This window comes from Hordeum vulgare, chromosome 4H (assembly GCF_904849725.1).
Source record: "Hordeum vulgare subsp. vulgare chromosome 4H, MorexV3_pseudomolecules_assembly, whole genome shotgun sequence".
Taxonomy (NCBI): domain Eukaryota; kingdom Viridiplantae; phylum Streptophyta; class Magnoliopsida; order Poales; family Poaceae; genus Hordeum; species Hordeum vulgare.
The window spans coordinates 460,945,532-461,089,710 of NC_058521.1; positions in this window are offsets into that span (position 1 = coordinate 460,945,532).

Consider the following 144,179-nt stretch of genomic DNA (forward strand, 5'->3'; position numbering starts at 1 on the left):
CTTCGCCGGCATGTACAAGCGCCCCGGCTGGCCCTGCCAGCTCGTCCTATGCGTATAGGGCTCGACCGACCTCCTCCACAACTACGTCACATGGTGGACCGAGCTTTGCAACTCCTGCGAGGGCGTCCATGAAGTGCACGCGATCCAGTACTTCATCGGCGGCTGCCGAGACGGCAAACTCCTCAAGCACAAGCTCATGCACCGGGAGCCGATGACCCTGGTGTAGCTGATGGCCGCCGTCGACGAGTACGCCATAGCCGAGTATTCCTTGAAGCTCCCGGTGCTCGTCGACGTGGTCGGCAAGCCAACCGTGGCCAAGCCGGCTGCCGCTCTGGCAGCCGGTGATACGTCTCCAACGTATCTATAATTTTTTTATGGTTCCATGCTATTATCTTGTCAACTTTGGATGTTTTATATGCATGAATATGCTATTTTACATCTTTTTGGGACTAACCTATTAACTCAGTGCCAAGTGCCAGTTTCTATTTTTTTCCGTGTTTTTGGCCCATTTTCAGACGAAGTCCAAATGGAATGAAACTTTACGATGATTTTTTTGGAACAAAAGAGACCCCCGAAGCTTTGAAAGAAGGCCAGAAGAGCCACGAGGGAGTCACAAGCCCTGACGCCGCCACCACCCCCGTAGGTGGTGGCGACCAGGCTTGTGACCTCCTCGTGGGCCCAACTGACGCAATTCCACCGCCATAAATTCCTATAAATTCAGAAACCCCCAAAAAGAAACATAGATCAGGAGTTCCGCCGCCGCAAGCCTCTGTAGCCACCAAAAACCAATCTGGAGCCCGTTCCAGCACCCTGCTGGAGGGGGAATCCATCTCCGGTGGCCATCTTCATCATCCCGGCGATCTCCATGACGAGGAGGGAGTAGTTCTCCCTCGGGGCTGAGGGTATGTACCAGTAGCTATGTGTTTGATCTCTCTCTCTATCGTGCTCTTGAGATGTCTTGATCTCGATGTACCATGGGCTTTTCTACTATAGTTGTATCTTATGATGTTCTTCCCCCTCTCCCTCTTGTAATGAATTGAGTTTCCCCTTTGGAGTTATCTTATCGGATTGAGTCTTTGAGAACACTTGATGTATGTCTTGCACGTGTCTATCTGGTGTGATCAACTTGCGGGTTTGTGACATTGGGAACCTATGCATATGGGTTGGCACACGTTTGATTCATGTGAGTACTCGATGTATGTTTTGGTGATCAACTTGCGGGTTCGTGACATTGGGAACCTATGGATAGGGGTTGGCACACGTTTTGACTCTCTGGTAGAAACTTTGGGGCACTCTTTGAAGTTCTATGTGTTGGTTGAATAGATGATTCTGAGATTATGTGATGCATATCGTATAATCATGCCCACAGATACTTGAGGTGACATTGGAGTATCTAGGTGACATTAGGATCTTGGTTTATATGATCTTAAGGTGTTATTCTAGTACAAACTCTATGATGGATCGAACGCAAAGAATAGCTTTGTGTTATTTTACTACAGACTCTTGAATAGATCGATTAGAAAGAATAACCTTGTGCTGGTTTCGTACCCGACAATAATCTCTTCGTTTGTTCCCCGCTATTAGTGACTTTGGAGTGACTCTTTCTTACATGTGGAGGGCTAGCTATATGATCCAATTATGTTATCATTGTTGAGAGAACTTCACTAGTGAAAGTATGAACCCTAGGCCTTGTTTCCACGCTTTGCAATACCGTTCGTGCTCACTTTTACCATTTGTTACCTTGCTGTTTTTGTAATTTCAGATTACAAAAACCTATATCTACCATCCATATTGCACTTGTTTCACCTTCTCTTCGCCGAACTAGTGCACCTATACAATTTACCATTGTATTGGGTGTGTTGGGGACACAAGAGACTCTTTTCTATTTGGTTGCAGGGTTGCTTGAGAGAGACCATCTTCATCCTACGCCTCCCATGGATTGATAAACCTTAGGTCACCCACTTGAGGGAAAATTGTTACTGTCCTACAAACCTTTGCACTTGGAAGCCCAACAACGTCTACAAGAAGAAGGTTGCGTAGTAGACATCAAGCTCTTTTCTCGCGCCGTTGCCGGGGATGTTAGCGCTTGAAGGTATATCTTTAGACCTTGCAATCGAAGCTTTTTGTTTCTTGTTCTTTCGCTAGAAAACTACAAATTTTTTTGGAATTGAGGATGCGTCATATGCTCCATCTTTTCAATGTCTTTCGTGAGCATGACAGGAAGGAAAATTGTGCTCAAGTGCTGAAAGAAGAATTACATAGAATGCTTGTCATAGAATATATGAATGATGATCATGATTGCAATGTTCTTAGCATGAATTCTTTGAATACCCATGATGCTAATTATATGCAAAGGCACAAGCTTGGGGATGCTATATTTGATGAAGATGATCTTTTTAGTTCTTCCACTTTGAATGATCAAAATTATTTTGATGAAAGCATGCCCCCTATCTATGATGATTATTGTGAGGGTACTTATGCTTTAAAGAAGAGGGATGATAAAACTTGTCATACTCTCGAGAACCCTTTTGCTAAACCTTGCTTTTTCATTGTCGACACAATTTGTAGTGCTCAAGTCTTTTACAATACTCCCACTACTATTCTTGAGAATAGATTTCCTTATGTGGAGAGTAGTAAAATTTCTATGCTTGTAGATCATGAACAGAAAGCCTTAGGTGGTGGTTATATTTTTGAATTCATTCATGATGCTACTGAAAATTACTATGAGAGAGGATCATATGCTTCTACTTATTGCAATAGTATCAAGCTTCCTCTCCATATGTTGAAAATTTTGAAGCTATGCTTGTTTTGCCTTCCTATGCTAGTTGATTCTTGCTCCAATAAATTGTTTGATCTCAAAATACCTATGCATAGGAAGTGGGTTAGACTTAAATGTGCTAGCCATTTGCTCCATGATGCTCTCGTTGTGTTTCAATCCTTACCTTCTATCTGAGCATCATTGAAATCAATGCCTAGCTAAGGGCGTTAAAACGATAACGCTTGTTGGGAGGCAACCCAATGAATAAATTCTTCTTTGCTTTTTTGCTTCCTGTTTTGTTTTTTCCACACCATCATAATTCTGTTAGGATTGTGTCTTTTGTTTTTCTTTTTGCGTTTGTGCCAAGCAAAACCGTTATGATTAGTCTTGGTGATGATTGTTTGATCATGCTGGAAAAAGACAAAAACTTTCTGCTCACGAAAAGAATTTTCATTTTTTCTGTAAGAGCTTTTGAGTTGATTCTTTTTGCTGCTGCTTGCTACGCGAATTATTCAGACTGTCGTAATTTTTCAGAATTTTGGAAGTACCAGAGGTATACGAAATATACAGATTGCTACAGACTGGTCTCCTGTTAACAAATTCTGTTTTTGTTGAGTTGATTGCTTATTTTGATGAAACTATGGATAGTATCGGAGGGTGCTAGCCATGGAAAAGTGAAAAAACAGAAACCCAACACCAACATAGGTAGAATTTAAGTTTGCTACAGTACCTAAGGAAGTGGTGATTTGCTTTCTCATACTAATGATATCACGAGTTTCTGTTTAAGTTTTGTGTTGTGAAGTTTTCAAGTTTTGGGTGAAGTTCTTATGGACAAAGAGATAGAGAGTGGCAATAGATCAAGCTTGGGGATGCCCAAGGCACCCCAAGTTGATTCAAGGATGCTGAAAAAGCCTGTAGCGACCCGACTCAATACAAGTCAAGCCTCTGGTGTTTCTGTACCATCCCAAGATCATGCTGGTACACACTCAGTACATCAATGTATATATCAAGAGTTCAATCACACAACTTTATTAATCAAAATCTCATATCGAGTACTTTATTATAATAATGAATTACTATAAAGTGGCTGAAGGCCATCTCATGAGATATCTAACGAAGACTAGCGGAAGCATCAGGTAGACGAGTCCATCCGACTCCAGGGCATGTCGTTGAGCGTAGATCGTAGCCTCACTCCTGGTCGGAAAAGTACTCTGCAACATGATACGTTGCAGCCGTGTAGGTCAGCATATGGAATACGCCGGCAAGTCATCAAAGAGAGGGGAAAAAATAATAACCAACTATCTCTACATGCATATTTGGCAGGTGGGGCTATAAGTTTTAGCATAAAGCCAATTTTCTCCTACAACAAGAGAGGGCTGAAAGCAAAATATTACTACATTGTTTGTTGTTAACGAGATGGTTCCTCCAACCAATTCTCGTACCCGAGTTGTTGAAAATTCCCACATTATTATTAAGTTGTGTCGAGAGTTCAGGGAAATTTCAATGCCTTCGGCTCAAGTTGTCCATGACCGTGGACACGACTAATCGATTAGGTTTGGGCACTCTGCAGAGTTTTGCACACGTTCCCCACAAGATTTGATCGCCTCTGAGTATGTCCTCGCACTTCGGGGTGTTTGAAGACCGGATGATCAAAACATGGTCTTTCAACGGGTGCCTCTGAATCCCTGTCGGTGCCCATCCATTCCTACCGTTCTTCTACATATGCTAGCACCGCCTGTCCAGAGTCGCCGCGTTGTCCAACCAAGCCAGAGCCCATAATGACTTGTGGCTGTGCAGGTAAGCCTTGGGTCTTGAAGCCTCCGTCCGTCTCTTCGAACCTGGGTGAAGCTTTCCACAAGATGTCATGGCACGTCTCCAGCATCCCGGGGTCGTCCACTAGTTTCTCCAGGGAGCCCTTCAAACCGTCCTTCACCCAGAGTTGCATTGCTTCACGAGGTCTTGAAAATCTTGACTTAACCGGTCTTGGTTATTTAATTATCCTCGCATCACTCGTGTTATGCACTCAACCGGAATCCCGTCTACTCAAGCATAACAATATGAAATTTGTCGTCCCGGGCCATGTATCGGGGTTGTTGTGTACCTACCACATGATACTACAAGCTACAACTATGATTTCCAAGTACCTACTCAGCATGCAATTGGGCAAAGAAAGGTGAAACTACCATGCATAGAAAAAACATAGGAGATAGTATGATCAAAATGACTTGCCTTGATGATAGTTGTCTTGATCGAGCGCTTCTAAGTAACAAGCTTCGCACTCCTGGTGATCTACCGATACAAACAAATACACACCATAAGCACTACAATCATCAACAAGTAAAATAACATCACAAGCGTAAAGTAGCTATGGCATAAAGTGAAAGAATTCACTTCTCCTAACTAAGGCAGAAATTGTTTCTGTTAAAACCCCAAGTAAAAATATTTTTTTTGAAACTTATACTATAGAAAGATATAATCACTAGGAAGCAGTAGCAAAAAGAATCAAATACAAATCTATTTTTAAACTCCTGGAATAAGGAAAAACAAGGTTTAAACTAAATCTGATCTAATTCAAATTTGAAAATTTCAAACATAGACAAATTATATGTTTTTGAAAATTATAGAATTTTTTTGATCTACTGGAACAAGTTTCAACTCCATTGGAATTGTGGATCAAAAGTTATGATCAAAACAATTTTGAAACTTTCTCTGTTTTGGAATTAAACAGAAAAAACGAAACTGATTCTAACGGGCAGGGGGTACACGTGGCGCACCCTGAGTGGCTGGGAGTGTGTTTGCTGCGAGACTACTAGGCAAATGGCCGCAATCTAATGGAAACGTTTCGGCTCAATTTAAGTGGATAGAAAAACCGGGCGGTCTTTTAACTAAAACCAAAGGGGCATCTGGGTTCTAATCTACACCGTCTACGCAAGATCTAATGGTTGAGAAAGGAAATAGGGGCTCACAGGGGGCTGTGTCTTCTCCGGCGAGATTTCCGGCGATGGCCGAGGCGGTGAGGCGAGGAGGGGCAGCTCCGGTGGGTCTCCGGCGGTGGCGACGGGTCGGGGAGACGGCGGGGCTTCTCTCCCGTCGTTCTGTGGCGGTAGAGGGGCATGCTCGGGGGCGGGGAAGGAGCAGCAGGGGCTGGGGCCTCGGGGTGGTCGGGTGGAGCTCGGCTCCGGAGGTGGCGGCGTGGAGCTTGGGCAGGGGCGGCGAGGCGGTGGAACGGGGCGAGGGGGGGGAGAGGGGGGGCATAAAGGGGAAGGGAATTGGGGCCGGCCATGTAGGGCTCGGCCATGGAAGGGCCGGTTGCTGGGGAAGGAAGGTCTCGTGGGGAAGAAAGAAGGAAGGAAGAAGAAAGGGAGGAAAGAAAGAAAAAGAAAAAGAAAAAAAAGAAAAGGGGGGGGGGTGGGCTCGTGGCGGTTGGCCAGGGAGGGATCCCGGTGATGGGGGGATTCTGGCCCAAGTAAATCGCGCCCATGGCGCCTAAAAAAAGAATTTTTTTCTTTTAAAACAGCAAGAGAAAAAGAATAAAATGAAACAAAATAAAATAATTAATATAAGGTATTATATACCAAATTGATCAGAAAAAGATTTCCTAATTGTTTATCATTTTCCAAAACCAAAATAAAAACTTTTAAAAAATGTTTTTTTTGAGAAAAACTCCTTATGCTATATTTTCTTTTGGCAAAATATTTTCCCCATAAACTTGTTTTTTTTTCTTGGCTCAAATATTTTCAGAAGTGCCTCACATTTTGGAGGGTCATTTTCCTCCGCTCTTTCTTGCTTGCAAGAAATTATTTCCCGGCACTTCTTGCACGAAGAAAACAAATAGAAATGCAAAAGAAAATTTTGAAAGAATTCAAATGCAAATCTTTATTGCCATTCAATATGCATAGATGCTTAGCTACAATTGTAAAACATTCCCAATTGGGAAAATTGGGATGTTACAAAGCCTAAGCTTGGGGATGCCCCGGGAAGGCATCCCCTCTTTCGTCTTCAATACATCGATAATGTTACTTGGAGCTATATTTTTATTCACCACATGATATGTGTTTTGCTTGGAGCGTCTTGTATCGTAGGAGTCTTTTTGTTTTTGTTATGTCACAATCATCCTTCCTGCACACCTAGAGAGAGAGACATGCACTCACCGTGATTTTGTGGAGCTTCACTTATATCCTTTGGTTAGACAATTCAGCTCACATATGCTTCACTTATATCTTTTGAGCTAGTTGATTTTGCACTATGTGCTTCACTTATATCTTTTAGAGCACAGCGGTGCGTGACTTGGTAGTTGATCTATGCTTTGAAAGGAGTCTCAAAAGGGGTAGTTATCCAAAGGGATACGGAAACTTTCACCTTCATGTGCATTGAATAGTTAGAGAAGTTTGATTCATCTCAATTAGTTTTGAGTTGTGGTCTTGGTAATATTGAAGTTATGCTAGTTAGGTGTTGTGGATCTAGAAATACTTGTGTTGAAGATAGTGATTCCCGTATCATGCACGTATGGTGAATCGCTATGTGATGAAATCTGAGCATGATTAGTCTTTTGATTGTCATCCTTTGCGTGGCGGTCGGGATCGCGCGATGGTTTATACCTACCAACCCTTCCCCTAGGAGTATGCGTTGAATGCTTTCTTTCGATTACTAATAGAACTTTTGCAACAAGTATATGAGTTCTTCATGACTAATGTTGAGTCCATGGTTTAGAAGCACTTTCACCTTCCACCATCACTATCTTCTTAGTGTCATGCAACTTTCGCTGGTGCACAAAACCCACCATTAGCCTCCCTCAAAACAGCCACCATACCTACCTACTATGGTTTTTTCAAAGTCATTCCGAGATGTATTGCCATGCAACTACCACCATGACATGTGCCACCACATCTACATTGCCATTGCATGATCGTAAGATAGCTAGCATGATGTTTCCATTAATGTCTATGCCATGCTAGATCATTGTCACGATACACTACCGAAGGCATTCCATATAGACTCATCATTGCTCTAAGTTTTGAGTTGTAAGTGTGATGATCATCATTGATGGAGCATTGTCCCATGTGAGGAAATAAAAGAGGCCAGCGAAGCCCATTTACAAAAAGAGGCCAAAGATGCCCACCAAAAAAAAAGAAAAAAAGAGAGGCCAAAGAGCCCAAAAAAGAGAGAGAAAAAGAGAGAAGGGACAATGCTACTATCCTTCCACACTTGTGCTTATTAAGCACCATGATCTTCATGATTGAGAGTCTCTCGTTTTGTCACCGCCATATAGCTAGTGGGAATTTTTCATTGTATAACTTGGCTTGTATATTCCTATGATGGTCTTCCTCAAAATTGCCTTAGGTCTTCGTGAGCAAGCAAGTTGGATGCACACCCACTAGTTTTCTTTAAGATCTTTCACATACTCCTAGCTCCAGTGCATCATTTCTATGGCAATCCCTAGTCATTCACATTGATATCTATTGATGAGCATCTCCATAGCTCATTGATATGCCTAGTTAATGTGACCATCTTCTTCTTATTTTGTCTTGCAACCTCCACCACACTCCACACCACTTATAGTGCTAAAACCATGTCTCACGCTCATGTATTGCGTGAGAGTTGAAAAGGTTTGACAAAGTAAAGGTGGGAAACAATTACTTGGCCAATACCGGGGTTGTGCATGATTTAAATTCATTGTACAATGATGATAGAGCATAGCCAGTGTCGTGGGTATAAGCCTGACAGTAGATGTGTAGGGTACGAATGAGATGGGCAGAGTCTTAGCTACGGCGAGGTTGTATGAGTTTAGGCCCCTCTGCGGTGGAGCTAACAGCCCTACGTCTCAGTGCTCTCGGAGCTTGTTGTCGAGTGTAATATGGAATACAATGATTTGCTAACCTCTCTACCAGTGGGGGAGGGCGGCTTATATAGAGTGCGCTGCCCTCCACAACGGTTCCGGTACAGGGGTGGAGTAGTGGGGATTGAATGCGTACGTTACAGGTAACGTATGCTCTAAATGCTAATAAATGCACCCGGAAACGTACGGCCATTTCCCTCCACAGAGGTTACGATGTACCGAGTGTAGTCCGTCGGTTAGCTTGGTATCCTCCGAATGGTAGTCTCTGACTGGATGATTGAGGACCTGTTACCGACTGGATGACGGGGACTCCTTAATTCAGTCGGGGCAGACTTAGGGCCCTGTCCTTTTTGGGGTAGTCCTTGGGTAGGACCTGTATGGCAGGCCTATGACCCTACCCTAGGACTATGACCACATCATTAGTCCCCGAATGGATTGGGGTTGAAACGACGAAGCGGTGCTTGAAGTTCGGATCGGACTGGATTAGATTCGGCTTGGGCGTTGCTTGCCTCTATCCATTTTATCTTTTCTGACCAACGATCCGAGTGGAAGTTCTTGCGAAACAGACTGTCGGGAGCCGAGTGTTTCTGCGGCATCTTTTGACGCGACCGGTCAACTGACAGCGGCGGATTTTCCGGGATCTCAAATTTCGGGTTCCGCGCGCTCAGCGGGGATGACACCAGCGCACTCGAGTAGCGCCTGACGCCTCGATTCTCGCGCCTTCAACTCCTCCACTGATATCGCCGCGGCCGGTCGGGCGGATAAGGTTTCGGGGCCACCCGCCAGTGACCCAGTCGGAACCCTATTTAAATCTGGGCGGCGAGGCTTCTTCGTTACGCTCGCCGAATCTTTCGTTCTCGCCTGCTCCGTCTTCCTCGCCACCTCCAGCGCTCCTACACTCCTTCCTTCTCCTTCCTCTCGAGGGTTCGCCGTCGCCTCCATGACCAAGGGTCAGACCAGCAAGATGGAGGCGAGGAAGAAGAAGGGCAAGGCGGCGGCGCCTACTCAGCGGCGGCAGCGGCTGCTGCCGGCGGGGTGGATCCTAGGAGACTTCCTCCCCTCCACGGTGACGGAGGGAGATCTGCTGCAGCTGGTGGAGCAAGGAATGATAGTGCATAAGTCCTGGAGGCTGCCGGCGGAGAATGAGGTCGAGCCGGCGCCCCGGGAGGGGGAGCGCGTCTTGCTTCTCAGCCACGTCCATCGAGGTTTTTCTTTACCCCCGCATCCTTTCTTCAAGGGTATCATGAATCACTTCGGTGCCCAACTTCACCATTTCCCTCCGAATGCCATCGCCCACCTTTCTGCCTTTATAGTCTTGTGCGAGTGTTTCATTGGCTGTCCCCCCCATTGGGGGCTGTTCAAGCACATATTTTCTGCTAGATCCCAGACCATCAAACGACTTAGCCAGTCGGATGATAAAACACATCTTCTCCAGCTCTGCGGGGGTCTAGGTTTCCAGAAAAAGAGTCGGAGCAGTTATCCTGCTCTCCAGTTATGTGAGTCGGTCAGGAACTGGCAATCGACGTGGTTCTACTGCCAGGATATCGCCTGTCCGAATGCTTCGACAGGGCTGCCTCCCTTCAGTCTGGATCGGCCTGCCCCACCTAAGCAACTCGCGCTCACGAGGGCGGAGAAGAACGACGTCCAGCCCTTGGTTGAGGCACTCGTGGACGTCATCAGGAGGGGGGTCACCGGCATAGACTTGCTGGAGGTCTTTCTTGGTCGACGGATCCAGCCTCTGCAGGCTCGCGACCATGCCATGTGGCATTACACAGGCCCCGAGGACTCCACTCGGACCAACGTGGTGGCCGTGACTGAGGAGAGGGTGACATCGTGGGTGCTCCAAATCACGGGCCCGTGCGAGAATCCCAAAGGATCTCGGCGAGTGAGGCCTTACAACGCGGATCATCCTCCACCGAATCAGATGAGTGACATTGTCGAGTGCACTGAACTGTCCCAATTCTTGTCGTTTGTCTATATCTCTGTGTGATGTCTGATATTGCCGACTGAAACTTATGCAGGAGTGGACCAACTGGTTCTCCCCCGTCTCGAACGGGAATCCGGCGGAGGAGGAGGAGGAAGGCAGCCAAGAGGGCAGCGTGGAGAGCGCCGAATACGTCTCCGACAGCGGGGAATCGGAGGAGGAGACCAGCGAGGAGGAGGAAGAAGACGAAGAGCAAGACTCGCCACCTCTGAACCCAGAGCATCGGACCAAGCGCCGACACGAGCCCGCCGTCCCCTCGGCTCCTCCCGCGTCTTCGAGTGCTCCGCCTGCTGCTCCGGCGGTCCCGAGTGTTCGAAGCACTAAGAGGACCAGGGATGCCGCCGCTGAGCCTGCGGGTCAGTCTTCTAAGGTGGCCAAGCCGAGTGGGCCTAAGCCTCGGAAGGCTCTGCCGCGAATGAGGGTTGCTGTCCCCGTCACCTCTACGTAAGTGTACACAGTTTTCAATTCTTTCTGATATCCGAGTGGACTTCTGTTTACTGGAATGGGTCTCACTCAACAGGGTCGCTACTTCTGCCACCTCTTCGGCGCGTCAGGAAGACGACCCCATGGACACGGACAACGTCTTCTCATCCCAGCCAGGTGCGTTGTAGGGACGTCGAATGTTTTATACTATCGTGTCCCAGTCAGGTGCTTCTTTCTTTTTCTGAGACCTCGTGTCATTCGGTCTGTCAGGGGCGATTTGTGTGGGTGAGGGCGACCAGGGGAGAGCCGACCCAGCTGTGGAGCCTGTTCTCGAGGCTGCTCCTCCTGCTGCCGCTCTCGCCGCCGACGTGATGCCGACTGAGGCGCTGCCACAGACTGAACCAGTGCTGGTAGGTGAGGAGCCGACTGGGGCGGACCTTGGGATGCCTCGGGAACCTCCGACGATTCCAAGTTCGTCGAATGCTGAATTCAGCATCCAGCGTCTTCCGGAGGAGCAGGTGGGAGCGGCCAAGGGGGCTATGGTGCAGGCGGAGTTGATGGCTGGAGAAGCCAAGAGGGTCTACGACTCCGTTGCGGCCTTGTACCAGCGGAGCTTGGAGCTGCGCGATGATATCCGAGTAAGTGGTCTAGTAAGTATTTACTTTTCTCCTGTAACCCACTGGGTGTTCTTGAATAGCAGTTGTTGTTTGCAATGGGTTCACTCTTAGTGAACCCAGTGGGTGTAGTCCCCGAGACTTCTGTCGAGTGCTTGCACCGACAGTTGTCTTTATACATATTGTCTTTGCTTTGGTCCTGTCTGTAAATAATATGACCGACTGCTAGCAGTTGTGGCACTCGGAGTGCACTTACTTTAGAGTCTCCGAGAGTAAGTTGTACTCAGGTCGGGTAACATTTGCCTCGTAGGCGTAGGTGATAACATGCATCTCAATAGGGCAGGCCTGCTTGAGCTGCATGCCAGTGGGGTCACTCTCAGTGAACCCACTGGGTGTAGTCCCTGAGACCGCTGTCGACTGCTTGCGTCGGCAGGGGTCTGAAGAACTTAGACTTTTAACTGTTGAACTTTCTGATTGTCTCTTGATGTTTGGTGGCAGAAAACCTGTGAAATGGGATCAGCCTATGAGACTCTCAAGGCGGAGAGGAATCAGTTCACTGGTGAACTTGATGCGGCCATGCTTGCAATGGCCGGCATGAAGGATGCTCTGGCGGAACGGGAGAAGTCATTGGAGCAGGCGTGTGAAGTGAACAAGGTGTTGACTGAGGAAGTGGAAAAGATGGGGAAACAGAGGACTGCGCTGATGAGTCAGATGGATGTGCTGAACAATCGATGCAGGGCACAAGAGAAATATGTCAGCGACTGGGCTCGGAAGATGATGACGCGTCTGGCTGGTAAGTCCTGCTTTTTCCGAGTGGTTGTGCTATGCGCGTAACACTCGACGCTTATTGTCTATTTGTCCTATTGTCGCAGATTTTTTGCTTTGACGCCGAAGCTGAAGCGGCTGACGTGGAGCGTTCGATTCTTGAGAACGTTCCACTCGGCGACGACGCCAATCGGGATCTGCTCCGTGTGCACATCCGCGTGGGCAAAGTTGGTCCTTTCATCGGTCGACTGAGAGAAGTCGTCGGCCGAATCGACAAGGAGCTTTGGCCAGAAGATGAGTCACGGCAGGAGATGGAGAACCTGATGACCCGACTGGAGGAGATTCCCAACAGAGTGCAGTCGTGGAAGAAATCTGCAGCTCGTTGCGGTGCAGATGTTGCTCTGTCCTTGGTCCGAGTCCATTGCAAGGAGGTGCGTGAGGAAAAGCTGAAGACACTGAAGGTCACCAACACGAAGAAGCTTCGATTCAAAGACTTCATGGAGACGTTCCTTGAGAGTGCTACCCGCATCGCCGATGGAATCGACTTGGACACCTTCGTTGAACCCTCTAGTCCTGGCGCTGACACTGCTGACGCGTAAGAAAACTTTATCCTCGGTATGCCGAGTGTTTTATCTGTAAGGTACTTTGGCCACTTCTGTTGGCTGTCACACTTTTAAATCGGTGCGGGTAAGCTTGATCCGCACCGAGTTAGCTATCTTTGCGAGAATTTTGCAATCCGTTTTTTTGCTCTTCTGTTGCAATGTTGATTCGAGTTTTTGTTTGGCGTTTCTTGGTGAAGCCAAAGGCAAACAGTCGATGCTCGATCGCGGCTAAGCCCCCGAGTGTGACGTGAAGTGCACACTCGGAGAAGGTTAACACTTAGGCGATGCTGGATCGCAGCTAAGCCCCCGAGTGTGACGTGTAGTGCACACTCGGAGAAGGTTAGTACGTGGGCGATTCTGGATCGCAGCTAAGCCTCCGAGTGTGACGTTACGTGCACACTCGGAGAAGTTTAATACTTAGGCGATGCTGGATCGCAGCTAAGCCCCCCGAGTGTGACGTGAAGTGCACACTCGAAGAAAGTTAACACTTAGGCGATGCTGGATCGCAGCTAAGCCCCCGAGTGTGACGTTAAGTGCACGCTCGAAGAAAGTTAATACTTAGGCGATGCTGGATCGCAGCTAAGCCCCCGAGTGTGAAGTTAAGTGCACACTCGGAGAAAGTTAATACTTAGGCGATGCTGGATCGCAGCTAAGCCCCCGAGTGTGACGTTAAGTCCACACTCGGAGAAAGTTAATACTTAGGCGATGCTGGATCGCAGCTAAGCCCCCGAGTGTGACGTTAAGTGCACACTCGAAGAAAGTTAATACTTAGGCGATGCTGGATCGCAGCTAAGCCCCCGAGTGTGATGTTAAGTGCACACTCGGAGAAAGTTAATACTTATGCGATGCTGGATCGCAGCTAAGCCCCCGAGTGTGACGTTAAGTGCACACTCGGAGAAAGTTAATACTTTGGCGATGCTGGATCGCAGCTAAGCCCCCGAGTGTGACGTTAAGTGCACACTCGGAGAAAGTTAATACTTAGGCGATGCTGGATCGCAGCTAAGCCTCCGAGTGTGACGTTAAGTGCACACTCGGAGAAGTTTAATACTTAGGCGATGCTGGATCGCAGCTAAGCCCCCGAGTGTGACGTGAAGTGCACACTCGAAGAAAGTTAACACTTAGGCGATGCTGGATCGCAGTTAAGCCCCCGAGTGTGACGTTAAGTGCACACTCGAAGAAAGTTAATACTTAGGCGATGCTGGATCGCAGCTAAGCCCCCGAGTGTGACGTTAAGTGCACATTCGGAGAAAGTTAATACTTAGGCGATGCTGGATCGCAGCTAAGCCCCCGAGTGTGACGTTAAGTGCGCACTCAGAGAAAGTTAATACTTAGGCGATTCTGGATCGCAGCTAAGTTCTCGAGTGTGACGTTAAGTGCGCACTCGGAGAAAGTTAATACTTAGGCGATTCTGGATCACAGCTAAGTTTTTTTTTTGGGACCGGAGTCTGCGACCGCAGAAGAACTTTGAACCTGCAAAAAACTCAATCTGCTTTATATTATTTCTCCAATACTTGTTCTTTGCATCGCTTCAGTCGACGGTCACGTGTAGAAGCGCTTCAGGAGATCTCCGTTCCATGCGCGCGGCTCGTCTGTCTCCCTCTCGATGTTGTAGAGTCTGTATGCCCCGTTGTTTAGCACCTTGGAGATGATGAAGGGTCCTTCCTAGGCCGGAGCCAACTTGTGAGGTCTTTGTTGATCCACTCGGAGCACCAGGTCGCCTGCTTGGAACGTCCGACTTCTGACGTGGCGTGCATGAAAACGCCGCAGATTTTGTTGATAAATGGTCGAGCGAGTTAATGCCATCTCGCGCTCCTCTTCCAGAAGATCCACTCCGTCTTGCCTTGCTTGTTCTGCTTCAGCTTCGAAGAAGAGTTCGACTCGTGGCGCATTGTGAAGCAAGTCACTTGGAAGGACCGCTTCTGCTCCATAAACGAGGAAGAACGATGATCGCCCTGTAGATCTGTTCGGGGTTGTGCGAAGTCCCCAAAGCACTGAAGGTAGCTCGGTAACCCAAGCGCCAGCGGCATGTCCTATCTCTCGCAGGAGTCGGGGCTTCAATCCTTGCAAAATAAGCCCGTTTGCCCGCTCTGCTTGTCCATTGGACTGAGGATGTGCTACGGAAGCAAAATCCACTCGGATGCCTTGGCTTGTACAGAAACCTTTGAATCTGTCCGAGTCAAAGTTTGTCCCGTTGTTCGTAATTATGCTGTGAGGTACACCGATTCTGAAGATGATGTCCCTGACAAACTTGACGGCTGTCGAAGTGTCGAGCTTCTTGATGGGCTTCGCTTCGATCCATTTCGTGAACTTGTCGACTGCCACCAACAGATGTGTGTATCCACCTTGGCCTGTCTTGAATGGGACGACTGTATCTAATCCCCACACTGCAAACGACCACACCAGAGGGATCGTCTTTAACGCAGACGTTGGCTTGTGGGACTTGTTGGAGTAGAACTGGCAGCCCTCACATCGATCAACCATATCCTTAGCCATCTCGTTAGCCTGCAGCCAAAAGAAGCCAACCCTGAATGCCTTGGCGACGATTGCTCTCGAAGAAGCGTGATGACCGCAGGTCCCCGGGTGAATATCCTCCAGAATCAGCTGCCCCTCCTCTGGGGAGATGCATCGTTGAAGAACGCCCGAGATACTTTCCTTGTACAATTGGCCATCAATGACAGTGAATGACTTCGACCTGCGGACTATCTGCCTGGATTGTACTTCATCTTCTGGAAGTTCTTGCCTCAAGATATATGCCATGATCGGCACAGTCCAATCGGGAATGACAGCCAGAATCTCCATGACCAGATCAACCACAACAGGTACATCGACTTCAGTCGGATCTGTTGTGCTCTTGGGTTGTACTGGTTCCTGTGTGAAAGGATCTTCTTTGACTGAGGGGAGGTGGAGGTGCTCGAGGCAGACGTCACTCGGGACCGGTCTCCGAGTAGATCCGAGTTTCGCTAACTCGTCAGCCGCTTGGTTCTTCAGTCTTGGAACATGGTGAAGTTCTAGACATTCAAACTTCTTCTCAAGCTTCCCCACTGCATTGCAGTATGTAGTCATGGTGGGGTTTCTGACGTCCCACTCTTTCATCACTTGATTGACCACCAGATCTGAATCGCCGTAGACCATCAGGCGACGGATGCCGAGTGAGATGGCCATACGCAACCCGTAGAGGAGAGCTTCATACTCCGCCTCGTTGTTGGAGGAATCGAAGTGTATCTGTAGCGTGTACTTGAGCTTGTCGCCCTTTGGTGATATGATCACAACGCCAGCGCCGGAGCCATTCAACATCTTGGACCCATCGAAGAACATTGTCCAATGGGTCGAGCAGATGTGGGTCGGTTGCTGTTGTTCTACCCATTCTGCTATGAAGTCAGCCAGAGCTTGAGACTAAATAGCTTTCTTGGCCTCGAACTTGATGTCACAGTACATCATCTCCATCGCCCACTTCGCCACTCGGCCTGACGCATCTCGATTGTGGAGAATTTCCGACAATGGAGCATCAGAAACGACACACACGGAGTGGTCTTGGAAATAGTGAGCCAACTTCTTCGCAGTCATGTAAATCCCGTAGATAAGTTTTTGATAGTGGGGATACCTCTGCTTGGAAGGAGTCAGGACTTCAGAGACGTAGTACACTGGCCGCTGAACTTTGTATGCTTTGCCTTCTTCTTCTCGTTCGACTGTAAGAACAGTACTGACGACTTGATTTGTAGCCGCGATATACAGAAGAAGGGGCTCTTTACTGAGCGGAGCAGTAAGAACCGGCTGGGTGGAAAGTAGGACTTTGAGGTCGTCGAATGCGACTTGGGCTTCATCTGTCCACTCGAAAGTATCTGATTTCTTCATGAGTCGGTACAGAGGAAGTGCTTTTTCGTCGAGTCGACTGATGAACCTGCTCAGAGCCGCTAGGCAACCTGTGAGCCGTTGAACATCGTGTATTCTGACCGGCCTCTCCATTCGGACGATGGTCTCGATCTTTTCGGGGTTGACATCGATCCCTCGTTCGGAAACGAAGAAACCGAGTAACTTTCCGCTGGGAACGCCGAACGAACATTTGGCGGGGTTGAGCTTGATGTCGTACTTACGAAGGTTGGCGAATGTTTCTGCCAAGTCAGTCAGCAGGTCGGAACCTTTGCGTGACTTGACTACGATATCATCCATATATGCCTCCACATTCCGACCGATCTGATCGAGGAGACATTTTTGGATCATGCGCATAAAGGTAGCTCCTGCATTCTTCAGACCGAATGGCATAGTGATGTAGCAGAAGCACCCGAATGGGGTGATGAAGGCTGTTTTTAATTCATCGGGACCATACCGACGGATCTGATGATATCCCGAGTAGGCATCGAGAAATGATAGACGCTCGCAGCCCGCAGTCGAATCGACAATTTGATCTATGCGGGGGAGCGGAAAATGGTCTTTCGGGCAGACCTTATTGAGATGCTTGAAGTCGATGCACATTCGGAGCGAGTTGTCCTTCTTGGGCACCATGACAACATTGGCGAGCCACTCGGAGTGGTGAACCTCGCGAATGAAGTTGGCTGCCAGCAGCTTGGCCACCTCTTCCCCGATTGCCTTCCTCTTGTGCGCGGCAGACCGGCGCAGGCGCTCTCGGACAGGCCGAGCCGTGGAATCCACGTGTAGTCGGTGCTCAGCCAACTCCCTGGGTACACCTGGCATGTCAGAGGGTTTCCATGCGAAGATGTCCCAGTTCTCACGGAGGAATTGGGTGATCTCGGCTTCCTATTTAGGATCGAGAGTGGTGGAGATGTTCGTCGGGGCAGCAGTGGCGTCCGTCGGATGGATGCTGACCTTCTTCGTCTCTCCCGCCGACTGAAATGCAGACTCTGAAGCTGGCTTCTTCGAGCGCATCAGGTCGGCGGGGTCGACTGTTTTCTTGTACTCGTCCAGCTCGAGGACGGCCATTTGCTGGTCGGCGATCCTTGATCCCTGCTGCAGACACTCTTCATCCCGCTGCCGATTGCCTGTGATGGTGATCACACCTTTCGGGCCCGGCATCTTCAACTTCAGGTACACGTAACATGGACGGGCCATGAAGTGCGCATACGCTGGGCGACCCAGAATTGCGTGATAAGCGCTCTGGAAGTCAACCACTTCGAACGTCAGCTTTTCCTTCCGGAAGTTCTTGTCGGAGCCGAAAACGACGTCCAACGCGATCTGTCCGAGTGACTTGGCCTTCCGTCCAGGGACGACTCCATGGAACTGCATGCTGCTCTCGCTGAGTTTGGACATCGGGATGCCCATCCCCTTGAGGGTGTCGGCGTACATGATGTTCAAGCCGTTGCCGCCATCCATGAGGACTTTGCGCAGTCGGACTCCTTCTACCACCGGGTCGACGACCAGGGCCTGTCTCCCCGGGGTGGGTACATGTGCCGGATGATCCGACTGGTCGAAGGTGATCGCAGTTTGAGACCATTTGAGGAACTTGGGGTTGGAAGGGGTGGCCATGTTCACCTCTCTGTTAACCAGCTTCAGTCGGCTCTTGCTCTCGACGTCAGCAAAGATCATCAGGGTTGCATGGACTTGGGGGAACGGATCCTCCTTATCCTCCTCATCCTGTTCATGGTCCTTCTCACTCGGTTGCCCTTCGCTGAACCCCTGGATCAGGAGGCGACACTGTCGAGTGGTATGCTTTGCATATATGGGGTTGCCTTCTTCGTCCATCTTCGTATGAACCGGACATGGCTGGTCCAGGATGGGGTTATTGAACTGCTTCTTCTTGGGGGTGAACTGAGCCTTCCCTTTACCCTTGAACTTGGCATTGGTTACGGCTGCAGCCTCCGCTTGCAGAGCGGTCGGAACTTTCTGCTTCTGCTTCCGAGTGTTGCCCCCATCGCCATCAGCGACTGTTTTGTGCTTGCCGCTCCGGATGCGGTCCTCTTCTTCGCCATTTGTGTAGCGTGTTGCTATCTCCATCATCTTGCTCATGGAAATGTCGCCTGTTCGGACGAACTTCAGGTACAGATCCCTGTACCGCACGCCTGCCTTAAAAGCGCAGACTGCTTGATGCTCGGTGACGTTCTCCACCGTGTGATAGAGAGTTGTCCAGCGCTGGATGAAGTCACGCAGGGGCTCATTCTGCTTCTGGACGCAGTGCTGGAGCTCCACAAGGCCAGCAGGGCGCTTGCACGTCCCTTTGAAGGTCCTGATGAACACTCGGGCCAGATCTGCCCAACTGTAGATGCTTGAGGGGGCCAACTGGTTTAGCCACGCTCGCGCCGAGCCGTCGAGCATCAGAGGGAGGTGCTTCATGGCGACATGGTCGTCCCCTCCTCCGATCTGGACCGCCACTCGGTAGTCATCTAGCCACGTTTCTAGCTTGGTTCTCCTGTGAACTTGCTAATTCCCGTCGCCAATCGGAAGTTGGGAGGGATGTCAGCCGAACGGATGGCTCGACTGAAACACTCGGGCCCAGACACGGTGGCCTTGCTTCCACTCGGACGGTCGGTATCGCGACCATCGCGGTGGGCTCGACCTTTGTCGACTCTTCGCTGGGCGATATGTCCTCTTGCATCGGGTCTTGGGTCATAAGTTTCGTCGACTGAACGCCGATCATCATGATGTCGGGACACATATGGCCCACCCCGCGGAGGGGTGCGTGAGCGGCGGCGATCTTCATGAATCATGGAACGACTGCCTCCCCTGTGGCGCTGATGGGAACTAGGGCTGTGAACCGACCGATGCGTATTCGCGTGGAAGGAAGTGTTATAGATCTGGTTGTGGACTGGGAGACTGTCGAATTCTGCTGCTGCGCCGTGTGCAATAGGGCTCGGATCTGCTCGATCCGTCTACCAGCCTCTGAATTAGTCGGCTGGAGGGAATCGGCTATCTTGGCAGCTGCAGCCAAGTTGAGGAGGGGTGTGCGGAACAGCTCCACGTTGCTCCGCCGAGTGTGCCGACTAGCAGAACGGCGAGGTGCACGACGTGCGCTGGACGCTTCGCCGATCTCGTGCTCGTTCCGGCCAGCCTGACGGGGATCTTCATGGGAGTTGGCCATGTGTACTTCTGCTGCGGGCCCGTGACCCGCATACTCGGAAGGAAACTCAGTCGGAACCGAGTCCGAGTGCTGGGCCGACGGGGCAACCACAACGGACTCAAGAACCGCCACTTGCGAAGATGCGTTCTGGCGCGCGTGGGCGTGTTGCACCCAACGCTGGAGCCGCGGACGGCGGGACCGCTTGACGCGGCGCGTGACGGCGGTGTAGGTCGACACGGGAGCCGACCGCTGGAGAAGAAGAATGCCGCGGGCGCCGGCACGGAAGTGCGTAGCCCCGCGACGGGGAAGCTCTTCGATGTCGAGGGGCGCATCCCGAAGCCACGCTGAGTCGTCGACGATGAAGGAGAGAGCACCGAAGAAGATCTGGTGACCCATGCTCGAATCTCCACCGGACGACCTGACGAAAAGAAGTAGTCGCAAACTCGCCGGAAGTCGCTTAGACGCCTGCCCCATGGTGGGCACCAACTGTTGTGGGTATAAGCCTGACAGTAGATGTGTAGGGTACGAATGAGATGGGCAGAGTCTTAGCTACGGCGAGGTTGTATGAGTTCAGGCCCCTCTGTGGTGGAGGTAACAACCCTACGTCTCAGTGTTCTCGGAGCTTGTTGTCGAGTGTAATATGGAATACAATGATTTGCTAACCTCTCCACCAGTGGGGGAGGGCGGCTTATATAGAGTGCGCTGCCCTCCACAACGGTTCCGGTACAGGGGTGGAGTAGTGGGGATTGAATGCGTACGTTACAGGTAACGTATATTCTAAATGCTAATAAATGCACCCGGAAACGTACGGCTGTTTCCCTCCAGAGAGGTTACGATGTACCGAGTGTAGTCAGTCGGTTAGCTTGGTATCCTCCGAATGCTAGTCTCCGACTGGATGATTGAGGACCTGTTACCGACTGGATGATGGGGACTCCTTAATTCAGTCGGGGCAGACTTAGGGCCCTGTCCTTTGTGGGGTAGTCCTTGGGTAGGACCTGTATGGCAGGCCTATGACCCTACCCTAGGACTATGACCCCATCAGCCAGACCATATGCTTTTGTAGGGATAACTTTCTTTTGGCCTTGTTATTTTGAAAGTTCATGATTACCTTGCTAGTTTAGTTGAAGTATTATTGTCTCCACGTCAATAGAAAACTGTTGTTTTGAATCTAACGGATCTGAACATTCATGTCACGTGAGAGAATTTACAAAGGACAACTATGTGAGGTAGCATGCAACATCAAAAATTCATTCTTTATCACTTCCCTACTCGAGGACGAGCAGGAGTTAAGCTTGGGGATGCTTGATACGTCTCCAACGCATCTATAATTTTTGATGGTTCCATGCTATTATCTTGTCAACTTTGGATGTTTTATATGCATGAATATGCTATTTTTTATCTTTTTTGGGACTAACCTATTAACTTAGTGCCAAGTGCCAGTTTCTGTTTTTTCCGTGTTTTAGGCCCATTTTCAGACGGAGTCCTAATGGAATGAAACTTTACGATGATTTTTCGGACCAAAAGAGACCCCCGAAGCTTTGGAAGAAGGCCAGAAGAGCCACGAGGGAGTCACAAGCCCTGACGCCGCTACCACCCCCCTAGGTGGTAGCGACCAGGCTTGTGACCTCCTCGTGGGACCAACTGACGCAATTCCACCGCCATAAATTCCTATAAATCTAGAAACCCCCCAAAAGAAACCTAGATCGGGAGTTTCGCCGCCGCAAGCCTCTGTAGCCACCAAAAACCAATCTGGAGCCCGTTCCAGCACCCTGCTGGAGGGGGAATCCATCTCTGGTGGCCATCTTCATCATCCCGTCGATCTCCATGACGAGGAGGGAGTAATTCTCCCTCGGGGCTGAGGGTATGTACCAGTAGCTCTGTGTTTGATCTCTCTCTCTCTCTCGTGTTCTTGAGATGTTTTGATCTCGATATACCATGGGCTTTGCTACTATAGTTGTATCTTATGATGTTCTTCCCCCTCTCCCTCATGTAATGAATTGAGTTTCCCCTTTGGAGTTATCTTATCGGATTGAGTCTTTGAGAACACTTGATGTATGTCTTGCACGTGTCTATCTGTTGTGATCAACTTGCGGGTTTGTGACATTGGGAACCTATGCATAGGGGTTGGCACACGTTTGATTCATGTGAGTACTCGATGTATGTTTTCGTGATCAACTTGTGGGTTCGTGACATTGGGAACCTATGCATAGGGGTTGGCACATGTTTTGACTCTCCGGTAGAAACTTTGGGGCACTCTTTGAAGTTCTATGTGTTGGTTGAATAGATGATTCTGAGATTATGTGATGCATATTGTATAATCATGCCCACGGATACATGAGGTGACATTGGAGTATCTAGGTGACATTAGGGTCTTGGTTGATATGTATCTTAAGGTGTTATTATAGTACGAACTCTATGATGGATCGAACGGAAAGAATAGCTTCGTGTTATTTTACTACGGACTCTTGAATAGATCGATCAGAAAGAATAACTTTGTGGTGGTTTCGTACCCGACAATAATCTCTTCGTTTGTTGCCCGCTATTAGTGACTTTGGAGTGACTCTTTGTTACATGTTGAGGGCTGGCTATATGATCCAATTATGTTATCATTGTTGAGAGAACTTCACTAGTGAAAGTATGAACCCTAGGCCTTGTTTCCACGCTTTGCAATACCGCTCGTGCTCACTTTTACCATTTGTTACCTTGCTGTTTTTGTAATTTCAGATTACGAAAACCTATAGCTACCATCCATATTGCACTTGTTTCACCTTCTCTTCGCCGAACTAGTGCACCTATACAATTTACCATTGTATTGGGTGTGTTGGGGACACAAGAGACTCTTTGCTATTTGGTTGCAGGGTTGCTTGAGAGAGACCATCTTCATCCTACGCCTCCTACGGATTGATAAACCTTAGGTCACCCACTTGAGGGAAAATTGCTACTGTCCTACAAACCTCTGCACTTGGAGGCCCAACAACGTCTACAAGAAGAAGGTTGCATAGTAGACATCAAGCTCTTTTCTGGCGCCGTTGCCGGGGAGGTTAGCGCTGGAAGGTATATCTTTAGATCTTGCAATCGAATCTTTTTGTTTCTTGTTCTTTCGCTAGAAAACTACCAAAAAAAATGGAATTGAGGATGCCTCATATGCTCCATCTTTTCAATGTCTTTCGTGAGCATGATGGGAAGGAAAATTGTGCTCAAGTGCTGAAAGAAGAATTACATAGAATGCTTGGGACAGACTATGTGAATGATGAGCATGATTTCAATGTTCTTAGCATGAAATCTTTGAATACCCATGATGCTAATGATATGCAAAGCCACAAGCTTGGGGATGCTATATTTGATGAAGATGATCTTTTTAGTTCTTCCACTTTGAATGATCAAAATTATTTTGATGAAAGCATGCCCCCTATCTATGATGATTATTGTGAGGATACTTATGCTTTAAAAAAGAGGGATGATAAAACTTGTCATACTCTCGAGAACCCTTTTGCTAAACCTTGCTTTTTCATTGTGGACACAATTTGTAGTGCTAAAGTCTTTTACAATACTCCCACTACTATTCTTGAGAATAGATTTCCTTATGTGGAGAGTAGTAAAATTTCTATGCTTGTAGATCATGAAAAGAAAACCTTAGGTGATGGTTATATTGTTGAATTCATTCATGATGCTACTGAAAATTACTAGGAGAGAGGATCATATGCTTCTACTTATTGCAATAGTATCAAGCTTCCTCTCCATATGTTGAAAATTTTGAAGCTATGCTTGTTTTGCCTTCCTATGCTAGTTGATTCCTGCTCCAATAAATTGTTTGATCGCAAAATCCCTATGCATAGGAAGTGGGTTAGACTTAAATGTGCTAGCCATTTGCTCCATGATGCTCTCGTTGTGTTTCAATCCATACCTTTTATGTGAGCATCATTGAAATAAATGCCTAGCTAAGGGCGTTAAACGATAGCGCTTGTTGGGAGGCAACCCAATGAATAAATTCTTCTTTGATTTTTGCTTCCTGTTTTGTTTTCTCCACACCATCATAATTCTGTTATGATTGTGTCTTTTGAGTTTCTTTTTGCGTTTGTGCCAAGCAAAACCGTTATGATTAGTCTTGGTGATGATTGTTTGATCATGCTGGAAAAAGACATAAACTTTCTGCTCACGAAAGGAATTTCATTTTTATTCTGTAAGAGCTTTTGAGTTGATTATTTTTGCTGCTGATTTCTACGCAAATTATTCAGACTGTCGTAATTTTTCAGAATTTTGGAAGTACCATAGGTATACAAAATCAACAGATTGCTACAGACTGGTCTGCTGTTAACAGATTCTGTTTTTGTTGAGTTGGTTGCTTATTTTGATGAAACTATGGATAGTATCAGAGGGTCCTAGCCATGGAAAAGTGAAAATACAGAAACCCAACACCAACATAAGTAGAATTTAAGTTTGCTACAGTACCTAAGGAAGTGGTGTTTTGATATCACGAGTTTCTGTTTAAGTTTCATGTTGTGAAGTTTTCAAGTTTTGGGTGAAGTTCTTATGGACAAAGAGATAGAGAGTGGCAAGAGCTCAAGCTTGGGGATGCCCAAGGCACCCCAAGAGATTCAAGGATGCCGTAAAAGCCTAAGCTTGGGGATGCCCCGGGAAGGCATCCCCTCTTTCGTCTTCAATCCATCGGTAATGTTACTTGGAGCTATATTTTTATTCACCACATGATATGTGTTTTGCTTGGAGCGTCTTGTATCGTAGGAGTCTTTTATTTTTTGTTGTGTCACAATCATCCTTGCTGCACACCTAGAGAGAGAGACATGCACTCACCGTGATTTTGTCGAGCTTCACTTATATCCTTTGGTTAGACAATTCAGCTCACATGTGCTTCACTTATATCTTTTGAGCTACTTGATTTTGCTTTATGTGCTTCACTTATATCTTTTAGAGCACAGCGGTGTGTGGCTTGGTAGTTGATCTATGCTTTGAAAGCAGCCTCAAAAGGGGTAGTTATCCAAAGGGATACGAAAACTTTCACCTTCATGTGCATTGAATAGTTAGAGAAGTTTGATTCATCTCAATTAGTTTTGAGTTGTGGTCTTGGTAATATTGAAGTTATGCTAGTAAGGTGTTGTGGATCTAGAAATACTTGTGTTGAAGTTAGTGATTCCCGTAGGATGCACGTATGGTGAACCGCTATGTGATGAAATCTGAGCATGATTAGTCTTTTGATTGTCATCCTTTGCGTGGCGGTCGGGATCGCGCGATGGTTTATACCTACCAACCCTTCCCCTAGGAGTATGCGTTGAATGCTTTGTTTCAATTACTAATAAAACTTTTGCAACAAGTATATGAGTTCTTCATGACTAATGTTGAGTCCATGGTTTAGATGCACTTTCACCTTCCACCATCACTATCTTCTTAGTGCCGTGCAACTTTCGCCGGTGCACGAAACCTACCTACTATGGATTTTTCAAAGTCATTCCGAGATATATTGCCATGCAACTACCACCATGACATGTGCCACCACGTCTACATTACCATTGCATGACCGTAAGATAGCTAGCATGATGTTTCCATTAATGTCTATGCCATGCTAGATCATTGTCACGGTACACTACCGAAGGCATTCCATATAGAGTCATCATTGCTCTAATTTTTGAGTTGTAAGTGTGATGATTATCATTGATGGAGCATTGTTTCATGTGAGGAAATAAAAGAGGCCAGCGAAGCCCATTTAGAAAAACAGGCCAAAGATGCCCACCAAAAAAAGAGAGGCCAAAGAGCCCAAAAATATGAGAGAAAAAGAGAGAAGGGACAATGCTACTATCCTTCGACACTTGTGCTTATTAGGCACCATGATCTTCATGATTGAGAGTCTCTCGTTTTGTCACCACCATATAGCTAGTGAGATATTTTCATTGTATAACTTGGCTTGTATATTTCTATGGTGGGCTTCCTCAAAATTGCCTTAGGTCTTTGTGAGCAAGCAAGTTGGATGCACGCCCACTAGTTTTCTTTAAGAGCTTTCACATACTCCTAGCTCTAGTGCATCATTTGTATGGCAATCCCTACTCATTTACATTGACATATGCCGGCCGCTCCCAGCCGAATCAGGGAAAACGCAAGACCGACGAGTCGGATGCCAGCCAGGGCGCCCAACAGGTCACGACTGTCAAGGACGGCCTGATAGCCGACAACCAAGGCTCCAGTCGGCGCCACCGCACCAATGACGGTAAGTAGCCCTGGCAGGCCAAGTACACATTCGAGGCTATGCTCGATGGGCCGTGCAAGTTCCACAGCGGGGCCAAACCGGCAACGGACACGACTCGCCAATGCAGCAGGTTTACCAAGATCATGTGGGGCGACGCTCTGCCGCCCGCGCCACAACTGCCTCCCGCTCTGGGATCCGGCGGTGCCTGTGACGACTACTCCTAGTAGGATGCGACAAACGTTGTCTTCACCACTGAGGATGACGACAAGCATAGCCAGCGCAAGCATGCGCTGGAGGTCAACACCGTCATCCCACCTGTCCCCTAGTACATGCACTGGTCGGACAAGCCGATCACCTCGGGGCACGAAGATCACCCGGCCTAATGCCGACGCCATACGGCTATGCGTTGGTCCTCGACCACACTGTCGTGGGTATAAGCCTGATAGTAGATGTGTAGGGTATGAAAGTAGAGGGCAGAGTCCTAGCTACGGCAAGGTTGTATGAGTCCAGGCCCCTCTGCGGTGGAGGTAACAACCCTACGTCTCAATGCTCTGGAGCTTTTGTGTCGAGTGGAATACAGGAGATACAGAATGCGAACCCTGTTGGGAACGTCGCATGGAAAACAAAAATTTTCCTACCCACACGAAGACCTATCATGGTGATGTCCATCTACGAGAGGGGATGAGTGATCTACGTACCCTTGTAGACCGTACAACAGAAGCGTTAGTGAACGCGGTTGATGTAGTGGAACGTCCTCACGTCCCTCGATCCGCCCCGCGAACAATCCCGCGATCAGTCCCACGATCTAGCCCCGAACGGACGACACCTCCGCGTTCAGCACACGTACAGCTCAACGATGATCTCGGCCTTCTTGATCCAGCAAGAGATACGGAGAGGTAGAAGAGTTCTCCGGCAGCGTGACGGCGCTCCGGAGGTTAGTGATGATCTTGTCTCAGCAGTGCTCCGCCCGAGCTCTGCAGAAACGCGATCTAGAGGAAAAACCGTGGAGGTATGTGGTCGGGCTGCCGTGGAAAAGTCGTCTCAAATCAGCCCTAAAACCTCCGTATATATAGGTGGGAGAGAGGGGACCTTGCCTTGGGGCTCAAGGAGCCCCAAGGGGGTCGGCCGAGCCAAAGGGGGGAAGGACTCCCCCCCAAACGGAGTCCTACTTGGTTTGGTGGGTGGAGTCCTTCTTTCCTTTCCCACCTTCTCCTTTTTTTTTCTTTTCTCTTTGATTTTTCTTCCAATGCGCATAGGGCCCTTTTGGGCTGTCCCACCAGCCCACTAAGGGCTGGTGCGCCACCGTCAAGGCCTATGGGCTTCCCCGGGGTGGGTTGCCCCCCCGGTGAACTCCCGGAACCCATTCGTCATTCCCGGTACATTCCCGGTAACTCCGAAAACCTTCCGGTAATCAAATGAGGTCATCCTATATATCAATCTTCGTTTCCGGACCATTCCGGAAACCCTCGTGACGTCCGTGATCTCATCCGGGACTCTGAACAACATTCGGTTACCAACCATATAACTTAAATACGCATAAAACAACGTCGAACCTTAAGTGTGCAGACCCTGCGGGTTCGAGAACTATGTAGACATGACCCGAGAGACTCCTCGGTCAATATCCAATAGCGGGACCTGGATGCCCATATTGGATCCTACATATTCTATGAAGATCTTATCGTTTGAACCTCAGTGCCAAGGATTCATATAATCCCGTATGTCATTCCCTTTGTCCTTCGGTATGTTAGTTGCCCGAGATTCGATCGTCAGTATCCGCATACCTATTTCAATCTCGTTTATCGGCAAGTCTCTTTACTCGTTCCGTAATACAAGATCGTGCAACTTACACTAAGTTACATTGCTTGCAAGGCTTGTGTGTGATGTTGTATTAGCGAGTGGGCCCCGAGATACCTCTCCGTCACACGGAGTGACAAATCCCAGTCTTGATCCGTACTAACTCAACGAACACCTTCGGAGATACCTGTAGAGCATCTTTATAGTCACCCAGTTACGTTGCGACATTTGATACACACAAAGTATTCCTCTGGTGTTAGTGAGTTATATGATCTCATGGTCATAGGAACAAATACATGACACGCAGAAAACAGTAGCAACAAAATGACACGATCAACATGCTACGTCTATTAGTTTGGGTCTAGTCCATCACGTGATTCTCCTAATGACGTGATCCAGTTATCAAGCAACAACACCTTGTTCATAATCAGAAGACACTGACTATCTTTGATCAACTGGCTAGCCAACTACAGGCTTGCTAGGGACAGTGTTTTTGTCTATGTATCCACACATGTAAATGAGTCTTCATTCAATACAATTATAGCATGGATAATAAACGATTAGCTTGATACAGGAATTATAATAATAACTATATTTATTATTGCCTCTAGGGCATAATTCCAACAGTCTCCCACTTGCACTAGAGTCAATAATCTAGCCCTCACATCATCATGCGAATTACATTGTAATAAATCTAACACCCATACAGTTCTGGTGTTGATCATGCTTTGGCCGTGGAAGAGGTTTAGTCAGCGGGTCTGCTACATTCAGATCCGTGTGCACTTTGCATATATTTACGTCCTCTCCTTCGACGTAGTCGCGGATGAGGTTGAAGCGTCGTTTGATGTGTCTGGACTTCTTGTGAAACCGTGGTTCCTTTGCTAAGGCAATGGCACCCGTGTTATTGGATTCAGTGCGCTTGGCACCACTTCAAGATCCGTCATGAACTGCTTCATCCAGACACCCTCCTTAGCCGCCTCCGAGGCAGCCATGTACTCCGCTTCACATGTAGAATCTGCTACGACGCTTTGCTTGGAACTGCACCAGCTTACCGCACCCCCATTAAGAATAAATACGTATCCGGTTTGCGACTTAGAGTCGTCCGGATCTGTGTCAAAGCTTGCATTGACGTAACCTTTTACAGCGAGCTCTTCGTCACCTCCATACACGAGAAACATCTCCTTAGTCCTTTTCAAGTACTTCAGGATATTCTTGACCGCCGTCCAGTGATCCACTCCTGGATTACTCTAGAACCTACCTGCCATACTTATGGCCAGGCTAACGTCCGGTCTAATGCACAGCATTGCATACATGATAGAACCTATGGCTAAAGCATAGGGGACGGAGCGCATATGCTCTCTTTCCTCATCAGTTGCTGGGTACTAAGTCTTACTCAATCTCGTACCTTGTAAAACTGGCAAGAACCCCTTCTTGGACTGTTCCATTTTGAACCTCTTCAAAACTTTATCAAGGTATGTGCTTTGTGAAAGTCCTATCAGGCGTTTTGATCTATCCCTATAGATCTTAATGCCTAGAATGTAAGCAGCTTCTCCTAGGTCCTTCATAGAGAAACTTTTATTCAAGTAATCCTTTATGCTCTCCAAAAACTCTACGTTGTTTCCAATCAACAATATGTCATCCACATATAATATTAAAAACGCCACATAGCTCCCACTCACTTTCTTGTAAATACAAGATTCTCCAACCACTTGTATAAACCCAAATGCTTTGATCACCTCATCAAAGCGTTTGTTCCAACTCCGAGATGCTTGCACCAGTCCATAAATGGATCGCTGGAGGTTGCACACCTTGTTAGCATTCTTAGGATCGACAAAACCTTCGGGTTGCATCATATACAATTCTTCCTTAAGGAAACCGTTAAGGAACGCCGTTTTGACATCCATCTGCCAGATTTCATAATCGAAAAATGCAGCTATTGCTAACATGATTCTGACGGACTTAAGCATCGCTACGGGTGAGAATGTCTCATCGTAGTCAACTCCTTGAACTTGTGAAAAACCCTTTGCCACAAGTCGAGCTTTATAAACGGTCACATTGCCGTCAGCGTCCGTTTTCCTCTTAAAGATCCATTTGTTCTGAATAGCCTTGCGGCCCTCAGGCAGTACCTCCAAAGTCCACACTTTGTTCTCATACATGGATCCTATCTCGGACTTCATGGCTTCTAGCCATTTGTTGGAATCTGGGCCCACCATTGCTTCTTCATAATTTGCAGGTTCATTGTTGTCCAACAACATGATTGATAAGACGGGATTACCGTACCACTCTGGAGCAGCACGTGGTCTCGTCGACCTGCGTGGTTCGACAGAAACTTGAACCGGAGTTTCATGATCATCATCATTAAGTTCCTCCTCAACCGGCGTCGCAACGACAGAGGTTTCCCGTTGCCCTGCGCCACCATCCGGAGGGATGAGAGGTTCGACAACCTCGTCAAGTTCTATCTTCCTCCCACTCAATTCTCTCGAGAGAAACTCCTTCTTCAGAAAAGCTCCGTTTTTAGCAACAAACACTTTGCCCTCGGATTTGAGATAGAAGGTGTACCCAACTGTCTCTTTTGGGTAACCTATGAAGATGCACTTTTCCGCTTTAGGTTCCAGCTTTTCAGGCTGAAGCTTTTTGACATAAGCATCACATCCCCAAACTTTAAGAAACGACAACTTTGGCCTTTTGCCATTCCACAGTTCGTATGGTGTCGTCTCAACGGATTTTGATGGTGCCCTATTTAAAGTGAATGCAACTGTTTCTAATGCATAACCCCAAAACGATAACGGCAAATCGGTAAGAGACATCATAGATCGCACCATCTCTAATAAAGTACGATTACGACGTTCAGACACACCATTACGCTGTGGTGTTCCAGGCGGTGTCAACTGTGAAACAATTCCACATTGTCTTAAGTGAGCACCAAACTCGAAACTCAGATATTCACCCCCACGATCAGACCGTAGGAACTTGATCTTCTTGTTGTGATGATTTTCAACTTCACTCTGAAATTGCTTGAACTTTTCAAATGTTTCAGACTTGTGCTTCATTAAGTAGACATAACCATATCTACTCAAATCGTCAGTGAAGGTGAGAAAATAACGATATCCGCCGCGTGCCTCTACGCTCATCGGACCACACACATCGGTATGTATGATTTCCAACAAGTCACTTGCACGCTCCATTGTTCCGGAGAATGGTGTTTTAGTCATCTTGCCCATGAGGCATGGTTCACACGTGTCAAGTGAATCAAAGTCAAGTGACTCCAAAAGTCCATCGGCATGGAGTTTCTTCATGCGCTTAACACCAATATGACCTAAGCGGCAGTGCCACAAAAATATGGCGCTATCATTGTTAACTCTAACTCTTTTGGTCTCAATGTTATGTATGTGTGTATCGCTATCAAGATTCAATATGGACAATCCTCTCACATTGGGTGCATGACCATAAAATATGTTACTCATAGAAATAGAACAACCATTATTCTCTGACTTAAAAGAGCAACCGTCTCGCAATAAACAAGATCCAGATATAATGTTCATGCTCAACGCAGGCACTAAATAACAATGATTCAAGTTCATAACTAATCCTGATGGTAACTGAAGTGAAATTGTGCCGACGGCGATTGCATCAACCTTGGAACCATTTCCTACGCGCATCGTCACTTCATCTTTCGCCAGCCTTCGTCTATTCCGCAGTTCCTGTTTCGAGTTGCAAATATGAGCAAGAGAACCGGTATCGAATACCTAGGCACTACTACGAGAGCCGGTTAAGTACACATCAATAACATGTATATCAAATATACCTGATTTTTCTTTGGCCGCCTTCTTATCTGCCAGATACTTGGGGCAATTGCGCTTCCAGTGACCCATACCCTTGCAATAGTAACACTCTGTTTCAGGCTTAGGTCCAGCTTTGGGTTTTTTCGTCGGATTGGCAACAGGCTTGCCGCTCTTCTTTGAATTACCCTTCTTGCCTTTGCCGTTTCTCTTGAAACTAGTGGTCTTATTCACCATCAACACTTGATGCGCTTTACGGAGTTCAGACTCTGCGACTTTCAGCATCGCAAACAACTCGCCGGTAGACTTGTTCATCCCTTGCATGTTGTAGTTCAACACAAAGCCTTTATAGCTTGGCGGCAGTGATTGAAGGATTCTGTCAGTGATAGCCTCTTGCGGGAGTTCAATCCCCAGCTCAGCTAGACGGTTTGAGTACCCAGACATTTTGAGCACATGTTCACTGACAGACGAGTTCTGCTCCATCTTGCAAGCATAGAATTTATCGGAGGTCTCATACCTCTCGATCCGGGCGTTCTTCTGAAAGATAAACTTCAACTCCTGGAACATCTCAAATGCTCCATGACGCTCAAAGCGATGTTGAAGTCCCGGTTCTAAGCCATACAAGACTGCACATTGAACTACTGAGTAGTCCTCCTTACGTGCTAACCAAGCGTTCTTAACATCCTGATCAGCCGTAGCGGGTGGTTCATCTCCTAGCGCAGCATTAAGGACATAATCCTTCTTCTCAGCTTGTAAGATTAGCTTAAGATTACGAGCCCAGTCTACAAAGTTGCCTCCATCATCTTTCAACTTAGCTTTCTCTAGGAACGTATTAAAATTCAAGGTGACTGTCGCGTGAGCCATGATCTACAACACAAATATATTCAAAGTGGACTTAGACTATGTTCAACATAATTAGAGTTTAACTTAATCAAACTATTCGCTAAACTCCCACTCAAAAAGTACATCTCTCTAGTCATTTGAGTGGTTCATGATCCACTTACACTAGCTCAAGTCCGATCATCACGTGAGTTGAGTATAGTTTCAGTGGTAAGCATCCCTATGCTAATCATATCATCTATATGATTCATGATCGACCTTTCGGTCTCATGTGTTCCGAGGCCATGTCTGCACATGCTAGGCTCGTCAAGCTTAACCCGAGTGTTCCGCGTGCGCAACTGTTTTGCACCCGTTGTATGTGAACGTTGAGTCTATCATACCCGATCATCACGTGGCGTCTCGAAACGACGAACTGTAGAACCGGTGCACAGTCGGGGAGAACACGATTTCGTATTGAAATTTTTAGTGAGAGATCACCTCATAATGCTACCATCGTTCTAAGCAAAATAAGGTGCATAAAAGGATTAACATCACATGCAATTCATAAGTGACATGATATGGCCATCATCACGTGCTCCTTGATCTCCACCAGCAAAGCACCGGCACGATCTTCTTGTCACCGGTGCCACACCATGATCTCCATCAACGTTTCGCCATCGGGGTTGTCGTGCTACTCATGCTATTATTACTAAAGCTACATCCTAGCAAAATGGTAAACGCATCTGCAAGCACAAACATTAGTATAAAGACAACCCTATGGCTCCTGCCGGTTGCCGTATCATCGACGTGCAAGTCGATATTATCTAGTACAACATGATCATCTCATACATCCAATATATCACATCACATCGTTGGCCATATCACATCACAAGCATACCCTGCAAAAACAAGTTAGACGTCCTCTAATTTTGTTGTTGCATGTTTTACGTGGTGACCATGGGTATCTAGTAGGATCGCATCTTACTTACGCAAACACCACAACGGAGATATATGCGTTGCTATTTAACCTCATCCAAGGACCACCTCGGTCAAATCCGATTCAACTAAAGTTGGAGAAACCGACACTTGCCAGTCATCTTTGAGCAACGAGGTTACTCGTAGTGATGAAACCAGTCTCTCGTAAGCGTACGAGTAATGTCGGTCCAAGCCGCTTCAATCCAACAATACCGCGGAATCAAGAAAAAACTAAGGAGGGCAGCAAAACGCACATCACCGCCCACAAAAGCTTTTGTGTTCTACTGGAGAAGACATCTACGCATGAACCTAGCTCATGATGCCACTGTTGGGGAACGTCGCATGGGAAACAAAAATTTTCCTACGCGCACGAAGACCTATCATGGTGATGTCCATCTACGAGAGGGGATGAGTGATCTACGTACCCTTGTAGACCGTACAGCAGAAGCGTTAGTGCACGCGGTTGATGTAGTGGAACGTCCTCACATCCCTCGATCCGCCCCGCGAACAATCCCGCGATCAGTCCCACGATCTAGTGCCGAACGGACGGCACCTCCGCGTTCAGCACACGTACAGCTCAACGATGATCTCGGCCTTCTTAATCCAGCAAGAGAGACGGAGAGGTAGAAGAGTTCTCCGGCAGCGTGACGGCGCTCCGGAGGTTGGTGATGATCTTGTCTCAGCAGGGCTCCGCCCGAGCTCTGCAGAAACGCGATCTAGAGGAAAAACCGTGGAGGTATGTGGTCGGGCTGCCGTGGAAAAGTCGTCCCAAATCAGCCCTAAAACCTCCGTATATATAGGTGGGAGAGAGGGGACCTTGCCTTGGGGTCAAGGAGCCCCAACGGGGTCGGCCGAGCCAAAGGGGGGAAGGACTCCCCCCAAACCGAGTCCTACTTGGTTTGGTGGGTGGAGTCCTTCTTTCCTTTCCCACCTTCTCCTTTTTTTTTCTTTTCTCTTTGATTTTTCTTCCAATGCGCATAGGGCCCTTTTGGGCTGTCCCACTAGCCCACTAAGGGCTAGTGCGCCACCCTCAGGGCCTATGGGCTTCCCCGGGGTGGGTTGCCCCCCCGGTGAACTCCCGGAACCCATTCGTCATTCCCGGTACATTTCCGGTAACTCCAAAAACCTTCCGGTAATCAAATGAGGTCATCCTGTATATCAATCTTCGTTTCCGGACCATTCCGGAAACCCTCGTGACGTCCGTGATCTCATCCGGGACTCTGAACAACATTTGGTAACCAACCATGTAACTCAAATACGCATAAAACAACGTCGAACCTTAAGTGTGCAGACCCTGTGGGTTCGAGAACTATGTAGACATGACCCGAGAAACTCCTCGGTCAATATCCAATAGCGGGACCTGGATGCCCATATTGGATCCTACATATTCTACGAAGATCTTATCGTTTGAACCTCAGTGCCAAGGATTCATATAATCCCGTATGTCATTCCCTTTGTCCTTCGGTATGTTACTTGCCCGAGATTCGATCGTCAGTATCCGCATACCTATTTCAATCTCGTTTACCGACAAGTCTCTTTACTCGTTCCGTAATACAAGATCCCGCAACTTACACTAAGTTACATTGCTTGCAAGGCTTGTGTGTGATGTTGTATTACTGAGTGGGCCCCGAGATACCTCTCCGTCACACGGAGTGACAAATCCCAGTCTTGCTCCATACTAACTCAACGAACACCTTCAGAGATACCTGTAGAGCATCTTTATAGTCACCCAGTTACGTTGCGACGTTTGATACACACAAAGTATTGCTCCGGTGTTAGTGAGTTATATGATCTCATGGTCATAGGAACAAATACTTGACACGCAGAAAACAGTAGCAACAAAATGACACGATCAACATGCTACGTCTATTAGTTTGGGTCTAGTCCATCACGTGATTCTCCTAATGACGTGATCTAGTTATCAAGAAACAACACCTTGTTCATAATCAGAAGACATTGACTATCTTTGATCAACTGGCTAGCCAACTAGAGGCTTGCTAGGGACAGTGTTTTTGTCTATGTATCCACACATGTAAATGAGTCTTCATTCAATACAATTATAGCATGGATAATAAACGATTATCTTGATACAGGAATTATAATAATAACTATATTTATTATTGCCTCTAGGGCATAATTCCAACAAACCCTTGTGCCAGAGGGGAGGGGTGGCTTATATAGAGTGCGCTGCCCCTCATAAATTTCTAGCCTTCAAGTGTGCAATAAGTGAGATTGAATGCATACGTTATAGGTAATGTAGGCCATAAATGACATTAACTACAGTAGTCTAACGTCTGACCGTTAGCCTCGCTGGAGTGGCTTCTAGCCTTCTATGTCGACTGGCTTCTAGTCTTCACAGAGTGGAATCCAGTCGTCGAGTATAAGATAAACCTCCGAGCGGTTCTCTACCGAGTGGACCAGAGGTTGTCTTAATCTAGTCAGTAAGTATCTTGTGATCCTCAAGCTAATAATGAGATGCCCTTGGGTAGGACTTACAAGTCAGGCATATGACCCTACCCTAGGGCTATAACCCCATCATTAGCCCCCGAATGGATCGAGGTTTGAGTGGTGAAGGTGTAACTGTAAATCTTGATATAACAGACTGAATTTGAATTCTCTTCAAAGTTTCGCCGAATTGGATGTCGATTGCAATCTTCTTCATCCGCCTTGATCAATTTTGCTTGGTACAAAATATCTGAGTGGATTTGAAGATCCGAGTGAGAAAACGAAATGGCGCGTCTGATAGGATCTTTTGATGTGACCAGTCACCCTGTCAGTTCCAGATTTTCTGGGATTTGAAAATTTCGGTTGCCGCACGTTACGCGGTGATGACGTCATCGCCATCAAGTGGATCCCGTCGCCTCGATTCCCGCGCCTTTATCTCCGCCACTTATCTCGCGCTGGCCTGCGAAGGGATAAGTCGAGGGCCCACTTGCTAGTGACCTAGTCGGCTGGTTATAAAATCCTTCAACGTTAGGGTTTGGAACGACATCGTCTTCTTCCTCTCTTCAGTTCTTCCTTCTCCTTAGCCACCAACGCAAACCGAAGCAACCAATCTCACCGCTGCCACTATGACGAAAGGGCAGACCGACAAGTTGGAGAAGGCGAAGAAGAAGGGCGTCGCCAAGTCGAAGAAGCAAGCTCTGCCACCGGGCTGGATCCAGGGAGATTTCCTCCGATCCACTGTGTGGAAGGAGGATCTCCTCGACCTCGTTGAGCATGGCATGTTGGCGGACAAGTCATGGAGGCTTCCTGGAGATGAGGTCGAGCCCGAGCCGCGATAGGGAGAGCGGGTTCTCCTCCTGACCCACGTCAAAATAGGTTTCTCTGTGCCGCCTCATCCTTTCATTCGGGGGTTCTTGAACTTCTTTGGGCGCAGTTGCATCATTTTCCTCCGAATGCCATTGCGCATATTTCTTGCTTTATCACCTTGTGTGAGTGTTTCTTGGGGTGTCCTCCTCACCGGGGACTCTTTAAATCTATCTTCACCGTGCGATCTCAGTCGGTGAAGAAAGTTAATCTGACTGATGACAAGACTCATGTCATCCAGTTGTGTGGGGGTTTAGGGCTTCAGAAGAGAGCCAAAAGTAGCTATCCTGCCATGACCTTTCCTTAGTCGGTTCGCAACTGGCAAGCCACTTGGTTCTACTGTAATGATGTTGCTTGCCCGAACATGTCGAGTGGACTCCCTCCCTTTATTCTAGAGCGTCCGAGTGCTCCGAGGACGTTAGTGTTGACGAAGGAGGAGAAAATTCACGTGGATCCCTTGGTGATTTGTCTGGTCCGCACCAGAGTGACAGGAATGGATGTGTTAGAGACCTTCCTTGGCAGACGCATCGAGCCTCTCCAGGCTCGGGACCACACTATGTGGCATCACAATGGTCTTGAGGACTCCACTCGGTATCATCCCGAGGAAATGAATGAGGACACGGTAGTGAAGTGGATCCGCAGAATAGCGGCAATGGCTGTAGTGAGTGCTTCGCCTGTTAGTTCAGTCGTTGTCACCACGACTCCCACTGGATTTCAGTCGAGCGCTCCAGTTGTTTCTGCTGCAGCCTCATGATTGATGTCACCCACGACCATGTACATCACACGTCGTGTCCCTGAAGACCAGACTAGTGCCGCCAAGGAGGCTATGATCCAGGCTGAGCTGATGACGCAACAAGCAAAAGGAGCCTATGCCGCCATCGTCTCGGTGTACAACAATAGCGTGGTGCTCCAAGAAAACGTCCGAGTAAGTTCGACCGTAAGTTTGAATTCCGACTCACACCCATTGGGTGTTTTTGCAGAAATGTCTGTGTTTTATTTGCATTCTAGTGGGTTCACTCCGAGTGAACCCACTAGGTCTAGTCCCCGAGACCGCTGTCGAGTGCTTGCACTGGTAGTGGTCTTAATCAGTAGAGACTTTTCTTTTTTGTTCATCAAAATCAACCAAAGCTGATCTAGTTGAGTTCTGAATCCAGTGGGGGCATGCTAAGTGCACCTAGTGGGTGTAGTCCCCGAGACTATTATTAGTCGGAAGTGAGTGATAATAGTCTGAAGTACTTGAGTTTATAATATTTTTGGCTCGCCAGGATGGACCTTGTCGAGTGATAAACCAGTGGGGTCACGCCGAGTGAACCCACTAGGTGTAGTCCTCGAGACTGCCGTTGAATGCTTGCATCATCAGGAGTCTGAAGTTTAAGACGTATAATATCGAATGACTTTTATTTTTCCGCTCGAGGGTAGAAAAACAATTGTGTCGAATGACTTGTATTTCTCCACTCGGAAGTAGAAAATAATTTTGTCGAATGACTTGTATTTCTCCACTCAGAAGTAGAAAAATACTTGTGTCGAATAAAGTTGACTTTTCCACTTAGATGTTTTTTTGTAGAAGGCTTGCGAGATTGGGTCGCAGTACACCCAGGTGGAATCTAAGAAGAACAAACTGAAGCTAGAGTGTGATGCGATGAAAAAGTTGTTGGAAGACAAGGATCTAGTCCTTGCCAAGCTGAAGAAGAAGTCTGAAGCTGATGAACTGAAGCTTGCGGACTTTAATAAGTTGATGGCAGAAAATGAACAGATGAAGAACGAAAGAGACGAGTGGGCGAAGAAACTTCACTCCATTTCAAAAAGGGGAATGCCTTAGAAAGTTTTGTAGAAGTTTTCCTAGCAAAGATGCTTGATTCTCTCATTGGTATGTTCCCTTTACCAAGTGAGTCTTAGCATTTTTCGTCGACTGACATACAACTAATATTTCGTTGTTCTTCTTCTATAGAGTTCCGTCCTGATTTCGAGAAAGAGACCTTCGAGGTGGACCCATACTTGGATCCCGTCAAGTTTCCTGTTCCTAATGATTTGGCCGTGAACATGTATCGCCTCAACTGCCGCCTCGTTAAAGTCCAAGGATACTTCACTCAACTACGAGCTGCTGTGGGAAGAATCGACAAAGAGCTATGGCCTGAAGACACGTTCCTCGTCGGTCTGGATGCTGTGATGGAGCGCCTGGGTCGTGTTCCTGAGAGAGTCCAAGCATGCAAGAAATCAGCCACTCGGTGTGGGGCTGATGTGACTCTTTCTCTCGTCAGGGTCCACTGTAAGGAGACTCGGGAGGAGAAGTTGAAGGCACTGCAGGTTGCAAACACGAAGAAGCTTCGGTTTGAAGACTTCATGGAGACCTTCATTTATACTGCAACACGCATCGCCGACGTTATCGACCTCGACACCTTCATGGAACCGGCCAGTCCAGGTGAGCCGTGAGGAAGACGATCAGTCGTGAGAAAAAACTTTGATTTGCCTCGGTATGCCGAGTGGTTTATGTAAACACTTTAAACTTCGTTCGAGTAATAACCCGAGTGCTTTTGGCCTGCGTGGATAACCTTGATCTGCGCCGGGTATCATTGATGTGCTCGTTTCGACTGAATTTGAGTTTATCTTTGCCGAATGAACTTTTTCTTTTTTGGGATGCTCTCGGCATACGCAAAGTCTTCCCACCTAAGCGAAGCTTGTTTCGCAGTTGGGCAGGTCTGGTCGCATTTGGGTGGGATTTCGTCACTTAGGCGAATCTTGTTCGCGTCTAAGTCCCCGAGTGAGAGGGTAGCTCTTTACTCGGAGAAGTTTAATAACTTAGGCGAATCTGGTTCGCGGCTAAGCCTCCGAGTGAGAGGGTAGATCTTCCCTCAGAGAAGTTTTTTAACTTAGGCGAATCTGGTTCGTGGCTAAGCCCCCGAGTGAGAGGGTAGCTCTGCACTCGGAGAAGTTTTTTTACTTAGGCGAATCTGGTTCGCGACTAAGCCCCCGAGTGAGAGGATAGCTCTTCACCCGGAGAAGTTTTTTTTAACTTAGGCGAATCTGGTTCGTGGCTAAGCCCCCGAGTGAGAGGGTAGCTCTTCACTCGAATAATTTTTTTAACTCAGGTGAATCTGGTTCATGGCTAAGCCCTCGAGTGAGAGGGTGGATTTTCACTCGGAGACGTTTTTTAACTTAGGCGAATCTGGTTCGCGGCTAAGCCCCCGAGTGAGAGGGTAGCTCTTCACTCGGAGAAGTTTTTAACTTAGGCGAATCTGGTTCGCAGCTAAGCCCCCCGAGTGAGAGGGTAGCTCTTCACTCGGAGAAGTTTTTTAACTTAGGCGAATCTGGTTCGCGGCTAAGCCCCCGAGTGAGAGGGTAGCTCTTCACTCGTAGAAGTTTTTTAACTTAGGCGAATCTGGTTCATGGCTAAGCCCCCGAGTGAGATGGTAGGTCTTCACTCGGAGAAGTTTTTTAACTTAGGCGAATCTGGTTCGCGGCTAAGCCCCCGAGTGAGAGGGTAGCTCTTCACTCAGAGAAGTTTCTTTAACTTAGGCGAATCTGGTTCGTGGCTAAGCTGCTGAGTGAGAGGGCAGCTCTTCACTCGGAGAAGCTTTTTAACTTAGCCGAATCTGGTTCGCGTCTAAGCCCCCCGAGTGAGAGGGTAGTTCTTCACTCAGAGAAGTTTTCTAGACCGGAGTCAACAAGTATATTGCAGTAATCAAAGCTTCTGGAAAGTAAATTGCTTTAGGGAATCTTGTTCGTTACATCAAAATAGTCGTTAATCAGGCATAAAACGCTTAAGTAAGTCTCCGTTCCATGCTCGCGGCTCGTCGAACCTGTTCCCCAAATTGTAGAGTCTGTATGCTCCGTTGTTCAGCACCTTGGAGACGATGAAGGGTCCTTCCCAGGCAGGGGCCAACTTGTGCGGTCTCTGCTGATGCACTCGGAGCACCAAATCACCTGCTTGAAACGTCCTACTCGTGACGTGTCTTGAATGGAACCGTCGCAGGTCTTGTTGGTAGATCATCGATCGAATCAGGGCCATCTCATGCTCCTCCTCCAAGAGATTGACTCTGTCCTGTCGGGATTGTTTAGCTTCGTCTTTTGAGAAGAGCTCAACTCAGGGGGAATTGTGAAGTAAATCACTCGGAAGGACAGCTTATGCACCGTACACGAGAAAGAACGAAGACCGCCCAGTCGACCTGTTCGGGGTCGTTCTGAGTCCCCAGATCACAGAAGGTAACTCGGAGACCCAAGCGCGTGCAGCGTGTCCAATCTCCCGCATGAGACGAGGTTTTAACCCTTGAAGTATGATTCCATTCGCTCGTTCAGCCTGGCCATTTGTTTGGGGATGAGCAACGGATGCGTAATACACTCGGGTTCCTTGGTTGGAGCAAAAACTCTTGAATTCATCCGAGTTAAAGTTTGATCCATTGTCAGTGATGATGCTGTGTGGAACCCCAAATCTGAAAGTGATTTCTCTCATGAACTTGATTGAAGTGCGTGCGTCTAGCTTTTTGATTGGCTTTGCTTCTATCCACTTGGTGAATTTGTCGACTGCAACTAGCAAATGAGTGAATCCGCCCTGCCCTGTACGGAAGGGTCCGACCATGTCCAAGCCCCACACGACAAAAGGCCATATGAGGGGGATTGTCTTTAGAGCAGACGACGGCTTGTGTGATTTGTTGGAGTAGAATTGACATCCTTCACAGCGGTCTACAAGCTCCTTGGCCATTTCACCTGCACGTGGCCAGAAGAATCCATCTTGGAATGCCCTAGCAACGATGGCTATGGAGGATGCATGATGACCACAAATTCTCGAGTGAATTTCCTCCAAAAATCAGTCGGCTTTCCTCTGGGGAAATGCACCGCTGAGCTACGCCAGACACACTTTTCTTATAGAGCCGATCTCCCATGACCGTGAAAGCTTTTGATCTGTGGACGATCTGTCTAGCTTCATCTTCATCTTCGGGTACTTCTTGCCTCTGGATATATGCAATATATGACACTGTCCAATCGGGCGTGACCACTCGAATCTCCATGATCAGATTGACAACTGCTGGGATTTCAACTTTAGTCGGATCAAATGCACTTATAGGCTGAGGAGGTTCTTCAGTGAATGGATCTTCCTGGACCGAAGGGGTGTGTATGTGCTCCAAACAAACATCACTAGGCACAATTTTCCGAGTGGATCCGATTTTTGCCAATTGATCAGCAACTTGATTCTTCAATCGAGGAACGTGATGAAGTTCCAAACCTTCAAACCTTTTCTCAAGTTTTCTTACTGCATTGTAGTATCCATTCATGGCAGGGTTTCTCACACCCCACTCTTTCATTACTTGATTAACCACTAGATCCGAGTCGCCGTATACCATCAAGCGTCGGACACCGAGTGAGATGGCCATACGCAACCCGTAAAGGAGGGCTTCATACTCTACCTCATTGTTAGAGGAATCAAAATGAATCTGCAATACATAACTGAGCTTATCGCCCTTGGGGGATATAAGAACTACGTGTGCACAAGAACCACTCAGCATCTTCGAGCCGTCAAAAACATAGTCCAGTGTGCCGAGTGAGTAGGGGTTGGTTGTTGTTGTTTGATACGTCTTCGTCGTATCTACTTTTCCAAACTCTTTTGCCCTTGTTTTGGACTCTAATTTGCATTATTTGAATGGAACTAACCTGGACTAACGCTGTTTTCAGCAGAATTGCCATGGCGTTGTTTATTCGCAGAAATAAAAGTTCTCAGAATGACGTGGAAATTTACGGGGATTTTTTGTGGAATATATAAAAATACCGGCGCAAGAATCAACCGGTGGGGTGGAGCTGAGAGCCCACAAGCCCACCAGGCGCGGGCCCCCAGGCCGCGCCTGGCAGGCTTGTGGGGCCCACAAAGCTCCACCACCTCCAATATCAGCTCTATTTAGTCCCTTTCGTCCGGAAAAAATAAAGGAGAAGAGTTCATCGTGTTTTACGATACGGAGGCGCCGCCACCTCCTGTTCTTCCTCTGGAGGGCAAATCTGGAGTCCGTTCTGGGCTCCGGAGAGGGGAGATCGTTGCCATCGTCATCACCAACCTTCCTTCATCGCCAATTCCATGATGCTCTTCACTGTCCGTGAGTAATCTCATCGTAGGCTTGCTAGACGGTGATGGGTTGGATGAGATCTATCATGTAGTCGAGTTAGTTTTGGCGGGGATTGATCCCTAGTATCCACTATGTTCTGAGATTGATGTTGCTACTACTTTGCCATGCTTAATGCTTGTCACTAGGGCCCGAGTGCCATGATTTCAGATCTAAACCTATTATGTTCTCGCCAATATATGTGTGTTCTTGATCCTATCTTGCAAGTTGTAGTCACCTACTATGTGTTATGACCCGGCAACCCCGGAGTGACAATAGCCGGAACCACTCCCGGAGATGACCATAGTATGAGGAGTTCATGTATTCACCAAGTGTTAATGCGTTGGTCCGGTTCTTTATTAAAAGGAGAACCTGTATATCCCGTAGTTTCCATTAGCACCCTGCTGCCACGGGAGGGATGGACAATAGATGTCATGCAAGTTCTTTTCCCTAAGCACGTATGATTACATACGGAATACATGCCTACATTACATTGATGAACTGGAGCTAGTTACATATCTCTCCGTGTTATAACTGTTGCATGATGAATAGCATCCGGCATAATCATCCATCACTGATCCAATGCCTACGAGTTTTTCCTACTGGTCCTTGCTATGTTACTTTGCTGCTACTACTGGTCCTTGCTACGTTACTTTGCTGCTGTCACTGCTGCTACTGTTACCGTTGCTACTGTTGCTATCACACTACCTTGCTACTGATACTTTGCTGCAGATACTAAATCTTCCAGGTGTGGTTGAATTGACAACTCAACTGCTAATACTTGAGAATATTCTTTTGCTCCCCCTTGTGTCGAATCAATAAATTTGGGTTGAATACTCTAACCTCGAAAACTGTTGTGATCCCCTATACTTGTGGGTTATCATTGTTCCACCCATTCAACCATGAAATCTGCCAGAGCTTGAGACTTGATGGCTTTCTTGGCTTCGAACTTTATGTCACAATACAATAGCTCCATTGCCCATTTCGCCACTCGGCCCGATGCATCCCGATTGTGAAGGATTTCTGACAATGGGGCATCACTGACCACAGACACCGAGTGATCTTGAAAATAATGAGCTACCTTCTTCACAATCATGTAAATCCCATAAAGAAGCTTCAGATAGTGGGTATATGTGTACTTGGAAGGAGTCAATACCTCAGAAACATAATATACTGGGCGCTGAATCTTGTAAGCCTTGCCTTCCTCCTCTCGCTCGACTGTCAGGACTATGCTGACAACTTGATTTGTAGCCGCTATGTATAAGAGGAGTGGCTCTTTGTTGTACAGAGTAGCAAGAACCGACTGGGTGGATAGCAGAGTCTTTAACTCGATGAATGCAGCTTCTCCTTCGGGAGTCCACTCGAAGGTATCTGACTTCTTCATGAGTCGGTATAATGGTAAGACTTTCTCTCCGAGTCAAGATATGAATCTGCTTAATGCTGCCAAACATCCTGTACGCTTTTGGACGTCGTGCACTCGCACAGGGCTTTTCATTCGGACGATTGCTCCGATCTTTTCGGGGTTAATATCGATTCCTCGTTCGGAAACGAGAAAACCGAGTAACTTGCCGCTGGGGACTCCGAATGTGCACTTGGTTGGGTTGAGCTTGATGTCGTACCTTCGAAGGTTGGCGAATGTTTCAGCCAAGTCAGTCAGCAGGTCGGAACCTTGGCGTGACTTGACTACTATATCGTCCATGTATGCCTCCACGTTCCGACTGATCTGGTCGAGGAGGCATTTCTGAATCATGCGCATAAAAGTGGCTCCTGCATTTTTGAGACCGAATGGCATAGTGATGTAGCAGAAGCACCCAAACGGGGTGATGAAGGCTGTTTTTATTTCATGTGGGCCATACAGACGGATCTGGTGGTACCCAGAGTAAGCATCTAAAAAAGACAATCGCTCACATCCCGCAGTCGAGTCGACAATCTGATCTATGCGGGGGAGTGGGAAGTGGTCTTTCGGGCAGACCCGATTGATATGCTTGAAGTCGATGCACATTCGGAGTGACTTGTCCTTCTTAGGCACCATGAAAATATTCGAGAGCCACTCGGAGTGGTAAACCTCGCGGATGAAATTGGCATCTAGGAGCTTAGCCACTTCCTCGCCGATTGCTTTCCTTTTCTGCGCGGCGGACCAACGCAGATGTTCCTTGACAGGTCGAGCTTTGGGGTCGACCCTCAGTCGGTGTTCAGCCAGTTCCCTGGGTACACCAGGCATGTCAGCGGGCTTCCATGCAAAGATGTCCCAATTCTCACGGAGGAACTGGATGAGCTCGGCTTCCTATTTAGGGTCAAGAGTTGTGGAGATGTTGGTTGGGGCAGTGGTGGGATCCGTCGGGTGGATGATGACCTTCTTTATTTCGCCTGCTGACTAGAATGCAGACTCAGAAGCTGGCTTCTTCGAGCGCATCAGTTCGGCGGGATCTGCTGTCTGCCGGTACTCATCGAGCTCTTCCATTGCCATCTGCTGGTCGGCGATCTTGGAGCCCTGCTGCAAACATTCTTCTGCTCTCTGCCGATTGCTAGTAATGGTGATGACTCCCTTTGGCCCTGGCATCTTTATCTTCAAATAAACGTAACATGGTCGGGCCTTGAAACGTACATATGCTGGACGACCAAGTATGGCGTGGTAGGCACTCTGGAAGTCCACCACCTCAAACGTGAGTTTCTCCTTGCGGAAGTTCTTGTTAGAGCCGAAAACGACATCTAATGTGATCTGGCCGAGTGACTTGGCCTTCTTACTTGGGATCACTCCTTGAAACTGCATATTGCTGTCGCTGAGTTTGGACATCGGAATGCCCATCCCCTTCATAGTGTCGGCGTACATGATGTTCAAACCACTCCCTCCATCCATCAACACTTTGCGGAGTCGAACTCCTTCTACCACTGGGTCGACAACAAGAGCCTGACGTCCTGGAGTGGGGACATGGGTCGAGTGATCTGACTGGTCGAAGGTGATGGTAGTCTGCGACCACTTGAGATACTTTAGGGCGGAAGGAGCTGCCATGTTGACCTCTCGGTTGACCACTTTCACCTGACTCTTGATTTCGACATCAGCAAAGATCATCAGAGTGGCGCGGACCTTTGGAAAGGGGTCTTCTTGTTCTTCGTCCTCTTTCTCTTGGTCTTTCTCACTCGACTGATCCTCTCCGAATTTCTGGATCAACAGCCTCCACTGTCGAGTGGTATGTTTAGGCACTATGGTGTTGCCTTCTTCATCTATTTTCGTGTGGATTGCACACGGTTGATCAAGGATATCTGGTCCTGACTGCTTGTTGAATCTCTTGGGGGGGCGAATTGGCTCTTGGCCTTTCCCTTGAACTTTCCCACTCCGAGAGCGACTGCTTCTGCCGGCGGTGTGCGCTCCACCTTCTGCTTCTGCTTCCGGTTGGAATTGGCATCTTCGTCGACTGCTTTGCCTTTGCCGCTGCGGAGGCGGTCTTCTTCTTCTCCATTGGCATAGCGGGTTGCTATCTCCATAATCTTGCTCATAGACATATCTCCTGTCCGACCGAACTTTAAGTACAACTATCATTACCTGACGCGTGCTTTGAAAGCGCAGACTGCCTGATGCTCGGTGACGTTCTCCACCGTGTGGTGGAGAGTGGTCCAGCGCTGTGTGAAATTGCGCAAAGACTCACTCGGCTTCTGGGTAAAATGCTGTAGATTGGAGAGACCAGCTGGACGCTTGCAGGTGCCCCCGAAGGTCTTGATGAACACTCGGGCCAAGTCTGCCCAGCAGTATATGCTTGATGGAGCTAGTTGATTCAGCCAAGCACAGGCCTAACCATCCAACATCAGGGGCAAGTGCTTCATTGCGACATTGTCGTTGCCGCCGCCGATCTGAACTGCCACTCGGTAATCATCTAGCCATGTCTCTGGCTTGTATTCTCCAGTGAACTTACTTATTCCAGGGCCAACCTGAAGTTGGGGGGAATATCAGCGGAGCGGATTGCTCGGCTGAAACACTCGGGGCCGGAGAGAGAGCCACTTCCACTCGGACGATCGCTGTCGTATCCGTCACGATGGGCTCGGCCTCTATCAACTCTCTTCTGAGTGAGATAGTCCCTTACATAACGCCTTTGGCCTAGGTCGTAGCCCACCGATGGCCTTTCGTCATTGCACCGGGGCGCGTACGAACCACTCGCAGAGGAGAGCGTGAGCGATGGCGATCTTCGCGATTGAACCGGGGGGAAGCGAATTCCGCCACTGGTCTCTGTGTCGATCTTCTCGATGATCTCCTCCTCTGCGACGCTGGGTAGAACCTGGGCTATAAACTGACCGAACTATGTCTGCCCGGACGGAATTGTTGTGCAGTCTGTTGTGAGACTGAGAAACAGCGAAATTCTGCTGTCGTGTCGCCTGCAACAGGGCACGGATTTGTTGCACCCTGCTATCCCTGGAAACGGCGCCAGAAATCCTTCGGCTACCATATCGGAAACCTTCTGTCGTCTCTTGAGCTTGCGTTGGTTTTTCCCTTGAAGCGGAAAGGGCGATGCAGCACAGGAGGAGTAAGTATTTCCCTCAGTTTGAGAACCAAGGTATCAATCCAGTAGGAGAATCTCGTCAAGTCCAGAGTACCTGCGCAAACACAAAAGATCTTGCACCCAACGCAATAAAGGGGTTGTCAATCCCTTCAAGATTGAATGCAAAATGAGATCTGAAGGCGGAAAGTGCAACGAAGTAAAAGTGTAAGGCTGAAAATATGGTGTGGAGTAGACCCGGGGGCCATAGTGTTCACTAGAGGCTTCTCTAAAAATAGCAAGTATTACGGTGGGTGAACAAATTACTGTCGAGCAATTGATAGAACCGCGCAAAGTCATGACGATATCTAAGGCAATGATCATACATATAGGCATCACGTCCGAGACAAGTAGACCGATACTTTCTACATCTACTACTATTTCTCCACACATCGACCGCTATCCAGCATGCATCTAGTGTATTGATTTCATGACGAATAGAGTAATGCCTTAAGCAAGATGACATGATGTAGAGGGATAATGTCAAACCAATGATGAAAACCCCATCTTTTTACCCTTGATGGCAACAACATGATGCGTGCCTCGCTACCCCTACTGTCACTGGGTGAGGTCACCGCATGGTATGAACCCAAAACCAAGCACTTCTCCCATTGCAAGAATCATAGATCTAGTTGGCCAAACAAAACCCACAACTCGAAGCGAATTACAAGGATATGAAATCATGCATAAGAGAGATCAGAAGAAACTCAAATAAGATTTTTAGATAATTTGATCATAAATCCACAATTCATCGGATCTCGACAAACACACCACAAAAGAAGATTACATCGGATAGATCTCCATGAAGATCATGGAGAACTTTGTATTGAAGATCCAAGAGAGAGAAGAAGCCATCTAGCTACAAGCTATGGACACGTAGGTCTATGGTGAACTACGCACGCAGCATCGAAGAGGTCATGGTGTTGATGAAGAAGCCCTCCGTATCCGAATCCCCCTCCGGCAGGGCACCAGAACGTGCCCGAGATGGGATCCTGCGAAGACAGAAGCTTGCGGCGGCGGAAAAGTATTTTCGATGATCTCCTGTTTTTTTCTTGGATTTTAGGGAATATATAGGCGAAAAACCTAGGGCAGGGGAGCCACGGGGAGCTCACAAGCCTGCTAGGCCCGACGCCCCCATAGGCTGGGCCTGGTGGGCTTGTGACCTCCTCCGAGGTCTCCTGCCTTGGTTCTAAAGTCTCCCGCGTGTCTTCTGTTATGGAAAAAATCATTCCACAGATTTTATTCCGTTTGGACTCCGTTTAAAATTCTCCGGTGAAAAGGGTCAAAAACACGGAAAAAACAGGAACTGGCACTTGGCACTGAGTTAATAAGTTAGTCCCAAAAAAGATATAAAAGGTACATAAAACAACCAAAGAAGACAAGATAACAGCGTGAAACCATAAAAAATTATAGATACCTTTGAGACGTATCAAAGCTCACCTCTACTCCAGTCTTGGTTCCTCCAGATGATTCCAAGCCTTACCAGGTGTTCTGCGACGCTTCTCTCCAGGGTCTTGGTGCAGTTATGATGCAAGAGAAGAAAGTGGTTGCTTATACCTCAAGGCAGTTGAAGCCCGTGGAGAAGAATTATCCCGTGCATGAAAAGGGTCAAAAACACGGAAAAACATGAACTGGCAGTTGGCACTGAGTTAATAAGTTAGTCCCAAAAAAGATATAAAAGGCATACAAAACGTCCAAAGTTTGACAAGATAATAGCATGAAACCATCAAAAATTATAGATATGTTGGAGATGTATCAAGCATCCCAAGCTTAACTCCTGCTCGTCCTCGAGTAGGGAAGTGATAAAGACTGAATTTTTGATGTGGAATGCTACCTAGCATAGTTGTCCTTTGTAACTTCTTTCATGTGACATGAATGTTCAGATCCGTAAGATTCAAAACAATAGTTTGCTATTGACATGAAAACAATAATACTTCAAGCAAACTAGCAAGGTAATCATGAACTTTGAAAATAACAAGGCCAAAGAAAGTTATCCCTACAAAATCATATAGTGTGGCTATGCTCCATCATCCTCACACAACTAATGTAAATCATGCACAACCCCTGTATTGGCCAAGTAATTGTTTTCGCACTCTTACTTTCTCAAACTTTTTGTAACTATCACGCAATACATGAGCGTGAGCCATGGATATAGCAGTATAGGTGGAATAGAGTGTGGTGGTGGTTGTGAGACAAAAAGGAGGAGATGGTCACACTGACTCGACGTATCAAAGGGCTATGGAGATGCCCATTAATAGATATCAATGTGAATGAGTAGGGATTGCCATACAAGTGATGCACTAGAGCTATAAGTATGTGAAAGCTCAAAAGGATAACTAGTGGGTATGCATCCAACTTGCTTGCTCACGAAGACCTAGGGCAATTTTAAGGAAGCCCATCATTGGAATATACAAGCCAAGTTATATAATAAAGATTCCCACTAGCTTATGGTGGTGACGAAACGAGAGGCTCTCAATCATGAAGAACATGGTGCTATTATGAAGCACAGGTGTGGAAAAAGATAGTAGCATTGTCCCTTCTCTCTTTTTCTCTCTTTTTTTTTTAAAATTTGGGCTCTTTGGCCTCTTTTTTTCTTATTTCCTCACATGGGACAATGCTCCAATAATGATGATCATCACACTTTTATTTACTCACAGATCAAAGCTTAGAACGATGATGACTCTATAGGAAATGCCTCCGGCAGTGTACCGGGATGTGCAATGATCTAGCTTGGCGTATGACGTTGAAACATCTCGCTAGCTATCTTACGATCATGCAATGGCAATATGAGAGTTACGATAAAAGTTATGAGACGGAACAGTGGGAGTTGCGTGGCAATATATCTCGGAATGGCTATGAAAATGCCATAGTAGGTAGGTATGGTGGCTGTTTTTGAGGAAGGCATATGGTGGGTTTGTGCACCGGTGAGAATTGCGCGGTACTAGAGAGGATAGCAATGGTGGAAGGTGAAAGTGCATCTATACCATGGACTCACATTAGTCATGAAGAACTCACATACTTGTTGCGAAAGTTTTTATTAGTAATCAAAACAAAGTGCTAAACGCATACTCCTAGGGGAAGGGTTGGTAGGTGTTAACCATCGCGCGATCCCGACCTCAACACAAAGGATGACAATCAATAGATCAATTATGCTCCGACTTTCTAACATAGTGGTTCACCATACGTGCATGCTACGGGAATCACTAACTTGAACACAAGTATTTCTAGATTCACAACACCCTACTAGCATAACTCTTAATATTACCAAATCCACGTCTCAAAACTAATTGAGAGGAATCAAGACTTCTCTTTCTACTCAATGCACATGAAGATGGAGGTTTTTGTATATCCTCTTTGGGTACCTATCACCTTTGGGACTACTTTCATAGCATAAGCCAACTACCAAGTCATGCACCGCCGTGCTCTAAAAGATCTAAGTGAAGCACATAGAGCAAAATTATCTAGCTCAAAAGATATAAGTGAAGCACGATGAGCATTCTAGCAAAATCACGATGAGTGTATGTCTCTCTCAAAAGGTGTGTAGTAAGGATGATTGTGACACAAAAAAAAGAAAAGACTCCTAAGATACAAGACACTCCAAGCAAAACACATATTATGTGGTGAATAAAAATATAGCTCCAAGTAATGTTACCGATGGATTGAAGACGAAAGAGGGGATGCCTTCCCGGGGCATCCCCAAGCTTAGTCTTTTTGGTGTCCTTGAATTTGGCTTGGGATGCCTTGGGCATCCCCAACCTTGAGATATTTCCACTCCTTATCTCTTTGTCCATGAGAACATCACCCAAAACTTGAAAACTTCACAACACAAAACTTAAACAGAAACTCGTGATAACATTAGCACAAGAAAACAAACTACCACCACTTTAGGTACTGTAGCAATCTTGATTCCTATTTATATTGGTGTTAGGCTACTGTATTCTTACTTTCCCATGGCTAGTACGCCCCGATACTATCCATAGTTTCATCAAAACAAGCAACCAACTCAACAAAAACAGAATCTCTCAAAAACAGACCAGTCTATAGCAATCTGTATACTTCGTATACTTCTGGTACCTCAAAAATTCTGAAACATTACGACTGCCTGGGCAAAAGGCATATAAACCAGCAGAAAAAAGAATCAACTCAAAAGCTCTTTCTGAATAAAAATAAAAAATCATCTCGTGAGCGAAAAGTTTCTGTCTTTTTCCAGCAGGATTAAACAACCATCACCAAGACTAGTCATAAAGGTTTTGCTTGGCTCAAACACAAAAATAAACACAAAAAACACAACCATAACATAATTATGATGGTGTGGACGCAAGAAAACAGAAATAAAAAGAAATATTCATTGGGTTGCCTCCCAACAAGCGCTATTGTTTAACGCCCTTAGCTAGGCAATGATAATTCAATGATGCTCACACAAAAGACAAGAATTGAAGCACAACGAGAGCATCATAAAGCATGTGAAAATCACATCTAAGTCTAACATACTTCCTATGCATAGGAATTTTATAGGAAAACAAATTGGCAAGACAACCAATAGTTACCAAATGCAAGGAAGAAGAAAGGGACAATAGCAATCTCAACATAACAAGATGTAATTTGGTAACATGAAAGTTTCGACCACAATATTTTCCTCTCTCAGCAATTACACGTGGGATCATAATCAAATTCAACAATATAGCTGTCACAAAGGATATTCTTTTCATGATCCAGATGCATGCAAAGTTGACACTCTTAAAAAATAGTGGGATTATCATCAACTAAAGTCATGACTTCTCCAAATCCACTTTCAATATTATTGCAAATATCATATTCGTCATGAGGCTTAAACAAATTTTCAAGATCATAAGAAAAATCATTACCCTAATCATGATCATTGCAACAAGTAGTGGACATAGAAAAACTAGCATTCCCAAGCTTAGGGTTGTGCATATTTTTAGCATGATTGTCACTAATAGAATTTATAATGAAATCATTGTAATCATGCTTTTCATTCAAGGAGCCCTCGTGAATCATTTCATAAATTTCTTCATCACGATTTTCATATTCACACATCTCAAGCAAAACTCCATAGAGAAAGTCAAGTGCACTCAATTCACTAGCAATTGGTTCCTCATAAGTGGATCTCTTAAAGAGATTAGCAAGTGGGTGAGGATCCATATCACTAGATTTTCAGCAAGCGAAGATGCAAGCATATTGAAGGCACATAGCACACAAGCAAAGGAAAGGCAAACGAAAAAGTAAAACGAAGAAAAGGGAAAATATTTTTGTAAATTTTTGTTTTTCAGAAGTGGGAGAGAGGAAAACGAGAGGCAAAAAATTAAATGCAAGAGATGAGTTTGCGACACTAATGACCCACAAGTATAGGGGATCAATCGTAGTCCTTTCGATAAGTAAGAGTGTCGAACCCAACGAGGAGCAGAAGGATCTGAGAAGTGGTTTTCAGCAAGGTTAAATCTGCAGGCACTGAAATTGTCGGTAACAAGTGATTGTGTGGTGAGATGATTTGTAGCGAGGAACAAGTAACAAAAGTAGAAACGGTGCAGCAAAGTGGCCCAATCCCTTTTGTAGCAAGGGACAAGCCTGGACAAAGTCTTATAGGAGGAAAATCGCTCCCGAGGACACACGGGAATTTCTGTCATGCTAGTTTCATCATGTTCATATGATTCACGTTCGTTACTTTGATAGTTTGATATGTGGGTGGACCGACGCTTGGGTACTGCCCTTACTTGGACAAGCATCCCACTTATGATTAACCCCTCTCACAAGCATCCGCAACTACGAAAGAATAATTAAGACAAAGTCTAACCATAGCATTAAACTAGTGGATCCAAATCAGCCCCTTACGAAGCAACGCATAAACTAGGGTTTAAGCTTCTGTCACTCTAGCAACCCATCATCTACTTACTACTTCCCAATGCCTTCCTCTAAGCCCAAATAATGGTGAAGTGTTATGTAGTCGACGTTCACATAACACCACTAGAGGAAAAACAACATACAACATATCAAATTACCGAACGAATACCAAATTCACATGACCACTATTAGCATGACTGATCCCATGTCCTCAGGAACAAAAGTAACTACTCACAAAGCATAATCATATTCATGACCACAGAGGTAATGAGTAGCATCAAGGATCTGAACATAAACTCTTCCACCAAATAATCCAACTAGCATCAACTACAAAGGGTAATCAACAGTACTAGCAACCTTACAAGTACCAATCGGAGTCGCGAGACGGAGATTGGTTACAAGTGATGAACTCGGGTTTGGAGATGATGGTGCTGATGAAGATGTTGATGGTGACGAGTCCCCTCCGATGAGAGGAGTGTTGGTGATGACGATGGCGACGATTTCCCCCTCCGGGAGGGAAGTTTCCCTGGCAGGATCGTCCTGCCGGAGCACTAGATTGGTTCTGCTCAAGTTCCGCCTCGTGGCGGCGGCAAAACCACGAAAAAGCTCCTCTCTGATTTTTTCTTGGATGAAACCCTTCATATAGCAAAAGAGGGGGGCAAGTGGGCCAGCAGGGTGCCCACAAGCCCCCATGGCGCGACCTGGGGGGTGGCCGCGCCGTGTAGGCTTGTGGCCACCCCCTGGCGCCCCTGTGGCACTTCTTCGGCCCAGTATTGTTGATAAATCGGAAAAAAACCCTCGTTGATTTTTACGGCGTTTGGAGTTGCGCAGAATAGGTATCTCAACTTTGCTCCACTTCCAGGCCAGAATTCCAGTTGCTGGCATTCTCCCTCTTCATGTAAACCTTGCAAAATAAGAGAGAAAAGGCATAAGAATTGTATTGTGAAGTGAAATAACAGTCCAAGAAGCGATAAATATCAACATGAAAACATGATGCAAAATGGACGTATCAACTCCCCCAAGCTTAGACCTCGCTTGTCCTCAAGCGAAAGCCGAGCTCAATAAATATTCCCACATGTTTATGGAGAGAGGTGTCGACAAAACAAGATACGAACATGCATGCATCATGATCAAGATCAGAAAACAATACCAACATATAATCTCTCATGCTAAAGTGATGATTCCTTCACAAGGTAAAGCATGGATCAAGAACCTTACCGAGAAGTAACAACCGATAGCCTTTAGTCATTGAAGCAATTGAAATTTATCACAACATCAGAAAGAGTCAAATAAGAGCTTGTAAAGCAAATCCACATACTCAATCATTCTTTCGTTCTCTACAATTGCTACAACTCATGTGGTACTCATGAGATCAAAGTTTCAGCTGGACACAGAGAAAGATAGGGGCTTACAGTTTTGCCTCCCAACTTCTTACCTCAAGGGTAATGTCAACAATAATAATTCATGAATGCCTACCTCCAAGTTGACATATGAATATAGATCTTTCCCTAGCATATGACGTTAGACGAGACAAAGGCGAAATAAGGAATTGGTGAAGATCACCATGCCTCTTTCAAGGGCAAAAGGTAAAGGTACAAGATAGGCCCTTCGCAGAGGGAAGCAGAGGTTGTCATGCGTTTTTGAGGTTTGGATGCATGTCCTCTTAGTGCGGAGGAACGTCACTTTATATTGCCTCCTCTGATAAAGAACTTTATTATGCAGTCTGTCGCTTTTATGTCTTCCTCATCAGAGGTTCGTATAAAGCTTATTTTCGACACACTAATAGAACATACATATTAGAGAGCAATTTTTATTGCTTGCACCGATGACAACTTACTTGAGGGATCTTATTCAATCCATAGGTAGGTATGGTGGACACTCATGGCAAAACTGGTTTGAAGGTTTATGGATGCACAAGTAGTATCTCTACTTCGTGCGGGAGTTTTGGCTAATATGAGGTGGAACAAATCGTCACATGCTAAGGGATCTCTAATCATATAACATTGTTCAGAGCCAAGCAAACGCAATTCATTATGTTGTCTTCCTTGTCCAACATCTACTTCTAGGCATGCAATAGTTTAGTGAGTGTTCACAATCATAGATGGTGTCAGAGATGATATATTTATATGTGAACCTCTCCTTATTTATCACTTCCTATTAATTGCAACCATGACCAAGGTCATTACGTTTGCCTAACCTCAACAAGTTTCAATCATCATTCTTTTTATATGTGAAGCCATCACTTCCCATAAGATCATTACATGATCTTTCATGCTTTTGTGCTATTTTCACTCTTTTGATCATGGCAAGAGGCAAAGCCCTTCAACTAAGGCACTCTTTATTATACGGCTCACGAGAAAGAATACATCGGTGGTGACACAAAGCAAAATCAAGACTAAAACACTAAGACTTTTAAACTACTAGAGAAAAAGAAAGAAAACTGAAAAGGAAAACTTAAAACAAAGGTAAAGGCAAAAGATGTGATGGTGATACGATACCGGGGCAACTCCCCCAAGCTTGGCACAAGCCAAGGGGATTGCCCATACCAATGCTCAGTTGTCTTCCTTTGGTGGTGATGGTGGTGCAGTTGTTGCAACATGAGTTTGATCCTCCGTCTTCCAAGGCATAGGTGCTCCATCATGGAAAGATGAACGAGTCTCTGGAATCCTCAAATCTGCAGCCAACCGTATTGATTTAAATCTATACTCATACTCACAGTTTTGGTTCTGCAGGTCATAGATCTGGGCCTGGAGTTGATCAATCCTGTCATAGAGCCTGGAGAGATGCTTCCCAATGTCATTGGCATCAATCCTGTGATTGTTGGTGAACTCTGTGATCATCATGTGGTTGGCGTTGAGTCCACGCTCCACCATCCCTTGGCACTTGAAGACTTGTTGCTCCATTGCTTCGAGCCTCGTCTCCATGCTTCTGGTCTTCTTAGGCCCATCAACATCACGGATGTGCAACATCCCCTCACGCATCTCGATAGATTGAGGGTGTTGCAGCACTCCCGTGAGGTAGGAATTGATGACCTTCTCGAAGATCTTGTCCTTCAGAGCTTTTGGGGAAGTCATAGCAATCTAGATCTGCAACAGAAACATGCTCGAAACGAAAAACAGAGGAAATCTGCGTGATGCAGGGGTGAGACCAAATGGGAGTATATATAATGATTTTTTTAGACCAGAAGGAGTACCCTGCATGAAAACGTAGTCCGGGAGGCGCACGAGGTGGCCACAAGCCCTCACGGCGCGGCCAGGGGCGGGCTTGCGTCGTGCCGGCTTGTCGCCTCCTCGCGCACTTTCCAGATTACTTCCAATTTTTGTATTTTTTCAAATATTCCAAAACGGAAAAAAATTCCTAATGGAAAAGTTTTCGACTCTGTTTTCTTACCAAATCACATACCTCTTTGTTTTCGGAGTCTGAAACAGGCTGATAAATATCCCTTAGGTATTCCTCCGGGGATATGGTATTGATGATATTGCTTTCAACATTTATGGGAGTACCTGAGATATAATGCTTGATTCTCTGCCCATTTACCACTCTCGGACAATTACCTTCCGTGTTGTTGATCTTGAAAGCACCGGAACGATATACTTCCTCAACAACATAGGGACCTTCCCATTTAGAGAGAAGCTTGCCTGCAAAGAATCTTAAACGAGAGTTATATAGCAAGACATAATCACCTACATTGAACTCACGCTTTTGTATCCTCTTATCATGCCACCTCTTAACCTTCTCTTTGAACAGCTTGGCATTCTCATATGCCCGAGTTCCCCATTCATCAAGCGAGCTAATATCAAACAACCTCTTCTCACCGACAAGTTTGAAATCAAAGTTGGGCTCTTTGATTGCCCAATAAACTTTATGCGCTAGCTCAAGAGGTAAGTGACATGCTTTCCCATACACCATTTTGTATGGAGAAATGCCCATGGGATTCTTATAGGAAGTTCTATAAGCCCAAGTGCATCATCGAGCTTCTTAGACCAATTCTTTCTAGACCTGTTTACAGTCTTTTGCAGAATCAGTTTAATCTCTCTATTACTTAGCTCTACTTGACCACTGGACTGAGGGTGATCGGGAGACACAATTCTATGGTTGACATAGTACTTAGCAAGCGTTTTACGGAAAGCACCATGAATGAATTGTGAACCGCCGTCGGTCATTAGATATCTAGGGACTCCAAATCTAGGGAAGATAACTTCTTTCAGCATCTTGATAGAGGTGTTGTGATCAGCACTACTAGTGGGGATAGCTTCTACCCACTTAGTGACGTAATCAACAACAACTAAGATATGTGTATACCCGTTGGATTTTGGAAAAAGGTCCCATATAATCAAAGCCCCAAACATCAAATGGTTCAATGACAAGTGAATAGTTTATAGGCATTTCCTGACGTTTGCTAATATTACCTATTCTTTGACATTCATCACACGACAAGACAAACTTACGGGCATCCTTGAAGAGAGTGGGCCAATAGAAACCAGATTGCTATACCTTGTGTGCAGTTCTATCTCCCGCATGGTGTCCTCCGTAGGCCTCGGAGTGACACTTCTGTAGGATCTGTCCCTGTTCATGTTCAGGTACACAATGTCTAATAACACCATCTACTCCTTCCTTATAAAGGTGAGGATCATCCCAAAAGTAATGTCTCAAGTCAAAGAAGAATTTCTTATTTTGCTGGTACGTGAAACTAGGTGGTATGTATTTGGCAACGATATAGTTTGCATAATCAGCATACCACGGTGCGCTACATGAAGCATTGCTGACATTCAATTGCTCATCGGGAAAGCTATCATCAATAGGTTGTGGGTCATCAAGAATGTTCTCCAACCTAGACAAGTTATTTGCTACTGGGTTATCAACACCCTTTTTGTCGACAACGTGCAAATCAACTTCTTGTTGCAAGAGAACCCATCTTATAAGTCTAGGTTTAGCGTCCTTCTTCTCCATGAGGTACTTAATAGCAGCGTGATCAGTGTGAATAATGACTTTGGAATTAACTATGTAAGACCTGAACTTTTTGTTGGGTAACATAGCATAAATTCAAAATTTTCCTACGCTTATTCAGATCTTCCTATGGAGAGACCAGCAACGAGAGAGGGGTAAGAGCATCTTCGTACCTTTGAAGATCGCTAAGCGGAAGCGTTTGCTAGAACGCGGTTGATCGAGTCGTACTCGCGGCGATTCCGATCTAGTGCCGAACAACGGCACCTCCGCGTTCAACACACGTGCAGCCCGGTGACGTCTCCCGCACCTTGATCCAGCAAGGAGGAGGGAGAGGTTGGGGAAGAAGACCAGCAACACGACGACGTGGTGTTGGTGGAGAGACGAGGTCTCCCGGCAGGGCTTCGCCAAGCGCCGGCAGAGAGGAGGAGGGAGAAGTGCGGGGCTGCGCCGAGGGAGAGGGAAAACTGTGTCCTCCAAAGACCAAAAGTGCCCACTATATATAGGGGAAGGGGAGAGGGGGTGCCACCCCTAGGGTTCCCACCCTAGGGGGTGCGGCAGCCCTCCCAGATGGGGTTTGTGGCGGCCAGATGAGGGAGGAGGGGTGGCGCACCCCTCTGGTGGGCCTAAGGCCCACCTGAGTAGGGTTCCCCCCTCTTTTCCTTTCCCCTGCGCCATGGGCTGAGTGGGGAGGCGCACCAGCCCAACTAGGGGCTGGTTCCCACCCCCACTTAGCCCATCTTACCTCTTGGGGTCGCAGCCCCCCTTCGGTGGTCCCCCGGGACCACCTCCGGTGGTCCCGGTGGTCCCGGTACGTTACCGGTGATGCTCGAAACACTTCCGGTCTCCGAAACCATCCGTCCTATATATCAATCTTTACCTCCGGACCATTCCGGAGCTCCTCATGACGTCCTGGATCTCATCCGGGACTCCGAACAACTTTCGGTAATCTCGTATAACAATTCCCTATAACCCTAGCGTCATCGAACCTTAAGTGTGTAGACCCTACGGGTTCGGGAGACAGGCAGACATGACCGAGACACCTCTCTGGCCAATAACCATCAGCGGGGTCTGGATACCCATGGTGGCTCCCACTAGCTCCACGATGATCTCATCGGATGAACCACGATGTCAAGGATTCAATCAATCCCGTATACGATTCCCTTTGTCTGTCGGTATAGAACTTGCCCGAGATTCGATCGTCGGTATACCTATACCTTGTTCAATCTCGTTACTGGTAAGTCTCTTTACTCGTTCCGTAGCACGTCATCGTGTGACTAACTCCTTAGTCACATTGCGCTCATGATGATGTTCTACCGAGTGGGCCCAGAGATACCTCTCCGTCACACGGAGTGACAAATCCCGATCTCGATTCGTGCCAACCCAACAGACACTTTCGGAGGTACCCGTAGTGCCCCTTTATAGTCACCCAGTTACGTTGTGACGTTTGATACACCCAAAGCACTCCTACGGTATCTGGGAGTTGCACGATCTCACGGTCGAAGGAAAAGATACTTGACATTAGAAAAGCATTAGCATACGAACAATACGATCTAGTGCTAGGCTTAGGATTGGGTCTTGTCCACCACATCATTCTCCCAATGATGTGATCCCGTTATCAATGACATCCAATGTCCATGATCAGGAAATCATGATCATCTATTGACTAACGAGCTAGCTAACTAGAGGCTTGCTAGGGACACATTGTGATCTATTCATTCACACATGTATTACTGTTTCCTGTTAATACAATTATAGCATGAACGATAGACGATTATCATGAACAAGGAAATATGATAATAACCATTTTATTATTGCCTCTAGGGCATATTTCCAACAGTCTCCCACTTGCACTAGAGACAATAATCTAGTTACATTGTGATGTACCGAACACCCATAGCATTATGGTGCTGATCATGTTTTGCTCGTGGAAGAGGTTTAGTCAACGGGTCTGCAATATTCAGATCCGTGTGTACTTTACAAATATCTATCACTCCAGTTTGGACATGGTCCTGGATGGAGTTGTAGCGGCGCTTGATGTGCTTCGTCTTCCAGTGAAACCTGGACTCTTTGGCTATGGCAATGGCTCCAGTGTTATCACAGAAGAGTGTCATAGGACCCGACGCTCTTGGAACCACTCCAAGGTCGGTGATGAGCTCCTTCATCCAAATTCCTTCATGAGCCGCTTCTGAAGCAGCTATGTACTCCGCTTCACATGTAGATGCTGCCACGACTTCTTGCTTGCTGCTGCACCAGCTCACTGCCCCACCATTCAACACATATACGTATCCGGTTTGTGACTTAGAGTCATCCGGATCTGTGTCGAAGCTAGCGTCGACGTAACCCTTTACGACGAGCTCTTCGTCACCTCCATAAACGAGAAACATTTCCTTAGTCCTTTTCAGGTACTTAAGGATATTCTTGACCGCTGTCCAGTGTTCCGCACCGGGATTACTTTGGTACCTCCCTACCAAGCTTATCGCAAGGTTTATATCAGGTCTGGTACACAGCATGGCATACATTAGAGAGCCCACGGCTGAAGCATAGGGGACAGAACTCATCTTCTCTCTATCTGCTGCCGTGGTCGGCGACTGAGTCTTACTCAATCTCATACCTTGCAAAACTGGCAAGAACCCTTTCTTTGAGTTTTCCATATTGAATTTCTTCAATATCTTGTCAAGGTATGTACTTTGCGAAATACCTATGAGGCGTCTCGATCTATCTCTATAGATCTTGATGCCTAATATGTATGCAGCTTCTCCAAGGTCCTTCATTGAAAAACTCTTGTTCAAGTAGGCCTTTATGCTCTCCAACATCTCTATATCATTCCCCATCAATAATATGTCATCCACATATAGTACGAGGAAAGCTACAGAGCTCCCACTCACTTTCTTGTACAGACAGGCTTCTCCGTAAACCTGTATGAACCCAAACGCTTTAATCACCTCATTAAAGCGAATGTTCCAACTCCGAGATGCTTGCACTAGCCCATAGATGGAGCGCTGGAGCTTGCATACTTTGTTAGCACCTTTAGGATCGACAAAACCTTCTGGCTGCATCATATACAACTCTTCCTTAAGATTCCCGTTAAGGAATGCTGTTTTGACGTCCATTTGCCAAATTTCATAATCATAAAAGGCGGCAATTGCTAACATGATTCGGACTGATTTCACCTTCGCTACGGGAGAGAAAGTCTCTTCGTAGTCAACTCCTTGAATTTGTCGAAAACCCTTTGCGACAAGTCGAGCTTTGTAAACGGTTACATTACCGTTTGCATCAGTCTTCTTCTTGAAGATCCATTTATTTTCTATGGCTCGCCGGTCATCGGGCAAGTCCATCAAAGTCCATACTTTGTTCTCATACATGGATCCTATCTCGGATTTCATGGCCTCAAGCTATTTGTTGGAATCCGGGCCCGCCATCGCTTCTTCATAGTTCGAAGGTTCACCGTTGTCTAACAACATGATTTCCATCACAGGGTTGCCGTACCATTCTGGTGCGGAGCGTACCCTTGTGGACCTTCGTGGTTCAGTAGTAACTTGATCCGAAGCTTCATGATCATCATCATTAACTTCCTCTTCAGTTGGTGTAGGCATCACAGGAACAACTTCTTGCGTTGCGCTACTTTCCTGTTCGAGAGGGGGTGTAATTACCTCATCAAGTTCTACCTTCCTCCCACTTACTTCTTTCGAGAGAAACTCTTTCTCTAGAAAGGATCCGTTCTTGGCAACAAAGGTTTTACCTTCGGATCTAAGATAGAAGGTATACCCAATAGTTTCCTTAGGGTATCCTATGAATACGCATTTCTCCGCTTTGGGTTCGAGCTTTTCTGGTTGAAGTTTCTTCACGTAAGCATCGCAGCCCCAAACTTTAAGAAACGACAACTTAGGTTTCTTGCCAAACCACACTTCATACGGTGTCGTCTCAACGGATTTAGACGGTGCCCTATTTAAAGTGAATGCTGCAGTTTCTAATGCATATCCCCAAAATGATAGCGGTAAGTCGGTGAGAGACATCATAGATCGTACCATATCTAATAAAGTGCGATTACGACGTTCAGACACTCCATTGTGCTGCGGTGTGCCAGGCGGCGTTAGTTGTGAAACGATTCCATACTTTCTTAGGTGTGTGCCAAACTCGTGACTCAAATATTCTCCTCCACGATCAGATCGTAGACATTTTATTTTTCTGTCACGTTGATTCTCAACCTCATTCTGAAATTCCTTGAACTTTTCAAACGTCTCAGATTTGTGCTTCATCAAGTAGATATACCCATACCTACTCAAATCATCGATGAGAGTGAGAGCATAACGATAACCACCGCGAGCTTCAACGTTCATTGGACCACACACATCAGTATGTATTATTTCCAATAAGTCGGTGGCTCTCTCCATTATTCCTGAGAATGGAGTCTTAGTCATCTTGCCCATGAAGCACGGTTCGCATGTGTCAAATGATTCAAAGTCAAGAGACTCTAGCAGTCCATCAGTATGGAGCTTCTTCATGCGCTTAACGCCGATATGACCAAGGCGGCAGTGCCACAAGTATGTGGGACTATCGTTATCAACTTTGCATCTTTTGGTACTCACACTATGAATATGTGTAACATCACGATCGAGATTCATAAGGAATAAACCATTCACCAGCGGAGCATGACGATAAAACATATCACTCATATAAATAGAACAACCATTATTCTCTGACTTAAATGAGTAGTCGTCTCGCATTAAGCAAGACCCTGATACAATGTTCATGCTTAAAGCTGGTACTAAATAACAATTATTAAGGTTTAAAACTAATCCCGACGGTAGATGTAGAGGTAGCGTGCCGACGGCGATCACATCGACCTTTCAACCATTCCCGACGCGCATCGTCACCTCGTCCTTGGCCAGTCTCCGCTTATTCCGCAGTTCCTGCTTTGAGTTGCAAACGTGAGCAACAGCACCGGTATCAAATACCCAGGAGCTACTACGAGCGCTGGTAAGGTACACATCAATAACATGTATATCACATATACCTTTAACGTTGCCAGCCTTCTTGTCCGCTAAGTATTTGGGGCAGTTGCGCTTCCAGTGACCTTTTCCCTTGCAGTAGAAGCACTCAGTCTCAGGCTTGGGTCCGTTCTTTTTCTTCTTCCCGGCATCTGGTTTACCGGGCGCGGCAACAGCTTTGCCGTCTTTCTTGAAGTTCTTCTTACCCCTGCCTTTCTTGAAACTAGTGGTCTTGTTGACCATCAACACTTGATGCTTCTTCTTGATTTCTACTTCTGCAGACTTGAGCATCGAGTACAACTCGGGAATGGTTTTCTCCATCCCTTGCATGTTGTAGTTAAGCACAAAGCCTTTGTAGCTTGGTGGGAGAGACTGGAGGATTCTGTCAATGATAGCATCATCCGGAAGTTCGACTCCAAGTGAAGTCAGACGACCGTGTAACCCAGACATTTTGAGTATGTGCTCACTGACAGAACTGTTCTCCTCCATCTTACAGCTGAAGAACTTGTCGGAGACTTCATATCTCTCGACACGGGCATGAGCTTGAAAAACTAGCTTCAGCTCTTGGAACATCTCATATGCCCCGTGTTGCTCAAAACGTCTTTGGAGCCCCGTTTCTAGACTGTATAACATGCCACACCTAACCAGAGAGTAGTCATCACTTCGCGCTTGCCAGACGTTTAGAACGTCCTTCGCTGCTGCGGGAGCGGGAGGGTCACCTAGCGGCGCATTAAGGACATAAGGCTTTTTAGCTGCTTCAAGGATGAGCTTCAGGTTGCGAACCCAGTCCGCATAGTTGCTACCATCATCTTTCAGCTTGTTTTTCTCTAGGAATGCGTTGAAGTTGAGGTTGACGTTGGACATCTACAATATTTATAAAGACAACTTTTAGACTAAGTTCATGACAATTAAGTTCATTTAATCAAATTAAGTATGAACTCCCACTTAAATCGACATCCCTCTAGTCATCTAAGTGTTACATGATCCATGTTGACTAACCCGTGTCCGATCATCACGTGAGACGGACTAGTCACCATGGTGAGCAACTCATGCTGATCGTATTCAACCATACGACTCATGTTCGACCTTTCGGTCTCTTGTATTCGAGGTCATGTCTGTACATGCTAAGCTCGTCGAGTCAACCTAGGTGTTTTGCGTGTGTAAATCTAGCTTACACCCGTTGTATGCGAACGTTAGAATCTATCACACCCGATCATCACGTGGTGCTTCGAGACAACGAACCTTCGCAACGGTGCACACTTAGGGGAATACGTTCTCGAAATTTTAGGAGGGATCATCTTATTATGCTACCGTCGTTTTAAGCAATAAGATGTAAAACATGATAAACATCACAATGCAATCATATAGTGACATGATATGGCCATTATCATCTTTGCTCATTCGATCTCCATCTTCGGGCATCGCATGATCATCATCGTCACCGGCGTGACACCATGATCTCCATCATCATGCTCTCCATCATCGTGTCTCCGTGAAGTCGTCACGCCAACTACTACTATCACTACTACTATGGCTAACCGTTAGCAATGAAGTAAAAGTAGCAAGCACATGGCGTTGCATCTCATACAATAAATTAAGACAACTCCTATGGCTCCTGCCGGTTGTCATACTCATCGACATGCAAGTCGTGAAACCTATTACAATAACATGATCATCTCATACATCATACATGCAACATCACAACTTTGGCCATATCACATCACATGTCAAACCCTGCAAAAACAAGTTAGACGTCCTCTAATTGTTGTTGCAAGTATTACGTGGCTGATTTGGGTTTCTAGCAAGAACGCCTTCTTACCTACGTGACAGCCACAACGATGATATGCCAAAGCTATTTACCCTTCATAAGGACCCTTTTCATCAAATCCAATCCGACTAGAGTAGGAGAGACAGACACCCGCTAGCCACCTTTATGCACGATGTGCATGTCTGTCGGTGGAACCAGTCTCACGTAAGCGTACGTGTAAGGTCGGTCCGGGCCGCTTCATCCCACAATACCGCCGAAAAAGAATAAGACTAGTAACGGCAAGCAAATTGACAAACCATCGCCCACAACTTTTGTGTTCTACTCGTGCATGGAATCTACGCATAGAAAACCTGGCTCGGATGCCACTGTTGGGTAACGTAGCGTAAATTCAAAATTTTCCTACGCTTATTCAGATCTTCCTATGGAGAGACCAGCAACGAGAGAGGGGTAAGAGCATATTCGTACCTTTGAAGATCGCTAAGCGGAAGCGTTTGCTAGAACGCGGTTGATGGAGTCGTACTCGCGGCGATTCCGATCTAGTGCCGAACAACGACACCTCCGCGTTCAACACACGTGCAGCCCGGTGACGTCTCCCGCACCTTGATCCAGCAAGGAGGAGGGAGAGGTTGGGGAAGAAGACCAGCAACACGACGGCGTGGTGTTGGTGGAGAGACGAGGTCTCCCGGCAGGGCTTCGCCAAGCGCCGGCAGAGAGGAGGAGGGAGAAGTGCGGGGCTGCGCCGAGGGAGAGGGAAAACTGTGTCCTCCAAAGGCCAAAAGTGCCCACTATATATAGGGGAAGGGGAGAGGGGTGCCACCCCTAGGGTTCCCACCCTAGGGGGTGCGGCAGCTCTCCCAGATGGGGTTTGTGCCGGCCAGATGAGGGAGGAGGGGTGGCGCACCCCTCTGGTGGGCCTAAGGCCCACCTGAGTTAGGGTTCCCCCCCCTCTTTTCCTTTCCCCTGCGCCATGGGCTGAGTGGGGAGGCGCACCAGCCCAACTAGGGGCTGGTTCCCACCCCCACTTAGCCCATCTTACCTCTTGGGGTCGCAGCCCCCCTTCGGTGGTCCCCCGGGACCACCTCCGGTGGTCCCGGTGGTCCCGGGACGTTACCCGTGATGCCCGAAACACTTCCGGTCTCCGAAACCATCCGTCCTATATATCAATCTTTACCTCCGGACCATTCCAGAGCTCCTCGTGACGTCCTGGATCTCATCCGGGACTCCGAACAATTTTCGGTAATCTCGTATAACAATTCCCTATAACCCTAGCGTCATCGAACCTTAAGTGTGTAGACCCTACGGGTTCGGGAGACAGGCAGACATGACCGAGACACCTCTCTGGCCAATAACCATCAGCGGGGTCTGGATACCCATGGTGGCTCCCACTAGCTCCACGATGATCTCATCGGATGAACCACGATGTCAAGGATTCAATCAATCCCGTATACGATTCCCTTTGTCTGTCGGTATAGAACTTGCCCGAGATTCGATCGTCGGTATACCTATACCTTGTTCAATCTCGTTACTGGTAAGTCTGTTTACTCGTTCCGTAGCACGTCATCGTGTGACTAACTCCTTAGTCACATTGAGCTCATGATGATGTTCTACCGAGTGGGCCCAGAGATACCTCTCCGTCACATGGAGTGACAAATCCCGATCTCGATTCGTGCCAACCCAACAGACACTTTCGGAGGTACCCGTAGTGCACCTTTATAGTCACCCAGTTACGTTGTGACGTTTGATACACCCAAAGCACTCCTACGGTATCCGGGAGTTGCACGATCTCACGGTCGAAGGAAAAGATACTTGACATTAGAAAAGCATTAGCATACGAACAATACGATTTAGTGCTAGGCTTAGGATTGGGTCTTGTCCACCACATCATTCTCCCAATGATGTGATCCCGTTATCAATGACATCCAATGTCCATGATCAGGAAATCATGATCATCTATTGACTAACGAGCTAGCTAACTAGAGGCTTGCTAGGGACACATTGTGATCTATTCATTCACACATGTATTACTGTTTCCTGTTAATACAATTATAGCATGAACGATAGACGATTATCATGAACAAGGAAATATGATAATAACCATTTTATTATTGCCCTAGGGCATATTTCCAACACTTTTCACATGCAAACATGACTGCTAAAAATTCCTTCTCCGTAGTGGCATAGTTTCTTTGGGCACTGTCTAGAGTTTTACTAGCGTAGTGAATAACGTTCAACTTCTTATCAACTCTTTGCCCTAGAACAGCACCAACAACATAATCACTAGCATCACACATGATCTCAAAAGGTAAGTTCCAATCAGGTGGTTGAACAATAGGTGCAATTATCAAAGCCCTCTTAAGTATTTTGAAGGCTTCCTCACAATCATCGTCAAAAACAAAAGGAATATCCTTTTGTACGAGATTGGTAAGAGGCCTAGAAATCTTAGAGAAGTCTTTAAAGAACCGTCTATAGAAACCATCATGACCAAGGAAACTTCTTATACCTTTGATATCTGTGGGGTATGGCATTTTCTCGATTGCATCAACCTTAGCCTTACCGACTTCAATACCTCTTTCAGAAATTTTATGTCCTAAGACGATGCCTTCATTAACCATAAAGTGGCACTTCTCCCAATTCAAGACAAGATTGGTGTCTTTACATCTCCGCAAGACTCGATCAAGGTTGCTGAGGCAATCATCAAAGGAAGACCCGTAAACAGGGAAGTCATCCATGAAAACCTCGACAATCTTTTCACAAAAGTCAGAGAATATAGCCATCATACATCTTTGAAAGGTGGCAGGTGCATTACATAGGACAAAAGGCATACGTCTATAAGCAAAAGTACCGAAAGGGCAGGTGAAAGTGGTCTTCTCCTGATCAGATTGTGCAACTGGTATTTGGGAGAAACCAGAATAACCGTCTAGAAAGCACAAGTGTGTGTGTTTAGACAGCCTTTCTAGCATTTGGTCGATAAAAGGCAAAGGGTAATGATCTTTCCTAGTGGCTTTATTCAATTTCCTAAAATCGATCACCATCCTATAGCCAGTAATAATCCTCTGAGGGATCAATTCATCCTTATCATTAGGGACAACGGTGATTCCTCCCTTCTTAGGGACGCAATGCACCAGACTCACCCAATCGTTGTGAGCAACAGGATAAATGATACCTGCTTCCAGGAGCTTTAGTATTTGTTTTCTTACTACCTCTTTCATCTTAGGATTCAATCTCCTTTGATGATTAGCAACTGGTTTGAAGTCAGGATTAGTTTTAGTCTTGTGCTGGCATAGGGTAGGACTAATGCCCTTAATATCATCAAGAGTATATCCAATAGCAGTACGGTGCTTCCTCAGAGTTTTTAGTAACTTCTTTTCTTCATGCTCCGAGAGGCTAGCACTAATAATAACATGTTATATCTCTTTTTCATCAAGATAGGCATACTTAAGAGTAACAGGAAACTGTTTAAGCTCGAACACAGGATCACCCTTTGGTGGGGGTGGATCCCCAAGCAGTTCAACACGCAAGTTATTCTTAAGGATAGGATATTGTTCTAGGACAACTCTATCTATCTCATCCCTTTCATCCATATGCATATCATTCTCGTGCTCAAGCAAGTATTGCTCTAAGGGATCAGTAGGAGGCACATCAATAGAGGCTAAGGCAATTTGTTTCATCCCTACTAGGCAACTCCTTTTCATGAGGTTGTCTACCAAACTTAGAGAAATTGAACTCATGTGACACACCTTCAAAGCCAACAGTGACAGTTTGCTTCTCACAATCAATATGAGCATTGACAGTATTGAGAAAAGGTCTACCAAATATGATGGGACAAAAGCTATCTTGTGCGGTAGCAAGAACGAGGAAATCAATAGGATACTTCGTTTTACCACACAAGACTTCAACATCCCTAACAATTCCCACAGGGCAGATAGTATCTCTATTGGCAAGCTGAATAGTGACATCAATAGGTTCTATCTCAACAGGTGCAATCTCATATTTTATTTCATCGTATAAGGATTGAGGTATTGCACTAACACTAGCACCCACGTCACATAAACCATGATAACAATGATCTCCTATCTTAACAGAAACAACATGCATGCCAACAACAGGTCTATGTTTGTCTCTAACGTGAGGTTTAGCAATTCTAGCAGCATCTTCACAGAACTGAATATTATGTCCCTCAACTTCTTCAGACAGAAGATCTTTGATAATAGCAATGCTAGGTTCAACTCTAATTTTCTCAGGGGGTGTAGGTGTTCTAATGTAGCCTCTACGTATCACAGTTGAAGCTTTAGAATGATCCTTTATCCTAACAGGGAAAGGTGGTTTCTCAATGTAAGCACTCGGAACAACAGGATCATTATAGGCAATGATTTTCTCTTCAACTGGAGTGGGTTTAACTACATTGACTTCTGAAGGAGGATGATATTTAAACCACTTCTCTTTGGGGAGATGAATATGAGTAGCAAAAGATTCACACAATGAAGCTACTATCTCAGAGTCAAGTCCATACTTAGCGCTAAAATCACTAAAGGTATTTGTCTAACAAAGGATTTAACGCAATCAAACGTGAAATTCATACCTGACTCCTTACCTTCTTCAAGCTCCCATAATTCTCTCCAATAAATTCCATTTGAAGTCAATATCTCTCTTCATAAAAGAACCGGTACAAGAAGTTTCAAGCATGGTGCGATCATCATGAGAAAGCCGAGCATAGAAGTTCTGAATGATAATTTCTCTCGAGAGCTCATGATTGGGGCGTGAATATAGCATTGATTTAAGCCTCCCAAAGCTTGAGCGATGCTTTCTCTGTCACGAGGCCAAAAATTGTAAATATAATTTCGATCACGATGTACTAAATGCATAGGATAAAACTTTTGATGAAATTCCAATTTCAACCAATTGTAGTCCCATGATCCAGTACCATCACATAGCCTATAACATGTCAACGCCTTATCCTTCAAAGATAAAGGAAAGGCCTTCTTATTGACCTCATCCTCAGGGACACCTGCAAGCTGAAATAAACCATAAACTTCATCTACATAGATCAGATGCAAGTCTGGATGTGATGTTCCATCTCCTGTAAAAGGATTAGCCAGCAGTTTCTCAAGCATACCCGAAGGAAATACAAAGAAAATATTTTCAGTAGGTGCAGCAGGTTGAGAAGAAACTCTTTGTGCTTCCGTTCGAGGTGAAGATACCCCAAACAAGCCCCTCAAAGGATTAGTATCCATAGTGACAAGTGACAATAAATTTCAGCACACTATATGAATGTTTCTTATCAAGTTCCACTTACTAAAGGCGCTTCACTCCCCGGCAACGGCGCCAGAAAAGAGTCTTGATGACCCACAAGTATAGGGGATCAATCGTAGTCCTTTCGATAAGTAAGAGTGTCGAACCCAACGAGGAGGAGAAGGATCTGACAAGTGGTTTTCAGCAAGGTAAAATATGCAGGCACTGAAATTGTCGGTAACACGTGATTGTGTGGTGAGATGATTCGTAGCGAGCAACAAGTAACAAAAGTAGCAACGGTGCAGCAAAGTGGCCCAATCCCTTTTGTAGCAAGGGACAAGCGTGGACAAAGTCTTATAAGAGGAAAAACGCTCCCGAGGACACACGGGAATTTCTGTCATGCTAGTTTCATCATGTTCATATGATTCACGTTCGTTACTTTGATAGTTTGATATGTGGGTGGACCAGCGCTTGGGTACTGCCCTTACTTGGACATGCATCCCACTTATGATTAACCCCTCTCGCAAGCATCCACAACTACGAAAGAAGAATTAAAACAAAGTCTAACCATAGCATTAAACTAGGGTTTAAGCTTCTGTCACTCTAGCAACCCACCATCTACTTACTACTTCCCAATGCCTTCCTCTAGGCCCAAATAATGGTGAAGTGTTATGTAGTCGACGTTCACATAACACCACTAGAGGAAAAACAACATACAACATATCAAATTACCGAACGAATACCAAATTCACATGACTACAATTAGCATGACTTACCCATGTCCTCAGGAACAAAAGTAACTACTCACAAAACATAATCATATTCATGAGCAGAGAGGTAATGAGTAGGATCAAGGATCTGAACATAAACTCTTCCACCAAATAATCCAACTAGCATCAACTACAAAGAGTAATCAACACTACTAGCAACCTTACAAGTACCAATCGGAGTCGCGAGACGGAGATTGGTTACAAGTGATGAACTAGGGTTTGGAGATGAGATGGTGTTGATGAAGATGTTGTTGGTGAAGAGTCCCCTCCGATGAGAGGAGTGTTGGTGATGACGATGGTGATGATTTCCCCCTCCGGGAGGGAAGTTTCCCCGACAGGATCGTCCTGCCGGAGCTCTAGATTGGTTCTGCTCAAGTTCCGCCTCATGGCGGCGGCAAAACCACGAAAAAGCTCCTCTCTCATTTTTTCCTGGACGAAACCCTTCATATAGCAAAAGAGGGGGGCAAGTGGGCCAGCAAGGTGCCCACAAGCCCCCATGGCGTGGCCTGGGGGGGCGGGGGGTGGCCGCGCCGTGCAGGCTTGTGGCCACCCCCTGGCACCCCTCTGGCACTTCTTCGGCCCTGTATTTTTGTTAAATCGGGAAAAAAATCCTTGTTGATTTTTACGGCGTTTGGAGTTGTGCAGAATAGGTATCTCAACTTTGCTCCACTTTCAGGCCAGAATTCCAGTTACCGGCATTCTCCCTCTTCATGTAAACCTTGCAAAATAAGAGAGAAAAGGCATAACAATTGTACCGTGAAGTGAAATAACAGCCCAAGAAGCGATGAATATGAACATGAAAACATGATGCAAATGGACGTATCACACACTTACTTGGATGAGTTCTTGACTTGATCCTCCCACGCAACGATGCCAGAAATTCTTCTGCTATCCCTGGCAACGGCGCCAGAAATCCTTATGCTACGGCGACAGAAACCTTTTGTCGTCTCTTGAGATTGCGTTGGTTTTTCCCTTGAAGAGGAAAGGGCGATGCATCACAGGAGCAGTAAGTATTTCCCTCGGTTTGAGAACCAAGGTATCAATCCAGTAGGAGAATCTCGTCAAGTCCAGAGTACCTGCGCAAACACAAAAGAGCTTGCACCCAACGCTATAAAGGGGTTGTTAATCCCTTCAAGATTGATTGCAAAGTGAGATCTGAAGGCGAAAACTGCAACGAAGTAAAAGTGTAAGGCTGAAAATATGGTGTGGAGTAGACACGGGGGGCCATACTATTCACTAGAGGCTTCTCCCAAAATAGCAAATATTACGGTGGATGAACAAATTACTATCGAGCAATTGATAGAACCGTGCAAAGTCATGACGATAGCTAAGGCAATGATCATACATATAGGCATCACGTCCGAGATAAGTAGACCGATAGTTTCTGCATCTACTACTATTACTCCACACATGGACCGCTATCTAGCATGCATCTAGTGTATTGAGTTCATGACTAACAGAGTCGCCTTAAACAAGATGACATGATATAGAGGGATAATCTCAAACCAATGATGAAAACCCCATCTTTTTACCCTTGATGGAAACAACATGATGCGTGCCTCGCTACCCCTTCTGTCACTGGGTGAGGTCACCGCACGGTATGAACCCAAAACCAAGCACTTCTCCCATTGCAAGAATCATAGATCTAGTTGTCCAAACAAAACCCACAACTCGAAGAGAATTACAAGGATATGAAATCACGCATAAGAGAGATCAGAAGAAACTCAAATAAGATTTATAGATAATCTGATCATAAATCCACAATTCATCGGATCTCGACAAACACACCGCAAAAGAAGATTACATCGGATAGATCTGCATGAACATCATGGAAAACTTTGTATTGAAGATCCAAGAGAGAGAAGAATCCATCTAGCTACTAGCTATGGACCCGTAGGTCTATGGTGAACTACTCACGCATCATCGGAGATGTCATGTTGTTGATGAAGAAGCCCTCCGTATCCGAATCCCCCCTCCGGCAAGGCACCAGAACGTGCCCCAGATAGGATCTTGCGGAGACAGAAGCTTGCGGCGGCGGAAAAGTATTTTCGATGATCTCCTGATTTTAGGGAATATATAGGCGAAAAACCTAGGGCAGGGGAGCCACGGGGAGCTCACAAGCTTGCTAGGCCCGACCCCCCCATAGGTCGGCCCTGGTGGGATTGTGACCTCCTCCGAGGTCCCCTGCCTTGGTTCTAAAATCTCCCGCGTGTCTTCTGTTATGGAAAAAATCATTCCACAGATTTTATTCCGTTTGGACTCCGTTTAAAATTCTCCTTTGGAAAGGGTCAAAAACACGGAAAAAACAGGAATTGGAACTTGGCACTGAGTTAATAAGTTAGTTCCCAAAAAGATATAAAAGGCATACAAAACGTCCAAAGTTTGACAAGATAATAGCATGAAACCATAAAAAATTATAGATACTTTGGAGACGTATCACACCCCTCTGCCCGCTTCTGAATTTGACGGTTGAATGGAGTCTGCAATCCTTGGGGCCGCAACCAAGTTGAGGATAGTTGTGCGGAATACCTCGATGTTGTCATGATGAGAACGCCATCCGGATGCTAGAGGGCGCAAATGATGACGCGCACCCAAAGTCTCTTTGGTTTCCCGCTTGTCCCGATTGGTTCTTAGCGGGCTCTTGTGTGAGCCAGCCATGAAGATCTCCGCCATAGAGTTGCAGCTCTCGCACTCGGAAGAAGAGCCAAACGGATCTGACACTGAGTGAGAAGCAGCACATGGAGATGTAGCAGGTTCGATGGCCGCCGCCTGCGGCGAAGACGCTTGACGCGCGAGTGCATGAGGCACCCAGCGCTGGAGCCACGAGTGACCGGATCGCTTGTTGCAACATGCGATGGGGAGCACAGTCGACGGCGGAGTCGACGGTTGGCGAAGAAGAACTCCGCATGAAATAGCGCGAAAGAACGTTGCTCCACGGACTGGAAGCGCCTCGACATCGAGAGGCGCCTCCCGAAGCCATGAATCATCGGCAACGAAGACGAGTGTGCCAAAAACGATCTCGTGACCCACTCACAAATCACCGCCGAAAGAAATGATGAAGGAGAAAAAAACGCAAACTTGCCGGAAGTCGCCTAGACGCCATCCCCACAGTGGGCGCCAACTGTCGTGGGTATAATCCTGACAGTAGATGTGTAGGGTACGAAAGTATAGGGTAGAGTCCTAGCTACGACAAGGTTGTATGAGGTCAGGCGCCTCTGTGGTGGAGGTAACAGCCCTATGTCTCAGTGCTCTGGAGCTTTTGTGTCGAGTGGAATACAGGTGTTATAGAATGCGAACCCTTGTGCCAGAGGGGAGGGGTGGCTTATATAGAGTGTGCTCCCCTCATAAGTGTCCAGCCTTCAAAGGTGCAATAAGTGAGATTGAATGCATACGTTATAGGTAACGTATGCCATAAATGACATTAACTACAATAGTCTAACGTCTGACCGTTAGCCTTGCTGGAGTGGCTTCTGGCCTTCTATGTCGACTGGCTTCTAGTCTTCACCGAGTGGAATCCAGTCATCGAGTATAAGATAATCCTCCAAGTGGTTCTCTATCGAGTGGACCAGAGGTTGTCTTAACCCAGTCGGTAAGTATCTTGTGATCCTCAAGCTAATAATGAGGTGCCCTTGGGTAGGACTTATAGGTCAGGCCTATGACCCTACCCTAGGGCTATAACCCCATCACCCACCTTCGTCTCCCGACGGAGCACATGCCGCTTCACGCTGGAGCTTGTCGATGGTGGTAGCAGCATCACCATCCTCTACCGCGACACCATGGACAAAGTCGGCATCTTGGAGTCCGAGCTCCAGCCGACTCGAACGGTGTTCCATGGCATCATCCTCGGCTTGACGTGTTTTTCGGCTCGCCGAAAACTTTCGCCAGGGCCGATCTAGTTCGAGGTTGTCAACCTCTCCAGCTCCTACGAGGCCATCCTGGGCTGGCCCGCCCTGGCCAAGTTCATGGGGGTCCCCCATTACGCCTACCTGAAGATGAAGCTGTCGGGTCTGCATGAAATCATCATTCTCACGGGCAACTACAAGAATTCGACCGGGTGCGCTCTGGACGGCTCCAAGCTGGCAAAACCCCTCGTCATTGCCGAGGAGCAGCGACAGATCGATCGGCTCGTGGCCCTCGCCCACGAGCGGGTGGCCGTGTCCGAGCCAAAACTGAAGCAGCCAGTTGCGGAGGCCCAGTTCCAGCCGGCTGCCGGCAAGGACACCAAGAGTGTCCCCCTGGACCTGGCTGACCCCACTAGGAAGTACATCGTGGTGGGGGCCGGACTCAGCGATAAATAGGAAAGCAAGCTCGTCGACTTCCTCCGTGAGAATCGGTATATCTTCGCATGGATCCCAACAGACATGCCGGGAGTCCCGAGGAAGTTCGCCGAGCACTTCTTGCACGTCCGACCGGATGCAAAGTCGTTCAAGCAACTGTTGCGCCGCTTCTCCAAGGAGAAAGGGAAGACAGCCAGTGAAGAAATCGCCCGACTGCTAGCAGCAGGCTTCATCATGGAAGTCTTCCACCCAGACTGGTTGGCGAACCTGGTCCTGGTGCTGAAGAAGAATAAGACTTGGCGCATGTGTATCGAATAAACGAGCCTAAACAAGGCATGCCCCAAGGATCCGTTTGCTCTGCCCCGTATGGATCAAGTGATCGACTTGACGACCGGATGCGAGCTATTGTCCTTCTTGGACGCCTTTTCAGGATACCACCAGATCAAGCTTAATCCGACCGATCGGATCAAAACAGCTTTCATAACACACTTTGGGGCGTTTTGCTATATCACGATGGCGCTCGAGTTGAAAAACATCGGTGCCATGTTCGAGCGCTGCATGCAGTGATGCCTCTACACGCAACTTGGCGGCAACATACACGTCTACATGGACGACATTGTGGTCAAGACCAAAGAAAGCCGACCCTCCTGGACGACCTCAAAGAGACGTTTGCAAGCCTGCGCGAGTTTGAGATCCGACTGAACCCGGAGAAGTGCGTGTTCAGCGTCCCAGCCGACCAGCTCCCCCGTTTCCCCATTTCTGAATGAGGAATCGAGGCCAATCTGGAGAAGACCTGGGCCATCGAACCGATGGTTCAGCCGAACAACCTAGCCGACGTCTAGAAGATCACTGGCTGCCTCGCCTCCCTCAGCCGTTTCATCAGCTGGCTCGGGGAAAAGGCCCTCCCCCTCTATCGCCTGCTCAAAAAGGCGGACAACTTCTTATAAAGTGACCACGCAGACGAGGCCATGCGCGACCTCAAAGGCGCACTAACCACCGCGCCCGTGCTGGCCACGCCGGTGGACAAGAAGTTGATGTTGCTCTACATCGCTGCGACCAGTCGCGTGGTCAGCATCGTCATGGCCGTCGAGCGCTCAGAGTCGGGCCGAGCCCAGTTGGTCCAACAACCAGTCTACTATCTGAGCGAGGTGCTATTCGCGTCCAAGCAAAACTACCCGCACTACTAGAAGATGTGCTACAACGTGCTCCTGGCAGCTTGGAAGCTCAAGCCCTACTTCGAGGAGTACCCGATCATGGTGATGAGCACTGCTCCCCTTAGAGAGATCATGGGAAAGAGGGACACGGCCGGCCGAATCGCCAAGTGGGCCATCCAGCTGGCCAACCACCACATCGCCTACGAGTCGCACACAGCCGTCAAGTCCTAGGCCTTGGCGGATTTCCTGGTCGACTAGGTGAAAATGGAGTACCTGCCACCACCTCCCGACTCCACCCATTGGCGCATGCACTTCGACGGTCGAAGATGTGCACTAGCCTTGGAGCCGACATCGTCCTCTCCTCCCCAAAGGGGGACCGACTGACGTGGCGGAGTACGAAGCGCTCATCCATAGCCTCTGGCTGGCCACGGAGATCAGCGCCCGACGCATCCTTTGCTTCGGCGACTCCGACCTGGTGGTGCAGCAAGTCACTGGCGAGTGGGACGCGAGGGATGAAAACATGGCCAGCTACCGCTTCCCGGTCCAACAGCTGACCAGAGGTCGCCGACACACTGGCAAAGATCGGCTCCACCCGACAGCCGATCCCAGCCGACGTATCCCTGGAGCATCTGCGTAAGCCCTCCATCACGCCATCTTGAGAGTCCGAGTCTATCTTCATCCCGGCACACCCAAGGGCTGCTCCGCCGGCCCCGGGGGATGCTGTCGCCGACTCGAGGGCTGCCCCACCAGCCCTGGGGTTGTCGTCGTTCACTCGGGGACTTCCCCGTCCGAATCGAGGGCTGGCCCAGCCGGACCCCCGGATGCTACCCCCGCCAAGTTGTCGACCTCTCCAGCCGTCCCAGGGACTGTTTCTCCCAGCGCAAGGGCTGTCGGCCCTCCATCAGGGCCACTCCCGCCTCACCCCAGGGCTGCGGCAGCCGGCCTCGTCCCAGCAAGCCTAGTCATGGTGGTCGTGCTAATAGTGCTCACGATCCCGTCCTGGGCGCATCACTTCCTCGACTACATCAAAAACGGCAATCTGCCTGCCGACGAGGTCGAGGCCCGAGAAATCCAACGACATTGTGCGGACTACACCATCACCAACAACGAGCTCGTCAAGCGCAACGTGGCTAGAGTGTCCGAGTGCTACGTCGAGGCGGACAAGGGCCTCGAGATCCTCCTCGGCATCCACCAGGGCGAGTGTGGCCACCATGCCGCCTCACGCTCCCTGGTCGCCAAGGCGTTCCGCCACGGGTTCTACTGGTCGTCTGCCCTAAAAGACACAAAGGAGCTGGTCGACAAGTGCAACGGCTGCGAGCGCTTCAAAGCTCGCAACCACCAGCTGGCTGCAGCCCTACAAACCATTCTGCTCAGATGGCCTTTCGCCGTCTGGGGACCGTTCAAAACCGACCGAGGTTGCATAACACACCTCCTGGTGGCCGTCAACAAATTCACAAAGTGGATCGAGGCCAGGCCGATCAAGAAAATCGACGGCCCGACGACTGTTACGTTCATCAAGGACATCACCGTCCGCTACGGCCTCCTGAACAGCATCATCACCGACAACATCACCAACTTCACTAAAGGCATGCTCGCTTGTTACTGCAACGAACAAGGAATCTGGCTGGACCTCACGTCCGTGGCCCACCCGCAGTCAAATGGCTAGGCGGAGCGGGCCAATGGCCTCATCCTGGCCGGCCTCAAGCCCAGGCTGGTCGAGCTGCTCAAGCGCTCGGCCGACTCCTGGGTCGAAGAACTGTTGGTTGTGCTATGGAGCCCATGAGCCACGCCCAATCGGTCGACTGGGATCACCCCCTTCTTCCTCGTATACGGCGCCGAAGAAATCATCCACATCGACGTCGAGTTCTACACACAACAAGTCACCCTCTACACAGAGGTTGACGGCTTGACGCCAAAGAAGCTTGAGAAGACGGCGTCGACCTCCTCGAGGAGGCACGCGAGCTGGTGCTGTCGAGAATAGCCATCTACCAGCGGGGCCTGCACCACTATCACAACCTCCGCAAGCCACTCTCGTTCCAAGAGGGTGACCTTATGCTCCGACTGATCCAACGGATAGCCGGCCAACACAAGTTGTCCGCCCCATGGGAGGACCCCTTCATCATCAACAAAACATTAAGCAACAACGCCTACTACCTGATCGATGCCCAACAGCCAAGAAAGAACAAGAAGCACGCCTCCGGCTTTGAGACGGAGAACCCGTGGAACGTAGAGCTCCTCCGCCCATTTTGTAGTTGAAGTGTATGTATGTATATCTCCCCTTCATATCAATGAACAACCGACACCCTCGAGCAGGACACGAGGACTGGTTTCCCATTATTATCCATGGCCCAGTTACTTTTGTTTCGTCGGCTGCCCCCGAACAGGCTCTGCCGGCCCGGGGACTGTCGGCCCACCCAATCCCCAGCTCAACAGTGTACTATACCTCCTCCCGGACGGATTAACCCTTGTCGGTAATAGACCACAACTTGGCTATCTGGTCAGTGGGCGCACAAGCACATGGGTAGAGTGGATAGGAAAAGCGACAAAGGGCAGACCAGGTCCGGCTACACTACTTGGATTCATTCAAAATCCAAATTGCAAAAGTCAAAGTATCAACACCCAGCCTCCTCAAGCCCACTCCTCGCCCGGTCACAGTCCGCAAGTCGGCTGGCTGGCAGGAAAAAAGGCAAAGTAGCGGGGCACATGGAAAAAATGACTAAGGCAAGAAAAAGTGCCGAACGAAACAGCAGAAGGTAATCAAGTTGAAATAAACTACAAGTGCATAAATAAATATAGCGGCACGAGGCGAGAGTGCATAACATCAAAGCTACACCCCCGGTGGGTGGACTTGTCCATAACAAAATGTGTGATTAAAGAAAGGAGGAAGATAAAAAACTAGGCGGCAGACGCCTCTGGTGCCATCTCCACGTCCCTAGTCGGCGGGGTATTTTGTCCCTCCTCAGCATCGTCGGACAGTTTGACTTGCCTATTGGCCTCCGCGTCGCCAGCCGACGAAGTCTCGCGCTCGGGCATCTCCACGTCTCTAGCTGACGGGGTCTTCCGGCCCGCCTTAGCATCGCTGGCAGGCAGCTCCATCCCTTCAGCATCAAGCTCGCTGGCCTCATCTTCAACGGCAGACTCCTTCGAGCTGGACCCGACCTCCTCCTTGTTGGTGGTGATCAGGATGCCGAACTCATCCTCCGGGATGGGCACGCCATCCTCCCCCAGCTCGGGGTAGTACGTGTCTAGCGAGGCATAGCTGGCGAGCTCGTTGGCCCGAAGGCTCATGGCCTCATCACGCTGCGTCAGGTCCACGTGCGACTCCGCCCGCATGGTGGACAGTTGGCCCCGGTTGATACTCTAGTACCAGGAGAGGGGGAAGGTCAGAGCCAACCCTTGCCGCTGATGCCCTCCACGCGTCGAAGCGGTCCATGGCATGCTCGAGCCACCCTGCTACCCAGCTGACAGGAATGCCTGTCACCTGGTCGGGCCAAATGGTCGCGACGATGTTCCCGCCAGCCGTCTGGATCTGGTAATAGAGAACCCGCAAGAAGGCCACCTGGGTCTCGTAGGCATGGACCACCTCCTCCATCCCCCAGCTGACATGAGCATTCGGCCCGCTCCCCTCCTGGCGTAGATCCTCTCGGCGGGCATCCACGGCCCTCTCCGCATGTGCCCGGGTCTCCGGAAAGAGAGCTAGCCCGAAGAAAAGTGATAAGAGAAAGAGCCGAGGAAACACAACAAAAGAATACAAGGCACTCGCCAGCAAAGAGCTCGTCCAACTCGTGGAAAAGCTAGAGTATGGTGGATGCCTCCCGCTCCGCCCTCATCTTGATCGCCGTCGTGCAGCGAGCTTATTCCTCGAGCCGAGAAACCTCGACGCAGAGAGTCACCACCTCCTCTCTGCTGGCAATCGCCGCCTGCAACACCGCCTCCTTGGTCGTCGTCTGCTGCTGGAGCGCCTTGGTGAGCCGCACCACCTCCGCTCTCAACTGCCCCGTAGCCGCCCGCTCGGCCTCCAGATCCCTCCCCAACCGGTCGTGGTTTCCAGTGACATCGTCTCGCTTGCCGTGGATGCCGGCAAGGGAGCGGCGCAGTTCTGCCACCTCGGCCTCAGAAACGGCCCCCTCTACAAGAAAAGTTCGTCGTCAGCAGTTGACTCCAGAAGAAACACCAAAAGACAAAGATTTGACCCGGCTACCGCGTAGCCACGCAGCCAGCTCAAATATCGGGGGACTACATCGAGTGGGTGCGCTCGCACGCACCCACCAATTCAAGGACGTACCTCGAGCCTTCTGCAGCTCGAGCTCCTTCTCTGCCTTGAATTATGAACTCTTGATGAAGAAGTACTGTGTGGTCGCCTCCTTGAAGAGAGCATCGCGCTTCGCCGCGTCAGCCTAAGGACAAACACAAGAAAAGGATCAGAAGACAAAGAGTTGGCCTGGCTGCCGCGGAGCCAGCCTGAATCTCGGAGACTACACCCAATGCGTGGCTCACGCCCCCACTAGAAAACAAGAAAAAAGGAAAGATCTCACGCGGCTTACCTGAACCACCTTCTCTACCAGTGCGAGTTTGTGCACCGCCGATTGGGCAAAGTTGGTTATGCCTAAGGATGGCAATGGGTAGGCTATGGGCAGGGTAGAGCAATACCATACCATACCCGTATAGTTAATGGGTATAAAATTCTACCCATACCTATACCCACGGGTATAAAACTTTACCCATACCCATACCCGACGATTACCTGTACCCATTGGGTACCCAGCGGGTAGAACAAATAGTACACAAGTTGTTCATAATTTTACACTCACTGATAGCACATTTGACACAAAACTGTATTATCTTGGCTCGATAAGAAGTAGATGAGTACATGACCATGAGTAAAATTTATAAATCACAACATACTCATAAGTTAATAGGAGTAGATGAGCCACATGACAAATTAATGATTAATTGGCAATAACATAACATTAGTTCACAAATGGGTAGGGTATGGGTATACCCACGGGTACAAGGCTATACCCGTACCCTACCCATGATTTAACACGTAGGGTATGGGTACTACCCATGGGTATAAAAGTGTGCCCATACCCTGCCCATGCGGGTACGGTACCCGCGGGTACCCGTAACCGTGGGTAAAATTGCCATCCTTAGTTATGCCCTCGCGGTACCGTGCGATCACGTCACCCCCGCCGACCGACACCAGAGCCTGCCTGCCGACAGAAGAACTCGTCGAGGCCGACCCTGGGGCACGACCCAGTTTGGCCCACTCCATCATGATGGCGAACATTGACCTCGTCCGGCTGGCCCCGCAGGTCGCGGCCGCCGCCGGTGCCGCCAAATTTGGCTGCACCGATGAAATGACCAGGGGCGTGCTGTCGCCACCCCTGGTCTGAGACTCGGCCCGGCGCCCTGGTCGGACTCCGAGCTCAACACCTCCTCGCGTGCCGGCTCCACAGCCGGCGGCGCCACCACCTCCGGGGTTGGCTCCTGGTGCGTACCGCCGTGCGCCGGTGAGGCCTCTAGGGCATGAGCGATGGTTGTCGGTGTCGTCGTGCCGCTCGTTGCCCTGGCTGAAGGGCCACCAAGCCGAGCGTCGCGGCCACCGCGGTCGTCGCCTTTGCCGTGCGAAGCTGCTGGGCGTGCTCCCGCTCGAGCCGCGTTATCATCGCGTGCTCCAGAGCCAGCGGTGCAACACCGTCGCCCCCAAGGACCCATGAGGCTGGCTGTGGAAGCTCAATTGCCTCGCTTCCAAAAAGAAAAGGCCACGAGCTCAGCGCCGCATAGCAAAGGCGAAAGAAACAAAGGGGCACGAGCTCCAAAAAGAAAACTTACCTCGAAGCAAGGGGAATTTGGCGGCCATCCCGTCTTGATCGCCTTCGCGACGGCAGACTGACACCCGACGGCAGCACAACCGAACAAGCTCTCTTCGTGGCGGGGGCGATGAATGGTCCCTTGACCAACCGCTTCTCCCTACACCGCTCCTCCGCTGTCTGATGGTGGGCCAACTGGCTCCCAACCACGGAGGTTGGCTCCTAACTAGGAGCTCCACGCTCCCCCTCGTCGGCGTCACCGGGGCGTCCACGTTGCTGCAGGCGGCACATCCACTATGCGAACAATATCATCATCATCGTCGTTGTCGGTCCAGTTGGCGCCTCCCCCTCATCATCATCGTCCTCCACCTCTGATGCATCGGGGTCCTCGTGGCCGGTTGGACCGCCCCCGTCCGACTCGTAGTCGTCGGCGCGGAGTCCTCGCGGTCCGGCGCAAAGGTTTGTGGGTTTGGACCGTCCTGCATCATCTGCTCGTCGAAAAGCTGAAGAAAAAAGCAGGACCATGCGTCAGTCGACACAAGAAACAGAAGCAAGAATGGTTCCAGTCGGACGGAGTTTACGTGCGGCGCGCGGTTATCGTGGTAGAATGGCTCCAAGACAAACCAGCATGCCCGCTCGTCCAGCTGGAAACGAGTGATGGCGTTCACCCTCGTGGCAATCTTGTCCGGCGACAACTCCTCGATCGACAGCTGGCAGGGGTCCTTGCACAGGCTCATGTCGTAGATCCGGTGCGGCCGCTCCTGCAGTGGTAGCACCCAGCACCATATGAAGGCCGCCACCAGGTCCGAGGACACGAGCTTGTGGGAAGCCTTGAGCTCGATCAGCCGACCCGTGGTCGCTGTCGTCTCATCGCCATACACCTCGAGGTTCCAGTTCGCGCTAGTCGGCAGCGTGTCGAAGAGCTGCGGGAGGTTCACCCAGTACCGCCCCTCCTCGATGTTGCAAACATAGAAGAAGGAGCGCTGCCAAATTTTGAAGGAATCAATCCATCTCATCTTCGGGAAGAGCCCTTTGCGCTGCGCGTACACCACCGTGCCACCATAGTAGTACAACACCTTGTCGTTCTTCTCGGCACGAAAGTGGAAGAAGAGGTGAAGCAGGGCGGGAAATGCCCATAATCCCATGTACCCCTCGCACAGGGTGGCGAGGCTCGTGATGTACAACATGGAGTTCGGCCCAGATGGTGCATCTAGAGCCTGAAGTAGTCCAGGAACGCCGCATGAAGCGGCTCGCTGATAGCCCGAAGACGACAATGAAATGTGTGCTGAAGACGAGCACTCACTGTCGCGAGGCTCCGCCACACGCACACCTCCCGGCGTGCATGCCTTGACTTGCATGGATGAGATATTCCTTGTCCTCCAGAGATACTTGATGTGTGCGTCCATCACGATGGATCCCTCCCACGAGCCAAAGGTCGGTGCCACCATCTCGGTGCTCGTCAATGGTGGGGCAGAAGAGAAGAGGCGCGAGAAGCGGCTCCCCGGCGGATTGGTCGTAGGTAGGCGCTGCAGGCGCGAGGAGGGTGGAGAGACAGCGTGGAGCGCTATGGGCGCGAGGAGGGAGGAATGGTAGCGATGGGCGCTGCGGGCGCGAGAAGGAAGGGCTATGACGGCGGGCTCCAAAGCTCAGGAAAGGAAGGAGATGGGTGATACGTCTCCAACGTATCTATAATTTTTGATGGTTACATGCTATTATCTTGTCAAACTTTGGATGTTTTGCATGCCTTTTATATATTTTTTGGGACTAACTTATTAACTCAGTGCCAAGTGCCAGTTCATGTTTTTTCCGTGTTTTTGAACCCCTTTCAGAGGAGATTTTGAAACGGAGTCCAAACGGAAGAAAATTCCCGAAAAGCTTTTTCTGGAACGGAAGAAGACCGGGAAGCTTGGGAGCCAAGTCAGGGGAGCCTCAGGGGGCCCACAAGCCCCCACCCCGTGGCCAGGGGGAGGCCACGCCATCCAGGCTTGTGGGCCCCCTAAGCGTCCCCTGACCTAGGGGTTGCGCCTATAAATTCCCTAAAAAACCCAAAAAAATCAGGAGATCATCGAAAGTACTTTTCCACCGCCGCAAGCTTCTGTCTCCGCAAGATCCCATCTGGGGCACGTTCTGGTGCCCTGCTGGAGGAGTGATTCGGACACGGAGGGCTTGTTCATGAACACCAAGACCTCTCCGATGATGTGTGAGTAGTTCACCATAGACCTCTGGTCCATAGCTAGTAACTAGATGGCTTCTTCTCTCTCTTGGATCTTCAATACAAAGTTCTCCATGATCTTCATGGAGATCTATCCGATGTAATCTTCTTTTGCGGTGTGTTTCTCGAGATGCGATGAATTTTGTATTTATGATAAGATTATCTATGAATCTTATTTGAGTTTCTTCTGATCTCTCTTATGCATGATTTCATATCCTTGTAATTCTCTTCGAGTTGTGGTTTTTGTCTTGCCAACTAGATCTATGATTCATGCAATGGGAGAAGTGCTTGGTTTTGGGTTCATACCATGCGGTAACCTCACCCAGTGACCGAAGGGGTAGCGAGGCACGCATCGTGTTGTTGCCATCAAGGATAAAAAGATGGGGTTTTCATCATTGGTTTGAGATTATCCCTCCACATTATGTCATCTTGCTTAAAGCGTTACTCTGTTCGTCATGAACTCAATACACTAGATGCATGCTGGATAGCGGTCGATGTGTGGAGTAATAGTAATAGATGCAGAAAGTATCAGTCTACTTGTCTCGGACGTGATGCCTATATGTATGTTCATTGCCTTAGATATCGTCATGACTTTGCGCGGTTCTATCAATTGCTCGACAGTAATTTGTTCACCCATCGTAATATTTGCTATTATGAGAGAAGCCTCTAGTGAACACTATGGCCCCCAGGGTCTACTCCACACCATATTTTCAGCCTTACACTTTTTACTTTGTTGCACTTTCCGCCTTCAGATCTCACTTTGCAAAAAATCTTGAAGGGATTGACAACCCCTTTGAAGCGTTGGGTGCAAGCTTGTTTGTGTTTGCACAGGTACTCTGGACTTGACGATGCCCTCCTTCTGGATCGATACCTTGGTCCTGAAACTGAGGGAAATATTTACTGCTCCTGTGCTGCATCACCCTTTCCTCTTCAAGGGAAAAGCCAACGCAAACCAGAGAAGTAACAAGAAGAATTCCTAGCGCCAAGGAAGGACTTTTGTTGCCGCAGCAGAAGAATTTCTGGCACCGTTGCCGGGGAGGAAGATCAAGTCAAGGACTCATCCAAGTAAGTGTCTCAAACTCATCTCTTGCATTTACTTTGTTTGCCAGTTGCCTCTCGTTTTCCTCTCCCCCACTTCACCAATTTGCCTTTTTCGTTCGCCTTTTCGTTCGCCCTTTTCTCTCGCTTGCGTTTTGTTCGCTTGTGTGCTATGTGCCTTCAATATGCTTGCATCTTTGCTTGCTGAAAATATATTGATATGGATCCTCATCCCCTTGCTAATCTCTTTAAGAGATCCAATTATGTTGATCCAATTGCTAGTGAGTTCAGTGCACTTGACTATCTTTATGGAGTTTTGCTTGAGATGCGTGAATCTGAAAATCGTGATGAAGAAATTTATGAAGTGATTCACGAGAGCTCCTTGAATGAAAAGCATGATTGCAATGGTTTCACTATAAATCCTAGTAGTGACAATCATGCTAAAAATATGCAAAACCCTAAGCTTGGGGATGCTAGTTTTGCTATGTCCACTACTTGTTGCAATAAGATTGAAAGTGGGTTTGGAGAAGTCATGACTTTAGTTGATTCTAATCCCACTCTTTTTGAAGAGTGTCAACTTTTCATGCATGTGGATCATCAAAAGAATATCCTTTGTGATAGTTATATTGTTGAATTTGATTATGATCCCACATGTAATTGCTATGAGAGAGGAAAATATTGTGGTAGAAACTTTCATGTTACCAATTTACCTCTCGTTATGTTGAGATTGATATTGTCTCTTTCTTCTTCCTTGCATTTGGTAACTATTGGTTGTCTTGACAATCTGTTTTCCTATAAAATGCCTATGCATAGGAAGTATGTTAGACTTAGATGTGATTTTCACATGCTTTATGATGCTCTCGTTGTGCTTCCATTCTTGTCTTTTGTGTGAGCATCATTGAATTATCAATGCTTGTTGGGAGGCAACCCAATGAATTTATCTCTTTCTTTCTGTTTTTTTGCGTCCAAACTTTCATATTTCTTTTTTTTGTGTTTTTTGTGTTTCTTTTTGTGTTTGAGCCAAACAAAGCCTTTATGACTAGTCTTGGGAATGGTTGTTTGATCCTGCTGGAACAAGACAGAAACTTTTCGCTCACGAGATGATTTTTAATTTTTATTCAGAAAGAGCTTTGAGTTGATTCTTTCTTATGCTTATTGATATGCTTTTTTCCCAGGACTTCGTAATTTTTCAGATTTTTTGAGGTAACATAAGTATACGAAGTATAAAGGTTGCTACAGATTGGTCTATTTTTGACAGATTCTGTTTTTGTTGAGTTGGTTGCTTGTTTTGATGAAACTATGGTTAGTATCGGGGGGTACTAGCCATGGAAAAGTGAGAATACAGTAGCCCACCATAAATATAGATAGAATTCAAGTTTGCTACAGTACCAAAAGAAGTGGTAGTTTGTTTTCTTGTGCTAATGTTATCACGAGTTTCTGTTTAAGTTTTGTGTTGTGAAGTTTTCAAGTTTTGGGTGATGTTCTCATGGACGATGAGATAAGGAGTGGAAAGAGCTCAAGCTTGGGTATGCCCAAGGCATCCCAAGCCAAATTCAAGGACGACAAAAATCCTAATCTTGGGGATGCCCCGGGAAGGCATCACCTCTTTCGTCTTCAATCCATCGGTAACATTACCTGGAGCTATATTTTTATTCACCACATGATATGTGTTTTGCTTGGAGCGTCTTGTATCGTAGGAGTCTTTTCTTTTTGTTGTGTCACAATCATCCTTGCTGCACACCATTTTGAGAGAGAGAGAGAGAGACATGCACTCATTGCGATTTTGCTAGAACGCTCATAGTGCTTCACTTATATCTTTTGAGCTAGATACTTTTGCTCATAGTGCTTCACTTATATCTTTTGAGCTAGATACTTTTGCTCATAGTGCTTCACTTATATCTTTTGAGCTAGATACTTTTTCTCTGTGTGCTTCACTTATATCTTTTATAGCACGGCGGTGCGTGATTTGGTAGTTGGCTTATGCTATGAAAGTACTCCCAAAAGTGATAGATACCCAAAGAGGATGCAAAAACCTCCATCTTCATGTGCATTGAGTAGAAAGAGAAGTTTTGATTCCTGTCAAATAGTTTTGAGACATGGATTTGGTAATATTAAAAGCTATGTTAGTAGGGTGTTGTGAATCTAGAAATACTTGTGTGGAAGTTAGTGATTCCCGTAGCATGCACGTATGGTGAACCACTATGTTAGGAAATCGGAGCATAATTGATCTATTGATTGTCATCCTTTGCGTTGAGGTCGGGATTGCACGATGGTTTACACCTACCAACCCTTCCCCTCGGAGTATGCGTTTAGCACTTTGTTTCGATTTCTAATAAAAACTTCCGCAACAAGTATGTGACTTCTTCATGACTAATATGAGCCCATGGTATAGATGCACTTTCACCTTCCACCATTGTTAGCCTCTCTAGTGCCGCGCAATTCTCGCCGGTACACAAACCCACCAAATTCCTTCCTCAAAACAGCCACCATATCGACCTACTATGGCATTTTCATAGCCATTCCGAGATATATTGCCATGCAACTCCCACCGTTCCGTCTCATGACTTGTGCCGTCACTCTCATATTGCCATTGCATGATGGTAAGATAGCTAGCGAGATGTTTCAACGTCATACGCCATGCTAGATCGTTGCACATCCCGGTACACTGCCGGAGGCATTTCCTATGGAGTCATCATCATTGTGGTCTTTGAGCTGTGAGTAAATAAAAGTGTGATGATCATCATTAGAGCATTGTCCCGTGTGAGGAAAAAAAGAGGCCAAAGAGCCCAAAAACAAAAAAAGAGGAAAAAAAGAAAAAAAAGAGGCCTAAGAGCCCAAATGAAAAAAGGAGAGAAAAAGAGAGAAGGGACAATGCTACTATCTTTTTCCTCACTTGTGCTTCATGATAACACCATGTTCTTCATGATTGAGAGCTTATTGCTTTGTCACTACCATATGCTAGTGGGAATCTTCATTATATAACTTGGCTTGTATATTCCAGTGATGGGCTTCCTCAAAAATTGCCCTAGGTCTTCGTGAGCAAGCAAGTTGGATGCACACCCACTAGTTTTCATTTTGAGCTTTTACATACTTATAGCTCTAGTGCATCTCATGTATGGCAATCCCTACTCATTCACATTGATATCTATTAATGGGCATCTCCATGGCCTTTTGATACGCCGAGTCAATGTGACCATCTCGTCCTTTTTGTCTCACAACCACCACCAGACTCTATTCCACCTTTAGTGCTATATACATGGCTCACGCTCATGTATTGCATGATTGTTATAAAAAGTTTGAGAAAGTAAGAGTCCGAAAGCAATTAATTGGCCAATACTGGGGTTGTGCATGATTTACATTAGTTGTGTGAGGATGATGGAGCATAGCCAGACTATATGATTTTGTAGGGGTAACTTTCATTGGCCTTGTTATTTTGAAAGTTCAGGATTACTTTGCTAGTTTACTTGAAGTATTACTGTTTTCATGTCAATAACAAACTATTGTTTTGAATCTTACAGATCTGAACATTCATGTCACGTGAAAGAAGTTGCAAAGGACAGCTATGCTAGGTAGCATTCCACATCAAAAATTCATTCTTTATCACTTCCCTACTCGAGGATGAGCAGGAGTTAAGCTTGGGGATACTTGATACATCTCCAACGTATCTATAATTTTTGATGGTTTCATGCTATTATCTTGTCAAACTTTGGATGTTTTGCATGCCTTTTATATAATTTTTGGGACTAACTTATTAACTCAGTGCCAAGTGCCAGTTCCTGTTTTTCCATGTTTTTGACCCCTTTCAGAGGAGATTTTGAAATAGAGTCCAAACGGAAGAAAATCCCCAAAAAGATTTTTTCTGGAACAGAAGAAGATCGGGAAGCTTGGGAGCCAAGGCAGTGGAGCCTCAGGGGCCCCACAAGCCCCCACCCCGCGGCCAGGTGGGAAGCCGCGCCATCCAGGCTTGTGGGCCCCCTGAGCGTCCCCTGACCTAGGGGTTGCGTCTATAAATTCCCTAAAAATCCCAAAAAAATCAGGAGATCATCGAAAGTACTTTTACGCCGCCGCAAGCTTCTGTCTCCGCAAGATCCCATCTAGGGCACGTTCTGGTGCCCTGTCGGAGGGGAGATTCGGACACGGAGGGCTTCTTCATGAACACCATGACCTCTCCGATGATGCGTGAAAGTAGTTCACCATAGACCTACGGGTCCATATCTAGTAACTAGATGGCTTCTTCTCTCTCTTGGATCTTCAATACAAAGTTCGCCATTATCTTCATGGAGATCTATCCGATGTAATCTTCTTTTGCGGTGTGTTTGTCGAGATCCGATGAATTGTGGATTTATGATAAGATTATCTATGAATCTTATTTGAGTTTCTTCTGATCTCTCTTATGCATGATTTCATATCCTTGTAATTCTCTTCGAGTTGTGGGTTTTGTCTGGCCAACTAGATCTATGATTCTTGCAACGGGAGAAGTGCTTGGTTTTGGGTTCATACCGTGCGGTGACCTCACCCAGTGACAGAAGGGGTAGCGAGGCACACATCATGTTGTTGACATCAAGGGTAAAAAGATGGGGTTTTCATCATTGGTTTGAAATTATCCCTCTACATCATGTCATCTTGCTTAAAGCGTTACTCTGTTCGTCATGAACTCAATACACTAGATGCATGCTGGATAGCGGTCGATGTGTGGAGTAATAGTAGTAGATGCAGAAAGTATCGGTCTACTTGTCTTGGACGTGATGCCTATATGTATGATCATTTCTTAGATATCGTCATGACTTTGCGCGATTCTATCAATTGCTCGACAGTAATTTGTTCACCCACCGTGATATTTGCTATTATGAGAGAAGCCTCTAGTGAACACTATGGCCCTCAGGGTCTACTCCACACCATATTTTCAACCTTACACTTTTTACTTGTGTGTCGTCATACGTGCTTAGGGAAAAGAACATGCATGACATCTAATGTCCATCCCTCCCATGGCAGCGGGGTCCAAAAGGAAACTACGGGATATTAAGGTTCTCCTTTTAATAAAGAACCGGACCAACGCATTAGTACTTGGTGAACACATGAACTCCTCAAACTATGGTCATCACCGGGAGTGGTTCCGGTTATTGTCACTCCGGGGTTGCCGGATCATAAAACATAGTAGATAACTACAACTTGCAAGATCGGATCTAAAACACACATATATTTGTGACAACATAATAATTTCAGATCTGAAAGCATGGCACTCAGGCCCTAGTGATAAGCATTAAGTATGGCAAAGTAGTAGCAACATCAATCTCAGAACATAGTGGATACTAGGGATCAATTCCCATCAAAACTAACTCGATTACGTGATAGATCTCATCCTACTCATCACCGTCCAGCGAGCCTACGAATAGATTACTCACGAACGACGAAGAGCTTCCTGGAATTGGAGAGGGAAGAAGGTTGATGATGACGATGGCGATGATTTCCCCTCTCCGGAGCCCAAGACGGACTCCAGATCTGCCCTGCAGATGAAGAACAGGTGGTGGCGGCGCCTCCGTATCGTAAAAGCGGCGAAACTTTCTCTTTTTATTTTTTTGAGACGATAGGGGACTTATAGACCTGAGATTGGGGGCGGCAGAGCAGTGTGGGCCCCACAAGCCTGCCCACCGCCACGAGGGGGTGGTGGCGGAGCGAGGGCTTGTGGCCCACTGGCCCACCCCCTCACGTGGAACTTGGCGTAGATATTTTTTATATTTTCCAAAACTGCTCCCCGTAAATTTTCAGGACGTTTGGAGAACTTTGATTTCTGCACAAAAATAACACCAAGGCAATTATGCTGAAAACAGCGTCAGTCCAGGTTAGTTCCATTCAAATCATGCAAATTATAGTCCAAAACAAGGGCAAAAGAGTTTGGAAAAGTAGATACGATGGAGACGTATCAACTCCCCCAAGCTTAAAACCTTGCTTGTCCTCAAGGAACTCAGTTGACAAACTGAGAGAGAAAGAAAAACTTTGACAAACTCTGTTTGATCTTGTTGTTGCAACTATGTTTAACTCATAACCAAAATTTCAGCAAGATCACAAGTTAACCACATAAGCAAATGACACAAAGGTCTCACGGTAAACTAATATCAATGGCATAATCAGCTAACGAGCAAATAATAATGAGTTTCAAATACCAACACTTCAATCAAAACAAGTATGAAGCAATATGAATAGATGGTATCTCGCTAGCTCTTTCTGAGACCGCAAAACATAAATGCAGAGCACTTTCAAAGATCAAGGGCTGACTAAACATTGTAATTCGTAGCAACGAAGATCCAGTCATAGTCATACTCAATATCAATCAAAAGCAAAGCGTAAAAATGACAGAGGTGCTCTCTAATTGGTGCTTGTATAAGAGGAGGATGACTCAACAGGAAAATAAATAGACAGGCCCTTCAAAGAGGGAAGCATTGATTTGCAGAGGTGCCAGAGCTCAAGCTTTGAAAACAGAGATAATAATTTTGGGTGGCATGCTTTCATTGTCAACACAATGACCAAGAGTTCTCAATATCTTCCATGCTACTCACGCTATAGGCGGTTCCCAAACAGAAAAGTAAAGTTTTAACTCCCACACCACCAATCAATCACACTCCACGGCTAGCCGAATCCTCGGGTACCGTCCATACTAACATCAATCCGGGGGGAGTCTTGTTTTACAGTTATGTTTTCGATTTAAGCGTGGAATTGGGCATTCCAATTACCGGCCCCTTTCTCGTGAGTGACTGTGAATAAACACATGTCGAGGATAACAATCCTAGCATGGAAGATACAAATAGCCCCCTGTCACCACATGAGCGGTTCGGGCATGCAAAGCAGATTATTTCTTGAAGGTTTAGAGAGTGGCACATGCAAATTTACTTGGAACGGCACGTAGATACCGCAAATAGGTAGGTATGATGGACTCTCATGGAAAAACTTTTGGGTTTATGGAAGTGGATGCACAAGTAGTATTCCGCTTAGTACAAGTGAAGGCTAGCAAAAGACTGGGAAGCGACCAACTAGAGAGCGACAACAGTCATCAAGGTGCAATGAGTTTGACTAACATTGAATGCAAGCATGAACAGGATATAAATCACCATGAACACGAACATCATAGAGGCTATGTTGATTTTGTTTCAACTACATGCATGAACATGTGCCAAGTCAAGCCACTTGAAACATTCAGAGGAGAATACCATCCTATCATACTACATCATAGTCATCTCAAAATCTATGTTGGCATTCAAGACAAACCATTATAAGCTCTCAGCTAAATAAGCATGGCATCAGAAACTATGATCTCTAAGTTGTCATTGCAAACATGGTTCTCTCACAACAAAGCTAAATCTGGGTCGAGAAGCTAGTCATATTTACAAAAACAAAATAGATAGAGTTCATACCAGCTTTTCAGTCTTAGTCACTTCATCATATATTATCATTGTTGCCTTTCATTTGCACGATCGAATGATGTGAACAATAATAAGCACATTGGACTAAGCTGAATCTGCAGGCAAACACAAAGGAGAAGACAAAGTAATATGGCTCTTTGAAAGCTAAATAGGTAAGCATGCAAGAACCACTAAGCATTGTAACCAATATCTTCTACCTTGACACAAAGAAAAAGAAAACTATTTACACGGGAAAGCTCCCAACAAGCAAAAGAAGAAAGAAAAATCTTTTTGGGTTTCCTCAAAAGGACACAAAACAAAAAAAACAAGAAAATGAAAATAAACTAGCATGGATAATACAGTGGCAAAGTGTAAACACCGGCTAACAGAGTGAATGCATAAGCATGAATGTAAAGTCGGTGAGAACACGTACTCCCCCAAGCTTAGGCTTTTGGCCTAGCTTGGTCTACTCCCAAGGTGGGAAATAACCAGCTCCAGGATACTCAGGAGCAGACTGTGGATGCCACTGCTATGTGAGCTCCTCTGGCTCCCACTGATAAACTGGCGTGTGATACTCGACTGGCGGCTCGGGCACGGGCGCCTGTGGTTGGGCCAAGCCCCAATATGCATAGATGTCCATGGGCATAATAGTGTACCTGCCTGCATGAAGGTCGAACAAAGAAGGAGCAGGCAAAGTAATAGTCTCTCGAGTACCCTAACTAAATACCAGGTTATAAATCATCCGTCTACTAGCATCTCTATCCAGAAAATCATGGCGAACCATGCTGTCATAATCCAGATATTTCTCAGGGAGAAGCATCTCTTCTTCCTCTCCCAGTCTAATGGGTATCTCAAAGTGTCTGGCAAGACGGCTAGCATAGATACCTCCATAGACGACTCCTTTAGAACGGTTCAGGTTCAACCGTTGAGCTACTATAGCGCCCAAGCTATAAGTCTTATCATTATAAAGGCCTTCATGCAAAACCGCAAGGTCTGGAGAACTAAGTGATCCAGCCTCCCCACAACCAATCAAACATTTTCCCACAAATAGTGAGAAGTACCGAAGCACATGAAAATGTATGCTAGCAATTCTAGCGCGAGACACTCCTCTCTCCTCTCCAGCAGAAATAGAACCAATGAAATCCTTCAAGTCCCGTGGACGAGGGTCACGGATATCCCCAACATAAGGTAATTTGCATACATTGCAAAAATCTTGCAGCGTCATGCACTGGGGGACATCGTATATCATGAACTCAACCATGGGAGGATTCTTCCTCGGATAAAAGTTGAAGCTTTGAACGAAAATGTTGGTGAGGAGGAGGTATTGTGGGCACTTATCTTCAACGAACGCAGTAAGACCTGCGTTCTCCACCAAGTAATAAAAGTCTTCATAAAGTCCGGCGGCGCACAAAAATTCATCACTTGGCCACTCGCATGCTCGAACTTCTGTGACTCGAGGGACTACGTACTTGGGGTGGTTCTTCTCATCCTCCTTGGGGTTACGGCTTGAAGAGCCTCTCAAGAACCTCCTCATCTTTTCCTTTTTCTGGCTCTGAAAAATTATGAAATTTTTAGAGACTTCGAAAGAAAAGTGAATAAGGATTAACCCAACTTGTAGCAACAACTCCTACAAGTGCCTAGAGACCGTATCATGCGCTAAAACTACTTGGGACCAGCTAAAATCAACTTTTCAAGCTCAAGAACAGGGTCACCAAGGTAGAAAGAATACGCAAAGGCTAAAGAACTAGAGCAAAAACTAATTGGACCAATGGAGGAGTCACTTACCAAGGAGTAATTTCCCCAAAACGGTTCGGAGAATGGTGCTTTGAGCAAGGAGATCGAAAGTCACAGCCAAATGAGCAAGAACACGGGTTTGAGCTGCGAAACAATTTTTTCTGGAGGTGGTAGAAGAGGCTGAGAGCTAGAATGAGTGGAGGGGGTGCCTGTGGGCCCCACAAGCTTGCACCCCGCCACCAGGGGGGTAGGTGGCGGTGGCAGGGCTTGTGGCCCACTGGTCAGGGGCCCAGGCCAGCTCTCAGGCCCAGAAATTTTCAAAAATTCCAGAAAAAATCATACTAAATTTTCAGGACCATCAGAGAACTTTTATTTCCGAGGTATTTTTCTCCGGGACGCTAAAACAGAAAACAGGAAAAACTAAACTAATTCTATCATTTTTCTTCTAAGCAAAAGAAAATGAAAGCTCAAAACAGAGGTATGTGACTCTTTGATTCATCCATCTGATGGTCATCGAAAGAAATCCGTCAATGGGGTTGATCAAGTCCTTATGACAAAACCTTCTCGAATCGCAAGAGAGAACGGAGAATTTTCGAATAGCCACTAAATCACCTCAATGGGGATATGTATCTCCCCAAGAAGCAAATTATACTTCGTCTTGACACGAGGAATAGGGCATTCAAAGCTCCCAATAAGAATCGATGAAGTATTTTCGATAGCACTGATGTAATGTACTTGATATCGTTTCTTCTGAAAGTGCACTGTGTGCTCATTACCGTTGACATGGAAAGTGACATTGCCTTTGTTGCAATCTATAACAGCCCCTGCACTGTTTAAAAAGGGTCTTCCAAGGATGACAGCCATGGCATCGTCCTCCGGAATATCCAAGATAACAAAGTCTGTGAAGATAGTGGTGTTAGCAACCACAACAGGCACATCCTCGCAAATGCCGATAGGGAAAGCAGTTACTTTGTCGGCCATTTGCAGAGAAATTTCAGTGTGTGTCAACTTATCCAATTCAAGTCTACGATAAAGAGAGAGCGGCATAACACTAACACCGGCTCCAAGGTCACATAAGGCAGTTCTTATGTAGTTTCCTTTAATGGAGCAAGGTATAGTGGGCACTCCGGGATCACCAAGTTTCTTAGGAGTTCCACCTTTGAAAGTGTAATTGGCAAGCATGGTGGAGATCACAAGATTTGGTACCTTCTGTTTATTAGTCACGATATCTTTCATGTACTTGGCATACGGAGACATCTTGAGCATATCAGTTAACCGCATCTGCAGAAAGACGGGTCTTATCATCTCAACGAAGCGCTCAAAATCGTCATCATCCTTTTTCTTGGATGGCTTAGGAGGAAAGGGCATAGGTCTCTGAACCCATGGCTCTCTTTATTTAGCTTGCTTCCTAGCAGTAAAGTCATTCTTATCGTATCTCTTAGGTTGTGGGTTATCAGGATTAACTGTAGGTTCAATCTCCACATCCTCATCATTGCTAGGTTGAGCATTATTATGAACATCACTGTCCATATTGTCACCAGGTTCATGTTCATCACCAGATTGTGTTTCTGCATCACACGTAGAAATATCATTAGGTTCTTCAGGTGTGACAATATTTGGTGAACTGGCATGCAGGTTTCTATCATCCTTTTTCTTCTCCTTAGGATGACTGGGTGTATCAGCATTGATTCCTTGAGAATCTTGATCAATTCTCTTAGGATGACCTTCAGGATACAAAGGTTCCTGAGTCATTTTGCCTCCTCTAGTAATGACTCTGGCAGAGTTGTCATTTAATTCATTGAGCAAGTCATTCTGAGCTTTAAGTACTTGTTCTACCTGAGTAGTAATCATAGAGGCATGTTTACTCAGAAGCTTCAGATCGTTGACATTTATGTCTACACAAGCACTTAAATGGCTAAGCATATGAGTACTTTGTTCCAAATGTCTGCTAACATAATCATTGAAACTCTGTTTTTGGCAACAAAGTTGTCAAATTCATCAAAGCATAGGCTAGCAGGTTTATCAAAAGGAATATCACTCTCATCAAACCTACGCAGAGAATTCACTTCTACTACGTGTATCGGGTTATCGAGACCATGGATCTCTTCGATAGGTGGTAGATTTTTGACATCTTTAGATCTAATTCCTTTCTCTTGCATAGATTTCTTGGCTTCTTGCATATCTTCGGGACTGAGGAATAGAATACCTCTTTTCTTAGGAGTTGTCTTAGGAGGTGGTTTGGGAATAGTCCAAGCATTATCGTTGATCAAGATGTTATTCAGTAGAGTCTCAGCTTGTTCTACAATTCGTTTCCTAAAAACACAACCGGCACAACTATCTAGGTGGTCTCTATAGGCATCGGTAAGTCCATTATAGAGGATATTAAGTATCTCGTTCTTCTTAAGAGGGTGATCAGGCAAAGCATTCTGTAGCTGGACGAGCCTCCCCAAGCTTGTGGAAGACTCTCTTCTTGGAGTTGAGGAAAGTTGTATATTTCCTGCAAGGCAGCTTGCTTCTTATGGGCAGGGAAATATTTCTCACAGAAGTAATAGACCATCTCCTAGGGACTACGCACACATCCAGGAGAAAGAGAGGTGAACCAGGATTTAGCATCATCCTTTAGAGAGAAAGGAAACAACTTAAGGATATAGTAGTGGCGGATCTTCTCCTCATTAGTGAAAAGGTTGGCTATTTCGTGTAGTTTGGCAAGATGGGCTATGACCGTCTCAGACCCATAACCGTGAAAAGGATCAGATTCAACTAGAGAGATTATCTCGGGATCGACAGAGAATTCAGAATCCTTCTCGGTGATAAAGATAGGTGAAGTGGCAAACTTCGGGTCATATTTCATCCTAGCTTCCCGAGATTTTTCCTTCCACTTGAGAAGTAATTTCTCAGCGTCATAGGCATCCTTACACGCAAGAAAATCCTCAGCTATCTCTCCCTCCATAACGCAACCATCAGGTATATCAGGCAATTCATATCTAGGAGAGCTAGATCTAGCAGGAGCAAAAGTAGGTTCTATCTCAATAGTATCGGCAGTTTCAGAAGCATCACGAGCATTGGTAGTAACTCTAGCAATATGAGCATCAAGGAACACTCCTAGTGGAACATCAGGCAAAGTAGTATCTCTAGCAGTATCAAGCATAGCATCATCAGGCAAAATAGCATCTCTAGCATCATCAGGCAAAGCAGTATCAAGCATAGCATCTCTAGCAGTATCAAGCATAGCATCATCAGGCATAGTATCAAGCATAGCATCATCAGTCATAGTATCAAGCGTAGCATCATCAGGCATAGTATCAAGCATAGCATCTCTAGCAGTAGCATCATAAGCATCATCAAGCACATGCAACATATCAAGATTTCTAGCAGGAGGTGATGTCGCAAACTTACTCATAACTGAAGGTGAATCAAGTGCAGAGCTAGATGGCAATTCCTTACCTCCCCTCGTAGTTGAGGACAAGACTTTGGTCTTCGGATCCTTCAGATTTTTCATAGTGATCAGCAGATATAAATCCCAAGTAACTCAGAGAATATAGCAATACCTCCCCGGCAACGGCGCCAGAAAAATGCTTGATGCCAACTGTTCTTCCCCTTTGCAATGGCACCAGAAGAATGCTGTTAGCACTCTCCGGCAATCGAAACTAGAAGAATGTTGTTGACGGCCCACAAGCGCATGGGATCGTATTAGTTTTCGAGGGTAGAGTATTCAACCCAAATTTGTTGGTACGCCTATATGAGGTGAGAGGATACTCTCAAGTATTAGCAGCTGAATGTGTCAGATTCAACCACACCTGAAAGATTAGTATCTGCAAGCAAAGTATCAGTAGCAAAGTAGTATGTTAACAACGGTGTCAGAAACGATCTGTTGACGGCAGACTATTCCTAACGGTTGTATCAATGGCGCCAAGTTGCCTTGTTGACGGAAGTTGTCAGTTCCCGTCAACGACCAGCGAACCAAAATTGTAGCAGGTAGCAGCAGTGTAACGAGTAATAGCAGCGGCAAGGAACAGCAGTAGTGAGAGCAGTAGCAAGTAGCAACAGTAGCAAGCAACAGTAGTAGCAACAGTAGCAGCAGAGCAAGACAAGTAACAACAGTAGCAACAGTAGTAGCAGCAGCAGAGCAAGACAAGTAACAGAAGCAGCAACAGTAGTAGCAGAAGCAGAGCAAGACAAGTAACAACAGCAGTAGGACAAACTCGTAGGCAATGGGTCGGTGATTTGTTTGGATGATATTCATCATGCAACAGCTATAACATGGAGAGATATGTGGCTAGCTCCCGTTCGTCAATGTGATGTAGGCATGCATTCCATGTGTCGTCATACGTGCTTAGGGAAAAGAACTTGCATGACATCTATTGTCCATCCCTCCCGTGGCAGCGGGTCCAAAAGGTAACTACGGGATATTAAGGTTCTCCTTTTAATAAAGAACCGAACCAACGCATTAGCACTTGGTGAACACATGAACTCCTCAAACTATGGTCATCACCGGGAGTGGTTCCGGTTATTGTCACTCCGGGGTTGCCGGATCATAACACATAGTAGGTAACTACAACTTGCAAGATCGGATCTAAAACACACATATATTGGTGGCAACATAATAATTTCAGATCTGAAATCATGGCACTCGGGCCCTAGTGACAAGCATTAAGCATGGCAAAGTAGTAGCAACATCAATCTCAGAACATAGTGGATACTAGGGATCAATCCCCATCAAAACTAACTCGATTACATGATAGATCTCATCCTACTCATCACCGCCCAGCGAGCCTACGAATAGATTACTCACGAACGACGAAGAGCTTCATGGAATTGGAGAGGGAAGAAGGTTGATGATGACGATGGCGATGATTTCCCCTCTCCGGAGCCCAAGACGGACTCCAGATCTGCCCTGCAGATGAAGAACAGGTGGTGGCGGCGCCTCCGTATCGTAAACGCGGCGAAAACTTCTCTTTTTATTTTTTCTGGGATGAAAGGGGACTTATAGACCTGAGGTTGGGGCCGACAGAGCCGCGTGGGCCCCACAAGCCTGCCCACCGCTACCAGGGGGGTGGTGGCGGAGCCAGGGCTTGTGGCCCACTGGCCCACCCCCTCAGGTGGAACTTGGCGCAGATATTTTTTATATTTTCCAAAACTGCTCCCCGTAAATTTTCAAGACGTTTGGAGAACTTTAATTTTTGCACAAAAATAACACCAAGGCAATTCTGCTGAAAATAGCATCAGTCCAGGTTAGTTCCATTCAAATCATGCAAATTATAGTCCAAAACAAGGACAAAAGAGTTTGGAAAAGTAGATACGATGGAGACGTATCTGGGGCCTAGTTCGGGCCCGGGGAGGGCCTTGCCTTGGTGTGAAGGGCCACGGTGATGGGGGTGGCTGGAGGTAACATGGCGCCCTCTCGTTGGTTGCGGGAGAGGTTGCCGTGGCACTGGGCGACAAGTGGCGACGACGGATAGGTGGTTGGCAGTGCTGATCCCGAGAACGGAGAGAGAGAGAGAGAGAGAGAGAGAGAGAGAGAGAGAGGCTAAAATGGCATGGGAGGCCCTTCCTTTTACAGTAGGTGAAAGTACAATCATGCATTTAATTATATTTTGATGTTGTTGACAAGATACACATAGAGAACTAATCACCTCTGTCAAGTGCGTTTCAGGTTTAGTTCTCATGAGATTATCGGTGTGGATCTTAACTTACATATTCATCATATTCAAGTACGGAGGAACAAGACAAAATAGCTCTATATCTTTTGGTTTACTCTTGAGTATAGGGATCCCTCACTATTAAGAGGGGAACACTAGTTCTCGTGATAGACTTTCTCAAAAATCTAAGAAAAATCCATGGTTGAATTCCTATCGGAACTGAATGTTGTGTCGTGTGATGGTTCGGACGACCAACATCTTCAGACATCCGACGCTTCACAGCTCTCACCCGTCTGACGCCTCCGGAGGTCCGGAGCTACCTCACCCGCATCAAATCGTCAGATTTCTAGTTGTTCCGATTGACCGAACTTCGGACGTCCATGTGTAGCCCAAATCCGACGCCGTCCCAACTGAACCAAACTGATCAGACGTCTGGCCCTTACGGACAACCGTGTGCTGGTCGGCCGACAATCTTCGGGCGTTTGAACCCTGTGTTGATCTTTCCTCAACTATGGTGGGTTGCTGTCCTCAGTGACCGGTCATCCAACCTTGTCAGATGTCCGACCCTTCCCTTGTATCCGGGCGACCGGAACGTGTCATACGTCCAGCAAGTGCGCAACAAAAGTAACCTGCAACGGTCATTTTCCACCACTACTATATATACCCCCTTCCCTGCTCGGGTGGGGGCTGTCCAATGCTACCTCTTGAGCTTGTGTTGGCTTCCCTTGAAGAGGAAAGGATGATGCAGCGAAGTAGATAAGTATTTCCCTCAGTTTGTTGAGAACCAAGGTATCAATCTAGTAGGAGGAACAAGCAAGGCCCCAATCGTAGTACCTACACAAACAATCAAACACTTGCACCCAACGCTAAAAAGGGGTTGTCAATCCCTTCAGAGTTATTTGCAAGGATGAGATCTGATAGAGATAGATATAAAAGGTTGCGGAAACAAAAGTAAATAAATTGCAGCAAGATATTTTTGGTATTTTTGGTTAATAGATCTCAAAGTATAATATGGAAAATAGACCCGGGGGCGATAGGTTTCACTAGAGGCTTCTCTCATAAAGGAAAAAATACGATGGGTGAACAAATTACTGTCGAGCAATTGATAGAAAAGAAAATAATTATGAAGATATCCAAGGCAATGATTTTGCATATAGGCATCACTTCCGTGTTAAGTAGACCGAAACGATTATGCATCTACTACTATTACTTCACACATGGATCGACTCCTGCCTGCATCTAGAGTATTAAGTTCATGAAGAACAGAGTAACACATTAAGTAAGATGACATAATGTAGAGGGATAAACTCAAGCAATATGATGAAAACCCCATCTTTTTATCCTCGATGGAACAATACAATACGTGCCTCGCTACCCCTACTATGTCACTAGGTGAGGACACCGCAAGATTGAACCCAAAACTAAGCACTTCTCCCATTGCAAGAATTACCAATCTAGTTGGCCAAACCAAACCAATAACTTGAAGAGACTTGCTAAGATATGAATCATGCATATAAGAATTCAGAAGAGACTCAAATAATATTCTTAGATAATCTGAACACAAACTCACAATTCATCGGATTTCGACAAACACACCACAAAAGTGTATTACATTGGATAGAGCTCCATCAAGATCATGAAGAATATGGTATTGAAGATCAAAGAGAGTGAAGAAGCCATCTAGCTACTAGCTATGGACCCGTAGGTCTGTGGTGAACTATTCACGTATCATCGGAGGGGCAATGGAGTTGATGTAGATGCCCTCCGTGATCAATTCCCTCTCCGGGAGATTACCGAAAAAGGCTCCCAGTTTGGATCTCACGAGAACACAGGCTCTCGGCAGTGGAAAAGTATTTTTGTGGCTCTCTTTTGCAAAATAGAAATATTTGGGAATTTATAGGCCGAAGAATAGGGTTAGGAGACCTGTATGGGACCCACAAGCCAGGGGCGCGACCCACCCCCTAGGGAGCACCCTGCAGGCTTATGGCCTCCCGGAGGTGCCCTGTCCATACTCCATGTCTTGTGGGTTTCTTCTAGTCCAAGAAAAATCATTCCGGAGATTTTATTCCGTTTGCACCCCATTTAATATTCCTTTTCTGCAATACCCAAAAACGTGGAAAAAACAGAAACTGGCACTAGGCTCTAGATTAATAGGTTAGTCCCAAAAATAATATAAAACAACATATTAATGCATATAAAACATCCAAAACAGATAATATAATAGCATGGAACAATAAAAAATTATAGATACGTTGGAGACGTATCAAGCATCCCCAAGCTTAATTCCTGCTCATCCTCGAGTAGGTAAATGATAAAAATAGAATTTTTGATGTGGACTGCTACCTAACATATTTATCCATGTAATATTTTCTATTGTGGCATGAATATTCAGATCCATAAGATTCGAAACAAATGTCTAATATTGACATAAAAATAATAATACTTCAAGCATACTAATAAGACAATTGCTTCCTTTTGAAATGACATGGTATTAGAAAGTTATCCTTACAAAATCATATGGTCTGGCTATGCTCCATCTTGACCACACAAAGTATCTAAATCATGCACAACCCTGATGAAAATCAAGCAATTGTTTCACACTTTTTATGTTCTCAAACCTTTTCAACTCTCACGGAATACATGAGCGTGAGCCATGGATATAGAACTATAGATGGAATAGAGTGTGGTGGAGGTTGCAAAAAAAGGAGAAGATAGTCTCACATCAACTAGGCATATCAATGGGCTATGGAGATGCCCATCAATAGATATCAATGTGAGTGAGTAGGGATTGCCATGCAACAAATGCACTAGAGCTATAAGTGTATGGAAGCTCAAAAAGGAAACTAACTAGTTGTGCAAAAGATGTAATTCCACTAGTTATATGAAAGTGACAAAATAGGAGACTCTCTATGAGGAACATGGTGCTACTTTGAAGAACAAGCGTGGAAAAGGATAGTAGCATTGTCCCTTCTCTCTTTCTCTCATTTTTTTCTTTTTTTGGTGGGCTTCTTTGGCCTCTTTTATTTTTGTATCGGCTTCGCTGGCCTCTTCTATTTTTTGTAAAGTCCGAAGACTCATCCCCATGAGGGAATCATAGCTTCCATCATCCTTTTCTCACACGGGACAATGCTCCAATAATGCAAATCATCACACTTTTATTTACTTACAACTCAAAGATTACAACTCGATATCTAGACAAAATATGACTCTATAAGAAATATGGAAGTGATGGTGCGTGTCACAAAAACAGGACAGTGGTGTTGCATGGCACTATATCTCGGAATGGATATGAAAATGCCATAGTAGGTATATATGGTGGCTTTTTTGAAGAAAATATATGGTGGCTGTTTTGAGAAAGGTGGGTTTATTGTACCAGCGAAAGTTGCGCGATACTAGAGAGGCTAGCAAAGGTGGAAGGGTGAGAGTGCGTATAATCCATGAACTCAAAGTAGGTCATAAAGAACTCACATACTTATTGGAAATGCCTATTACTTATTGAATAAAAGTACTAGATGCATCTTGCTAGGGGAAGGGTTGGTAGGAGTTAACCATCGCGTGATCCCGACCTCCACACAAAGGTTGACAATCATTAAACAAATCATGTTCGGACTTCATCACATAACGTTTCACCATACGTGCATGTTACGGGAATCACAAGCTTTAGCACAAGTATTTCTTCAAATTCACAATTACTTACTAGCATGACTCTCATATTACCATCGTCATATCTCAAAACTATATGCAAGGAATCAAACTTCTCATCATGTTAATGCACTTAATATGAAAGTTTTTATTATATCCCTCTTGGATGCCCATTGTATCAGGACTAAATTCATAACCTAAAAAATTACCATGTTGTTAAAAGAACTCTCAAAATAATATAAGTGAGGTAGGAGAGTTTAATAATTTCAATAAAACACAACACCTCCATGCTCTGAAAGATATAAGTGAAGCACTAGAGCAACATTGCCTAGCTCAAAAGATATAAGTGAAGGAGAGAGAGTATTCTAATAAATTCACGATTCAGCGTCTCTCTCTCAAAATATGTGTGCAGAAAGGATGATTTTGGCAAACTAAAAAGTAAAGACTCATATCATACAAGACGCTCCAAGCAAAACACATATCATGTGGTGAATAAAAATATAGCCTCAAGTAAATTTATCGATGGATTGAAGACGAAAGAGGGGATGCCTTCCGGGGCATCCCCAAGCTTAGGCTCTTTGGTATCCTTGAATATGGCTTGGGGTGACTTGGGCATACCAATTTTAGGCTCTTTCCGCTCCTTATTCCATAGTCCATCAAATCTTTACCCAAAACTTGAAAACTTCACAACACAAAACTCAACAGAAAACTCATCAGATCCGTTAGTATAAGAAAAATAAATCACCACTTCAGTTATTTTTGTGAACTCATTCTTTATTTATATTGATGTAATATTTAATGTATTAAAACTTCTCCATGGTTCATACCCCCCGATACAACCCATAGGTTCCTCAAAATAAGCAAACAACACAAAGAAAACAGAATCTGTCAAAAATAGAACAGTCTGTAGAAATCTATTTACTTCAAATACTTATGTAATACCAAGACTTCTGAAAAGTTAGGAAAGTATGGTAAATTTCTAAATACATTTTGTGTAAAAATTTATATCAAAAGCACGTTCCAGTGAGTTTACAAAATTCCTGGACCGAGAGCCGAAGTTTTTGTTTTTCAGCAAAATCAACTTGCAAACACCGTAGACCATCCCAAAGGTCTTACTTGGCTCAAACACTAATTAAAACAAGGAAATAAAATTATTACACAGGTAATAATGTGTGCATCACTCAAAAATAGAAGCAAAAACAAAATCATAAAAGTAAAATTGGGTTGCCTCCCAACAAGCGCTATTGTTTAGCGCCCCTATCTAGGCATAATGCAATAGATCTAGGTGTTGTCATCTTTGGTATGCAATACATAAGTGACTCTCAGAATAGATTCATAAGGTAATCTTATTTTATTTCTAGGGAAGTGCTCCATGCCTTTCCTTAAAGGAAATTTGAATCTAATATTACCTTCTTTCAAATCAATAATTGCACCAATCGTTCTAAGGAAAGGTCTTCCAAGAATAATAGGACATGTAGGATTGCAATCTATATCAAGAACAATGAAATCTATGGGCAAATAATTCGTATTTGCAACAATAAGAACATCATCAATCCTTCCCATAGGTTTCTTAATTGTATAAGGAGAAATCATCAAATTCACGGAATCCTAGCACAACACATAAAGTTTTTGGAATTGTGGAAACGCTAGCACCCAAATCACACAAAGCATGGCACTCATAATCTTTAATTTTAATCTTAATAGTAGGTTCCCACTCATCATAAAGCTTTCTAGGTATAGAAACTTCCAACTCGACTTTTTCTTCAAAAGATTTCATCATAGCACCCACAATATGTTTAGTAAAAGCTTTATTTTTATTATAAGCTTGTGGATAATTTAACATGGATTGCAACAAGGAAACACAATCAATGAAATAGCAACTATCATAATTAAAGTCCTTGAAATACAAAAGAGTGGGCTCATTGCTATTTAAAGTTTTGACCTCTTCCATCCCACTTTTATCAATCTTATCATTAAGATCTATAAACTCCGAATCATTGGGACGCATATTAACTAAAGTTGACTCATCTCCAGTCCCATGCTTTTCAATATTTATACCAGAAAACAAAGATTCAATAGGTGTCACATCGATCACTTTAAGATCTTCATCATTATTATCACGAGAAAACGCCTTTTTAAGCCATTCACGCTTAGCACGTATTCTAGCGGTTCTTTCCTTATAGTCATCAATATAAATTCTCATAGCTTTTAGAGACTCATTAATATCATGATTGGGTGGAATAGGTCTAATTTTCAAACAATCGATCTCAAGAGAAATTCTATCAACGTTCCTAGCCAAATCATCAATCTTCAGCAATTTTTCTTCAGTCATAGCATTGAAACCTTCTTGAGAGCTAATGAATTGTTTAATATTATTCTCAATATCAGAGGGCATATTAGTATAATTTCCATAAGAATTGTTGTAGGAATTACCATAATTGTTAGAGGAATTACTAGGAAACGGCCTAGGATTGAAATTACCTCTGTACGCGTTATTGCCAAAATTGTTCCTACCAAAAAAAATTCACATCCATAGATTCATTATTATTTCCAACCAAAGAAGACAAAGGAATATCATTGGGATCAATGGGAGCACTCTTACTAGCAAACAATTTCATCAATTCATCCATCTTTCCACTCAAAGTGTTTATTTCTTCAATAGCGTGCATTTTTTTACTAGTAGGAGATCTTTCGGTATGCCATTGAGAGTAATTTTCCATAATATTATCTAGGAGTTTAGTAGATTCTCCTAATGTGATTTCCATAAAGGTACCACCCGCGGTGGAATCTAAAAGATTTCTAGAAGGAAAATTCAATCCCGCATAAATTTTTTGTATAATCATCCACAAACTCAAACCATGCGCGGGGCAATTCCTAATCATTAGTTTCATCCTCTCCCAAGATTGTGCAACATGCTCATGATCAAGTTGCTAAAATTGATTATATCTTTCCTAAGGGAGATAAGCTTAGTGGGCGGAAAGTACTTGGAAATAAAAGCATATTTACACTTATTCCATGAATCAATACTATTTTTAGGTAAAGATGAAAACCAAGTTTTGGCACAATCTCGTAGTGAGAAAAGAAATAGCTTCAATTTAAAATTTTAATTATCTACATCTTTCTTATTTTTCATATCACACAACTCAACGAAAGTATTTAGATGGGATGCGGCATTTTCACTAGGAAGGCCAAAAAATTGTTCTTTCATAACAAGGTTGAGCAAAGCGGCATTAATTTCACAAGATTCCGCACTAGTGGCGAGAGCAGTTGGAGTACTAATAAAATCATTATTATTAGTAGTGGAAAAACCACGGAACTTGGTTTTCTCTTGAGCCATTATTACAAAGCAAGCAATCTAGCACATAAGCAAGCAAACAAAAATACGAACAGAAAAAGGGCGAATACAAAGGCAAATCTTTTTGGTATTTTGTGAAAATCGTTTTAGAAGTGGGGGAGAGGAAAATGAGAGGAAAATGGCAAATAAATTAAATGCAAGAGATGAGTTTGTGATGGGTACTAGGTAGGCTTGATCTTTCTATGTATCCTCCCCAGCAACGGCGCCAGAAATCCTTCTTGCTACCTCTTGAGCTTGCGTTGGTTTTCCTTGAAGAGGAAAGGGTGATGCTGCGAAGTAGATAAGTATTTCCCTCAATTTGTTGAGAACAAAGGTATCAATCCAGTAGTAGAAACAAGCAAGGCTCCAATCATAGTACCTACACAAACAATCAAAGAGTTGCACCCAACGCTAAAAAGGGGTTGTCAATCCTTTCAGGGTTATTTGTAAGGATGAGATTTGATAAAGATAGATATAAAAGATTGCGGAAACAAAAGTAAATAAATTGCAGCAAGATATTTTTGGTATTTCTGGTATAATATGAAAAATAAACTCGGGCACCATAGGTTTCACTAGAGGCTTCTCTCATGTAGCGACCCGACTCAAGACGAGTCAAGCCTCTGTGTTTCTGTGCCATCCCTGGATCAGTATGCTGGCACACACAGTACATCAATGTATATATCAAAGTGCAATCACATGTAAATAGCGTAAAACTGATATATACCTTAATTATCTTAGCGGAAGCGGTCAAGGGAGTGGAGTCCGAATAAACACCAACAGCAAGTTGAATGTAGACTGTAACCCTGAATCGTACTCTTACTCGTCGAAGAAAATATCTGCAACATAAGACGTTGCAGCCGTGTAGGTCAGCATATTGAATATGCCGGCAAGTCACATAAGAGAGGGGTGAAAAGTAATCATCTATACTATATGCATATATGGCAGGTGGGGCAATAAGTTTTTAGCGAAAAGCAAGTTTTCTCCTACATCAAGAGATGGCTAAAAGCAAAATGTTACTACTTTGTTGGTTGTTAACGACATGGTTCCGCCAACCAGTTCTCGTACCCAAGTTGTCAATAATTACCCTCATCAAATATATATAATGGTGTTGAGAAATCCAGATAACTTCAGTTCCTTTGGCTCAAGTTGTCCATGACCGTGGACATGGCTAATCGATTAGGTTTGAGTACTCTGCAGAGTTTTGCACACGTTCCCCACAAGATTTGATCGCCTCCGTGCATGTCCTCGCACTTCAGGGTGTTTGAAGACCGGATGATCAAAACATGGTCTTTCAACGGGTCCCTCTGAATCCCTGTCGGTGCCCATCCAATCCTACCGTTCTTCTACATCTGCTAGCACCGCCTGTCCAGAGTCGCCGCGTTGTCCAACCAAGCCAGAGCCCATAATGACTTGTGGCTGTGCAAGTAAGCCTTGGGTCTTGAAAATATCCGTCTGTCTCTTTGAGCCTGGGTGAAGCTTTCCGCAGGATGTCATGGCCTCTCCAGCATCCCGGGTCATCCACTGGGTTTTCCAGGGAGCCGATCAACCGTCCTTCACCCAGAGTTGCATTGCGTCCGAGGTCTTGAAAATCTTGTCTTAACCGGTCTTGATTATTTAATCAACCTCGCATCACTCGTGGTATGCACTCAACCGAAATCCCATCTACTCAAGCATAGCAATATGATATTTGTCGTCCCGGGGCCAAGTATCGGGGTTGTTGTGTGCCTACCACATGATACTACAATATGTAACCATAATTTCCAAGTACCTACTCAGCATGCAATTGGGCATAGGATGGTAGAACTACGATGCATAAAACATAGGTGATAGTATGATCAAAGGGACTTGCCTGGTGATGTTGACGAAGAAGAATTTCTCGAGAAAATAACTTGATAGACTACTCGTCACTCTCCGATGACATCTATATAACGAACTTATCATTCACATAAGCACTCATACTAGCAATCATTCTAGCAATCAAAACAAAAGAGAGAGCGAATAGGAATCCGGAGAAACTTCAAATAAGACTAGGGAATTCTTCTACTACGTCAAACACTAAATAGTTTTTGTCTAATAGAAAATAATAACAAGGGACTAAGATATAAGTTTAACTAAGATAAAATAAAGTATTTTACACAAAACTTTTTGAAAGTATTCCCAAACGGGATTTGAAATCAGTGCGGAAACCAATTTCAAGTTACTAAGGAACTAGAATTGATTTCATGAAAACAAATAAAAATAAAATACAAACTTGTTGCAAAACTATTGTTGAACTAACATAAACAAAACAATAATCTTTCTGAAATAATAAAGAAAATATTTTAAAACAATTTACAGAAAAATAATAGCCATAGTCCTAAAAGAGCTAAAACAGAATCTGTTTTGGTAAAAACCCTAATTAAAAATATTTTAAATTTTTTGAAACTTAAACTACTCAAATATATGATCAATAGGAATCAGCAGCAAAAAGAATCAAATTAAAAGCTATTTTTAAACTCCCGGAATAAGCAAAATAAGCTTTAATTCAAATCTGATCTAACTCAATTTTTATAAATCCAAACATAGACAAATTGTATATCTACAGAAACTGCATAAAATTTGTGATCCAACGCAAAAAGAATCACCTAATTCGGAGTTATAGACTAATAGATATGAATTTTGTAAGTTTGCAATTTTCTGAAAAAAACTGCAATACGGGATTTCGTGAATCTCACCGGAGTTAGTCGCCGGAGTTGGAGAAGACGACGGGAAGGTGGCTCCGGTGGCCGGCCGAGGCAGCGGAGGGGTCCAGGCGGGGGAGGAGGGCTCCGGCCGAAGGTTGGTGGTGCCGGCGGGGCGTGGGGCGACGGGAGGAGGCAGCAGGACCTCCGGCGAGTTCCTGTTGAAGATGAACTCCGGCGAGGTGGGGGCTGCGGCTAGAGGCGAGGAGAGGTATGGTTCTTGGGGAAAATGGATAGAGGAGGGTGTGGGGGTTCTTATAGGGGCGACGGGAGGTGCTGGGAGGGAAAGAGCTTCGCGAATCCCAGAGGTGGGGATTCCTGTGTCCATGGAAGGAAAAATCTCTGTGACGTCAGAGAGACACAGGAAGAAGATGATCTCCTGTTGGGCTAGAATAGGAAAGTGCTTAATGGGTCAGCTCTTATTTCCATTTAAAAGTAATTCTTTTCCTATTTTTAAAACTAGGAAACTAAAACGATAAAAAGGAAATCAAATCAATTCGAAATAAAGAGTTTCTATATACTAAAATTATCAGAAAAATAAAATATAGATGATGGGCATTTTTCCACGGCAAAAATAAAAACTTCAGAAAAAATGTTTTTCCAAAAATCCCTAAAAGCATTATTTCTTTTTGCAAATAATTTTCAAATGACCCTCTAAGTTTGAGGGTTCAAATAACTTTCGAAATGCCCGTGGGTTTGAGGGTCATGTTCCTCCGCTCTTTAGAATGTATTTCCCGGCTTTTCCTGCACGAAGAAAACGAATGGAAATGCAAAAGAATTCAATGCAAATATCTCCGTTCAAATTCTTTATAGTTGAAGAAGTCATGTCATCTTCTCTCTTTGCTTTTAAAAGCTTGAATTTGAATTCACCGGAGAAGGGGAAAGTCATTTTATTCCCCCTCATTCAAAAGTTTCGAAAAGTTTCAAATTTCACACAAGTTTCAGTCACTCAGCAAACAAACAATCAATCTAATAATTATATTAACATTCCAAAATTTATAATTTTGGGATGTTACATCTCATTAAGTAAAAAATACGATGGGTGAAAAAATTACTGTCGAGCAATTGATAGAGGAGCAAATTATTATGAAGATATCCAAGGCAATGATTATGCATATAGGCATCATGTACGTGTCAAGTAGATCAAAACGCTTCTGCATCTATTACTATTACTCCACACATCGACCGAGTCCTGCCTGCATCTAGAGTATTAAGTTCATGAAGAACAGAGTAACGCATTAAGTAAGATGACATGATCTAGAGGGATAAACTCGAGCAATATGATGAAAACCCCATCTTTTTATCCTCGATGGCAACAATACAATACCTGCCTCGCTACCTGTTGGGGATATTACCTGTTGATAAGCCGCCCTAGTTGGGCCGGGTCACCAAATCAGGAGATTCATCTAAGCGTGGTTCGGGCCTTGGCCTGGCAAGACCGAAGGTTGTATGGCGGTTTATAACTTCCGGAAGGTCTCCAAGCTTTGGAAGATGGCGACTTGGAGATCATAAAAGTCATGGTTTGTAGAAAGGGAAGTACCCTTGTAAACCCTAGGGACTCGTTCTGTATATAAAGGCGAGTCCCAGGGAAGAAGAGCGCAGGTTAGAAATCATCGAGTGCTAGGTCTGGCGAGTTACGCCCTCCTTGTAATCGAAACTCCATCGATACAACTCAAAGCAGGACGTAGGCCTTTACCTCCTCACGAGGGGCCGAACCTGGGTAAATCGCCATCTCTCTCCCGTTCAACCCCTTTGAGTCGCCACCAAAGTGCGATGGCTCCAGTACTAAGTCCTTTCACAAGGACATCTGCCGTGACAAAACCACGACAGTTGGCGCCCACCATGGGGCCTGCGCACGGTGGAGTTGAGTTCTCAAAGGGAGCCCTACCAGGGTTTGGCAGCTACGCGACGGGGCTCATGACCCGGAGCCGCCGTGGGAAGATCTACATCGACAACCTGCAATGGGGACCCGAGGCGGATTTGATCGAATCTGGCTACAGGGTCCCCTTCGGCAAGATCAACGTCTTCATCGGCATGATCGGATCATCCGTGCCTGAGTCGGACATCTCCACCGACATCGTCGAGCCGGCCAGGTACGTCCGCCCAGTAGTGACGCGAAATCTGACTCGCCCGATCTTTGTTGGGTTCACGCAGGGATCGGAGGAACCAGAACACTCAGCATCCCAGGAAACTACACCAGTCAACACTGATGACGAATCATCCATGGGCGATTCAGATTCAATCCGGTCTCTACATGGGGATTGTCTTGGGGGCTTGTCGCTGGCCATGGACCCTGAAGTCCTTGACCGAACCCGCCGCCAGATCGCCATTTATATGGCTGGGGCGACTCAACCCTCGCAAAACCCAACAGGAGGCGACGGAACTGGTCAGACGTCTAGAAGCCCGGCCGCTGTCTTGGCGGAATTAGCGGCGGAAATCACAAGGCTGATGGCGACTCCCCTCACACCGGAAAACCAGGAGGCAGTAACCGCATAGTTGGCGAAACTCAGAGAAGCAGTGGCAAAGGATCATCGGGACGCCAAGGTGGAGTCCGCCAGGATCGAGACCCAGCAAGCTCAAATTACCGCCGAAAGAACTCGCTTAAATACTGACAAATGGCGGCTCGAAAGACACCAGCGCGCATCCGACGCCGTCCATCAGCGGAGACACCAGGGTCGCCTGCCCCCTGATCTCAACCCGACCCGCCTGTTCGATACTCCATGAACTCCTGGGGCGGGAGCCGCCCCAGGGGGAGGACCGGGTCAACCACCTAATCCACCGGTTCAGCCAATTGAGGATCGCATTCCCCGATTCCGGACACCTCAAGGTCACTTTTCCAACCCAGTGGACAACGTCCTTGCTGCAACTCGCCATTTGGAATCTCTTCCGATTCACGGCAACACTCCTGCCGAGATAAAAGCAAGGAACGCCATTGAGATGTTGAAGACGGCGGTGGTTCAAAATGCCCAGTTCTCACATAGCCTAGATAGGCTGCATTCCACTCCCCAGGCGAGTCACACCAGGAGTCGGCCAGAGGACCAGCCCGCCGTAAACATTGGACCGCGACTCATCCCCCAGGACAACCCGCCTGGTCATCAGAACCCGCCGGGCCGGGATCTCCCGAACATCCAAGTCGCCCCGGCCCCTCTTGTCGGGAGCGGTGGACGAGTGGGGGTGCCGTGCTTGGCCCCCGCCCTTTGCAACGAATGAATGCCCAAGGATTTTAAGGGACCAAGAAAGGTGCATAACTACACCCCGGACCTTGAGCCGGCATCGTGGGTCGAGAGTTATGAAATCGCCATGGACATGCTCGACGTAAACGAGGCAGTTTGCGCCAGATACTTCACGATGATGCTCGAGGGGTCAGCACGTACTTGGTTAAAAAACTTACCCCCCAACTCCATCCAGACCTGGGCTGAATTGAAAGAGCGCTTCATCAAAAACTTCTGAGGAACCTGCAAACGTCCAATGACGATCGTCGATCTGCAGCACTGCGTTCAGCGCCCTGATGAGTCGGCCCACCATTGGTCACGGCGGGTTGCAGAAATTATCCATTCATCAGACGGTATTACGGCGGCTCAGGCTGTGTTGATCCTCGAGCAGAATTGCCATTACAAACCCCTGGTACAAAAATTGGGGCGACTCAAGTGAAAGGTCCAAGACATGGGGGAGCTGATGGATACCCTCACTAGGTACGCTGAAGCGGATGGCACCAAAGATCCCGGTGAGGACGGTAAAGCTAATTCGCCCAAGAAGGGCGAGTCATCCAAAAATCATACCCGGTTCCAGAGACGTAACCGCCACAATCAAGGAGCCAATGGCAAGAGAAGGAAGCAAGAGGAACCTTCGGATTTAGTCACCAATACCAACACTAACAGTGGCAACCAACGCGAGAAGAAAAACAGGGGATATAGTGGTAAGAGGCCGCGTAACTATGAAGAGTTACTCAAGGGCCCTTGCCCGCATCATGCCATGGCAGACGGACCGGCGACTCACTCCTGGGAGAACTGTTTCGTGATGCGGGAGTTTCGGGCGGAGGCGATAAAGAAAAGCCAAAATGATGACCCGGACCAACGGTAGGAGCAGTTTGCTGCACCCAACCAACGACAGAACCCGTTTGGCGATTTTCCCGAACCGAGGGCTCACGGAGGCTCACAGCCGAGCAGCGGCCAGTATCCGGTGCATCACCAGCGGCGGCATAACCCGCCAGGAGCCTTTCAGCAGCCGCCCCCACAGGGGGCTTCGCAGGGTCAGGATGACAACGGAGGCTTTCGCAACAACCCCAAACAGTTAAGCAATGGGCAGTATCACGTTTTCACCACCAATGCTTGCAGACGTGATAAGAAGGTGAGTCACCGGGCGTACAGTGTGTCTGAGCCGGCGCTTCCCAGGTACCTCCACTGGTCTGAACAGACCATATCATGGAGTAGGGAGGATCACCCGCCAAGAGTTGACAATCTTGGCGACTTAGCGTTGGTCGTAGCTCCCCAAGTTGGGGGGTACACCCTGTCCAAAGTGCTAATGGATGGTGGCAGCAGCATTAACATCTTGTATTTTAACACTTTCCAAAGGATGAACCTATTGGAAAAGGAATTGATGCCTTCAACCACGGTTTTCCATGGAATCATCCCGGGCAAGTCGGCGTACCCCATAGGCCGAGTCAGACTCACAGTGGCATTTGGAACGGCACATAACTACAGGTCCAAGTCGCTGATGTTTGAGGTGGTCAAATTGAAAAGCCCCTATCATGCGCTATTTGGGCGGCCGGCTTATGCCCGTTTCATGGCTCGCCCATGCTATGTTTACCTTAAGCTCAAGATGCCTGGTCCTAAGGGACCCATCACGGTTGATGGTGATAGAAGGATTGCAAAGGAATGTGAAGAAGGGGACGCGGCTTATGCGGAAGTCGCCTGCGCTACAGAGGAGCTCAACCATCATCGGGCCAATGTTGACCCGGCGGACATGTCACCCCTAAAGAAGCCAACAATAGATGTTGAGTCGCCCCTCAAGTTCAAACCAAGAAATGACACTAAAACACTCGATTTCGTTCCCGGCAATTCATCCAAGCAGTTCACCATTGGGATGAGTCTGGATCCCAAATAGGAAAGCGCGCTCATCGAATTCATCCGTGAGAATCGGGACATCTTCGCATGGAAACCTTCTGACATGCCTGGTGTGCCGAGAGAATTCGCTGAGCACCATCTTAATGTTGACCCAAAGGAAAAACCTATCCAGCAGTATCTTCGCAGGTTTAACAAGGAGCGACACAAGGCAATCGGGGAAGAGGTTGCCCTTCTCTTAGCCGCCGGATTCATCGTGGAAGTATTCCACCCCAAATGGCTGGCTAACCCGGTTTTGGTACTCAAGAAGAATGGTACCTTCTGTATGTGCATTGATTACATGGACCTCAACAGAGCTTGTTCGAAAGACCCTTTCGCTCTTCCCTGCATCGACCGGATCATTGACTCGGTGGCGGGATGCGAACGTTTGGGCTTTCTGGACGCCTACTCTGGATATCACCAGATCAAGATGGTTGTGGAGGATCAAGAGAAAACAACTTTTATAACCCCCTTTGGGGCTTTTTGCTATGTGTCCATGCCGTTTGGGCTCAAGAGTGCGGGGGCGAGTTATCAGCGCTGCATCCAGAATTGCCTCCGCAGCCAAATCGGGCGCAACGTCCACGCCTATGTAGACGATATTGTGATCAAAACCCACCAGGGGGAGACGCTACTGGAGGATCTCAAGGAAACTTTCGATAATCTGCGGGTGTATCAGATGAAGCTGAATCCTACCAAGTCTATTTTTGGTGTTCCTGCAGGGAAATTGTTGGGCTTCCTGGTGTCTGAGCGTGGCATTGAAGCTACCCCGGACAAAATCGAAGCAGTTACATCCCTTGGAAAACCGGCAAATGTTAATCAAGTTCAACGAATGGCGGGTCGCATTGTGGCTCTAAGTCGCTTCGTAAGCCGCCTGGGAGAAAAGGCGATTCCCCTTTATCAGTTACTAAAGAAATCTGACCATTTTGTTTGGCCAAATGAAGCAGACGAGGCGTTCGAAGCCTTGAAACGGCAACTGGTCAACCTGCCGGTCTTGGCCGCCCCGACTGAGAAAGAACCCATGCTTCTGTATATTGCGGCAAACTCCAAAGCAGTAAGTGTGGCAGTGGTCGTTGAAAGAAAGGAGGAAGGGAAGGAGTACCCAGTGCAACGCCAGGTGTATTTTATCAGCGAAGTGCTAACCCTTTCCAAGCAACGGTACCCACATTGGCAGAAGTTAGTGTATGGGGTGTTTATGGCGAGTCGGAAACTTAAGCATTATTTCCAAGAAAATCCTATCACAGTGGTTAGTTCCGCCCCCCTCGGGGACATCATCCAGAATCGGGAGGCAACAGGGCGGATTGCCAAGTGGGCGATTGAACTTGGGCCGCATCACGTATGATACACCCCTCGCACAGCCATCAAGTCTCAAGCCTTAGTTGATTTTGTCAATGACTGGACGGAGTTGCAGGCCCCGGAGGACAGGCCTGATCTTACATACTGGACTACTTATTTTGATGGATCCAGACAGCTGGAAGGCTCGGGGGCTGGTGTGGTACTGGTATCCCCTCAAGGAGATAAATTCTGTTATGTCCTCCGACTTATGTTTCCGTGCACTAACAATGCTGCGGAATAGAAACTTTGCTTCACGGCTTGCGACTCGCCAAGGAGATGAACCTGACGCGAGTCAGATGTTTTGGCGACTCTGATCTGGTGGCGCAGCAAGTTTCAGGTACCTGGGATTCTCGAGACCCTGTGATGGCGGCTTACAGAAGAGCTGTGTCTAACGTGGCGGGTCATTTTCATGGCTATCAGGTTGACCACATTGATCGGCGCCTCAACGAGGCAGCTGACGCCCTTTCACGTCTTGGTTCCCAGCGAAAGCCGGTTCCTCCCAATGTTTTTCTGGATATTTTGCATAATCCATCCGTGAGTTTACCATCGGAGGAGGAGTTGGCAATACCGGATCCTGAGTCTCAGTTCGTGGCGGCTCTCCACGTCACGCCGGATTGGGTTCTTCCCTATCTGGCTCATCTCGCCCGGGGCGAGTTACCAACAGACGAAGTTTTGGCCCGTCAAATCGTTCGGCGGAGCAAATCCATGGTGATCATCAATGGCGAATTATATAAGCGGAGCGCCTCTGGAGTTTTTCAACGATGCGTTTCCTCCAAAGAAGGATGCATAATCCTAAATGACATTGATTCCGGGGACTGTGGACATCACGCCGGGTCACGCTCTTTGGTGTCAAAGGCATTCCGTCATGGTTTCTTTTGGTTGACGGCTCATGCAGATGCAGAAGAGATAGTTCGTTGGTGTGAGGGATGCCAGCGTTATGGACGACAGGCTCATGTGGTGGCTCAAGAACTAAGAATGATTCCCATCACTTGGCCTTTCGCGGTCTGGGGGTTAGACATGGTCGGCCCCTTTAAAATGTCATCCAACAAGAAAACCCATTTGCTGGTGGCGGTTGATAAGTTCACCAAGTGGGTTGAGGCAGAACCTATTGGAACTTGCGATGCGGAGACAGCGGTCAAGTTCTTGAAGAAGATGATCTTCCGGTTTGGATATCCACACAGTATCATTACTGATAATGGCACTAACCTGTCCCAAGGGGCGATGTAGGAGTTTTGCCGTCGAGAGCATATCCGGCTTGATGTTTCTGCGGTTTCTCACCCACAATCTAATGGGCAGGCGGAACGGGCGAATCAGGAGGTTTTACGAGGAATCAATCCCCGACTCATGGTTCCCTTGGAGAAAACCCCGGGATGTTGGGTCGAAGAATTGACTTCAGTGCTATGGAGCATCCGGACCACCCCGAACCGGTCCACGGGTTTTACCCCTTTCTTTCTGGTCTACGGAGCAGAAGTTGTTCTTCCTACTGACATAAGGCATGACTCGCCTAGAGTCGCTGCATATGTGGAGCAAGACAACGAACTGGCGCATCAAGACTCCTTGGACGCTTTAGAGGAGGCACGTGACTTGGCTGCGGCCCGTTCGGCCATCTATCAACAGGATCTACGGTGTTATCACAACAGTCGGGTTAAGAGCCGAACCTTTCAGGAAGGCGACTTAGTGCTTCGGTTGATACAGGATCGTACTGGCATGCATAAGTTGTCACCGCCATGGGAAGGACCGTTCGTCGTCAGCAAAAATCTTCGCAATGGCTCTTACTATCTGGTGGATCTCCCGCCTAACCGGCCAACCACGGAGGCTGAGTCAACTCGCCCCTGGAATATTGCCCACTTGCGACCTTATTACACTTGAGCTTTTAAGCTCTGCATTTTGTAAGTTTTTCGGTTTTTATTATGAAGCAATAAAATTAAAACGCTTCCCGACTTTGGGGCTTCCTCATTGAGATCAATTTTGTTATCCTTATGAGCCGACAAAATCAATATCTTGGGTGGCGCTTGAGCTTTCTGACCCGCCCCATCCTGTCGCGACCTTATGAGCCGATGAAATCATTATCTAGGGTGGCGCTTGAGCTTTCTGACTCGCCCCATCCTGTCGCGACCTTATGAGCCGACGAAATCATTATCTAGGGTGGCGCTTGAGCTTTCTGACTCGCCCCATCCTGTCGCGCCTTATGAGCCGACGAAATCATTATCTAGGGTGGCGCTTGAGCTTTCTGACTCGCCCCATCCTGTCGTGACCTTATGAGCCGACGAAATCATTATCTTGGGTGGCGCTTGAGCTTTGTGACTCGCCCCATCCTGTCGCGACCTTATGAGCCGACAAAATCATTATCTAGGGTGGCGCTTGAGCTTTCTGACTCGCCCCATCCTATCGCGACCTTATGAGCCGACGAAATCATTATCTTGGGTGGTGCTTGAGCTTTCTGACTCGCCCCATCCTGTCGCGACCTTATGAGCCGACGAAATCATTATCTAGGGTGGCGCTTGAGCTTTCTGACTCGCCCCATCCTGTCGCGACCTTATGAGCCGACGAAATCATTATCTTGGGTGGCGCTTGAGCTTTCTGACTCGCCCCATCCTGTCGCGACCTTATGAGCCGACGAAATCATTATCTAGGGTGGCGCTTGAGCTTTCTGACTCGCCCCATCCTGTCGCGACCTTATGAGCCGACGAAAGGGTGGCACTTGAGCTTTCTGACTCGCCCCATTCTGTCGCGACCTTATGAGCCGACGAAATCATTATCTAGGGTGGCACTTGAGCTTTCTGACTCGCCCCATCCTGTCGCGACCTTATGAGCCGACGAAATCATTATCTTGGGTGGCGCTTGAGCTTTCTGACTCGCCCTATCCTGTCGCGACCTTATGAGCTGACGAAATCATTATCTAGCCTGGCGCTTGAGCTTTCTGACTCGCCCCATCCTGTCGCGACCTTATGAGCTGACGAAATCAATATCTTGGGTGGCGCTTGAGCTTTTTGACTCGCCCATCCTGTCGCGACCTTATGAGCCGACGAAATCATTATCTTGGGTGGCGCTTGAGCTTTTTGGCTCGCCCCATCCTGTCGCGACCTTATGAGCCGACGAAATTGCTATTTTTTACCTTCCTCGCACTGCCACAAGGTTTTCAATACTTTTTTCTGATTCATCTCGAAATATTTTGGGACGGCTGCAATTTGTTATCACTTATTATTAATTAAGATGATTTCACATATGTTTTTCAAGCTTAGAATAGGTTGATGATCAAAATCACTTTATCCATGGCGGATTAAGCATCATAAAGAAGCTTCAAACGGCGGATCAAGTATTTCAAGTCGCCTTAAGGGCGACATAAGGATTCTTTTTGAAGGTATCACAAAAGCAGTACCGATTCCTAAAGGAGACCTATTACATGGCTCTTATGGCCAAATTCAATGAAGTTTATTCTGCTGACGCCCTTGGATCAGTTTGCTGCGAGCTTTGGCCAACCTCAATCTACAAGTCGCCCAGTACCGAGTTACACTTGGCCAGAGCGGCAAAGTCATCTTCATCGGTCAGGATTGATGAAAGATCTGCGTCCAAGTCAAATGGGTTCCTAGGTCGTCGTGGAGTTAAGCTGGTCGTCACAAAGGTTGGCGGGTTGACCTTCTTGTTCCTACTATCATAAGCAACCTGGTACTTTGATAAGTCCAGATTTGCAGCAAGTTGAGTCTCCGCCAGACGGGAGTCCTTGACGACACGCTGGTAGTCCTCTTCGGCGAATTCTGACCCGTCATCCTTGAGTTGGGGAAAGCTCGCTGCTACTTCTTCTGGGTTGATCTCTGGAGCATATGCTAAGCAGCAACTTAATGTAGTCAGCAGTTCCTTCCGGGCGGCTGACCGAGTCAACTCGCCAATCTGGGGAGGAAGCGTGGATAGGCAGCCAAGCATCTTCTTTATGGAGGTTATAGGCTCCTTGGCGCCCATCACTGCTTTCACAGTCATTACACTGCCGGTATATAGCTGCTCTGTCAGCGTGTAAATCTCCTTGAGCGTCAGCACGCAATCATCCTGAAGGTTGGCGGCTCTCGGACCTGTACAAGGGGTAATGATAATCAGCGACTCAAGATAAGAGTTACTTGTTTAAAAAGGTCAAGGGTTAGTATTTTACCAAAGACGGCTTGCGCCATGTTTGAGATATGACGTTTCAAACCGGACAGCTCTTGTTGCACAGTAGCCAGCTTGGCTTCCGCTTTCTCTGCTCGTTTTTTTGAAGCATCTTGGTCAGCTTGAGACCTTTTTAAATCGGCTTTTAGTTTTTCCATCTCAGCTAAGACAAGTTTATACTTCTCCTCTGATTTGGCTCGGGCATCCTGCTGATCAGATAAGCTTTTCTTCAAGTCGCCAAGTGCCAATTCAGTCTGGATAAGAGATTCCTGTTGAAGCACATGATAAGGGGCAAGTCTCAGAACTATTGCAAGCAATATCCCTGACACTTGGGAGATAATGTATAATTTTTTTCAGACAAAATTATACACCATCAAGACCCGGCTCATCTTTTTACTGATGACCCGGCCCTTGGGGGTTACTGGTCGGAAGTTTTTTTAAAGTCATCAAGACCCGGCTCATCTTTTCACTGATGACCTGGCCCTTGGGGGTTACTGGTCGAAAGTTTTTTAAAGTCATCAAGACCCGGCTCATCTTTTTACTGATGACCCGGCCCTTGGGGTTAATGGGGATAATATAGTATACAACAAAATTTACCTCATGTTTATTTTTTAGCATCCGAAGCAGGCTTTTCTCGATCTCATAACTCGCCGCCAGGCGACTTGCAAAACCAGAGCAAAGTTCTTTGAATTCCAAATGTTCATATTCAGAGAGCTTAGCCTTGGAGAGTCCAGACTCAGGAACGGTTTGAGATGACGATGGCACATGCTTTGATAAAACCGTTGTGGCCGGTTTAGAGAAGCTGGTTCAGTGATAATTACAGCGTCTAGGTCTTCTGCTGTTGTCAATGGACTTGGCGGCTTGGGGGCATCCATTGTTTCCTTGGGCGAGCTAGGGAGATCCACTTGATCCTCAGGTTTGTCTTGGTCCGGGTTATCTTGGATCGGCATCGGATCTTTGATGGGATCTGAGATTATGATAGGAGTTGACCCGCTGGTTTTCCTCTTCTTCGTCTATGCCCTGAAAGAGGGAAGAGGCGCGTTTAAGGACTGAAAATTTATCACCATCAGATTCAAAGTAAAATTATCAAAGGACTTACCCAGGGACACGGACATTACTGAGTCGCCAGATGTAGGAGGAGAATTCTGCAAGAGTTCTACGTCAAAGATATAAGCGGGTTACACATGCGATCCAAAGAAACATGAAGAAGTGTTGTTCATGGGTACCTCATTTGGCCTTTTCTTGTTCTTTGTTGGTAAGCCGAACACCAGATCATCGGAATGACTTCGGGTCTTCCGATTTGAAGTGTATTGTGCTTTCTTCAGAAGAAAATTTGGGTCCAAACAAGCATTTGGATGTGAGAAGGGAACTTTCCCACAAATTTGCCTGGCCGGCTTAGGTGGAGAAGGAGATGAATCGGAGGAAACATAAATTACCTCTACGGAATCCTCCTGGCTTTCGTTGTCTTCATTCTATTCAAGAGATGCAGAGATTTAAATACAAAGTTAACAGTAATGGATGGCGAGTTAAGAGAAGATAGGTTTTTACCTCCGAAGGTGCATCGCCGACTTGAGATTCATCGGCCTCGGATGGTTCGGCCACAACAGCTTTGCCCTTGCCCTTGGTTTTCTTTTTTGGGGGCGGCCTAGCTTGCTTCATGGCTGGCTTTTTGGGATTTTTGGACCAAAATTTATCACCTTTCTGAAATGGCATATGTTATAAAAGGCCATAATTCGAATGAAACATAAGGAGTAAAGACAAAAGGCGGGTTAAAGTTGCTTACCTTGGGCGCCGGATTAATCTTGCAGAAGGGTTTAAGGCCTATTTGGCCGCATTTTCCTGCAGGCTCGCCGGTCAGCTTTCTTGATGATGGTGACAATATCGTTTTCCGTTAAAGCCGTGCGGAAGTAACATTGAGGATGATCTAGGGTGCCGTCAAATTTGCACATTAACCCGTCCCGGCGACTTAAAGGGAGGATGCGCCATTCGACCCAGCAGCGGATGAAGTCAACCCCAGTAAGGCCGTTGTTTGTCAAAGATCTTAACTCGGACAATACTGGGATAAAATCTGATTCCTCCTCTTCGGTGAGCTTGTCTGGGAGCTTGAAATTCGTTGGAAGGCGATCTTCCCTATAACCCAGAAGCTTGTTTTCACCTACAGGCGAGGTCTCTTGACAATAGAACCAAGACTCGCCCCAGCCTTTGGGGTGGCTTGGCATGGCGAGTGACGGGAATGGGCTATCCCTGCGGCGCTGAACATTTACACCACCGAGCTCCAGGCTGGGGCCGTTGTGAAATTCCGTTTGGCGATTTAAGTGGAAGAAATACCAGAATAAGGGAACTGAGGGTTCCATCCACAGGTAAGCCTCACAAAACACTTGGAACTGGGATAGGTTGCTTATCGAATTGGGTCCTAGATCCTCGAGGCGGACGTTCATGAAAGCCATGGCGTCTCTAAGGAACTTCGATCCAGGTGGCTTAAAACCCCGCTCAAGGTGTTCAATGAAAACAACTATTTCCCCTTCTTTGGGATTGGGGATTTCCTCTCCGAACCCGGTATGCCAACCGATAACATCTTGAGGGTCCAAATTTCCCGTTTTCACATAATCCTCTAGTATGGCATCATTGACCTTGGTAGGGAGCCAGTCACTTTTGAAGATGGTGCCCATGCTACAAAGGAATAAAGTACGGGTGAATTGACACGCCTGAACATCTACTGTAAGAGGTGAAATAATTTCATTTGACTCGCCAAGTAATTTGTCCGCGGGCTGAGGAGAAATCTTGACCCGCCATATAAAGACCCGAGTCAGGTTGCTATGGCGACTTACGAAGTTTGGCTACTTACAGGAGTTGTGTCTTAAGGCGTCAGAGGCATTTATCCAAAAAAGGTGAAGTATGAAGAATAGAAACAGCTTTCACATAACGAGCGGTAGATTATGGATCTACTGGACAGCTGAAAATAAATGCGGAAAATGACCGGATACGGCAACCTACAACCAAGATGGGATAATGCTGTTGGTTTGGTGAAATATTACTCTAAGCATGCAAATCGAGGGCGAACAAATAAAGGTATTAGAGACACTGGTTTTCTCGTCGTCATCGATATCAACTAATCAAGGACAAGTAACAACTATTCGAGAAAGCATCAAGAACATGGCAGTGATGAACTTCGAAAAAGAATGGGGATCTGCTCTTGAGTAAACGTGACCTAACCTGGTGGGCTCGGCCGGAGATGGTCGACGACGAAGAAGGTTTGTGGAGGGGCGCGTAAACCTCGGTCGGGCACGGAAATCTTCTGCGGCGACCAAGTGCCTGCCAGCAGCGAGGTGGTCGACGATGATGAGATGGTCGATGGCTGCGAGCAGCTCGGCCGCGGTGAAGTGCTTGACGGCGACAAGATCTTTGGGTGGCACCAAAGCTTTCGGGCGACGGCAAGAACTGCGGTCGGTGATGGAGCTCTCGAAAGGCAATAAGGGTTTTCGTTGTGATAATGGGGAGAAGGTTGACAAGACTGGTGGGTGGAATGCGCCAGACCCGTCCCCCCACCTATTTAACAGGGCAGGCGCTGGAATCGAGGCGCCGTGAGCGGGAACCGCCAAAGGATAAAAGATTCGCCATAATCGCGCTCCGAAAATTTTGGGATAGCGATACCAAAGGATCCGTTCGGATTACATCATTGTCTCATCCGGAATTCAAGGGATAAGAAGATACCAATGAGAAATGGTTTGGCGATTTAAGTTTTCCCACGATAGATGGCGGGTTAAGTTCATGACGTATGGAGGAGGATGAAAAATGAATCGCCCTTAACTGAGCAAGAATATTGGCGTGAAGAGAATTCAAGTCAGTCTGGGGCCTAATGTTGGGGATATTACCTGTTGATAACCCGCCCTAGTTGGGCCGGGTCACCAAATCAGGAGATTCATCTAAGCGTGGTTCGGGCCGTGGCCTGGCAAGACCGAAGGTTGTATGGCGGTTTATAACTTCCGGAAGGTCTCCAAGCTTTGGAAGATGGCGACTTGGAGATCGTAAAAGTCACGGTTTGTAGAAAGGAAAGTACCCTTGTAAACCCTAGGGACTCGACCTGTATATAAAGGCGAGTCCCAGGGAAGAAGAGGGCAGGTTAGAAATCATCGAGTGCTAGGTCTGGCGAGTTACGCCCTCCTTGTAATCGAAACTCCATCAATACAACTCAAAGCAGGACGTAGGCCTTTACCTCCTCACGAGGGGCCGAACCTGGGTAAATCGCCGTCTCTCTCCCGTTCAACCCCTTTGAGTCGCCACCAAAGTGCGATGGCTCCAGTACTAAGTCCTTTCACGAGGACATCTGCCGTGACAAAACCATGACACTACCCCTACTATGTCACTGAGTGAGGACACCGCAAGATTGAACCTAAAACTAAGCACTTCTCCCATTGCAAGAATTAACAATCTAGTTAGCCAAACCAAACCAATAACTCGAAGAGACTTGCTAAGATATGAAATCATGCATATAAGAATTCAGAAGAGACTCAAATAATATTCATAGATAATTTGGACACAAACTCACAATTCATCGGATCTCGACAAACTAACCGCAAAAGAGTATTACATCACATAAATCTCCATGAAGATCATGAAGAACATGGTATGGAAGATCAAAGAGAGAGAAGAAGCCATCTAACTACTAGATATGGATCCGTAGGTCTCCGGTGAACTACTAACGCATCATCGGAGGGGCAATGGAGTTGATGTAGATGCCCCCCGTGATCAGTTCCCTCTCCGGCAGATTACCGAAAAAGCCTCCCAGATTGGATCTCAAGGGAAGAGAGGATCTCGGTGGCGGAAAAGTATTTTCATGGCTCTCTTTTGTGATACGGGAATATTTGGGAATTTACAGGCCGAAGAATAGGGTTAGGAGAACTGCAGGGGACCCACAAGCCAGGGGCACGACACACTCCCAAGGGTGTGCCCTGCAGGCTTGTGGCCTCCATGGAAGTGCCCTGCCCCTACTCCAAGTCTTTTGGGTTTCTTATGGTCCAAGAAAAATCATTCCGGAGATTTTATTCCGTTTGGACACCGTTTAATATTTCTTATCTGCAATACTCAAAAACGTGGAAAAACAGAAACTAGCACTAGGCTCTAGATTAATAGGTTAGTCCCAAAAATAATATAAAACAACATATTAATGCATATAGATCATCCAAAACAGATAATATAATAGCATGGAACAATCAAAAATTATAGATACGTTGGAGACATATCATCCAACACACCTCAATAGATTCCAAGAACACTTCTCTCCCCCACTCACTTCACTCCTCACCAAACCCTAGATCCCAAGAGTGTTTTTAAGGATTCTTGAGTGTTGTTCCAATCAAAATATAGATCCTCCCTCCCTCCTCATCTGAACCAAAGCAATCCGTGATTTGAGCAAGTTTTGAGCGGTTCCCTTGATCTTGTTATTCTTGGAGGTTGGAGACTCCTAGGTGGTAGGAGTTCTTCGGAGAGGAATCATGCCTTTTTGATTTCCCGCGGAAAGTTTGTGAGGGTTTGGAGGCCACCTAAAGGCCTACCACTAGTGGTTGAGAAACACCTTTGTGGTGTTGTCTAAAGGAGAGAATAGGGTGAGCCTCGTGGCGTTGGTGTGACTTCGTGGTAACATCCACCTCTCTAAACGGTGACGTAGCTTCCCTTTGAGGAAGTGAACATCGGGATACATCCTTGTCTCTCAGAGTTGCAATTATTCCTAACCCTAGATCCTTACTTGTGGTTACTTGTCTCCTTACCTGTATTACTATTTTCATATTAAGGTTGCTTATCTAGTTAAGTGCTTAACTTGTGTATCATAATTGCCACCTTATCTTCGGGGCAATTGCTAGGTTAAAGTTCACATTCCGCCTTATTTTCTAGAATTGCTAAGTAACAAACAAAATTTGTAATTGTACCTATTCACCCCTTCCAGGTCCTTCTCCATCTTTTTCAATTGGTATTAGAGCCTCGTGCTCTAATTGTGTGGCTTAACCGCCCTAGAGCTAGATGGATAAGAATGGGAACCCTCTGACTGCTCCTCCCCTTGAGGAAGGAGCTTCATCCACGGATGAAAGGAGATCCTTCACTTTTGAGGATCTTGAACGGGCCCTTGCTAAGCAGAAAGAGGAGCATGATGCTTCTGTTGAGGCTTTGGTTAAAATGAGGTTGGATGCATTAGGTGCAAAAATTACACCACTAGAGAACCCAATTGGTGTGATAAAACAATCAAATACATCTCTCCCAAATTTGGTCCAACAACCTCAAACTGATAACAACGCCGGTGTTCCATGGCTATATGCAAAACCCAGACTGGAGAAACCTAAGTATAATGTTGGGGGAAACCCTCCTTTACTTGATGGCACTGCTGATTTTTCGTTTTGGAGAGTTGGTATGTAGGATCATCTTAGGTTTGCCGACGATGAGATGCTGGAGATCTTGGAGAAAGGTTACAACCCATGAACCGCAAGGACCTCACATCGGGTGAAGTATGTGACCAACACCTAAATGACACCACGATCATGCTCATAACAAAGGGTATGTCTGACAAGCAGAAAAGGCGTTACATTAACCTATCAAATGCAAAATAACTTTGGGATAGCATTGTGATGACCAAGACGGGAACGTCCTCTCTTCGCCTTGCACAACATGAGATTGCAAAAGGTGCATTACAATATTTCTGCATGGAGAAAGGAGAAAACCCCAAGCACATTCTTGAGAGATTGATGACACTTGCTGCCGACATAGAATCATATGATTGTGACAAGAGTCAAGATGAATTCAACTTGACCAAATGGTTTCTTGTGGATAAACTCCTAAATGCTCTTGCTCCATACCACCATCAAATGGTACGGGACATAAGGAGAGAACATGGGTTTAAGGACATGTCTCCCGATGATGTCATCTCAACCTTCCAATTATTTGAAGAATCAAGTGCCAATGCTACAAGGCATCTTGCCATGCATGGATCCTCATCACCGAAGACAAATCTTGCCTTGAAGGCCAAACATGTGAAGGATGATGATGTTAGTGAAGGATAAGAGGTATATGAAGAAGAAGGCTATGAATATGAATTAGATGACGGGCTCTCATATGAAAACATGGCTCTTTTTGTCAAGAAGTTTGGTGCAGGAAAATTCAAGGGAAGATTCCAAAATAAGAAAATAAGGACTTGCTACAACTGTGAAGATACCAAAAACTTCTCAAACGAGTGTCACTATGAGAAGAGAGAAGACAAACCAAGATTTCCAAAGACTTCTGTAAAGAAGAAGTTGCCCAACCCATTAAACTCCAAGTTCAGGAAGACAGATGGGAAGGCAATGGTTGCTCAAGATGAATCCGACCCCGATGATGTTGGGGGTGTTGAAGGCGTAGCCCAAGACACTCAAACCACCTTAAGACTGGTCAATAAAGTTGGTGCTTTTTTTACATACAACTACATGAAAGACTACAAGGGTAATGCAAACAAATGTCTCATGGTAAAAGGTGTGATGGAAGATGATGATGCACACACATCTTTAAGCAAAGTAAAGGTAACTCCCCGACGTAACCCTCCTCTATTTTCCTCTACCAGATCTTGTGATGAATATCTTGATGGTAAGGATCATGATCATGAATCTGAAATAAGTGATGCTATGTTTACTAAAATGAAGAAAGTCATGGGCTCTCTCAAAGAAAAGAAACTCATTATGTTTCGTATGCTTACAGAGATGGTGAGTAAGCACACCACCTCCATTAAGGAACTTGAAACCCTCGTTACCGAGGAAAAGGATAAATGTGAAATCCTCGAGCAGAAAGTCCTATATGAGGAAGCACGTAATGACGAATTGTGCTTAAAAATAGGTGCAAACATTGATAAGCACACTAAAGAACTTGCCTCTTTGACAAAGACTGAAAACGCTTATGAAGTGTTAAAAAGGGACAAGTGTAAGCTTGACGAGTCTCATTCCACTCTTTCTAAGGATTGTGAGCTCTTACATTTGACTCTCAAGACAAACGAAGAGGAGCTCGACACTCTTACAAAGAAGTTTGACGAACTCAAGCTTACATATCTTAACATCTAGGAAAAGTTTACTCCTCTCCTATTATAAATGTTGATGCTTGTGCTACTAACCCCAATGGTGACTTAGCTAGTGTTCTTGAGCAGAACCGGTTGCTAAAGGATCAAATTGAAAAAGGGCTCACGTCATGTGCCCAAGGGCAAAAGAACCTCAGTGAGGTGTTGAGTCAACACAAGGAGGTAGTAGCTAAGGAAGGGCTTGAATTCAATCCAAGCATAAGCAGGAATACAATAAAGACACATAAGTCCACAAGTCCCCTCAAGGAGATATTTGTGCAACAAGGACACTAGGAAAACAGATTGGGAGACATCGGGAAGGTTGCGAGTAGGAAGGCCACAAGGGGCTAGCCTACTGCCAACAAGACAAAAGGATGCATGCCTCCATCATATGTGGTCTGTAAGGCAAAATATGAAGATGTATATGCTCAATTTGTTGGTCCACAAAATGCTTTTAATTTTTATGAAATTTGGGTGCCTAAGACTCTTGTTACTAACATGAGAGGTCCCATTGTAAAATGGGTGCCTCTAATCAAGGCTTGAAATGTGTGTAGGTTGCCTTCTTCGGTGGAGTTAAATGGGTGATTGATAGTGGATGCACCAATCATATGACCGGAGATGTCACATTGCTCATGGAATTCATGGAAGCAATTCGACCATTTATGAGCATTCTATTTGGCGGTGGCTCTAAAGGACAGGTACTTGGTTTGGGAAAGGTAGCTATCACAAATGACATATCACTTGCAAATGTCATGCTTGTCCAATCCCTTAAATATCACTTACTCTCTATTCGTCAATTGGCATCTGTTGGCTATGATACACTTTTCAGACTAACAGATGTGAAAGTATTTAAGAGAGATACTCTTGAAGTTGCCTTTGTGGGGGAGTTGGATGGTAACCTTTACATGGTTGATTTCTTGAAATAGAGCACATTCCATGCAACTTGCCTCATGGCCAAGGCTGACAAGGGATGGCTATGGCATCGCCGGCTAGCCCATGTCGGTATGCGAAATCGTCAAGATCTCTTAAAGGGCGAACACATCCTTGGACTAACCAATGTATCGTTTGAGAAAGATCATGTGTGTGAAGAGCATGCATTGCCGGGAAGCAACATCAATCAAAGCACCCCCAAGAATATTGTATCAACCTCAAGACCTTTGGAGCTCCTTCATGTGGATCTCTTTGGGCCTCCTTCATGGGATAGTCTTGGTGAGAAGAAGTATGGGTTCGTCATTGTTGATGATTATTCAAGACATACATGGGTGTTCTTTATTAAATCCAAGGATGAGACAAATATCACTTTCATTGATTTCGCCAAGCAAGCCCAACGCAAATTTGACAAAGAAAGCTTGGCAATAAGAAGTGACAATGGATATGAATTCAAGAACTACACCCTGGAAGAGTATCTCAGTGATGAAGGAATTGAGCATTAATAATCTACACCATATACCCCACAACAAAATGGGGCGGCTGAAAGGAAGAACCGCACCCTTGTGGAGATGGCAAGATCCATGCTAGATGAGTACAAGTATCCCCACAGCTTTTGGGCTGAAGCCGTGAACACCGCATGCCATGCTTCAAATCGCCTCTTCCTCTGCAATATCTTGGATAAGACCCCGTATGAGCTCATTACAGGAAACAAGCCAAATGTCAAGTATTTCCGGGCATTTGGCTGCAAATGTTTCATTCTCAACAAGAGAGAACGGTTAGGGAAATTTCAATCTAAAACAACTGAGGGAATATTTGTTGGATATGGATCAAACTCTCATGCCTACAGGATCTACAAAAAATCCACCAGATGGATTGTGGAAACTTGTGACGTGGTGTTTGATGAATTTAATGGCTCCCATGCAGAGCAAGTTGATCTAAGTAATGCAGGTGAAAAAGATCCTTCGCAAGATATTTTGAACATGGGCGTAGGTGGTCTTCTTCCAATGGAACATGTTCCTTATGCAAGTGAAGATGAGGACACAACCACCACTCATACTCAACCAACTACTGCGCCTTTGCCACCACAAGATCTCATCCCGCAAGAGGAGTCCATAATTCAAGAAAAAGAAGATGTTCACCGTCAAGTACAAAAACAAGAACAAGTCCATCATCAAGTACAAGAACACGAACATGCACATGTCGACATTGATGAAACTGCCGATCATGATGATCCTCAACAAATGGTGCATGAAGATATTACTCCACACATTTTAGATCCTTATGTTGAGGATGCTGATGATGGGAACGAGGTTAAACCTTGTGAAAACTTAACCTCCATCTTTCCTCGTGTGGCTGGTCGTGTTGACGTTGACCAAATTCTTACCAAGATATTGGAAGGTAGAGTCACTCATAAACAATTGACAAACTTTTCTGCTCACTTCTCTTTTTGTCTCTAGTGTTGTGCCTCTCAAGGCACAAGATGCGCTGATGGACAATGACTGGCTTGTTGCTATGCAAGAAGAGTTGAATAGCTTCAAGCGCAACCAATTGTGGTCTCTAGTCGAAAGGCCAACTAACGAGCACAATGTCATTGGAACAAAATGGCTATTCAAGAAAAAACAAGAAGAAAATGGTGTAATCACCAGAAACAAGGTAAGGTTAGTGGCACAAGGGTTCTCACAAGTTGACGGTTTGGAATTTGATGAGATCTTTGCCTCCGTTGCCCGTCTTGAATCAATTCACATTTTACTTGCTTATGTTGCCTTCAATGGTTTTACTTTACACCAAATGGACGTTAAAAATGCTTTTCTTAATGGTCCTCTACAATAATAAGTATATGTTGCACAACCACCTAGTTTCATTGACCCCGATCACAACAAACTTCACAAGGCCTTATGTGGCCTCAAACAAGCACCTCGTGCTTGGTATGATCTTCTTAAGAAGTTTATACTCGATGATGGTTTCATGAGAGGGGTGATTGACCCTACTCTCTTCACTAAGAGGGAAAAAGGTCATTTGATCTTGTGTCAAATTTACGTAGATGATATCATTTTTTGTTCTCCTAACATCCATTTATGAAGAAGTTTGCGGAATCCATGACAAAGAAATTTGAGATGTCACTTAATACAGACTTGAAGTTCTTTCTCGGTTTTCAAATCCAACAATGTCAAGAAGGAATTTTCTTGGCTTAAACTAAGTATCCAAAGGATATTCTTGCGAATTCGGCATGACAAACGCTAGTCCATGCAAGGAACCCATGCCAACCACAACTGCTCTGAACAAAGACACAAACAGTATTCCATTTGACCCATCTATTTACCGCTCTATGATTGGTTCATTGATTTATCTTTGTGCATCTAGACCAGATATCACGTTAAGTGTAGGCATTTGTGCAGGATTTCAAGCTTCCCCTAGGGAAAGCCACCATAAGACCGTGAAGCATATTCTCAGATACCTTGTTCACACCCCAAGGTTGGGTCTATGGTACCCCAAGCATGCCAAGTTTGATCTCATTGGGTACACAGATGCGGATTGGGCCGGAGACAAGGTGGGAAGAAAGTCCACCTCTGGGGCATGTTAGAATCTTGGATGCTCCTTGGTAAGTTGGTCCTCGAAGAATAAAAATTGTGTCTCCCTATCTATCGTTGAAGCCGAATATGTTGCAACCGCAATATGTGCAACACAATTGCTATGGTTGAGGAAGACTTTGAAGGACTACGCTATAACTTACAGACATGTGCCTCTACTATGAGACAATGAAAGTGCCATCAATATTGCTGAAAACCCTAGTGATGACTGTCGCACCAAGCACATTCACATTCGGTATCACTTCTTAAGAGACCATGTGCAAAAGGGTGACATTGACATTGCTCATGTTGGTACGAATATGTAGCTTGCTGACATTTTCACCAAACCACTAGATGAACGTAGGTTCTGTCAACTTAGGCGTGAACTTGGTACCTTGGAGCTTGATAGCATTATGTGAAAAATTGCACACATGCATACATTTATCTTATCTCTTGTCTAGATGGAGGCATTTATCTAGGGGGAGATACTCAATTCATGAGGTCTCATATCTCCTTGTCTCATGCCATGTTCGCTTAAACATGGTGGCCATGCCACATAATTAGAGTATCTCTATCATCACACGTAAAGTCATTACTGCTTGGTATGGTCGTACTTGCTGTGTCTATATATCAAGGTTCATCATCACATTGTTGGGAATATATGGTTCTCTGAAACTGCCTATAGATTATCCTCTCGGTCGTCCAGCCTCCCTCGGTCCACCGACATTCCTTGGACATTCGAATGTCCCGGTTGTCTGACTGCCCCGATCGTCCGACACTCTGGCTGCACCTATATAAAACTCGGGGGGACGCTCTTGTGGCTGGACATAACCTAACTCCCCATGCTGCCCACATCTGTTTCTTTTTTCCCTACATCACTAGGCCATCGTCGGGCCCCCGCCATCAGAACTCCGGCTGCTTCGCCGACCATCTTCCTCCAAATCTCTGGCCTAAGGTAGTCTCTCTCTTCCCCTTCCTCTTGCACCAATTATCACTCCAAGAATCTTTGCGAATTTGTGGGATCTGAGAGTCTCTTCTCTCATAGGTTGTTCGTCGTGTCCGTCGATGCAACTACATGCCGAGGATTAAGCACACCGGGCACAAGATCCCCGTGGGTTTGTCTGCCCGTGGCTCTCGTCGTGATGGGTATGAGAACTCCCAAGACCGGACTCATTCTCGCAAGCGCCTTGCCAAGCGTCCCATTTGGGAGGTTGTTTCTTCTTCAAAGGGCTATAGATTATGAAGAGGACATGGAGTATGAAGAACGATTTGAATATGCCGGTGTTCGCGTCAATGCCCCAAAGCTTGGCACTAGGAGGCCCTAGTACATGCCTCCTCCTCCGGATCAGCCTCAAGGTGATGCTCGTTGCATCTCTCTTGAACCACCTCCCTCTCTCAATCGTGAAATAAAGGATCTCACCCTAGTTTCCAAGCCAGCCTATCTTAAGTTTCATCGTGACATTGACCAGTTCACTATTGGGCATGACTCTACGGACTCCCGTTTCTATACGAATGTTCAGGCTGATAGTTTCTCCACTCTCATTGTCCCCAAGGGTCTGATTGTTCATCACTACATTGATTTAGAGCATATTCACGCTCACCCAACAAAATATCTTGGTGCCATTGTTCTCATTGAATCTTCTGGTCTTGCTGCCCCGTTTGCTTTTAAACATGATTTTAATCATGGTGCCATCCATGAGTTCTATGCCACTTGTTTCTTTGGTCCTAACAAAACTATCACTTGGATGACGTCTGACACCAAGGTCTCCGCTACATGTTCTCAGTTTGTCGATGCTCTTGGTTTTCCTGACTCTGGTTTCAAAATCCACAAGGGTGATCCTTATCATGCACCCAAAGTTGTTGAGGCTTGTGGCTATCTTCTAAAATCCTTTGATGAACTTGACGATGATGAAAAGGGCAAGGATCTAAATAAAGTATCTATTTGGAGGTCCCTCTTGTTTATCATTTTCAATGTATCATTCGCACCATCTATCCCAAAATGGGTGACAAAGTGATCCTCAGTGGGTACTGTATTGATCTTATGTCTCCTCTTAACTCGCACCCGAAAGGGAAAATCAATGTTCCTCACTTCCTATGGCATGATATTCGTCTTGCCAATTTTCAGTACGAGCGAGCTTTTTCCTCATGCTTCTTTTATTCAGGCTCTCATCGAGCATGTGTGTGACATCCCAAAATTATAAATTTTAGAATGTTAATATAATTATTAGATTCATTTTGTTTGTTTGTTTGAGTGATTGAAACTTGAGTGGAATTTGAAACATTTTTTTTAACTTTTGAATGAGAGGGAATAAAATGACTTTCCCATTTTCTTTCGAATTCAAATTCATCCATTTAAAATCAGTGAGAGAAAATAACATGACTTCTTCAACTATAAAGAATTTGAATGAATGTGGCATTTGAATTTTCCTTTAGTTTTTGATTTGAATTTTTATTTTTATTTTTGGCACAAGATTTCAACCACAAAATTTTTCCTGACAATATACTTGCCAAGCAAGAAAGAGAGGAGGTAACATGACACCCCCCAAAAAAATAAAAGTCAGAAGAAAAATAGTGCCAAAATTTTTAAAGACAAAATTTGAATTTTATTGAATTTAAAAAAAAAATTATAAAGTTTTTATTTTGTGAAAAGTAAAATGTCCATGTTGTAGGAAATTTTATTCTGAAAATTTTGATATATAATATGCCTATATAAAATATTCTCTTAATTTCGTTTATATTTGTTTTTGCTGTTTATTTTGAAAAAAAATAAAAACGACACTATTCACCAGGAAACACTATTCATCCGAGCTTGCCTTTGGGCTGGCCGAAATTTACTTGGCCCATGGGCATTTCGTCCCTCCTTTTCTCCTCTTTACGTATATATTTAGTCTCACATTGCCCAGCTATTGACCTTTAGACCTCCCTTCCACCTATAAATATAGACTCACAGGAGCATCCAAAAATCATCTATTTCGGGTTAAATCATCTTTTGATTTGACTAGGTTTATTAAATAAAAATATTCTTTTCTCTTCGGCGGGATTCCTCGAAGTCGTCTCCTCATTGGAATTAATTCTTACTCTGCATTCTAAAGGTATTTCTCTTCGTATTTTTTTACTCACGTAGTTTATTATTTCTAAACTAGTATTCCTACACTAGTATATGGTAGAGTAATTGGATATATTAATTAGCCTTCGTATTTACACATTAGTACTAGAATTCTTTTAGACATAGCACGTTTATTCCGTAAAACAGCTTGGCCCTGATTTTTCAAATAGCCATAACTTTTTACTCGTTTATTCGAATTAGATGAAACCAACGCATAGAGTTTCGTCTTGATCCCACCTATCCGGTGAACCTATCATATCAACTTTTTAAAATTTTCAAATTTCGAAATTTGTTCACACTCATATTCAAACTTCTTTTGATCATATCTTTTTATCCGTAGCTCCGCTTTAGATGAATTCAATTGCGTTGGATTCGTATCAAAGTAATCTTTCCGTTTGTATCATTAGTTTTAAATTTTCAACTTATAATTTTGATCAAATCAGATTTAACTATTAGTGCCCAAAAGTGTTCACATAGTTCTAAGCCGATTCAATGTTATATTGAAGTATTTGTATCTTTTGATCCGCTAGTTCAAATCTAGTAATTCTTTTTTCTACACGCTCATATTGATCTCCTATATCCAGTAGCATCATTAGTTTCGACCTTTGAACCTTACAAATTTGAGCGATTCCAATTTGTATTCGAACATTCATTTGATCTTATCTTGCAAATTGTACCTCATTTTCAATTGATTCCTTTTACCCCTAAACACTCATGTCATATATTTTTGTACGTAACCATCGTACTTCAGTTCAACTTCTCTTGACCATTTGAATGCAAATTCAATTCATACTTCAATTTGCTATAACTTGTGTTGTAGTGCTCCATTTCAAGAAATTCTTTCTACAAATAAATTCGTATATCTTATACTATTTGTCAAATAACATTCATGTTGTTCTCCCAATATTTTTGATCATCTCCCATAGCATATGCAAGTCGAGCTTATATAGCAATAGTTCATCGTCCATTACCTCTTTTGATCTCATTCATGGACCTTCACTTTACAACACACTTAGGACCTTTTTATTAAACCTTAGTACGTTGTTACTTTGCACCAAGACATGCTTTGTTCTTATGTTCTCTTGGTTCTTCCTTTTTGGCATGAATGTTTATTGAATGCTATTCATTTACGATAGATTGCTCGGAGTGTGGCGAGTAGAATTATCAGGATTTTGAGAGCGACTATCTTCATCAAGTAATACCAGGCAAGTCATTTGATCATGTATCACCTATGTTTTATGCATCGCAGTTCTACCATCCTATGCCCAATTGCATGCTAAGTAGGTACTTGGAAATTATTATTGCATATTGTAGTATCATGTGGTAGGCACCCAACAACCCCGTTACTTGGTCCGGGACGACAAATTTCATATTGCTATGCTTGAGTAGACGGGATTCTGGTTGAGAGTTTATCACGAGTGATGCGAGAATAATTTAATAACCAAGACCGGTTAAGTAAAGACTTTTCAAGACCTTGTGATGCAATGCAACTCTGGGTGAAGGACGGTTGATCGGCTCCCTGGAGAAACCAGTGGATGACCCGGGATGCTTGAGACGGCCATGACATCTTGCGGAAAGCTTCACCCAGGCTCAAAGAGACGGGCGGATATTTTCAAGACCCAAGGCTTACCTGCACAACCACAAGTCATTATGGGCTCTGGCTTGGTTGGACAACGCGACGACTCTGGACAGGCGGTGCTAGCAGATGTAGAAGAACGGTAGGATTGGATGGGCACCGACAGGGATTCAGAGGGACCCGTTGAAAGACCATGTTTTGATCATCCGGTCTTCAAACACCCTGAAGTGCGAGGACATACACGGAGGCGATCAAATCTTGTGGGGAACGTGTGCAAAACTCTGCAGAGTACTCAAACCTAATCGATTAGCCGTGTCCACGGTCATGGACATCTTGAGCCAAAGGAACTGAAGTTATCTGGAATTCTCAACACCATTTATATATTTGATGTGGGTAATATTGATAACCTGGGTATGAGAACTGGTTGGCGGAACCATCTCATTAACAACCAACAGCGTAGTAATATTTTGCTTTTAGCCCCTCTTGTTGTAGGAGAAAATTTGCTTTACGCTAAAACTTACAACACCACCTGCCATATATGCATATAGTATAGATGATATTTTACCCCTCTCTTTTGTGACTTGCCGGCATATTCAATATGCTGACCTACACGGCTGCAACGTCTTATGTTGCAGATATTTTCCTCGACGAGTAAGAGTACGATTCAGGGTTACGGTCCGCACTCAACCTGCCGTTGGTGTTATTTGGGACTCCACTCCCTTGACTGTTTCCGCTGAGATATTTAAGGTATATATCAGTTTTCCGCTATTTACATGTGATTGCACTTTGATATATACATTGATGTACCGTGTGTGCCAGCATACTGATCCAGGGATGGCACAGATACACGGAGGCTTGACTCGTTTTGAGTCGGGTCGCTACAATGTGCCTCCTTTCCCCTTGCTCGCACTCATGTGCATCGGAAGTGGGTCATTCCACCTCATATGGAGAATGCTTGGGCTCCCAAGAAATCCTCCTCTGTTCCCATTCGACGGGCTGCTACCAGGTCTCCTTCTGCTCCATCTAGCTCAACCCACTTCGGTCGTATTGCTCACTTTCTAGGGAAAGCCCACTCTGCCATGATGAAGGCTCTCTCTTTTCAGTGCTCACAAAACCATGATCTGGTCTCTCGCATGATCTCCTCCAAGAATTCCTTGAAGGCTCGTCTGAGAGACTCAGGTGCAACTGATGTGAGTGAGGATGAGCGTCCCCTTGAGTCTCCTATTTCTGACTTTGATTTCCCATATGGCCTTGAATGGGCTGACTTCTTTGACGAGGCTGCAGGCAGTGGGATCCATGGTGTTGATGATGTGATACGTCCCAAACGTATCTATAATTTCTGCTTGTTCCATGATCTTTTGGGTGACATTGTTATATGTTTTGCTACACTTTTATATCATTTTACACATATTTGGACTAACCTACTAACTCAGTGCACCCAGTGCCAGTTTCTGTCTGCTGATGTCTATTTTGCAGGGGCTTTTACCCAATTTTCTGAAGCCCGAAAAATCCCGAGAAAAATATATAAAAAAATCAGAGTACCGGAAGCTTCCACATCATCGAAGATGGGCCAGAGGGGAGCCATGGGCCGCCCAGGCGACCTGTGGGCGCGGCCTACCCCCTGGTCGAGCCAAGAGGCCGTCTAGGTGGGTCCCACCTCCTTCGGTGCCCTCCTTTGGCCTATATTTACTCCTCCGCGAGAAAACCCGTCAACCACATCGAGAATCGTGAATTTCTCCATCGTTCGGCCGCCGCAGCGCTTCTGAGATCGGGAGCGTCAGGAGACCTCTTCCAGTACCCTGTCGGAGGTAGGATTGACCTCCGGGAGCTTCTCCACCGCCATGGACGCTTTCCGAACCTGCCATGAGTAGTCCTCCTTGGACCATGGGTCCATGACCAGTAGCTATGTGATGCCTTCTCTCCAATCTTGTGCTTCAATGGTTAGTCCTTGTGAGCTGCCCAAATGATCAAGGCATCTATGTAATTCTCTAGCTATTGCTATGCTAGGTTTGTTGGGATCCGATGGATTATGAGATTATGTTCAAATTGTTATGAGTTATATATTTGATTATACTTTTATATTATGTTCCTTAGTGATTCTTGCATGTTCTCCATTGCTATTTATTGCTTTGGCTGATTAGTAGATTGTAACGCCAAGAGGGAGCGTTATGCATGATTGTGGGTTCATGCCCCTCGATGTCTAGCTTGAGTGACAAAAACATGAGACTAGGGGATGTCTTTTTGCCACCAGGGAGAAAACAACGGTGCATGTGACCATGGTTGCAAGGATTGTTTACTTTACACATAGTTCGTTAATGCAGTTGTCCATTGCTTTGAGATTACACTTTGGGTGGGGCTCGTAACTTAATACCGGATAGATGATATGGATATATATCTCAAGGTGGATGATTAGTAAGTAGATGCTGATGAATAAATGGTCTACTTGTCTTGGCGTACTGCCCATTACTATTGAACCTTTAACTATCAAGTAGCATAATTAGCATTCCACTGCGTTCATAATTCTGTCAATTGCCCAACTGTAATGTGTTTACCCAAGCATAGTTGTTTATCGTCTTTTGGGAGAGAGACATCACTAGTGAACATCATGTGACTCCGGTCCATATCACCATCATTGTTTACACCTCCACTATTCACCGTTGTCATTTACTTTTCTGTTCCAATCACTATTACTTTTCCTGCTTTTGTTTTGATCTTTGCAAACTACAAGGCCGGAGAGATTGACAACCTCTCTGTACTCGTTGGGAGCAAAGTTATTTGTGTGTGTGTGGGTCCACGTCTTCTGCTAGCGCCAGGGTGGAAGACACCTACTTGTTGAGCCTACGAGTCCACCTATTTCGATAAACCTTACAGTCTCTGAGTAAAGGAAAACTTGCTGCTGACTACATCTCAACCTTCCACTTGGGGTAACCAACAGGGTGCGAGAAGTATATACATCATCTTGTTATCAAGCAAAGTTTTCTGGCGCCGTTGCCGGGGACTCCAGTCTCCATGATAGGGGAGTTGCACGCTATCCTTTACCTTTGATTTTTAGTCTTCTTAGTTTGCTTTTTAGTTTTTGCTTTAGAGTCTTATACCAAAAACCACAAAAACAATTAGTTGCTTTTTTCTTGCTTGTTGCCGCTACTATGGGTTCCACTGAAAACAACAATGACTTTGTTCTGGCTTGTTGCCGCTACTTCACTAGTCACAACAACAATGACTTTATCTACACTCCTATTGCTGCTCCCGCCACTGGGGCTACGTCCTATGAGATTAAACCTGCTTTCTTGAACCTTGTTATGAAAGATCAATTCTCCAGTGCTCGAGATGATGCTGCTTTGCACTTGAACAATTTTGTTGAGCTTTGTGACATGAAAAAATATAAAGAAGTAGATGGTGATATTGTTAAACTTAATCTTTTTTCCTTTCTCCTTGAGAGGAGGAGCTAAAGTGTGGCTTTAATCTTTGCCTAGGAATAGCATAGATTCTTGGGATAAGTGCAAATATGCTTTTATTGGGAAGTACTACCCTCCTGCTAAGATTATCCAGTTAAGAAGTAACATTATGAATTTTAGGCAAGTGGATAATGAACATGTTGCTCAAGCTTGGGAGCGTATGAAATATCTTGTTAAGAATTTCCCTACACATGGTTTGACTACTTGGATGGTTATCCAAACTTTCTATGCAGGATTGAACTTTACCTCGCGAAATCTGTTAGACTCGGTCGCGAGAGGAACCTTTATGTCAACTACACTTGGTGCTGGCACAAAGCTATTGGATGAGATGATGACAAATTATTCTCAATGGCACAACGAGAGAGCTCCAAAAGGTAGGAAGGTAAACTCTGTTGAGGAGATCTCCTCCCTTAATAATAAGGTTGACTTGATCATGACTTTACTCACTAAGCAAGCTCCTATTGATCCTCATGATGTTCCTTTAAATTCTTTGGTTGCTCGAGAAAGAGAGAAAGTTGATGTTAATTTTATCTCTAGTAACAACTTTAATAACAATGCTTATAGGAGTAATTTTGGTAGCAATCCTAGATCGTTCCCATCCAACAACTATGGGAACAACAACAATTATCCTAGCACCAAAAACTCCACTTCTGAATTAGAGAGCATGCTTAAAGATTTTATCACTTCTTAAAAAGCCTTCAACAAGAATGTAGAAGAGAAACTAGAAAAATTAGATAGTCTCTCTTTGAAGGTGGACAACAGAGCTCATGATGTAGAGATGCTTAAAATTAGAACTTCCCCACTTGAGGAAAGGAACACTACACCCATGAATGCTATCCAAGTCCAAATTAATGAGAACATAAGAATGCTAGCCAAACTGAAGGATAGATGGGCTAGAGAAAAGGAAGAGGAGGAGAGAATTAAGAGCCTTCCTACACACTACCATTGCTACTATACAAGTTGTTGAGGATCTCAAAACTTTTAGCACCCATCGCACTCCTAGTCCCAATGGACCTATTAATGGTGATGCTAATACCTCAACTATAGGACAAGAAGGTCCTTTGAATTTAGAGACTACCAAAATAATGAGCTTAGATGACATTACTACCACTTTAATTAATGGTAGTAACCTTGATTTTGACAATTGTAGTCTCTCCGAACTTATCACCTTTTTGCAAAGAATGGCTAAAGACCCCCACACTAGTACACTCAATATTGCCTTCACCGAGCATATTACCAATGCTCTTATAAAAGCTAGGGAGGAGAAGCTCAAGCTAGAGCCTTCTATTCCTAGAAAACTAGAAGATGGTTGGGATCCTATGGTCAAGACCAAATTGAATAATATCTCTTTCTTTGCATTGTGTGATGTTGGAGCTAGTGCCTCCGTTATGCCCAAAAGAATGTATGATATGCTTGATTTGAAATCTTATGATCCATGTTCTTTTGGTGTTCGTATTGTTGATTCTTCCATAAAGAAACCTTTAGGGAGAATTGATGATGTTCTTATTATTGTCAATGATAATTATGTGCCCGTTGATTTTCTTATTATGGACATTGAATGTGATCCTTCATGTCCAATTATTTTGGGACGTCCTTTTCTCCGCACCATTGGTGCTATCATTGACATGAAAGAGGGAATCATTAAATTCCAATTCCCCCTTAAAAAGGGAATGAAACACTTCCCTAGAAAGAAGATTAAGTTACCTTATGCTCAAAGGCATAAAAGAAAGTGCTTGTTGGGAGGCAACCCAATTTGTTTTTACTTTTTCTTTTAGAGGTCTTGATGTTTGTTACTACTGTAGCAACATCATTGTATCTTTATTTTTAAGCTTTGTGCCAAGTTATAGCCTCCGATTGCAAGAAATTTCAAAAATTGTGACATGCAGTCGAGAAACAGATTATGTCTGCTTGACGAAAAAAATCGCCAAAATCACCTGATCATCTTTTTGATCTGACTTTTTTTGACAGCATGATCTATATAATTTCCTTTCTTCCATCTGTTCTGAGTTATTTTGATTTGAGTTGCATAAGTGCCGTGAATAAATTACTTACTACATGTTGTTCTGTTTTTCACAGATTCTGCCATGCTTTGCGTTTTCATTGTTTTGCAAATCCTAAGATCACTTTTTATTTGCAAAAACCTTTTGGCAATCATGAGAAACAATAGCTTTTTAATGAAAATCTTTATTTCCAGCAGGTAATGAATTATTTCATTAAGGGTACTAACCACTCTAATCAGCTTATGATGAGTTTCGTATGAAGGGAGTTTTCAAGTATGCGATGGGAGATGATGAAAGAAGATACAGGAGTGTCAAGCGCTCAAGCTTGGGGATGCCCCCATGCACCCCAAGAAATATTCAAGGAGACTCAAGCGTCTAATCTTGGGAATGGCCCCGTGCATCCCCTTCTCTATCAACAATCATCAGTTCGTCCATCTCCATGCTATATTTTTATCACTTCATATGTTATGTGCTACGGATGGAGCGTCCCGCTCTTTACTTTTTAGTTTGTTTTAGTTTTTCTTGCTGTTCATAACAAGTCAGAACCTAGCCTACCTTGTTTGGGAGAGAAACACGCTGCATTCCACTATAGAACACAACATAGGTTTTCATGCTTATCTTTTTTGTGTGTTCTCTATCTTTACTTAGCTACTGTCATGCTTAGCTCTTAGTTTTCATGTTTATCCTTTTAAGAGCTTTTATTTAGGTTGCTTTTAGAACTTTGTTGAGTGATCATGCTTATCTTGTTTAGAGAGTTGGCTTGTTGCACTGAGTTGTGTGTCTTGCATGAGTAGGTAATTAAGATTGCTATTTAAGTATAGTAGTAACTTGCAATAGTTTTGAGGTATTGATTTGAGTAATGTTTGGACTATTGGTGCCAAGAGCTTAAGCCTATTAGTGATAGGTGTCATATTTTGGGAAATCCATGTGTTTTTCAAAAACTAAAATTAGTTGAGAACAATAGCTACTAAATTGATCGCTAACCTCTTGAGGGGTTGGAATATATAGAGTACCGTCACGTTACCATGAGTCGAGGATGCGCAAGGATAACCAAACCCACAAACACTCCTCCTCGGGTTACTTGTCTCTTTGTGAATTTCCTAACTAGATAGAGAGTTACCGATAATAAGTGTATGAGTTCTTCTAACTAATGAGAGTATTCGATTGTTGGCACTTCCACCATCCATATTTTGCTAGCCTCTTCGGTACCGTGCATTGCCCTTTCTCACATTGAGAGTTGGTGCAAACTCCGCTTTGTCATACATAAGCCTCATTATATCTTTCCTCAAAACAACCACCATACCTACCTATTAAGGCATTTCCATAGCCTTTCTGAGATACATTGCCATGCAACATCCACCATCTCATGACTGGATGTTCATGTCATACATGCTTTTGCTTGATCATAGAGTCGCATGATAGTTGGGCCTTGCCCCAATTATTGCTACATGACTCGCTAGTATCATTGCATATCCTGCTACACACGTAGAGGCATACATTTGCATACATCATGATAGTTTTCACTTGTCTTTATGTTGAGTACTTCTTATAAAGTGTGATGATCTTCTTTTTATTCAAGTAAAACATAGAGTGTTGCCCTTAAGTGAGGAATAGATCCCAAAGAGGACAAACAAAAGATCCCAAAGAGGACAACTAGGAGATAAAAAGAAAGAGCCAAAGAGGCCACAAAAAATTAATAAATAAATTAAAAGAGAGAAGGGGGCAAGACTACTATTTCTTTTGAAAGATCCACACTTGTACTCCATTGCTATATTTGTACTACATAGAGATTATCATTCATGCATAACTATGTGGGGACCCTTACACTATCGAACTTGGTTTGCATGTTCCAATGACGAGCCTCCTCAAATGAGCTCTAGGTCTTCATGAGCAAACAAGTTGGATGCACCCCCACTAGTTCCATTAGAGAG